Source organism: Bombina bombina, unplaced genomic scaffold (assembly GCF_027579735.1).
Source record: "Bombina bombina isolate aBomBom1 unplaced genomic scaffold, aBomBom1.pri scaffold_1044, whole genome shotgun sequence".
Taxonomy (NCBI): Eukaryota; Metazoa; Chordata; class Amphibia; order Anura; family Bombinatoridae; genus Bombina; species Bombina bombina.
Window position 1 is genome coordinate 1 of NW_026511044.1, and position 106,949 is coordinate 106,949.

The 106,949-nt window shown below is 42.9% G+C and overlaps 1 protein-coding gene across 1 annotated transcript; it reads right to left on the reverse strand.

Moving 5' to 3' along the window:
• Window positions 1-9,939: 9,939 nt before the first annotated feature.
• On the reverse strand, window positions 9,940-85,492 carry LOC128643577 (general transcription and DNA repair factor IIH helicase subunit XPD; the record flags this gene model as incomplete). Its single annotated transcript, XM_053696417.1, has 17 exons — window positions 9,940-11,849; window positions 11,934-12,077; window positions 26,292-26,435; window positions 45,881-45,951; window positions 62,165-62,237; window positions 62,318-62,410; window positions 62,537-62,658; window positions 62,746-62,809; window positions 64,847-64,948; window positions 65,077-65,146; window positions 65,435-65,504; window positions 65,589-65,707; window positions 66,796-66,964; window positions 67,033-67,166; window positions 67,371-67,467; window positions 84,542-84,665; window positions 85,376-85,492. Coding segments are annotated over 17 exons (1,806 nt in total), but the record flags the coding sequence as incomplete, so codon positions are not given.
• Window positions 85,493-106,949: the final 21,457 nt, after the last annotated feature.

The window sequence follows — 106,949 nt, forward strand, 5'->3', positions numbered from 1 at the left end:
CAGATTGTGTGCCTGGTGTGTGTGTGTGATGTACAGCAGACTGTGTGCCCTGGTCTGTGTGTGTGTGTGTGATGGTACAGCAAGGACTGTGTGCCATGGTGTGTGTGTGATGTTACAGCAGACGTGGTGCTCTGGTGTGAGTGTGATAACGCAGACTGTGTGCACCTGGTGGTGTGTGTGTGATGTCCAGCTGACTGTGTGCGCTGGTGTGTGTGAGTGTACATCAGATGTGTGCCCTGGGTGTGAGTGTGTGATGTACAGCAGACTGTGTGCCCTGGTGTGTGTGTGTGTGAGATGTATAGCAGACTGTGTGCCTCTGTGTGTGTGTTTGTAGTGTGTGTGAGATGTACAGCTAGACTGTGCTGATGGTGATCGTGTGTGTGTGTGTGACTGTACAGCCGACTGGTGTGCCCTGGTGTGTGTGTGTGATGTACAGCAGTGACTGTACGCTGCCTGTGATGTGTGTGTGAATGTACAGCAGACTGTGTGCCCTGGTGTGTGTGTGTGTGTGATTTACAGCAGACTGTGTGCGCTGGTGTGTGTGATGTACATCAGACTGTGTGCCCTGTGTGTGTGTGTGTGATGTACAGCAGACTGTGTGTGTGTGTGGGATGTACAGCAGACTGTGTGCCCTGGTGTGTGTGTGTGATGTACAGCAGACTGTGTGTGTGTGTGTGTGATGTACAGCAGACTGTGTGCCCTGGTGTGTGTGTGTGAGATGTATAGCAGACTGTGTGTGTGTGTGTGTGATGTACAGCAGACTGTGTGCCCTGGTGTGTGTGTGTGGGATGTACAGCAGACTGTGTGCGCTGGTGTGTGTGTGTGTGATTTACAGCAGACTGTGTGCGCTGGTGTGTGTGATGTACAGCAGACTGTGTGCCCTGGTGTGTGTGTGTGATGTACAGCAGACTGTGTGCGCTGGTGTGTGTGTGTGTGTGATGTACAGCAGACTGTGTGCCCTGGTGTGTGTGTGTGTGATGTACAGCAGACTGTGTGCGTGTGTGTGTGTGTTTGTGTGTGATGTACAGCAGACTGTGTGTGTGTGTGTGTGTGATGTACAGCAGACTGTGTGCCCTGGTGTGTGTATGTGATGTACAGCAGACTGTGTGCCCTGGTGTGTGTATGTGATGTACAGCAGACTGTGTGCCCTGGTGTGTGTATGTGATGTACAGCTGAATGTGTGCCTGGTGTGTGTGATGTACAGCAGACTGTGTGCGCTGGTGTGTGTGATGTACAGCAGACTGTGTGTGTGTGTGTGTGTGTGTGTGTGTGTGATGTACAGCAGACTGTGTGTGTGTGTGTGTGGGATGTACAGCAGACTGTGTGTGTGTGTGTGTGGGATGTACAGCAGACTGTGTGCCCTGGTGTGTGTGTGTGTGATGTACAGCAGACTATGTGCGTGTGTGTGTGTGTGTGTGATGTACAGCAGACTGTGTGTGTGTGATGTACAGCAGACTGTGTGCCCTGGTGTGTGTGTGTATGTGATGTACAGCAGACTGTGTGCCCTGGTGTGTGTGATGTACAGCAGACTGTCTGCGCTGGTGTGTGTGTGTGTATGTGTGATGTACAGCAGACTGTGTGCCCTGGTGTGTGTGTGATGTACAGCAGACTGTCTGCGCTGGTGTGTGTGTGTGTGTGTGAGATGTACAGCAGACCGTCTGCGCTGGTGTGTGTGTGTGTGATGTACAGCAGACTGTCTGCGCTGGTGTGTGTGTGTGTGTGATGTACAGCAGACTGTGTGCCCTGGTGTGTGTGTGATGTACAGCAGACTGTGTGCCCTGGTGTGTGTGTGTGTGTGTGTGTGTGTGTGATGTACAGCAGACTGTGTGCCCTGGTGTGTGTGTGTGATGTACAGCAGACTGTGTGCCCTGGTGTGTGTGTGTGATGTACAGCAGACTGTGTGCCCTGGTGTGTGTGTGTGATGTACAGCAGACTGTGTGTGTGTGTGATGTACAGCAGACTGTGTGCCCTGGTGTGTGTGTGTGTGTGTGATGTACAGCAGACTGTGTGCTCTGGTGTGTGTGATGTACAGCAGACTGTGTGCCCTGGTGTGTGTGTGTGTGTGTGTGATGTACAGCAGACTGTGTGCCCTGGTGTGTGTGTGGGGTGTATAGCAGACTGTGTGCCCTGGTGTGTGTGTGATGTACAGCAGACTGTGTGCCCTGGTGTGTGTGTGATGTACAGCAGACTGTGTGCCCTGGTGTGTGTGTGATGTACAGCAGACTGTGTGCCCTGGTGCGTGTGTGTGTGTGATGTACAGCAGACTGTGTGCCCTGGTGTGTGTGTGTGATGTACAGCAGACTGTGTGCCCTGGTGGGTGGGTGTGATGTACAGCAGACTGTGTGCCCTGGTTGGTGGGTGTGATGTACAGCAAACTGTGTGCCCTGGTGGGGGTGTATGGTGTACAGTAGACTGTGTGCGCTGGTGTGTGTGTGTGATGTACAGCAGACTGTGTGCCCTGGTGTGTGTGTGTGTGTGATGTACAGCAGACTGTTTGCCTGGTGTGTGTGTGATGTACAGCAGACTGTGTGCGCTGGTGTGTGTGTGTGATGTACAGCAGACTGTGTGCCCTGGTGGGTGGGTGTGATGTACAGCAGACTGTGTGCCCTGGTGTGTGTGTGTGATGTACAGCAGACTTTGTGCCCTGGTGTGTGTGTGTGATGTACAGCAGACTGTGTGCCCTGGTGTGTGTGTGTGATGTACAGCAGACTGTGTGCCCTGGTGTGTGTATGATGTACAGCAGACTGTGTGCCCTGGTGTGTGTATGATGTACAGCAGACTGTGTGCCCTGGTGTGTGTATGATGTACAGCAGACTGTGCGCCCTGGTGTGTGTGTGTGATGTACAGCAGACTGTGTGCGCTGGTGTGTGTGTGATGTACAGCAGACTGTGTGCCCTGGTGTGTGTGTGTGTGTGTGTGAGATGTACAGCAGACTGTCTGCGCTGGTATGTGTGATGTACAGCAGACTGTGTGCCCTGGTGTGTGTGTGTGTGATGTACAGCAGACTGTCTGCGCTGGTGTGTGTGTGTGATGTACAGCAGACTGTGTGCCCTGGTGTGTGTGTGATGTACAGCAGACTGTCTGCGCTGGTGTGTGTGTGATGTACAGCAGACTGTCTGCGCTGGTGTGTGTGTGTGTGTGAGATGTACAGCAGACTGTCTGCGCAGGTGTGTGTGTGTGTGTGAGATGTACAGCAGACTGTCTGCGCTGGTGTGTGTGTGTGTGAGATGTACAGCAGACTGTCTGCGCTGGTGTGTGTGTGTGTGATGTACAGCAGACTGTCTGCGCTGGTGTGTGTGTGTGTGAGATGTACAGCAGACTGTCTGCGCTGGTGTGTGTGTGTGTGATGTACAGCAGACTGTGTGCCCTGGTGTGTGTGTGTGATGTACAGCAGACTGTGTGCCCTGGTGTGTGTGTGTGATGTACAGCAGAATGTGTGCCTGGTGTGTGTGATGTACAGCAGACTGTGTGCCCTGGTGTGTGTGTGTGTGTGTGTGTGATGTACAGCAGACTGTGTGCCCTGGTGTGTGTGTGGGGTGTATAGCAGACTGTGTGCCCTGGTGTGTGTGTGATGTACAGCAGACTGTGTGCCCTGGTGTGTGTGTGATGTACAGCAGACTGTGTGCCCTGGTGTGTGTGTGATGTACAGCAGACTGTGTGCCCTGGTGTGTGTGTGATGTACAGCAGACTGTGTGCCCTGGTGCGTGTATGTGTGTGATGTACAGCAGACTGTGTGCCCTGGTGCGTGTGTGTGTGTGATGTACAGCAGACTGTGTGCCCTGGTGTGTGTGTGATGTACAGCAGACTGTGTGCCCTGGTGTGTGTGTGTGATGTACAGCAGACTGTGTGCCCTGGTGGGTGGGTGTGATGTACAGCAGACTGTGTGCCCTGGTTGGTGGGTGTGATGTACAGCAAACTGTGTGCCCTGGTGGGGGTGTATGATGTACAGCAGACTGTGTGCGCTGGTGTGTGTGTGTGATGTACAGCAGACTGTGTGCCCTGGTGTGTGTGTGTGTGTGATGTACAGCAGACTGTGTGCGCTGGTGTGTGTGTGTGTGATGTACAGCAGACTGTGTGCCCTGGTGTGTGTGTGTGTGTGATGTACAGCAGACTGTGTGCCTGGTGTGTGTGTGATGTACAGCAGACTGTGTGCGCTGGTGTGTGTGTGTGATGTACAGCAGACTGTGTGCCCTGGTGGGTGGGTGTGATGTACAGCAGACTGTGTGCCCTGGTGTGTGTGTGTGATGTACATCAGACTGTCTGCGCTGGTGTGTGTGTGTGTGTGTGTGATGTACAGCAGACTTTGTGCCCTGGTGTGTGTGTGTGTGTGTGTGATGTACAGCAGACTGTGTGCCCTGGTGTGTGTGTGATGTACAGCAGACTGTGTGCCCTGGTGTGTGTGTGTGATGTACAGCAGACTGTGTGCCCTGGTGTGTGTGTGGGATGAACAGCAGACTGTGTGCCCTGGTGTGTGTGTGTGTGTGATGTACAGCAGACTGTGTGCCCTGGTGTGTGTGTGTGTGTGATGTACAGCAGACTGTGTGTGTGTGTGCGATGTACAGCAGACTGTGTGCCCTGGTGTGTGTGTGTGTGTGATGTACAGCAGACTGTTTGCCTGGTGTGTGTGTGATGTACAGCAGACTGTGTGCGCTGGTGTGTGTGTGTGATGTACAGCAGACTGTGTGCCCTGGTGTGTGTGTGTGTGTGTGATGTACAGCAGACTTTGTGCCCTGGTGTGTGTGTGTGATGTACAGCAGACTGTGTGCCCTGGTGTGTGTGTGTGATGTACAGCAGACTGTGTGCCCTGGTGTGTGTATGATGTACAGCAGACTGTGTGCCCTGGTGTGTGTATGATGTACAGCAGACTGTGTGCCCTGGTGTGTGTATGATGTACAGCAGACTGTGCGCCCTGGTGTGTGTGTGTGATGTACAGCAGACTGTGTGCGCTGGTGTGTGTGTGATGTACAGCAGACTGTGTGCCCTGGTGTGTGTGTGTGTGTGTGTGTGAGATGTACAGCAGACTGTCTGCGCTGGTATGTGTGATGTACAGCAGACTGTGTGCCCTGGTGTGTGTGTGTGTGATGTACAGCAGACTGTCTGCGCTGGTGTGTGTGTGTGATGTACAGCAGACTGTGTGCCCTGGTGTGTGTGTGTGATGTACAGCAGACTGTCTGCGCTGGTGTGTGTGTGTGTGTGAGATGTACAGCAGACTGTCTGCGCTGGTGTGTGTGTGTGTGTGAGATGTACAGCAGACTGTCTGCGCTGGTGTGTGTGTGTGTGATGTACAGCAGACTGTGTGCCCTGGTGTGTGTGTGTGATGTACAGCAGAATGTGTGCCTGGTGTGTGTGATGTACAGCAGACTGTGTGCCCTGGTGTGTGTGTGTGTGTGATGTACAGCAGACTGTGTGCCCTGGTGTGTGTGTGGGGTGTATAGCAGACTGTGTGCCCTGGTGTGTGTGTGATGTACAGCAGACTGTGTGCCCTGGTGTGTGTGTGATGTACAGCAGACTGTGTGCCCTGGTGTGTGTGTGATGTACAGCAGACTGTGTGCCCTGGTGTGTGTGTGATGTACAGCAGACTGTGTGCCCTGGTGCGTGTATGTGTGTGATGTACAGCAGACTGTGTGCCCTGGTGCGTGTGTGTGTGTGATGTACAGCAGACTGTGTGCCCTGGTGTGTGTGTGATGTACAGCAGACTGTGTGCCCTGGTGTGTGTGTGATGTACAGCAGACTGTGTGCCCTGGTGTGTGTGTGTGATGTACAGCAGACTGTGTGCCCTGGTGGGTGGGTGTGATGTACAGCAGACTGTGTGCCCTGGTTGGTGTGTGTGATGTACAGCAAACTGTGTGCCCTGGTGGGGGTGTATGATGTACAGCAGACTGTGTGCGCTGGTGTGTGTGTGTGATGTACAGCAGACTGTGTGCCCTGGTGGGTGGGTGTGATGTACAGCAGACTGTGTGCCCTGGTGTGTGTGTGTGATGTACATCAGACTGTCTGCGCTGGTGTGTGTGTGTGTGTGTGATGTACAGCAGACTTTGTGCCCTGGTGTGTGTGTGTGTGTGTGTGTGTGATGTACAGCAGACTGTGTGCCCTGGTGTGTGTGTGATGTACAGCAGACTGTGTGCCCTGGTGTGTGTGTGTGATGTACAGCAGACTGTGTGCCCTGGTGTGTGTGTGGGATGAACAGCAGACTGTGTGCCCTGGTGTGTGTGTGTGATGTACAGCAGACTGTGTGCCCTGGTGTGTGTGTGTGTGTGTGTGTGATGTACAGCAGACTGTCTGCGCTGGTGTGTGTGTGTGTGATGTACAGCAGACTGTGTGCCCTGGTGTGTGTGTGATGTACAGCAGACTGTGTGCCCTGGTGTGTGTGTGATGTACAGCAGACTGTGTGCCCTGGTGTGTGTGTGTGTGTGTGTGTGTGTTTGTGTGATGTACAGCAGACTGTGTGCCCTGGTGTGTGTGTGGGGTGTACAGCAGACTGTGTGCCCTGGTGTGTGTGTGATGTACAGCAGACTGTGTGCCCTGGTGTGTGTGTGGGATGTACAGCAGACTGTGTGCCCTGGTGTGTGTGTGATGTACAGCAGACTGTGTTCCCTGGTGTGTGTGTGGGATGTACAGCAGACTGTGTTCCCTGGTGCGTGTGTGATGTACAGCAGACTGTGTGCCCTGGTGTGTGTGTGTGATGTACAGCAGACTGTGTGCCCTGGTGTGTGTGATGTACAGCTGAATGTGTGCCCTGGTGTGTGTGTGTGATGTACAGCTGAATGTGTGCCCTGGTGTGTGTGTGTGATGTACAGCAGACTGTGTGCCCTGGTGTGTGTGATGTACAGCTGAATGTGTGCCCTGGTGTGTGTGTGTGATGTACAGCTGAATGTGTGCCCTGGTGTGTGTGTGTGATGTACAGCAGACTGTGTGCCCTGGTGTGTGTGATGTACAGCTGAATGTGTGCCCTGGTGTGTGTGTGTGATGTACAGCTGAATGTGTGCCCTGGTGTGTGTGTGTGATGTACAGCTGAATGTGTGCCTTGGTGTGTGTGATGTACAGCAGACTGTGTGCCCTGGTGTGTGTGATGTACAGCTGAATGTGTGCCCTGGTGTGTGTGTGTGTGATGTACAGCTGAATGTGTGCCCTGGTGTGTGTGATGTACAGCTGAATGTGTGCCCTGGTGTGTGTGATGTACAGCTGAATGTGTGCCCTGGTGTGTGTGATGTACAGCTGAATGTGTGCCCTGGTGTGTGTGATGTACAGCTGAATGTGTGCCCTGGTGTGTGTGTGTGTGTGATGTACAGCAGACTGTGTGTGTGTGTGTGTGTGATGTACAGCAGACTGTGTGCCCTGGTGTGTGTGTGTGTGTGATGTACAGCAGACTGTGTGTGTGTGTGTGTGTGTGTGATGTACAGCAGACTGTGTGCCCTGGTGTGTGTGTGTGTGTGATGTACAGCAGACTGTGTGTGTGTGTGTGTGTGATGTACAGCAGACTGTGTGTGTGTGTGTGGGTGTGTGTGTATGTGATGTACAGCTGAATGTGTGCCCTGGTGTGTGTGTGTGATGTACAGCTGAATGTGTGCCCTGGTGTGTGTGTGTGTATGTGATGTACAGCAGACTGTGTGCCCTGGTGTGTGTGATGTACAGCTGAATGTGTGCCTGGTGTGTGTGATGTACAGCTGAATGTGTGCCTGGTGTGTGTGTGTGTGTGTGATGTACAGCTGAATGTGTGCCTGGTGTGTGTGATGTACAGCAGAATGTGTGCCCTGGTGTGTGTGTGTGTGATGTACAGCAGACTGTGTGCCTGGTGTGTGTGATGTACAGCTGAATGTGTGCCCTGGTGTGTGCGTGTGTGTGATGTACAGCTGAATGTGTGCCCTGGTGTGTGTGTTTGTGTGATGTACAGCTGAATGTGTGCCTGGTGTGTGTGATGTACAGCAGACTGTGTGCCCTGATGTAGGGAAGGGGGAGTATATAACAGTGTGGGGGGGGAGTATATAACAGTGTGGGGGGGAGTATATAACAGTGTGGGGGGGGAGTATATAACAGTGTGGGGGGGAGTATATAACAGTGTGGGGGGGGGAGTATATAACAGTGTGGGGGGGGGAGTATATAACAGTGTGTGGGGGGGGGAGTATATAACAGTGTGGGGGGGGAGTATATAACAGTGTGGGGGGGAGTATATAACAGTGTGGGGGGGAGTATATAACAGTGTGGGGGGGAGTATATAACAGTGGGGGGGAGTATATAACAGTGGGGGGGAGTATATAATAGTGTGTGGGGGGGAGTATATAATAGTGTGTGGGGGGGGAGTATATAATAGTGTGTGGGGGGGGAGTATATAACAGTGTGGGGGGGAGTATATAACAGTGTGGGGGGGGAGTATATAACAGTGGGGGGGGGGGGAGTATATAACAGTGTGGGGGGGAGTATATAACAGTGTGTGGGGGGAGTATATAATAGTGTGTGGGGGGAGTATATAATAGTGTGTGTGGGGGAGTATATAACAGTGTGGGGGGGGAGTATATAACAGTGTGTGGGGGGAGTATATAATAGTGTGTGTGGGGGAGTATATAACAGTGTGGGGGGGGGAGTATATAACAGTGGGGGGGGGAGTATATAACAGTGTGCGGGGGAGTATATAATAGTGTGTGGGGGGAGTATATAATAGTGTGTGTGGGGGAGTATATAACAGTGTGGGGGGGGAGTATATAACAGTGTGGGGGGGGAGTATATAACAGTGTGGGGGGAGTATATAACAGTGTGGGGGGGAGTATATAACAGTGTGGGGGGGGGGAGTATATAACAGTGTGGGGGGGGAGTATATAACAGTGTGGGGGGGGGAGTATATAACAGTGTGGGGGGGGGAGTATATAGGAGTATAATTTAGTTTCTTCACTTTATGTCTGCGCCCCTTGTGGTGCCTGATGTTATCAGCCTGGCATTGAGTATGAATACATCCTGTGTGACTTGCATAACTCACAAACCTTTAAGTTCTTTCATCTCACTCTCTCCCCACTCCCCAGCTGTCTCTTACCCTGGCCTCCCTCTTTTTCACCCACCACGAAAACCCCGGCTACCAGACTCTCACCCTCCAACTTTTCTGCTTCTGTACATTTCAAAGCAATCGGTAGCAGAGCGATGCTACCACCGAATATATCTGTTCAGGTTCCCTAATCTATTCTGTGATTCTAGGTTCCATGGTCAACACGTGAGAACTCAACACCAGTAGAACAGCTATTACAGCAATAATGCGAGTTAGCATTTGGAGGCATCTCAGAGGGTTCCTGGATGGTTGGTTATGAGCTGGACAAGGACCATGTCGTCTCTTCACTTGTATAATATCTACTTAATACACAAAGAAAAGAAGACGTAGGTGTAATTGCACAGAAAACATGTCAGATTATTATGCTAACCTTTAGATTAGTAACACGTATTCCGATAAACCCCAATAAAGCATTTCCATTTAACCTGGGGTGTACGTCTTGTAGACAATGACTTTTTACTCATTTATATCTGTAACCCGCAGAATAAAATACTCCCAGAGTCACTTCTGTAATCTGTAAAGGTTTCTGAACTTTTTCCCGTTGGCAAGACTCTTATTTTCTCCAAATTCTGGAATAGATATCGAGAAAATGTCAGTGAACTGGTTTAGTTCTTTGCACTAAATACTCTGGTAATACTTGTCAATAAAACATTATTATATTCCCTTCAGAAGATGAATAGGCAGGTAGTTAAACTCATGGAAACAGATAGGTAGGCAAGCGCACGTGTAGGTAGGTAAGGAGGCAGATAAGTAGTGCCCATACCCTCTCACAGAACATGGCCCCAGACACCCTTATCCGGGTGCCCCATTTAACAAATACCCAGTGTGCATATGAAGGTTTATATATTTTATGGCCAGAAAAGGTCATCTTAAATTGCTATTGGTGGACAAAGCCAAACACTTACAAATAAGAAAAGGTAGTTTAATTAAGGTCAGAAACATTTGTTTTTCAGAAATAAAACTATAAAAAAAAATATCAGCTTTTATATGCAACAAAGAAAAGACTAACGTTCAGTTCAGTAATGGATGCAGAAGTCTCACAGTCTCTGGGGTTTGCTGGGTGTCTCACAGTCTCTGGGGTTTGCTGGGTGTCTCACAGTCTCTGGGTTTTACTGGGTGTCTCACAGTCTCTGGGTTTTGCAGTCTCACAGTCTCTGGGTTTTGCTGGGTGTCTCACAGTCTCTGGGTTTTGCTGGGTGTCTCACAGTCTCTGGGTTTTGCTGGGTGTCTCACAGTCTCTGGGTTTTGCTGGGTGTCTCACAGTCTCTGGGTTTTGCTGGGTGTCTCACAGTCTCTGGGTTTTGCTGGGTGTCTCACAGTCTCTGGGTTTTGCTGGGTGTCTCACAGTCTCTGGGTTTTGCTGGGTGTCTCACAGTCTCTGGGTTTTGCTGAGTGTCTCACAGTCTCTGGGTTTTGCTGAGTGTCTCACAGTCTCTGGGTTTTGCTGAGTGTCTCACAGTCTCTGGGGTTTGCTGGCTGTCTCACAGTCTCTGGGGTTTGCTGGCTGTCTCACAGTCTCTGGGGTTTGCTGGCTGTCTCACAGTCTCTGGGTTTTGCTGGCTGTCTCACAGTCTCTGGGTTTTGCTGAGTGTCTCACAGTCTCTGGGGTTTGCTGGCTGTCTCACAGTCTCTGGGGTTTGCTGGCTGTCTCACAGTCTCTGGGGTTTGCTGGCTGTCTCACAGTCTCTGGGGTTTGCTGGCTGTCTCACAGTCTCTGGGGTTTGCTGGCTGTCTCACAGTCTCTGGGTTTTGCTGGCTGTCTCACAGTCTCTGGGTTTTGCTGAGTGTCTCACAGTCTCTGGGGTTTGCTGGCTGTCTCACAGTCTCTGGGGTTTGCTGGCTGTCTCACAGTCTCTGGGGTTTTGCTGGCTGTCTCACAGTCTCTGGGGTTTGCTGGCTGTCTCACAGTCTCTGGGGTTTGCTGGCTGTCTCACAGTCTCTGGGTTTTGCTGGGTGTCTCACAGTCTCTGGGTTTTGCTGGGTGTCTCACAGTCTCTGGGGTTTGCTGGGTGTCTCACAGTCTCTGGGGTTTGCTGGCTGTCTCACAGTCTCTGGGGTTTGCTGGCTGTCTCACAGTCTCTGGGTTTTGCTGGGTGTCTCACAGTCTCTGGGGTTTGCTGGGTGTCTCACAGTCTCTGGGTTTTGCAGGGTGTCTCACAGTCTCTGGGGTTTTGCTGGCTGTCTCACAGTCTCTGGGTTTTGCTGGCTGTCTCACAGTCTCTGGGGTTTGCAGGGTGTCTCACAGTCTCTGGGGTTTTGCTGGCTGTCTCACAGTCTCTGGGTTTTGCTGGCTGTCTCACAGTCTCTGGGGTTTGCTGGGTGTCTCACAGTCTCTGGGGTTTGCTGGGTGTCTCACAGTCTCTGGGTTTTGCTGGGTGTCTCACAGTCTCTGGGTTTTGCAGTCTCACAAGATACAGTTGATGTCAGGATAGTTTAAGGCTATTGTGCCAAGTCTGTCACTAGTGTAAGTCTCTGCACTACAAGAGCTGATGATCGGCCTCTGATTAGCTAAAGGTCTTGCAAGTGCTTAGTGGCTTCTGGGTCAGCATTCAGATGCCTGAAATTCTCCCTGGGTGATCTTTGGATGTTTCAAAATGTTCCCATGCAATTCCTGGCCGTGTCTAAGTCTCCCCAAGCAGTCTCTGTGTGTCAGAAAATCTTGCACAGGAGTCTCTAGATGTCTAAAGGTCTCTTCAGCAACCTCTGGCTGTTACACTGTTTGGTCTCACACCTGGTGAGCAATCTCTTGGATTTTTTGTAGCATTTCCTCTGACTGCAGCTGCTCGAGGGTTAAAAGCGAAAGCCCAAGCTGGTCCTCCTGTTAATCAGACAACCGGGGTGAGAAAAACACAAAAGGCATAGATAGCAAGGCACATTATGCGATTGGGAATTGTATCCTCACCCTGCGGAACGGTTGCGCCATGTCTCTCAGAAAGTGCTTGGCCAGGTGAACACTCTCGTCCAATGTGAGGTTGAGGTTGGCATCTGTCAGATGTTCCTGAATCCAGAGGGGAAGCTTCCCTCGTTTATCTGCACGTGCGTACCTCTAAGGGAGTGCCGAGAAGACAGAGAAAGTGGCTGGTTATGTAGGAGAGAGCTTTAGTGCGCAAAACAGTGAGAGGGAGAGTGTACAAGATGTTAAAGCGTTTACATACATGTACAGTGTGCAAGAGAGCCAGCTGTATCGGTGCTTACATACATGTACAGTGTGCAAGAGAGCCAGCTGTATCAGTGCATACATACATGTACAGTGTGCAAGAGAGCCAGCTGTATCAGTGCATACATACATGTACAGTGTGCAAGAGAGCCAGCTGTATCAGTGCTTACATACATGTACAGGTGTATCAGTGCTTACATACATGTACAGTGTGCAAGAGAGCCAGCTGTATCAGTGCTTACATACATGTACAGTGTGCAAGAGAGCCAGCTGTATCAGTGCTTACATACATGTACAGTGCGCAAGAGAGCCAGCTGTATCAGTGCTTACATACATGTACAGTGCGCAAGAGAGCCAGCTGTATCAGTGCTTACATACATGTACAGTGTGCAAGAGAGCCAGGTGTATCGGTGCTTACATACATGTACAGCTGTATCAGTGCTTACATACATGTACAGTGTGCAAGAGAGCCAGCTGTATCGGTGCTTACATACATGTACAGTGTGCAAGAGAGCCAGCTGTATCAGTGCATACATACATGTACAGTGTGCAAGAGAGCCAGCTGTATCAGTGCATACATACATGTACAGTGTGCAAGAGAGCCAGCTGTATCAGTGCTTACATACATGTACAGGTGTATCAGTGCTTACATACATGTACAGTGTGCAAGAGAGCCAGCTGTATCAGTGCTTACATACATGTACAGTGTGCAAGAGAGCCAGCTGTATCAGTGCTTACATACATGTACAGTGCGCAAGAGAGCCAGCTGTATCAGTGCTTACATACATGTACAGTGCGCAAGAGAGCCAGCTGTATCAGTGCTTACATACATGTACAGTGTGCAAGAGAGCCAGGTGTATCGGTGCTTACATACATGTACAGCTGTATCAGTGCTTACATACATGTACAGTGTGCAAGAGAGCCAGCTGTATCAGTGCTTACATACATGTACAGTGTGCAAGAGAGCCAGCTGTATCAGTGCTTACATACATGTACAGTGTGCAAGAGAGCCAGCTGTATCAGTGCTTACATACATGTACAGCTGTATCGGTGCTTACATACATGTACAGTGTGCAAGAGAGCCAGCTGTATCAGTGCTTACATACATGTACAGCTGTATCAGTGCTTACATACATGTACAGTGTGCAAGAGAGACAGCTGTATCAGTGCTTACATACATGTACAGTGTGCAAGAGAGTCAGCTGTATCAGTGCTTACATACATGTACAGTGTGCAAGAGAGCCAGCTGTATCAGTGCTTACATACATGTACAGTGCGCAAGAGAGCCAGCTGTATCAGTGCTTACATACATGTACAGTGTGCAAGAGAGCCAGCTGTATCAGTGCTTACATACATGTACAGCTGTATCAGTGCTTACATACATGTACAGCTGTATCAGTGCTTACATACATGTACAGTGTGCAAGAGAGCCAGCTGTATCAGTGCTTACATACATGTACAGTGCGCAAGAGAGCCAGCTGTATCAGTGCTTACATACATGTACAGTGTGCAAGAGAGCCAGCTGTATCAGTGCTTACATACAGGTGTATCAGTACTTACATACATGTACAGTGTGCAAGAGAGCCAGCTGTATCAGTGCTTACATACATGTACAGTGTGCAAGAGAGCCAGCTGTATCAGTGCTTACATACATGTACAGTGTGCAAGAGAGCCAGCTGTATCAGTGCTTACATACATGTACAGTGTGCAAGAGAGCCAGCTGTATCAGTGCTTACATACAAGTACAGTGTGCAAGAGAGCCAGCTGTATCAGTGCTTACATACATGTACAGTGTGCAAGAGAGCCAGCTGTATCAGTGCTTACATACATGTACAGTGTGCAAGAGAGACAGCTGTATCAGTGCTTACATACATGTACAGTGCGCAAGAGAGCCAGCTGTATCAGTGCTTACATACATGTACAGTGTGCAAGAGAGCCAGCTGTATCAGTGCTTACATACATGTACAGTGTGCAAGAGAGACAGCTGTATCAGTGCTTACATACATGTACAGCTGTATCAGTGCTTACATACATGTACAGTGTGCAAGAGAGCCAGCTGTATCAGTGCTTACATACATGTACAGCTGTATCAGTGCTTACATACATGTACAGTGCGCAAGAGAGCCAGCTGTATCAGTGCTTACATACATGTACAGTGCGCAAGAGAGCCAGCTGTATCAGTGCTTACATACATGTACAGTGTGCAAGAGAGCCAGCTGTATCGGTGCTTACATACATGTACAGTGCGCAAGAGAGCCAGCTGTATCAGTGCTTACATACATGTACAGTGTGCAAGAGAGCCAGCTGTATCAGTGCTTACATACATGTACAGCTGTATCAGTGCTTACATACATGTACAGTGTGCAAGAGAGCCAGCTGTATCAGTGCTTACATACATGTACAGTGTGCAAGAGAGCCAGCTGTATCAGTGCTTACATACATGTACAGTGTGCAAGAGAGCCAGCTGTATCAGTGCTTACATACATGTACAGTGTGCAAGAGAGCCAGCTGTATCAGTGCTTACATACATGTACAGTGTGCAAGAGAGCCAGCTGTATCGGTGCTTACATACATGTACAATGTGCAAGAGAGCCGGCTGTATCGGTGCTTACATACATGTACAGCTGTATCGGTGCTTACATACATGTACAATGTGCAAGAGAGCCAGCTGTATCGGTGCTTACATACATGTACAATGTGCAAGAGAGCCGGCTGTATCGGTGCTTACATACATGTACAGCTGTATCGGTGCTTACATACATGTACAGCTGTATCGGTGCTTACATACATGTACAGTGCACAAGAGAGCCAGCTGTATCAGTGCTTACATACATGTACAGTGTGCAAGAGAGCCAGCTGTATTGGTGCTTACATACATGTACAGGTGTATCAGTGCTTACATACATGTACAGCTGTATCGGTGCTTACATACATGTACAGTGCACAAGAGAGCCAGCTGTATCAGTGCTTACATACATGTACAGTGTGCAAGAGAGTCAGCTGTATCAGTGCTTACATACATGTACAGTGTGCAAGAGAGCCAGCTGTATCAGTGCTTACATACATGTACAGTGCGCAAGAGAGCCAGCTGTATCAGTGCTTACATACATGTACAGTGTGCAAGAGAGCCAGCTGTATCGGTGCTTACATACATGTACAGTGCGCAAGAGAGCCAGCTGTATCAGTGCTTACATACATGTACAGTGTGCAAGAGAGCCAGCTGTATCAGTGCTTACATACATGTACAATGTGCAAGAGAGCCAGCTGTATCAGTGCTTACATACATGTACAGTGTGCAAGAGAGCCAGCTGTATCAGTGCTTACATACATGTACAGCTGTATCAGTGCTTACATACATGTACAGTGTGCAAGAGAGCCAGCTGTATCGGTGCTTACATACATGTACAGTGTGCAAGAGAGCCAGCTGTATCAGTGCTTACATACATGTACAGGTGTATCAGTGCTTACATACATGTACAGTGTGCAAGAGAGCCAGGTGTATCAGTGCTTACATACATGTACAGTGTGCAAGAGAGCCAGCTGTATCAGTGCTTACATACATGTACAGCTGTATCAGTGCTTACATACTTGTACAGCTGTATCAGTGCTTACATACATGTACAGGTGTATCAGTGCTTACATACATGTACAGCTGTATCAGTGCTTACATACTTGTACAGGTGTATCAGTGCTTACATACATGTACAGCTGTATCAGTGCTTACATACTTGTACAGGTGTATCAGTGCTTACATACATGTACAGCTGTATCAGTGCTTACATACATGTACAGCTGTATCAGTGCTTACATACTTGTACAGGTGTATCAGTGCTTACATACATGTACAGCTGTATCAGTGCTTACATACTTGTACAGGTGTATCAGTGCTTACATACATGTACAGCTGTATCAGTGCTTACATACATGTACAGCTGTATCAGTGCTTACATACTTGTACAGGTGTATCAGTGCTTACATACATGTACAGCTGTATCAGTGCTTACATACTTGTACAGGTGTATCAGTGCTTACATACATGTACAGGTGTATCAGTGCTTACATGTACAGCTGTATCAGTGCTTACATACATGTACAGTGTGCAAGAGAGCCAGCTGTATCAGTGCTTACATACATGTACAGTGTGCAAGAGAGCCAGCTGTATCAGTGCTTACATACATGTACAGCTGTATCAGTGCTTACATACATGTACAGGTGTATCAGTGCTTACATACATGTACAGCTGTATCAGTGCTTACATACATGTACAGCTGTATCAGTGCTTACATACATGTACAGTGTGCAAGAGAGCCAGCTGTATCAGTGCTTACATACATGTACAGTGTGCAAGAGAGACAGCTGTATCGGTGCTTACATACATGTACAGTGTGCAAGAGAGACAGCTGTATCGGTGCTTACATACATGTACAGTGTGCAAGAGAGACAGCTGTATCGGTGCTTACATACATGTACAGTGCGCAAGAGAGCCAGGTGTATCGGTGCTTACATACATGTACAGTGTGCAAGAGAGCCAGCTGTATCAGTGCTTACATACATGTACAGTGCGCAAGAGAGCCAGCTGTATCAGTGCTTACATACATGTACAGTGTGCAAGAGAGCCAGGTGTATCGGTGCTTACATACATGTACAGTGTGCAAGAGAGTCAGCTGTATCAGTGCTTACATACATGTACAGTGTGCAAGAGAGCCAGCTGTATCAGTGCTTACATACATGTACAGTGTGCAAGAGAGCCAGGTGTATCGGTGCTTACATACATGTACAGTGTGCAAGAGAGTCAGCTGTATCAGTGCTTACATACATGTACAGTGCGCAAGAGAGCCAGGTGTATCGGTGCTTACATACATGTACAGTGTGCAAGAGAGCCAGCTGTATCAGTGCTTACATACATGTACAGTGCGCAAGAGAGCCAGCTGTATCAGTGCTTACATACATGTACAGTGTGCAAGAGAGCCAGGTGTATCGGTGCTTACATACATGTACAGTGTGCAAGAGAGTCAGCTGTATCAGTGCTTACATACATGTACAGTGCGCAAGAGAGCCAGGTGTATCGGTGCTTACATACATGTACAGTGTGCAAGAGAGTCAGCTGTATCAGTGCTTACATACATGTACAGTGCGCAAGAGAGCCAGGTGTATCGGTGCTTACATACATTTACAGTGCGCAAGAGAGCCAGGTGTATCGGTGCTTACATACATGTACAGCTGTATCGGTGCTTACATACATTTACAGCTGTATCAGTGCTTACATACATGTACAGTGTGCAAGAGAGCCAGCTGTATCAGTGCTTACATACATGTACAGTGCGCAAGAGAGCCAGGTGTATCGGTGCTTACATACATGTACAGTGTGCAAGAGAGCCAGCTGTATCAGTGCTTACATACATGTACAGTGCGCAAGAGAGCCAGCTGTATCAGTGCTTACATACATGTACAGTGTGCAAGAGAGCCAGCTGTATCAGTGCTTACATACATGTACAGTGTGCAAGAGAGCCAGCTGTATCGGTGCTTACATACATGTACAGCTGTATCAGTGCTTACATACATGTACAGTGTGCAAGAGAGCCAGCTGTATCGGTGCTTACATACATGTACAGCTGTATCAGTGCTTACATACATGTACAGTGTGCAAGAGAGCCAGCTGTATCAGTGCTTACATACATGTACAGTGTGCAAGAGAGCCAGCTGTATTGGTGCTTACATACATGTACAGCTGTATCAGTGCTTACATACATGTACAGTGTGCAAGAGAGCCAGCTGTATCGGTGCTTACATACATGTACAGCTGTATCAGTGCTTACATACATGTACAGTGTGCAAGAGAGCCAGCTGTATCAGTGCTTACATACATGTACAGTGTGCAAGAGAGCCAGCTGTATCAGTGCTTACATACATGTACAGTGTGCAAGAGAGCCAGCTGTATCAGTGCTTACATACATGTACAGTGTGCAAGAGAGCCAGCTGTATCAGTGCTTACATACATGTACAGTGTGCAAGAGAGCCAGCTGTATCAGTGCTTACATACATGTACAGTGCGCAAGAGAGCCAGCTGTATCAGTGCTTACATACATGTACAGTGTGCAAGAGAGCCAGCTGTATCAGTGCTTACATACATGTACAGTGTGCAAGAGAGCCAGCTGTATCAGTGCTTACATACATGTACAGCTGTATCAGTGGTTACATACATGTACAGCTGTATCGGTGCTTACATACATGTACAGTGTGCAAGAGAGCCAGCTGTATCAGTGCTTACATACATGTACAGTGTGCAAGAGAGCCAGCTGTATCAGTCCTTACATACATGTACAGTGTGCAAGAGAGCCAGCTGTATCAGTCCTTACATACATGTACAGTGTGCAAGAGAGCCAGCTGTATCAGTCCTTACATACATGTACAGTGTGCAAGAGAGCCAGCTGTATCAGTGCTTACATACATGTACAGTGTGCAAGAGAGCCAGCTGTATCAGTGCTTACATACATGTACAGTGTGCAAGAGAGCCAGCTGTATCGGTGCTTACATACATGTACAGTGTGCAAGAGAGCCAGCTGTATCAGTGCTTACATACATGTACAGCTGTATCAGTGCTTACATACATGTACAGTGTGCAAGAGAGCCAGCTGTATCGGTGCTTACATACATGTACAGTGTGCAAGAGAGCCAGCTGTATCAGTGCTTACATACATGTACAGTGTGCAAGAGAGCCAGCTGTATCAGTGCTTACATACATGTACAGTGTGCAAGAGAGCCAGCTGTATCGGTGCTTACATACATGTACAGTGTGCAAGAGAGCCAGCTGTATCGGTGCTTACATACATGTACAGTGTGCAAGAGAGCCAGCTGTATCAGTGCTTACATACATGTACAGTGTGCAAGAGAGCCAGCTGTATCAGTGCTTACATACATGTACAGTGTGCAAGAGAGCCAGCTGTATCAGTGCTTACATACATGTACAGTGTGCAAGAGAGCCAGCTGTATCAGTGCTTACATACATGTACAGTGTGTAAGAGAGCCAGCTGTATCAGTCCTTACATACATGTACAGTGTGCAAGAGAGCCAGCTGTATCAGTCCTTACATACATGTACAGTGTGCAAGAGAGCCAGCTGTATCAGTCCTTACATACATGTACAGTGTGCAAGAGAGCCAGCTGTATCAGTGCTTACATACATGTACAGTGTGCAAGAGAGCCAGCTGTATCGGTGCTTACATACATGTACAGTGTGCAAGAGAGCCAGCTGTATCAGTGCTTACATACATGTACAGTGTGCAAGAGAGCCAGCTGTATCAGTGCTTACATACATGTACAGTGTGCAAGAGAGCCAGCTGTATCGGTGCTTACATACATGTACAGTGTGCAAGAGAGCCAGCTGTATCAGTGCTTACATACATGTACAGTGTGCAAGAGAGCCAGCTGTATCAGTCCTTACATACATGTACAGTGTGCAAGAGAGCCAGCTGTATCAGTCCTTACATACATGTACAGTGTGCAAGAGAGCCAGCTGTATCAGTCCTTACATACATGTACAGTGTGCAAGAGAGCCAGCTGTATCAGTGCTTACATACATGTACAGTGTGCAAGAGAGCCAGCTGTATCAGTGCTTACATACATGTACAGTGTGCAAGAGAGCCAGCTGTATCGGTGCTTACATACATGTACAGTGTGCAAGAGAGCCAGCTGTATCAGTGCTTACATACATGTACAGCTGTATCAGTGCTTACATACATGTACAGTGTGCAAGAGAGCCAGCTGTATCGGTGCTTACATACATGTACAGTGTGCAAGAGAGCCAGCTGTATCAGTGCTTACATACATGTACAGTGTGCAAGAGAGCCAGCTGTATCAGTGCTTACATACATGTACAGTGTGCAAGAGAGCCAGCTGTATCGGTGCTTACATACATGTACAGTGTGCAAGAGAGCCAGCTGTATCGGTGCTTACATACATGTACAGTGTGCAAGAGAGCCAGCTGTATCAGTGCTTACATACATGTACAGTGTGCAAGAGAGCCAGCTGTATCAGTGCTTACATACATGTACAGTGTGCAAGAGAGCCAGCTGTATCAGTGCTTACATACATGTACAGTGTGCAAGAGAGCCAGCTGTATCAGTGCTTACATACATGTACAGTGTGTAAGAGAGCCAGCTGTATCAGTACATACATACATGTACAGTGTGCAAGAGAGCCAGCTGTATCAGTGCTTACATACATGTACAGTGTGCAAGAGAGCCAGCTGTATCAGTGCTTACATACATGTACAGTGTGCAAGAGAGCCAGCTGTATCAGTGCTTACATACATGTACAGTGTGCAAGAGAGACAGCTGTATCAGTGCTTACATACATGTACAGTGTGCAAGAGAGCCAGCTGTATCGGTGCTTACATACATGTACAGTGTGCAAGAGAGCCAGCTGTATCGGTGCTTACATACATGTACAGTGTGCAAGAGAGACAGCTGTATCAGTGCTTACATACATGTACAGTGTGCAAGAGAGCCAGCTGTATCAGTGCTTACATACATGTACAGTGTGCAAGAGAGCCAGCTGTATCAGTGCTTACATACAGGTGTATCAGTACTTACATACAGGTGTATCAGTACTTACATACAGGTGTATCAGTACTTACATACAGGTGTATCAGTGCTTACATACAGGTGTATCAGTGCTTACATACAGGTGTATCAGTACTTACATACAGGTGTATCGGTGCTTACATACAGGTGTATCGGTGCTTACATACAGGTGTATCGGTGCTTACATACAGGTGTATCGGTGCTTACATACAGGTGTATCGGTGCTTACATACAGGTGTATCGGTGCTTACATACAGGTGTATCGGTGCTTACATACAGGTGTATCGGTGCTTACATACAGGTGTATCGGTGCTTACATACAGGTGTATCGGTGCTTACATACAGGTATATCAGTGCTTACATACAGGTGTATCAGTGCTTACATACAGCTGTATCAGTGCTTACATACAGCTGTATCAGTGCTTACATACAGGTGTATCAGTGCTTACATACAGGTGTATCAGTACTTACATACAGGTGTATCAGTACTTACATACAGGTGTATCAGTGCTTACATACAGGTGTATCAGTGCTTACATACAGGTGTATCAGTACTTACATACAGGTGTATCAGTGCTTACATACAGGTGTATCAGTGCTTACATACAGGTGTATCAGTGCTTACATACAGGTGTATCAGTGCTTACATACAGGTGTATCAGTGCTTACATACAGGTGTATCAGTGCTTACATACAGGTGTATCAGTGCTTACATACAGGTGTATCAGTGCTTACATACAGGTGTATCAGTGCTTACATACAGGTGTATCAGTGCTTACATACAGGTGTATCAGTGCTTACATACAGGTGTATCAGTACTTACATACAGGTGTATCAGTACTTACATACAGGTGTATCAGTGCTTACATACAGGTGTATCAGTGCTTACATACAGGTGTATCAGTGCTTACATACAGGTGTATCAGTGCTTACGTACAGGTGTATCAGTGCTTACGTACAGGTGTATCAGTGCTTACGTACAGGTGTATCAGTACTTACGTACAGGTGTATCAGTACTTACGTACAGGTGTATCAGTGCTTACATACAGGTGTATCAGTGCTTACATACAGGTGTATCAGTGCTTACATACAGGTGTATCAGTGCTTACATACAGGTGTATCAGTGCTTACATACAGGTGTATCAGTGCTTACATACAGGTGTATCAGTGCTTACATACAGGTGTATCAGTGCTTTCATACAGGTGTATCAGTGCTTACATACAGGTGTATCAGTGCTTACATACAGGTGTATCAGTGCTTACATACAGGTGTATCAGTGCTTACATACAGGTGTATCAGTGCTTTCATACAGCTGTATCAGTGCTCACATACAGGTGTATCAGTGCTTACATACAGGTGTATCAGTGCTTACATACAGCTGTATCAGTGCTTACATACAGGTGTATCAGTGCTTACATACAGGTGTATCAGTGCTTGTGCTTACATACAGGTGTATCAGTACTTACATACAGGTGTATCAGTGCTTACATACAGGTGTATCAGTGCTTTCATACAGCTGTATCAGTGCTTACATACAGGTGTATCAGTACTTACATACAGGTGTATCAGTGCTTACATACAGGTGTATCAGTGCTTACATACAGGTGTATCAGTGCTTACATACAGGTGTATCAGGTGCTTACATACAGGTGTATCAGTGCTTACATACAGGTGTATCAGTGCTTACATACAGGTGTATCAGTGCTTACATACAGGTGTATCAGTGCTTTCATACAGCTGTATCAGTGCTTACATACAGGTGTATCAGTACTTACATACAGGTGTATCAGTGCTTACATACAGGTGTATCAGTGCTTACATACAGGTGTATCAGTGCTTACATACAGGTGTATCAGTACTTACATACAGGTGTATCAGTACTTACATACAGGTGTATCAGTGCTTACATACAGGTGTATCAGTACTTACATACAGCTGTATCAGTGCTTACATACATGTGTATCAGTGCTTACATACAGGTGTATCAGTACTTACATACAGGTGTATCAGTACTTACATACAGGTGTATCAGTACTTACATACAGGTGTATCAGTACTTACATACAGGTGTATCAGTGCTTACATACAGGTGTATCAGTACTTACATACAGCTGTATCAGTGCTTACATACATGTGTATCAGTGCTTACATACAGGTGTATCAGTACTTACATACAGGTGTATCAGTACTTACATACAGGTGTATCAGTACTTACATACAGGTGTATCAGTACTTACATACAGGTGTATCAGTACTTACATACAGGTGTATCAGTGCTTACATACAGCTGTATCAGTGCTTACATACAGGTGTATCAGTGCTTACATACAGCTGTATCAGTACTTACATACATGTACAATGTGCAAGAGAGCCAGCTGTATCAGTGCTTACATACATGTACAGTGTGCAAGAGAGCCAGCTGTATCAGTGCTTACATACATGTACAGTGCGCAAGAGAGCCAGCTGTATCAGTGCTTACATACATGTACAGTGCGCAAGAGAGCCAGCTGTATCAGTGCTTACATACATGTACAGTGTGCAAGAGAGCCAGCTGTATCAGTGCTTACATACATTTACAGTGTGCAAGAGAGTCAGCTGTATCAGTGCTTACATACATGTACAGTGTGCAAGAGAGCCAGCTGTATCGGTGCTTACATACATGTACAGTGTGCAAGAGAGACAGCTGTATCGGTGCTTACATACATGTACAGTGTGCAAGAGAGACAGCTGTATCAGTGCTTACATACATGTACAGTGTGCAAGAGAGCCAGCTGTATCAGTGCTTACATACAGGTGTATCAGTACTTACATACAGGTGTATCAGTGCTTACATACAGGTGTATCAGTGCTTACATACAGGTGTATCAGTGCTTACATACAGGTGTATCAGTGCTTACATACAGGTGTATCAGTGCTTACATACAGGTGTATCAGTACTTACATACAGGTGTATCAGTGCTTACATACAGGTGTATCAGTGCTTACATACAGGTGTATCAGTGCTTACATACAGATGTATCAGTGCTTACATACAGGTGTATCAGTGCTTACATACAGGTGTATCAGTGCTTACATACAGGTGTATCAGTACTTACATACAGGTGTATCAGTGCTTACATACAGGTGTATCAGTGCTTACATACAGGTGTATCGGTGCTTACATACAGGTGTATCGGTGCTTACATACAGGTGTATCGGTGCTTACATACAGGTGTATCAGTGCTTACATACAGGTGTATCGGTGCTTACATACAGGTGTATCGGTGCTTACATACAGGTGTATCGGTGCTTACATACAGGTGTATCGGTGCTTACATACAGGTGTATCGGTGCTTACATACAGGTGTATCGGTGCTTACATACAGGTGTATCGGTGCTTACATACAGCTGTATCGGTGCTTACATACAGGTGTATCGGTGCTTACATACAGGTGTATCGGTGCTTACATACAGGTATATCAGTGCTTACATACAGGTGTATCAGTGCTTACATACAGCTGTATCAGTGCTTACATACAGGTGTATCAGTGCTTACATACATGTACAGTGTGCAAGAGAGCCAGCTGTATCAGTGCTTACATACATGTACAGTGTGCAAGAGAGCCAGCTGTATCGGTGCTTACATACATGTACAGTGTGCAAGAGAGCCAGCTGTATCAGTGCTTACATACATGTACAGCTGTATCAGTGCTTACATACATGTACAGTGTGCAAGAGAGCCAGCTGTATCGGTGCTTACATACATGTACAGTGTGCAAGAGAGCCAGCTGTATCAGTGCTTACATACATGTACAGTGTGCAAGAGAGCCAGCTGTATCAGTGCTTACATACATGTACAGTGTGCAAGAGAGCCAGCTGTATCGGTGCTTACATACATGTACAGTGTGCAAGAGAGCCAGCTGTATCGGTGCTTACATACATGTACAGTGTGCAAGAGAGCCAGCTGTATCAGTGCTTACATACATGTACAGTGTGCAAGAGAGCCAGCTGTATCAGTGCTTACATACATGTACAGCTGTATCAGTGCTTACATACATGTACAGTGTGCAAGAGAGCCAGCTGTATCAGTGCTTACATACATGTACAGTGTGCAAGAGAGTCAGCTGTATCAGTGCTTACATACATGTACAGTGTGCAAGAGAGCCAGCTGTATCAGTGCTTACATACATGTACAGTGTGCAAGAGAGCCAGCTGTATCAGTGCTTACATACATGTACAGTGTGTAAGAGAGCCAGCTGTATCAGTACTTACATACATGTACAATGTGCAAGAGAGCCAGCTGTATCAGTGCTTACATACATGTACAGTGCGCAAGAGAGCCAGCTGTATCAGTGCTTACATACATGTACAGTGTGCAAGAGAGCCAGCTGTATCAGTGCTTACATACATGTACAGTGTGCAAGAGAGCCAGCTGTATCAGTGCTTACATACATGTACAGTGTGCAAGAGAGCCAGCTGTATCAGTGCTTACATACAGGTGTATCAGTGCTTACATACAGGTGTATCAGTGCTTACATACAGGTGTATCAGTACTTACATACAGGTGTATCAGTACTTACGTACAGGTGTATCAGTGCTTACATACAGGTGTATCAGTGCTTACATACAGGTGTATCAGTGCTTACATACAGGTGTATCAGTGCTTACATACAGGTGTATCAGTGCTTACATACAGGTGTATCAGTGCTTACATACAGGTGTATCAGTGCTTTCATACAGCTGTATCAGTGCTTACATACAGGTGTATCAGTGCTTACATACAGGTGTATCAGTGCTTACATACAGGTGTATCAGTGCTTTCATACAGCTGTATCAGTGCTCACATACAGGTGTATCAGTGCTTACATACAGGTGTATCAGTGCTTACATACAGGTGTATCAGTGCTTACATACAGGTGTATCAGTGCTTACATACAGGTGTATCAGTGCTTACATACAGGTGTATCAGTGCTTGTGCTTACATACAGGTGTATCAGTGCTTACATACAGCTGTATCAGTGCTTACATACAGGTGTATCAGTGCTTACATACAGGTGTATCAGTACTTACATACAGGTGTATCGGTGCTTACATACAGGTGTATCGGTGCTTACATACAGGTGTATCGGTGCTTACATACAGGTGTATCGGTACTTACATACAGGTGTATCAGTGCTTACATACAGGTGTATCAGTGCTTACATACAGGTGTATCAGTGCTTACATACAGGTGTATCAGTGCTTACATACAGGTGTATCAGTACTTACATACAGGTGTATCAGTACTTACATACAGGTGTATCAGTACTTACATACAGGTGTATCAGTACTTACATACAGGTGTATCAGTACTTACATACAGGTGTATCAGTGCTTACATACAGGTGTATCAGTACTTACATACAGGTGTATCAGTGCTTACATACAGGTGTATCAGTGCTTACATACAGGTGTATCAGTGCTTACATACAGGTGTATCAGTGCTTACATACAGGTGTATCAGTGCTTACATACAAGTAAAAGCCCACAGGCGCTCACACACCTTATCTGCAAACAGCATAATGCCGTAATCTGTTTTCCCTCGAATGGCACGACCCACACACTGAGCTGCGTGTCTCATGGCGTCAAATGTTAGGAAGTCGTTCTCCCGCAAATTGAACTGATCACGGAGGAACTGAAGTCGTGCCTGGGGAGAGAGGGCAAAGGGGGAAGCAAGAAAGACGGGGATGGGTCAGAGAGATAGACAGACAGGATATGAGGATTAGACAGAGAGATAGAAAGACAGGATATGAGGATTAGACAGAGAGATAGACAGACAGGATATGAGGGTTAGACAGAGAGATAGACAGACGGGATATGAGGATTAGACAGAGAGATAGACAGACGGGATATGAGGATTAGACAGAGAGATAGACAGACAGGATATGAGGATAGGACAGAGAGAGAGACAGACGGGATATGAGGATAGGACAGATAGACAGACAGACAGGATATGAGGATTAGACAGAGAGATAGACAGACAGGATATGAGGATTAGACAGAGAGACAGACAGGATATGAGGATTAGACAGACAGGATATGAGGATTAGACAGAGAGATAGACAGACAGGATATGAGGATTAGACAGAGAGATAGACAGACAGGATATGAGGATAGGACAGAGAGATAGACAGACAGGATATGAGGATTAGACAGAGCGATAGACAGACAGGATATGAGGATAGGACAGAGAGATAGACAGACAGGATATGAGGATTAGACAGAGAGATAGACAGAGAGATAGACAGACAGGATATGAGGATAGGACAGAGAGATAGACAGACAGGATATGAGGATTAGACAGAGAGATAGACAGAGAGATAGACAGACAGGATATGAGGATAGGACAGAGAGATAGACAGACAGGATATGAGGATTAGACAGAGAGATAGACAGACAGGATATGAGGATTAGACAGAGAGATAGACAGACAGGATATGAGGATTAGACAGAAAGATAGACAGACAGGATATGAGGATTAGACAGAGAGATAGACAAACAGGATATGAGGATTAGACAGAGAGATAGACAGACAGGATATGAGGATAGGACAGAGAGATAGACAGACAGGATATGAGGATAGGACAGAGAGATAGACAGACAGGATATGAGGATTAGACAGAGAGATAGACAGACAGGATATGAGGATTAGACAGAGAGATAGACAGACAGGATATGAGGATTAGACAGAGAGATAGACAGACAGGATATGAGGATAGGACAGAGAGATAGACAGACAGGATATAAGGATTAGACAGAGAGATAGACAGACAGGATATGAGGGTTAGACAGAGAGATAGACAGACAGGATACGAGGGTTAGACAGAGAGATAGACAGACAGGATATGAGGATGAGACAGAGAGATAGACAGACGGGATATGAGGATTAGACAGAGAGATAGACAGACGGGATATGAGGATTAGACAGAGAGATAGACAGACAGGATATGAGGATTAGACAGAGAGATAGACAGACAGGATATGAGGATTAGACAGAGAGATAGACAGACAGGATATGAGGATAGGACAGAGAGATAGACAGACAGGATATGAGGATAGGACAGAGAGATAGACAGACAGGATATGAGGATTAGACAGAGATATAGACAGACAGGATATGAGGATAGGACAGAGAGATAGACAGACAGGATATGAGGATTAGACAGAGAGATAGACAGACAGGATATGAGGATTAGACAGAGAGATAGACAGACAGGATATGAGGATTAGACAGAGAGATAGACAGACAGGATATGAGGATTAGACAGAGAGATAGACAGACAGGATATGAGGATTAGACAGAGAGATAGACAGACAGGATATGAGGATTAGACAGAGAGATAGACAGACAGGATATGAGGATTAGACAGACAGGATATGAGGATTAGACAGAGAGATAGACAGACAGGATATGAGGATTAGACAGAGAGATAGACAGACAGGATATGAGGATTAGACAGAGAGATAGACAGACAGGATATGAGGATAGGACAGAGAGATAGACAGACAGGATATGAGGATAGGACAGAGAGATAGACAGACAGGATATGAGGATAGGACAGAGAGATAGACAGACAGGATATGAGGATTAGACAGAGAGATAGACAGACAGGATATGAGGATTAGACAGAGAGATAGACAGACAGGATATGAGGATAGGACAGAGAGATAGACAGACAGGATATGAGGATAGGACAGAGAGATAGACAGACAGGATATGAGGATTAGACAGAGCGATAGACAGACAGGATATGAGGATAGGACAGAGAGATAGACAGACAGGATATGAGGATAGGACAGAGAGATAGACAGACAGGATATGAGGATTAGACAGAGAGATAGACAGACAGGATATGAGGATTAGACAGAGAGATAGACAGACAGGATATGAGGATAGGACAGAGAGATAGACAGACAGGATATGAGGATTAGACAGAGAGATAGACAGACAGGATATGAGGATAGGACAGAGAGGATAGACAGACAGGATATGAGGATTAGACCAGAGAGATAGACAGACAGGATATGAGGATTAGACAGAGAGATAGACAGACAGGATATGAGGATAGGACAGAGAGATAGACAGACAGGATATGAGGATTAGACAGAGAGATAGACAGACAGGATATGAGGATAGGACAGAGAGATAGACAGACGGGATATGAGGATTAGACAGAGAGATAGACAGACAGGATATGAGGATAGGACAGAGAGATAGACAGACAGGATATGAGGATTAGACAGAGAGACAGACAGACAGGATATGAGGATTAGACAGAGAGATAGACAGACAGGATATGAGGATTAGACAGAGAGATAGACAGAGAGATAGACAGACAGGATATGAGGATAGGACAGAGAGATAGACAGACAGGATATGAGGATTAGACAGAGAGATAGACAGACAGGATATGAGGATAGACAGAGAGACAGACAGACAGGATATGAGGATTAGACAGAGAGATAGACAGACAGGATATGAGGATTAGACAGAGAGATAGACAGACAGGATATGAGGATAGGACAGAGAGATAGACAGACAGGATATGAGGATTAGACAGAGAGATAGACAGACAGGATATGAGGATTAGACAAGAGATAGACAGACAGGATATGAGGATTAGACAGAGCGATAGACAGACAGGATATGAGGATTAGACAGAGAGATAGACAGACAGGATATGAGGATTAGACAGAGAGATAGACAGACAGGATATGAGGATAGGACAGAGAGATAGACAGACAGGATATGAGGATAGGACAGAGAGATAGACAGACAGGATATGAGGATTAGACAGAGAGATAGACAGACAGGATATGAGGATAGGACAGAGAGATAGACAGACAGGATATGAGGATTAGACAGAGAGATAGACAGACAGGATATGAGGATTAGACAGAGAGATAGACAGACAGGATATGAGGATTAGACAGAGAGATAGACAGACAGGATATGAGGATTAGACAGAGAGATAGACAGACAGACAGGATATGAGGATTAGACAGAGAGATAGACAGACAGGATATGAGGATTAGACAGAGAGATAGACAGACAGGATATGAGGATGAGACAGAGAGATAGACAGACAGGATATGAGGATTAGACAGAGAGATAGACAGACAGGATATGAGGGTTAGACAGAGAGATAGACAGACAGGATATGAGGATAGGACAGAGAGATAGACAGACAGGATATGAGGATTAGACAGAGAGATAGACAGACAGGATATGAGGGTTAGGACAGAGAGATAGACAGACAGGATATGAGGATAGGACAGAGAGATAGACAGACAGGATATGAGGATTAGACAGAGAGATAGACAGACAGGATATGAGGATTAGACAGAGAGATAGACAGACAGGATATGAGGATTAGACAGAGAGATAGACAGACAGGATATGAGGGTTAGACAGAGAGATAGACAGACAGGATATGAGGATTAGACAGAGAGATAGACAGACAGGATATGAGGATTAGACAGAGAGATAGACAGACAGGATATGAGGATTAGACAGAGAGATAGACAGACAGGATATGAGGATTAGACAGAGAGATAGACAGACAGGATATGAGGGTTAGACAGAGAGATAGACAGACAGGATATGAGGATTAGACAGAGAGATAGACAGACAGGATATGAGGATTAGACAGAGAGATAGACAGACAGGATATGAGGATTAGACAGAGCAATAGACAGACAGGATATGAGGATTAGACAGAGAGATAGACAGACAGGGTATGAGGATTAGACAGAGAGATAGACAGACAGGATATGAGGATTAGACAGAGCGATAGACAGACAGGATATGAGGATTAGACAGAGAGATAGACAGACAGGATATGAGGATTAGACAGAGAGACAGACAGACAGGATATGAGGATTAGACAGACAGAGAGATAGACAGACAGGATATGAGGATTAGACAGAGAGATAGACAGGACAGGATATGAGGATAGGACAGAGAGAAAGACAGACAGGATATGAGGATTAGACAGAGAGATAGACAGACAGGATATGAGGATAGGACAGAGAGATAGACAGACAGGATATGAGGATTAGACAAAGAGATAGACAGACAGGATATGAGGATTAGACAGAGAGATAGACAGACAGGATATGAGGATTAGACAGAGAGATAGACAGACAGGATATGAGGATTAGACAGAGAGATAGACAGACAGGATATGAGGATTAGACAGAGAGATAGACAGACGGGATATGAGGATAGGACAGAGAGATAGACAGACAGGATATGAGGATAGGACAGAGAGATAGACAGACAGGATATGAGGATTAGACAGAGAGATAGACAGACAGGATATGAGGATAGGACAGAGAGATAGACAGACAGGATATGAGGATAGGACCAGAGAGATAGACAGACAGGATATGAGGATTAGACAGAGAGATAGACAGACAGGATATGAGGATAGGACAGAGAGATAGACAGACAGGATATGAGGATTAGACAGAGAGATAGACAGACAGGATATGAGGATAGGACAGAGAGATAGACAGACAGGATATGAGGATTAGACAGAGAGATAGACAGACAGGATATGAGGATAGGACAGAGAGATAGACAGACAGGATATGAGGATAGGACAGAGAGATAGACAGACAGGATATGAGGATAGGACAGAGAGATAGACAGACAGGATATGAGGATTAGACAGAGAGATAGACAGACAGGATATGAGGATTAGACAGAGAGATAGACAGACAGGATATGAGGATAGGACAGAGAGATAGACAGACAGGATATGAGGATTAGACAGAGAGATAGACAGACAGGATATGAGGATTAGACAGAGAGATAGACAGACAGGATATAAGGATAGGACAGAGAGATAGACAGACAGGATATGAGGATAGGACAGAGAGATAGACAGACAGGATATGAGGATAGACAGAGAGATAGACAGACAGGATATGAGGATTAGACAGAGAGATAGACAGACAGGATATGAGGATTAGACAGAGAGATAGACAGACAGGATATGAGGATAGGACAGAGAGATAGACAGACAGGATATGAGGATTAGACAGAGAGATAGACAGACAGGATATGAGGATAGGACAGAGAGATAGACAGACAGGATATGAGGATTAGACAGAGAGATAGACAGACAGGATATGAGGATTAGACAGAGAGATAGACAGACAGGATATGAGGATAGGACAGAGAGATAGACAGACAGGGATATGAGGATAGACAGAGAGATAGACAGACAGGATATGAGGATTAGACAGAGAGATAGACAGACAGGATATGAGGATAGGACAGAGAGATAGACAGACAGGATATGAGGATTAGACAGAGAGACAGACAGACAGGATATGAGGATTAGACAGAGAGATAGACAGACAGGATATGAGGATTAGACAGAGAGATAGACAGACAGGATATGAGGATAGGACAGAGAGATAGACAGACGGGATATGAGGATTAGACAGAGAGATAGACAGACGGGATATGAGGATTAGACAAAGAGATAGACAGACAGGATATGAGGATTAGACAGAGCGATAGACAGACAGGATATGAGGATTAGACAGAGAGATAGACAGACAGGATATGAGGATTAGACAGAGAGATAGACAGACAGGATATGAGGATAGGACAGAGAGATAGACAGACAGGATATGAGGATAGGACAGAGAGATAGACAGACAGGATATGAGGATTAGACAGAGAGATAGACAGACAGGATATGAGGATAGGACAGAGAGATAGACAGACAGGATATGAGGATTAGACAGAGAGATAGACAGACAGGATATGAGGATTAGACAGAGAGATAGACAGACAGACAGGATATGAGGATTAGACAGAGAGATAGACAGACAGGATATGAGGATTAGACAGAGAGATAGACAGACAGGATATGAGGATTAGACAGAGAGATAGACAGACAGGATATGAGGATGAGACAGAGAGATAGACAGACAGGATATGAGGATTAGACAGAGAGATAGACAGACAGGATATGAGGGTTAGACAGAGAGATAGACAGACAGGATATGAGGATAGGACAGAGAGATAGGCAGACAGGATATGAGGATTAGACAGAGAGATAGACAGACAGGATATGAGGGTTAGACAGAGAGATAGACAGACAGGATATGAGGATAGGACAGAGAGATAGACAGACAGGATATGAGGATTAGACAGAGAGATAGACAGACAGACAGGATATGAGGATTAGACAGAGAGATAGACAGACAGGATATGAGGATTAGACAGAGAGATAGACAGACAGGATATGAGGGTTAGACAGAGAGATAGACAGACAGGATATGAGGATTAGACAGAGAGATAGACAGACAGGATATGAGGATTAGACATAGAGATAGACAGACAGGATATGAGGATTAGACAGAGAGATAGACAGACAGGATATGAGGATTAGACAGAGAGATAGACAGACAGGATATGAGGGTTAGACAGAGAGATAGACAGACAGGATATGAGGATTAGACAGAGAGATAGACAGACAGGATATGAGGATTAGACAGAGAGATAGACAGACAGGATATGAGGATTAGACAGAGCAATAGACAGACAGGATATGAGGATTAGACAGAGAGATAGACAGACAGGGTATGAGGATTAGACAGAGAGATAGACAGACAGGATATGAGGATTAGACAGAGCGATAGACAGACAGGATATGAGGATTAGACAGAGAGATAGACAGACAGGATATGAGGATTAGACAGAGAGACAGACAGACAGGATATGAGGATTAGACAGACAGAGAGATAGACAGACAGGATATGAGGATTAGACAGAGAGATAGACAGACAGGATATGAGGATAGGACAGAGAGAAAGACAGACAGGATATGAGGATTAGACAGAGAGATAGACAGACAGGATATGAGGATAGGACAGAGAGATAGACAGACAGGATATGAGGATTAGACAAAGAGATAGACAGACAGGATATGAGGATTAGACAGAGAGATAGACAGACAGGATATGAGGATTAGACAGAGAGATAGACAGACAGGATATGAGGATTAGACAGAGAGATAGACAGACAGGATATGAGGATTAGACAGAGAGATAGACAGACGGGATATGAGGATAGGACAGAGAGATAGACAGACAGGATATGAGGATAGGACAGAGAGATAGACAGACAGGATATGAGGATAGGACAGAGAGATAGACAGACAGGATATGAGGATAGGACAGAGAGATAGACAGACAGGATATGAGGATTAGACAGAGAGATAGACAGACAGGATATGAGGATTAGACAGAGAGATAGACAGACAGGATATGAGGATTACACAGAGAGATAGACAGACAGGATATGAGGATTAGACAGAGAGATAGACAGACAGGATATGAGGATTAGACAGAGAGATAGACAGACAGGATATGAGGATAGGACAGAGAGATAGACAGACAGGATATGAGGATAGGACAGAGAGATAGACAGACAGGATATGAGGATAGGACAGAGAGATAGACAGACAGGATATGAGGATTAGACAGAGAGATAGGCAGGATATGAGGATTAGACAGAGAGATAGACAGACAGGATATGAGGATTAGACAGAGAGATAGGCAGGATATGAGGATTAGACAGAGAGATAGACAGACAGGATATGAGGATTAGACAGAGAGATAGACAGACAGGATATGAGGATTACACAGAGAGATAGACAGACAGGATATGAGGATTAGACAGAGAGATAGACAGACAGGATTTGAGGATTAGACAGAGAGATAGACAGACAGGATATGAGGATAGGACAGAGAGATAGACAGACAGGATATGAGGATTAGACAGAGAGATAGACAGACAGGATATGAGGATAGGACAGAGAGACAGACAGACAGGATATGAGGATTAGACAGAGAGATAGACAGACAGGATATGAGGATTAGACAGAGAGATAGACAGACAGGATATGAGGATTAGACAGAGAGATAGACAGACAGGATATGAGGATAGGACAGAGAGACAGACAGACAGGATATGAGGATTAGACAGAGAGATAGACAGACAGGATATGAGGATTAGACAGAGAGATAGACAGACAGGATATGAGGATTAGACAGAGAGATAGACAGACAGGATATGAGGGTTAGACAGAGCGATAGACAGACAGGATATGAGGATAGGACAGAGAGATAGACAGACAGGATATGAGGATAGGACAGAGAGATAGACAGACAGGATATGAGGATTAGACAGAGAGATAGACAGACAGGATATGAGGATAGGACAGAGAGACAGACAGACAGGATATGAGGATTAGACAGAGAGATAGACAGACAGGATATGAGGATAGGACAGAGAGATAGACAGACAGGATATGAGGATAGGACAGAGAGACAGACAGACAGGATATGAGGATAGGACAGAGAGATAGACAGACAGGATATGAGGATAGGACAGAGAGACAGACAGAGAGGATATGAGGATTAGACAGAGAGATAGACAGACAGGATATGAGGATTAGACAGAGAGATAGACAGACAGGATATGAGGATTAGACAGAGAGACAGACAGACAGGATATGAGGATTAGACAGAGAGATAGACAGACAGGATATGAGGATTAGACAGAGAGATAGACAGACAGGATATGAGGATTAGACAGAGAGATAGACAGACAGGATATGAGGGTTAGACAGAGCGATAGACAGACAGGATATGAGGATAGGACAGAGAGATAGACAGACAGGATATGAGGATAGGACAGAGAGATAGACAGACAGGATATGAGGATTAGACAGAGAGATAGACAGACAGGATATGAGGATAGGACAGAGAGACAGACAGACAGGATATGAGGATTAGACAGAGAGATAGACAGACAGGATATGAGGATAGGACAGAGAGATAGACAGACAGGATATGAGGATAGGACAGAGAGACAGACAGACAGGATATGAGGATAGGACAGAGAGATAGACAGACAGGATATGAGGATAGGACAGAGAGACAGACAGAGAGGATATGAGGATTAGACAGAGAGATAGACAGACAGGATATGAGGATTAGACAGAGAGATAGACAGACAGGATATGAGGTGTTACAGAAGCATTAGTTATTTTGTTGTGAAGAGCTTATTTCCCAGCAGCAATGCCTGAACCAGCAAGCCAGCGCCTAAGAAGGGCTCCAAGAAAACCGTAACAAGTATCATTTCATAAAGAGTTAACTCTTTTTTTTTCAGCTTTTAGAAACTATTGCCTAAATACACATTTTTGCTGGCCTCAGCTCTAAGTTTAGGGATAACCAATCCCATTGTCTAATCACCTCTGGAGCCAGACTGCTAATTGATAAGATGAACTTGTAAACTTGTTATCTTAAGTACTGTAATCCTATTGTGGCCTGTCAAAGGACAGTGCTCTCTATCTAAATGTGTGATGGGGGATTTTGTGCTTCCCCCCCCCTCTCCCCCTGGGAGTGCCCTGTGTGCATGTAACCTTAATAAAAAGCAGGCTGGGCATCCCAGTGCTGAGTTCTTGTTTGACCCTCAATCGCAGCGTTGACTCGTTTTTGTGGGCAGAAGGGTATCCTAGCTGTACTACAGCTAAGGGAGATTATTCTATATTTGCGAGACTCATATAGAATACTATGGAAAGCAGCTTCTCCCCTCTTTAGCAATAGGGATCCAGGCTACTAAGCGGTCCATCTCTCAGCGAGACTAAGGGTAACCGTAACATTTGGCGGCAGCGGCGGGATTTTCCTGGATTTCCTAGGAGAGGTACAGAACGGATGGAGAGCGCTTACAAAAAATTGAAGCGTACAACCCTAAAGGATTTACTTGAAAGCAGAGGGGGGTACACCAGCAACCGGCCGAGGAGAGAGCTGATCGCAGAATTGAACGAACTGGATCAGAGCTTCACAATGGCGGAAACACCGACCACGATTAGTGACGAAAAAACCAGGATTGTTCGGGAAAGGCTCTCATTATACGGGCCGAACCCCTCCATGGAATTGGTACAGCAGTTGATGGCGGAGGCGGACGAGGATATACGAGAGACTCGAGCCCACGAACTCAACCTAGCGAACGCACACCGCAATGCTGTAGCCCCGCAGGTAATCATCCCTGTCGAAAATGCTGGGAGGCCCAAGATACCCTATACGGCATTTCGACCCTTTCTAGAGAGCGAGACAGGGATTGATGAATATTTGGCGGACTTCGAAAGGCAATGTGCCCTGCACCAGATTCCCAACAGAGAGTGGCCCACGATATTGTCTGGGAAACTATCCGGGCGAGCCCTGGAAGCCTTTCGTACTCTGGGTGCTAAGGAAGTGACACAGTATGAGCTAGTTAAGGAGACACTGTTGCGACGGTACGCTGTAACTCCGGACACGTATCGCCGACAGTTTCGGGGCACGGAAAAGAAGCCTAACGATACCCATATGGAATGGGCGCACCGAATGCGGAGAGCGGCAAATCACTGGCTGAGCGGAAGTAAAGCGGTGACTGGGGAGGAAATTTTACAATTGTTTCTCTTAGAACATTTTTATAATGGCATGGAACAGCAAGGGAAGGAATGGCTGCAAGACAGGCGGCCTTCTACCTTAGAAGAAGCAGCCAAATTGGCCGATGAACATTATGACTCCCGTCTTCACGAACCCATGAACTACCGAGCTCCAGCACGGGTCGAACCCAGAGAGGTTTACCGTGCACCCCCTCGTGCTGAATTCCGAGCCCCGGTGCCCACAGGGCCCGTCCGACACTCAGGACCACCCAATAACAGCTCTGAGCGTCACAGACCGACTTGCCACCGATGCAAGCAACCAGGGCATTTCATGGCTAGCTGCCCCCTTAATACGCACCAGACACCCAGGAATTACAATTACCCCTCTGGGTCCTATCGTCCGGCCCGGGCCCTCTGTGTTAACCAAGAGGCCCCTATGGAGGGATATGTGGGGCCGCTTCACGAGGCAGACCCTGTATATGCTGCCTCAGATAACCGCCAGCACCATCGGCAGAGGGTATGGCTCGAGGGGCGATCTACCGAGGGATTGCGAGACACAGGGGCTACTATCACGCTGGTACAGAGTCATTTGGTGCCAGAGCACAAGCGATCCGGACAGACTGTGGCCGTTAGAGTGGCGGGGGGGGATGTGTACAAAATTCCAACAGCTAAAGTGCATCTTGATTGGGGAGCGGGAAAGGGGTCTGTGAACGTGGGCCTAATGGATAATTTACCTGCCGAAGTACTACTGGGCAACGATTTGGGCCCCATGACTTCTGCCTATGCTCCAGTATGCAACAACGAGGCGGACCCAGTGACTACACGGGCCCAAGCCCGGACGGAGCGAGAGCTCTCACCAGTGCGGGAGACACAGGTAAGACCTACCCCGACCTTGCCTGACAGGTTAGGCCCCATACCCTGGGACACCCCAGATGCTTTCGAGGCAGAGTCTAAGACTGACCCGACCTTACAAAAGTACCGGGAACGAGCAGAGACCGGAGGGGGCGGGGCAGATAACGAAACATTCTTATGGGAAAAAGGGAAACTATACCGCTGGACAGAGAAAAGGGGACAGCGTAGGCGACAGCTGGTAGTGCCCCACAAATACCGTCAAGAAATCCTCAAAATAGGCCACGACATCCCCTTAGCAGGCCACCTAGCCGTTACCCGTACCCTACACCGCATTACTCACACGTTCTTTTGGCCAGGGGTGCACGCTGACGTTAGAACTTACTGTAACACCTGCGATGTGTGTCAACGAGTAGGAAGGCGAGGCGATCACCCTAAAGCCCAGCTAGTAAATATGCCCATTGTAGAGGAACCCTTCAGCCGGGTTGCTATTGACCTAGTGGGACCACTGGCTACCCCTAGTCCCTCCGGTAAGCGCTACATTCTTACCGTAGTGGACTACGCTACCAGGTACCCAGAGGCTGTCGCCCTATCCAACATACAAGCGGATACGGTAGCGAATGCACTAGTACAGGTGTTCTCCCGGGTAGGATTTCCAAAAGAAATCCTATCCGACCGAGGCACCCAATTTACGGCTGAATTAACCCAACAACTCTGGCAGGTTTGCAAAATTAAGTCCCTCCTGAGCTCCCCATACCACCCCCAGACGAACGGGCTGTGTGAGAGGTTCAATGGGACCCTCAAGCAAATGCTCAAGACGTTCACTCAGGAATACCGAGACTGGGAACGCTTCCTGCCGCACCTCCTATTTGCTTATCGGGAGGTGCCCCAGGAAACGACAGGGTTCTCTCCCTTCGAGTTGCTCTACGGAAGAAAGGTACGGGGACCCCTAAACCTGATCCGGGAGCACTGGGAGGGAGAGATGGAGGCTGACGGTGTCCCCATTGTGCCATACGTGCTGGAACTCAGGGACCGAATGGAGCAATTAGCCAAATCCGTGCGGGCTAATCTCCAGTTGGCCCAGAGAAGACAGAAAGTATGGTACGATCGGGGGGCCCGAAAGAGAATCTTCACCATAGGACAAAAGGTGTTAGTACTTAAGCCGGTGAAGACAGACAAATTGCAGGCGTCCTGGCAGGGTCCCTACCAGATCGTAGAGAAAAGGGGAGACACCACTTATGTGATAGCTAGCTGCCATGACAACAATCTTAGAAAGACATTCCATGTAAACATGCTCAAGGAATATTTTGAGCGACCAGAGAACGTGACGGCCGTATGTTGTTCCCCTCAGGAAGACCCCGACAGTTTACCCATTCCAGACCTATTAGAAAAGAGTCTCCCCACAGGTATAGTGGCGCAGGTTCAGATAGGGGACCGACTTAGCCCCACTGAAAGGGAGCAGCTCAACCAACTCCTCCAGTCCAAACACCTCACCTTCTCCCCGAAGCCAGGGTACACTACTTTAACCACCCACCAGGTAGATACTCCGGGACAAGCTCCCTTGCGCCAGGCTCCGTACCGAATCCCCGAAGCAGTTAGGACAGGAATGAAGAAGGAGATCGATGAGATGCTCCAGCTCAGGGTAATTGAGCCCTCCGATAGTCCATGGGCCTCCCCAGTTGTCTTGGTGCCCAAGAAAGATGGGACCACCCGGTTCTGTGTAGACTATCGGAGGCTCAATGAAAATACCGTGACGGACGCTTACCCTATGCCCAGGGTAGACGAGCTACTCGATCGTATAGCCAGGGGAAATTACCTGACCACTATTGACCTCTGCAAAGGTTACTGGCAGATTCCCCTGGCCCCGGAGGCTATCCCCAAGTCGGCATTCGTCACCCCATTCGGCTTATATCAGTTTAGGGTAATGCCGTTTGGGATGAAGAATGCCCCAGCTACATTCCAGCGCTTGGTGGATAGGCTCCTGGATGGCTTCCAGAGTTTTGCTTGCGCCTACCTGGACGACATAGCGATCCACAGTGAGTCCTGGGAGGACCACTTAGCTCATGTGGGAATGGTTCTGGATCAGATCCGGGCTGCTGGCCTGACTCTGAAGCCAGAAAAATGCCACTTTGGGATGGCCGAGGTACAGTACCTGGGTCACCGGGTGGGGTGTGGAAAGCAGCGACCAGAGCCGGCCAAAATAGAAGCTGTCGCCAATTGGCCCACCCCCATCACTAAGACTCAGGTCCTAGCCTTCCTGGGCACGGCAGGGTACTATAGACGGTTCGTACCAGACTACAGCACACTTGCCAAACCCCTGACTGACTTGACCAAGAAGAACTTACCTCGACAGGTCCTGTGGTCTCCCCACTGTGAAACGGCTTTCCAGGCTCTCAAAAATGCTCTAATTAACGCTCCTGTCTTGGCGGCCCCAGCCCTTAACAAACGTTTTATCGTCCATACAGACGCTTCCATGTTCGGGCTGGGAGCTGTCCTCAGCCAAGTAGGCGAAGATGGAGGGGAGCATCCAGTTGCCTACATCAGCCGGAAGCTCCTGCCCCGCGAAGTCAGCTATGCAGCGGTCGAAAAGGAGTGTTTGGCTTTGGTGTGGGCATTAAAGAAATTGACTCCCTATTTATATGGTCAGGAGTTCACTCTGGTCACCGACCATAACCCGTTGGTGTGGCTGAACCGGGTCTCTGGAGATAACGGCAGGCTATTACGTTGGAGCTTATCGTTGCAACCCTTCAATTTCACCATTACTTACAGACCTGGGAAACAGAATGGCAACGCCGACGGGTTGTCCAGACAAACAGACCTCAGCCCCGCATAACCAGCGGTCTGGACAGCCTTAGTCTGCCCCGAAAAGGGGTCAGACCGTGTCTGCCAGAGTGTTCCACAGAAAGGGAGCACTGTTACAGAAGCATTAGTTATTTTGTTGTGAAGAGCTTATTTCCCAGCAGCAATGCCTGAACCAGCAAGCCAGCGCCTAAGAAGGGCTCCAAGAAAACCGTAACAAGTATCATTTCATAAAGAGTTAACTCTTTTTTTTTCAGCTTTTAGAAACTATTGCCTAAATACACATTTTTGCTGGCTAAGTAATTTTTATATTTTTAATAAATACTTTATTTTGTCTACCTTGCTGGTGAATTGTTCTATTTGCCTTATTGATCCCTTGCTTGGATTAACTTCTATCGGCATATCCACCTTTATTTTCCACCACTCCTCCAACGATCCAGGAGCAGCTGTACAGGCCTCAGGGAGTCAGCCGAACGGCTCTTTAAGATTCGGCACGCCTGATATTGCACTGCTTGTGCAACTCCGTTTGTGAGTATAACTTCTCGACATCTGTTGTATGTGTATTCTGTGCCTGGGATAATCTGCACCAAGGGCGGTATCTATATTTTATGTCATAGGTATCTTTTTTTCCCCACATCGTTGGTGAAGTGATTACCCAGTGAACAGCTGATTTCACCCTCTAGCGAGTCAGCCGAGCGGCTCTGAAGCTTCGGCTCACCTGTTATTGCACTGCATGTGCAAACATCTTTGTGAGTATTACTCTGAACTGTTAGTTTAGAATCATTTATAGCCAAGGATCATCTGCACCAGAGCGCCTCTTCTTTTTTTGTTTCTATACAGAACGCAGTCATCTCTTTTTCAACATCTTTGGAGAGAGCAGCTATCGTTTGGGACATCATTTCCAGATTGGACATCACTCTATATTGGGACTTTCACTTGCATCTATGGATGTATATTTCCTAACCATATGACTGTGGTGACTATTGTTATGTATTTGTATTTATAATTATACAGTTCATATTGTTTATTTTTTGTAAGATATAAAACTTAGGATCTATCCATATTATCACTTTTTTGAAATAGCATAAATTAGGCGCACCTTATTTCTGGACACACTACTTAGATATAGTAGAGCCCCATTGTTTTTGCAAACAGACCTCAGCCCCGCATAACCAGCGGTCTGGACAGCCTTAGTCTGCCCCGAAAAGGGGTCAGACCGTGTCTGCCAGAGTGTTCCACAGAAAGGGAGCACTGTTACAGAAGCATTAGTTATTTTGTTGTGAAGAGCTTATTTCCCAGCAGCAATGCCTGAACCAGCAAGCCAGCGCCTAAGAAGGGCTCCAAGAAAACCGTAACAAGTATCATTTCATAAAGAGTTAACTCTTTTTTTTTCAGCTTTTAGAAACTATTGCCTAAATACACATTTTTGCTGGCCTCAGCTCTAAGTTTAGGGATAACCAATCCCATTGTCTAATCACCTCTGGAGCCAGACTGCTAATTGATAAGATGAACTTGTAAACTTGTTATCTTAAGTACTGTAATCCTATTGTGGCCTGTCAAAGGACAGTGCTCTCTATCTAAATGTGTGATGGGGGATTTTGTGCTTCCCCCCCCCTCTCCCCCTGGGAGTGCCCTGTGTGCATGTAACCTTAATAAAAAGCAGGCTGGGCATCCCAGTGCTGAGTTCTTGTTTGACCCTCAATCGCAGCGTTGACTCGTTTTTGTGGGCAGAAGGGTATCCTAGCTGTACTACAGCTAAGGGAGATTATTCTATATTTGCGAGACTCATATAGAATACTATGGAAAGCAGCTTCTCCCCTCTTTAGCAATAGGGATCCAGGCTACTAAGCGGTCCATCTCTCAGCGAGACTAAGGGTAACCGTAACATGAGGATTAGACAGAGAGATAGACAGACAGGATATGAGGATAGGACAGAGAGATAGACAGACAGGATATGAGGATTAGACAGAGCGATAGACAGACAGGATATGAGGATTAGACAGAGAGATAGACAGACAGGATATGAGGATTAGACAGAGCGATAGACAGACAGGATATGAGGATTAGACAGAGAGATAGACAGACAGGATATGAGGGTTAGACAGAGAGATAGACAGACAGGATATGAGGGTTAGACAGAGAGATAGACAGACAGGATATGAGGATTAGACAGAGAGATAGTCAGACAGGATATGAGGATTAGACAGAGAGATAGACAGACAGGATATGAGGATTAGACAGAGAGATAGACAGACAGGATATGAGGATTAGACAGAGAGATAGACAGACAGGATATGAGGATTAGACAGAGAGATAGACAGACAGGATATGAGGATTAGACAGAGAGATAGACAGACAGGATATGAGGATTAGACAGAGAGATAGACAGACAGGATATGAGGATAGGACAGAGAGATAGACAGACAGGATATGAGGATAGGACAGAGAGATAGACAGACGGGATATGAGGATTAGACAGAGAGATAGACAGACAGGATATGAGGATTAGACAGAGAGATAGACAGACAGGATATGAGGATTAGACAGAGAGATAGTCAGACAGGATATGAGGATTAGACAGAGAGATAGACAGACAGGATATGAGGATTAGACAGAGAGATAGACAGACAGGATATGAGGATAGGACAGAGAGACAGACAGACAGGATATGAGGATTAGACAGAGAGATAGACAGACAGGATATGAGGATTAGACAGAGAGATAGACAGACAGGATATGAGGATTAGACAGAGAGATAGACAGACAGGATATGAGGATAGGACAGAGAGACAGACAGACAGGATATGAGGATTAGACAGAGAGATAGACAGACAGGATATGAGGATTAGACAGAGAGATAGACAGACAGGATATGAGGATTAGACAGAGAGATAGACAGACAGGATATGAGGGTTAGACAGAGCGATAGACAGACAGGATATGAGGATGGGACAGAGAGATAGACAGACAGGATATGAGGATAGGACAGAGAGATAGACAGACAGGATATGAGGATTAGACAGAGAGATAGACAGACAGGATATGAGGATAGGACAGAGAGACAGACAGACAGGATATGAGGATTAGACAGAGAGATAGACAGACAGGATATGAGGATAGGACAGAGAGATAGACAGACAGGATATGAGGATAGGACAGAGAGACAGACAGACAGGATATGAGGATAGGACAGAGAGATAGACAGACAGGATATGAGGATAGGACAGAGAGACAGACAGAGAGGATATGAGGATTAGACAGAGAGACAGACAGACAGGATATGAGGATTAGACAGAGAGATAGACAGACAGGATATGAGGATTAGACAGAGAGATAGACAGACAGGATATGAGGATAGGACAGAGAGATAGACAGACAGGATATGAGGATTAGACAGAGCGATAGACAGACAGGATATGAGGATTAGACAGAGAGATAGACAGACAGGATATGAGGATTAGACAGAGCGATAGACAGACAGGATATGAGGATTAGACAGAGAGATAGACAGACAGGATATGAGGGTTAGACAGAGAGATAGACAGACAGGATATGAGGGTTAGACAGAGAGATAGACAGACAGGATATGAGGATTAGACAGAGAGATAGTCAGACAGGATATGAGGATTAGACAGAGAGATAGACAGACAGGATATGAGGATTAGACAGAGAGATAGACAGACAGGATATGAGGATTAGACAGAGAGATAGACAGACAGGATATGAGGATTAGACAGAGAGATAGACAGACAGGATATGAGGATTAGACAGAGAGATAGACAGACAGGATATGAGGATTAGACAGAGAGATAGACAGACAGGATATGAGGATAGGACAGAGAGATAGACAGACAGGATATGAGGATAGGACAGAGAGATAGACAGACGGGATATGAGGATTAGACAGAGAGATAGACAGACAGGATATGAGGATTAGACAGAGAGATAGACAGACAGGATATGAGGATTAGACAGAGAGATAGTCAGACAGGATATGAGGATTAGGCAGAGAGATAGACAGACGGGATATGAGGATAGGACAGAGAGATAGACAGACAGGATATGAGGATAGGACAGAGAGATAGACAGACGGGATATGAGGATTAGACAGAGAGATAGACAGACAGGATATGAGGATTAGACAGAGAGATAGACAGACAGGATATGAGGATTAGACAGAGAGATAGTCAGACAGGATATGAGGATTAGGCAGAGAGACAGACAGACAGGATATGAGGATTAGACAGAGAGATAGACAGACAGGATATGAGGATAGGACAGAGAGATAGACAGACAGGATATGAGGATAGGACAGAGAGATAGACAGACGGGATATGAGGATTAGACAGAGAGATAGACAGACAGGATATGAGGATTAGACAGAGAGATAGACAGACAGGATATGAGGATTAGGCAGAGAGATAGACAGACAGGATATGAGGATTAGACAGAGAGATAGGCAGACAGGATATGAGGATTAGACAGAGAGACAGACAGACAGGATATGAGGATTAGACAGAGAGATAGACAGACAGGATATGAGGATTAGACAGAGAGATAGACAGACAGGATATGAGGATTAGACAGAGAGACAGACAGACAGGATATGAGGATTAGACAGAGAGATAGACAGACAGGATATGAGGATTAGACAGAGAGATAGACAGACAGGATATGAGGATTAGGCAGAGAGATAGACAGACAGGATATGAGGATTAGACAGAGAGACAGACAGACAGGATATGAGGATTAGACAGAGAGATAGACAGACAGGATATGAGGATTAGACAGAGAGACAGACAGACAGGATATGAGGATTAGACAGAGAGATAGACAGACAGGATATGAGGATTAGACAGAGAGATAGACAGACAGGATATGAGGATTAGGCAGAGAGATAGACAGACAGGATATGAGGATTAGACAGAGAGACAGACAGACAGGATATGAGGACAAGTTGTGCGGGAAAGATTTCAACCGTTACCTTTAATATACGACTCTGGGTGTAAACGTACGGTACCCCGAACATAATGACGCATCTGCCAAAATGATGTACTGTGAAGAGATAACACACAGCCTCACTGCACTGTAGTATACATCTGAGACGTGACGCTGTATACTACACACAGGCTAATCAGCTCAGTCCTATACTGTATACAGGAACCTCTATTTATTCACATACAGATAATATCACTGCACTATAGTATACATCTGAGACGTGACACTGTATACTATACACAGGCTAATCAGCTCAGTCCTATACTGTATACAGGAACCTCTATTTATTCACATACAGATAATATCACTGCACTATAGTATACATCTGAGACGTGACGCTGTATACTACACACAGGCTAATCAGCTCAGTCCTATACTGTATACAGGAACCTCTATTTATTCACATACAGATAATATCACTGCACTATAGTATACATCTGAGACGTGACGCTGTATACTACACACAGGCTAATCAGCTCAGTCCTATACTGTATACAGGAACCTCTATTTATTCACATACAGATCATATCACTGCACTATAGTATATATGTGATATGTGACGCTGTATACTATACACAGACTAATCAGCTCAGTCCTATACTGTATACAGGAACCTCTATTTATTCACATACAGATAATATCACTGCACTATAGTATACATCTGAGACGTGACGCTGTATACTACACACAGGCTAATCAGCTCAGTCCTATACTGTATACAGGAACCTCTATTTATTCACATACAGATCATATCACTGCACTATAGTATACATCTGAGACGTTACGCTGTATACTACACACAGGCTAATCAGCTCAGTCCTATACTGTATACAGGAACCTCTATTTATTCACATACAGATCATATCACTGCACTATAGTATATATGTGATATGTGACGCTGTATACTATACACAGACTAATCAGCTCAGTCCTATACTGAATACAGGGTATATACAGGAACCTCTATTTATTCACATACAGATCATATCACTGCACTATAGTATACATCTGAGACGTGACGCTGTATACTACACACACGCTAATCAGCTCAGTCCTATACTGTATACAGGGTATATACAGGAACCTCTATTTATTCACATACAGATCATATCACTGCACTATAGTATACATCTGAGACGTGACGCTGTATACTATACACAGGCTAATCAGCTCAGTCCTATACTGTATACAGGAACCTCTATTTATTCACATACAGATCATATCACTGCACTATAGTATACATCTGAGACGTGACACTGTATACTACACACACGCTAATCAGCTCAGTCCTATACTGTATACAGGGTATATACAGGAACCTCTATTTATTCATATACAGATCATATCACTGCACTATAGTATACATCTGAGACGTGACACTGTATACTACACACACGCTAATCAGCTCAGTCCTATACTGTATACAGGGTATATACAGGAACCTCTATTTATTCACATACAGATCATATCACTGCACTGTAGTATACATCTGAGACGTGACGCTGTATACTACACACAGGCTAATCAGCTCAGTCCTATACTGTATACAGGAACCTCTATTTATTCACATACAGATCATATCACTGCACTGTAGTATACATCTGAGACGTGACGCTGTATACTATACACAGACTAATCAGCTCAGTCCTATACTGTATACAGGGTATATACAGGAACCTCTATTTATTCACATACAGATCATATCACTGCACTGTAGTATACATCTGAGACGTGACGCTGTATACTACACACACGCTAATCAGCTCAGTCCTACACTGTATACAGGGTATATACAGGAACCTCTATTTATTCACATACAGATCATATCACTGCACTATAGTATACATCTGAGACGTGACGCTGTATACTATACACACGCTAATCAGCTCAGTCCTATACTGTATACAGGGTATATACAGGAACCTCTATTTATTCACATACAGATCATATCACTGCACTGTAGTATACATCTGAGACGTGACGCTGTATACTATACACAGACTAATCAGCTCAGTCCTATACTGTATACAGGGTATATACAGGAACCTCTATTTATTCACATACAGATCATATCACTGCACTGTAGTATACATCTGAGACGTGACGCTGTATACTATACACAGACTAATCAGCTCAGTCCTATACTGTATACAGGGTATATACAGGAACCTCTATTTATTCACATACAGATCATATCACTGCACTGTAGTATACATCTGAGACGTGACGCTGTATACTACACACAGACTAATCAGCTTAGTCCTATACTGTATACAGGAACCTCTATTTATTCACATACAGATCATATCACTGCACTATAGTATATATGTGAGACGTGACACTGTATACTACACACAGACTAATCAGCTCAGTCCTATAATGTATACAGGAACCTCTATTTATTCACATACAGATCATATCACTGCACTATAGTATACATCTGAGACGTGACGCTGTATACTACACACACGCTAATGAGCTCAGTCCTATAATGTATACAGGGTATATACAGGAACCTCTATTTATTCACATACAGATCATATCACTGCACTGTAGTATACATCTGAGACGTTACGCTGTATACTACACACACGCTAATCAGCTCAGTCCTATACTGTATACAGGGTATATACAGGAACCTCTATTTATTCACATACAGATCATATCACTGCACTATAGTATATATCTGAGACGTGACGCTGTATACTACACACAGACTAATCAGCTCAGTCCTATACTGTATACAGGGTATATACAGGAACCTCTATTTATTCACATACAGATCATATCACTGCACTATAGTATACATCTGAGACGTGACGCTGTATACTACACACAGACTAATCAGCTCAGTCCTATACTGTATACAGGAACCTCTATTTATTCACATATAGATCATATCACTGCACTGTAGTATACATCTGAGACGTGACGCTGTATACTACACACAGACTAATCAGCTCAGTCCTATACTGTATACAGGAACCTCTATTTATTCATATACAGATCATATCACTGCACTGTAGTATACATCTGAGACGTTACGCTGTATACTACACACACGCTAATCAGCTCAGTCCTATACTGTATACAGGGTATATACAGGAACCTCTATTTATTCACATACAGATCATATCACTGCACTATAGTATACATCTGAGACGTGACGCTGTATACTACACACAGACTAATCAGCTCAGTCCTATACTGTATACAGGAACCTCTATTTATTCACATATAGATCATATCACTGCACTGTAGTATACATCTGAGACGTGACGCTGTATACTACACACAGACTAATCAGCTCAGTCCTATACTGTATACAGGAACCTCTATTTATTCACATACAGATCATATCACTGCACTGTAGTATACATCTGAGACGTTACGCTGTATACTACACACACGCTAATCAGCTCAGTCCTATACTGTATACAGGGTATATACAGGAACCTCTATTTATTCACATACAGATCATATCACTGCACTATAGTATATATCTGAGACGTGACGCTGTATACTACACACACGCTAATCAGCTCAGTCCTATACTGTATACAGGGTATATACAGGAACCTCTATTTATTCATATACAGATCATATCACTGCCCTATAGTATACATCTGAGACGTTACGCTGTATACTACACACAGGCTAATCAGCTCAGTCCTATACTGTATACAGGGTATATACAGGAACCTCTATTTATTCACATACAGATCATATCACTGCACTGTAGTATACATCTGAGACGTTACGCTGTATACTACACACACGCTAATCAGCTCAATCCTATACTGTATACAGGGTATATACAGGAACCTCTATTTATTCATATACAGATCATATCACTGCACTATAGTATACATCTGAGACGTGACGCTGTATACTACACACACTAATCAGCTCAGTCCTATACTGTATACAGGGTATATACAGGAACCTCTATTTATTCACATACAGATCATATCACTGCACTATAGTATACATCTGAGACGTGACGCTGTATACTACACACAGGCTAATCAGCTCAGTCCTATACTGTATACAGGGTATATACAGGAACCTCTATTTATTCACATACAGATCATATCACTGCACTGTAGTATACATCTGAGACGTTACGCTGTATACTACACACACGCTAATCAGCTCAGTCCTATACTGTATACAGGGTATATACAGGAACCTCTATTTATTCATATACAGATCATATCACTGCACTATAGTATACATCTGAGACGTGACGCTGTATACTACACACACTAATCAGCTCAGTCCTATACTGTATACAGGGTATATACAGGAACCTCTATTTATTCACATACAGATCATATCACTGCACTAAAGTATACATCTGAGACGTGACGCTGTATACTACACACAGGCTAATCAGCTCAGTCCTATACTGTATACAGGGTATATACAGGAACCTCTATTTATTCACATACAGATCATATCACTGCACTATAGTATACATCTGAGACGTTACGCTGTATACTACACACAGGCTAATCAGCTCAGTCCTATACTGTATACAGGGTATATACAGGAACCTCTATTTATTCACATACAGATCATATCACTGCACTGTAGTATACATCTGAGACGTTACGCTGTATACTACACACACGCTAATCAGCTCAGTCCTATACTGTATACAGGGTATATACAGGAACCTCTATTTATTCATATACAGATCATATCACTGCACTATAGTATACATCTGAGACGTGACGCTGTATACTACACACACGCTAATCAGCTCAGTCCTATACTGTATACAGGAACCTCTATTTATTCACATACAGATCATATCACTGCACTATAGTATACATCTGAGACGTGACGCTGTATACTATACACACGCTAATCAGCTCAGTCCTATACTGTATACAGGGTATATACAGGAACCTCTATTTATTCACATACAGATCATATCACTGCACTATAGTATACATCTGAGACGTGACGCTGTATACTACACACACGCTAATCAGCTCAGTCCTATACTGTATACAGGGTATATACAGGAACCTCTATTTATTCACATACAGATCATATCACTGCACTGTAGTATACATCTGAGACGTGACGCTGTATACTACACACACGCTAATCAGCTCAGTCCTATACTGTATACAGGAACCTCTATTTATTCACATACAGATCATATCACTGCACTATAGTATACATATGAGACGTGACACTGTATACTACACACAGACTAATCAGCTCAGTCCTATACTGTATACAGGAACCTCTATTTATTCACATACAGATCATATCACTGCACTATAGTATACATCTGAGACGTTACGCTGTATACTACACACACGCTAATCAGCTCAGTCCTATACTGTATACAGGAACCTCTATTTATTCACATACAGATCATATCACTGCACTATAGTATACATCTGAGACGTGACGCTGTATACTACACACAGACTAATCAGCTCAGTCCTATACTGTATACAGGGTATATACAGGAACCTCTATTTATTCACATACAGATCATATCACTGCACTATAGTATATATGTGAGACGTGACACTGTATACTACACACAGGCTAATCAGCTCAGTCCTATACTGTATACAGGAACCTCTATTTATTCACATATAGATCATATCACTGCACTGTAGTATACATCTGAGACGTTACGCTGTATACTACACACAGGCTAATCAGCTCAGTCCTATACTGTATACAGGAACCTCTATTTATTCACATACAGATCATATCACTGCACTGTAGTATACATCTGAGACGTTACGCTGTATACTACACACAGGCTAATCAGCTCAGTCCTATACTGTATACAGGAACCTCTATTTATTCACATACAGATCATATCACTGCACTGTAGTATACATCTGAGACGTGACGCTGTATACTACACACACGCTAATCAGCTCAGTCCTATACTGTATACAGGGTATATACAGGAACCTCTATTTATTCACATACAGATCATATCACTGCACTATAGTATACATCTGAGACGTGACGCTGTATACTATACACACGCTAATCAGCTCAGTCCTATACTGTATACAGGGTATATACAGGAACCTCTATTTATTCACATACAGATCATATCACTGCACTATAGTATACATCTGAGACGTGACGCTGTATGCTATACACACGCTAATCAGCTCAGTCCTATACTGTATACAGGAACCTCTATTTATTCACATACAGATCATATCACTGCACTATAGTATACATCTGAGACGTGACACTGTATACTACACACAGGCTAATCAGCTCAGTCCTATACTGTATACAGGGTATATACAGGAACCTCTATTTATTCACATACAGATCATATCACTGCACTATAGTATATATGTGAGACGTGACACTGTATACTACACACAGGCTAATCAGCTCAGTCCTATACTGTATACAGGAACCTCTATTTATTCACATATAGATCATATCACTGCACTGTAGTATACATCTGAGACGTTACGCTGTATACTACACACAGGCTAATCAGCTCAGTCCTATACTGTATACAGGAACCTCTATTTATTCACATACAGATCATATCACTGCACTGTAGTATACATCTGAGACGTTACGCTGTATACTACACACAGGCTAATCAGCTCAGTCCTATACTGTATACAGGAACCTCTATTTATTCACATACAGATCATATCACTGCACTGTAGTATACATCTGAGACGTGACGCTGTATACTACACACACGCTAATCAGCTCAGTCCTATACTGTATACAGGGTATATACAGGAACCTCTATTTATTCACATACAGATCATATCACTGCACTATAGTATACATCTGAGACGTGACGCTGTATACTATACACACGCTAATCAGCTCAGTCCTATACTGTATACAGGGTATATACAGGAACCTCTATTTATTCACATACAGATCATATCACTGCACTATAGTATACATCTGAGACGTGACGCTGTATGCTATACACACGCTAATCAGCTCAGTCCTATACTGTATACAGGAACCTCTATTTATTCACATACAGATCATATCACTGCACTATAGTATACATCTGAGACGTGACGCTGTATACTACACACACGCTAATGAGCTCAGTCCTATACTGTATACAGGGTATATACAGGAACCTCTATTTATTCACATACAGATCATATCACTGCACTATAGTATACATCTGAGACGTGACGCTGTATACTATACACACGCTAATCAGCTCAGTCCTATACTGTATACAGGAACCTCTATTTATTCACATACAGATCATATCACTGCACTATAGTATACATCTGAGACGTGACGCTGTATACTATACACAGGCTAATCAGCTCAGTCCTATACTGTATACAGGAACCTCTATTTATTCACATACAGATCATATCACTGCACTATAGTATTCATCTGAGACGTGACGCTGTATACTACACACACGCTAATCAGCTCAGTCCTATACTGTATACAGGGTATATATAGGAACCTCTATTTATTCACATACAGATCATATCACTGCACTATAGTATACATCTGAGACGTGACACTGTATACTACACACAGGCTAATCAGCTCAGTCCTATACTGTATACAGGGTATATACAGGAACCTCTATTTATTCACATACAGATCATATCACTGCACTATAGTATACATCTGAGACGTGACGCTGTATACTACACACAGACTAATCAGCTCAGTCCTATAATGTATACAGGAACCTCTATTTATTCACATACAGATCATATCACTGCACTATAGTATACATCTGAGACGTGACGCTGTATACTACACACACGCTAATGAGCTCAGTCCTATACTGTATACAGGGTATATACAGGAACCTCTATTTATTCATATACAGATCATATCACTGCACTATAGTATACATCTGAGACGTGACGCTGTATACTACACACAGGCTAATCAGCTCAGTCCTATACTGTATACAGGAACCTCTATTTATTCACATACAGATCATATCACTGCACTGTAGTATACATCTGAGACGTGACGCTGTATACTATACACAGACTAATCAGCTCAGTCCTATACTGTATACAGGGTATATACAGGAACCTCTATTTATTCACATACAGATCATATCACTGCACTATAGTATACATCTGAGACGTGACGCTGTATACTACACACACGCTAATCAGCTCAGTCCTATACTGTATACAGGAACCTCTATTTATTCACATACAGATCATATCACTGCACTGTAGTATACATCTGAGACGTGACACTGTATACTACACACAGGCTAATCAGCTCAGTCCTATACTGAATACAGGGTATATACAGGAACCTCTATTTATTCACATACAGATCATATCACTGCACTGTAGTATACATCTGAGACGTGACACTGTATACTACACACAGGCTAATCAGCTCAGTCCTATACTGAATACAGGGTATATACAGGAACCTCTATTTATTCACATACAGATCATATCACTGCACTATAGTATACATATGAGACGTGACACTGTATACTACACACAGACTAATCAGCTCAGTCCTATACTGTATACAGGAACCTCTATTTATTCACATACAGATCATATCACTGCACTATAGTATACATCTGAGACGTGACGCTGTATACTATACACACGCTAATCAGCTCAGTCCTATACTGTATACAGGGTATATACAGGAACCTCTATTTATTCACATACAGATCATATCACTGCACTATAGTATACATCTGAGACGTGACGCTGTATACTACACACAGACTAATCAGCTCAGTCCTATACTGTATACAGGGTATATACAGGAACCTCTATTTATTCACATATAGATCATATCACTACACTATAGTATATATGTGATATGTGACGCTGTATACTATACACACGCTAATCAGCTCAGTCCTATAATGTATACAGGAACCTCTATTTATTCACATATAGATCATATCACTGCACTATAGTATATATGTGATATGTGACGCTGTATACTATACACAGGCTAATCAGCTCAGTCCTATACTGTATACAGGAACCTCTATTTATTCACATACAGATCATATCACTGCACTATAGTATACATCTGAGACGTTACGCTGTATACTATACACACGCTAATCAGCTCAGTCCTATACTGTATACAGGGTATATACAGGAACCTCTATTTATTCACATACAGATCATATCACTGCACTATAGTATACATCTGAGACGTGACGCTGTATACTACACACACGCTAATCAGCTCAGTCCTATACTGTATACAGGAACCTCTATTTATTCACATACAGATCATATCACTGCACTGTAGTATACATCTGAGACGTTACGCTGTATACTACACACACGCTAATCAGCTCAGTCCTATACTGTATACAGGGTATATACAGGAACCTCTATTTATTCACATACAGATCATATCACTGCACTATAGTATACATCTGAGACGTGACACTGTATACTACACACAGGCTAATCAGCTCAGTCCTATACTGTATACAGGAACCTCTATTTATTCACATACAGATCATATCACTGCACTGTAGTATACATCTGAGACGTTACGCTGTATACTACACACACGCTAATCAGCTCAGTCCTATACTGTATACAGGGTATATACAGGAACCTCTATTTATTCACATATAGATCATATCACTGCACTATAGTATATATGTGATATGTGACGCTGTATACTATACACAGGCTAATCAGCTCAGTCCTATACTGTATACAGGAACCTCTATTTATTCACATACAGATCATATCACTGCACTATAGTATACATCTGAGACGTTACGCTGTATACTACACACAGGCTAATCAGCTCAGTCCTATACTGTATACAGGAACCTCTATTTATTCACATATAGATCATATCACTGCACTATAGTTGCAATATCCCTAATAAACAATTATGGATAAACAAATATTTTGTGTGTAGTTATTCCTATTTATGCAGTTATCAATGGTGAGTGAAAACTGATACCTCTTATGATGATGTATACCTGGACTTTTATATATCACTTCAATGGTTAAGCACTAGTTTAAGTCTCTGATTGAGTTCAACATGTATTAGAGAGTTAATGTGACAGGCAAACACAGTATTAAACAGTTTCTTCTGTATAATTGTAGATATTAGCAGGTATTAATATGACAGGAAAACACTGTAGTAAGTAATTCAATTAGGCATTCGAACTTGTAGTTATTCTTATTAGAAGTTTATATATAATTGTTTTAAGGCAGTCTCTTATTCTAAATACTTGCGTATAACTCGTTAAGGCAAGGAAAGTTGGGAACAGGTCCGGTATAGTTGAGAGGAGCTGAGATGTTGATCCGTTAGCGGAGGTAACACTCCTTGTTCAGCGTCCCTGCAGACAGCGTGTTCTGACTTCCGTGTACACACGCTGAATTAGAGATGACGTCAGATTGCTGTGAAAATCCTTTGGTGTGAGAGGCGATCTGAATGTGAATCCTTTAGTAGTTTGATGAATGGTTTTCAGATTGTAGTAGAATGAATATAACGAATTTGGTAAGGATATTGTTTGTCTGAAAATAGTTTATCCAATCTGTTGAATTTAGGAAATAGGTAAACGATGCAGTAAGTTTGCTTTACCCATACATTTGCAATTATCAAGCACCTGAGCAGTGCTCTAGACCCTCCTTTTATAGAAGATCTGAAATGTCTCTGAGTAAACCTTAAAGGGACAGATATTACCATATATAAGCTATTAGAGGGGTAATGATATGACAGATCCCTCCCGTCAGGATGTCCTCCTACCACCAATTGCACGTGGTTTCGTTGGATATTTAGCGTGGAATTCAGAAAGTAAATGAGGAGCATTAATGTTAGAGTGTTGTACCCATGAATCTTCTTCTGGTCCATATCCCTTCCAGTGGACAAGATATTCCACTCTTCTCCAACGTATCCTGGAGTCAAGTATTCTTTCAATTTCATAATCCGTTTGATCAGGTTCGGATATGACAGGGGGTTCGTTGTCTTGTGGTTGTATGGTGTTGGTTCCAGGGTAGGGTTTCAAAAGCGATACATGGAATGATGGATGTATCTTTAATGTTTGTGGTAGTTTTAGAGTGACGGCATTAGGATTGATGACCTTTGTTATGGAGTAAGGCCCAATGAATTGGTTTGCGAGTTTTTTTACAGGGGACTTGAAGTCTAAGATTTTTTGTGGAGAGCAAAACTCTATCACCAACTTTGAAGGTTGGAGGATTACATCTTTTCTTATCATAATATCTCTTTTGAGATGATTTGGCTTCTTCGAGATGTTTCTTCAATAGTGTTAGAGATGATTTGATGTTTTGGGTATAATCCATGACTGTTGGATTAGTGGATACAAGGTCTCTTCCAGGGAGAGACTTAGGGTGGTACCCATATGTAGCATGAAAAGGTGATGTTTTGGTGGAGGAGTTTATATACAGTTATTATACGCAAATTCAGCTAGAGATAACCACTCTACCCAGTCATCTTGAAGATGGCTTACATAGCATCGAAGGTACTGTTCTAGAGTTTGATTTGTACGCTCCGTTAATCCGTTAGATTGAGGGTGGAATGCGGTGGTGAGTCTTGATGAGATTTGTAATATACGACATAATTCTTTCCAAAATCTAGAGGTGAATTGTGTCCCTCGGTCCGATACAATGGAAGTAGGTAGTCCATGAAGTTTTACAATATGTGACATGAATATTTTTGCAGTAGTGATGGCAGTTGGTAAGGACTTTAGCGGTATGAAATGTGCTAATTTGGTGAGATGGTCTATTACCACTAATATTGTGGTAAATTGGTTTGATGGAGGTAACTCCACTATGAAGTCCATTGCTATCATAGACCAGGGAACTTCTGGAATGGGTAAGGAGCACATAAGACCAAATGGTTTATGGTGGTCTTTCTTGTTCCGAGCACAGGTATTACATTTAGTCACGTAATCGACTACATCCTGATTAAGACGTGGCCACCAGAATGTCCTTTTGAGAAGTTCCATTGTTTTTACTATACCAGGGTGACCTGAGAGAGGTGTATCATGATAATGTTGTATGAGTTCTTTGCGTAAAGAGGAAGGAATATAGGTCTTGTTGTTATGGACAAATAAACCTGTCTTCTCATCCCTTTCACAAGAAGGTGGAATCTCAGTATCAGATTGCAAAGCATTTATTATCTCAGTGAGTAAAGTAGTGGCAGAGGCAATGATTTTGTGAGGAGCAATGATAAACTTTTTCTCTGGTTCTTCAGTGGTTGGTTCTAGGGATCTGGAGAGAGCATCTGCCTTGATATTCTTAGAACCTGGTCTATAGGTTATCAAAAATTCAAATCTGTCGAGAAAAAGAGCCCAACGAACCTGTCTAGAAGAAAGAGTCTTGTTATTCTTGAGATATTGAAGGTTCTTGTGATCGGTGAAGATGTAAAAGGGTTTGGAGGAGCCTTCTAGTAAATGCCTCCAATGTTCCAAAGCACATTTGATGGCTAACAATTCTTTGTCTCCTATGGAGTAATTTTGTTCTGCATTTGTAAGTGTTCTTGAATAATATGCAACTGGATGTAAAGTGGGATTAGTTAGAGATTGTTGGGAGAGTATAGCACCAATACCAGTATTCGAGGCATCAACTTCAACTGTGTATTGGTAATCAGGATGAGGAAGTTGTAGAATTGGAGAGGATGAGAATTTCCGTTTTAGAAGTTCGAATGCCTCTTGAGCTTCATTGTTCCATAAGAATTTGTGTTTGCCTGTTAGTCTGGTTAGAGGTTTAACAATCATAGAGAAGTTTTTTATGAAACGTCTATAAAAATTGGCAAATCCAAGAAATCGTTGTAGCGATTTTACCGAAGTGGGTTTAGTCCAATTGAGTATAGCAGAAACCTTTTCAGGGTCCATCTTTACTCCTGTGGGTGAAATTATATATCCCAAAAATTTGATAGTATTTACATGGAAACAACACTTCTCCATCTTGGCGTAGAGTTGATGATCACGTAATCTTGCTAACACCCACCTGACATGTTTGATATGTTCATCTTCGTTACGAGAATAGATTAAAATGTCATCCAAGTAAATTACCACGCACACATCCATGAGATCTTTAAATATATCATTGATAAAATACTGGAATGTGGCGGGTGCATTGGTGAGTCCGAATGGCATGACATTATATTGGAACAACCCATAACGGGTCCTGAAGGCCGTTTTCCATTCATCCCCACTCTTTATCCGGATAAGGTTGTAAGCACCTTTAAGGTCTAATTTTGTGAATATGGTGGCATCACTCAACCTTTCTAGAAGCTCAGGGATGAGAGGAAGGGGGTATCGGTTTTTGATAGTTATAGAGTTAAGAGCTCTATAGTCTATGATGGGTCGTCTAGTTCCATCTTTATTAGTGACAAAAAATATGCCTGCGGCTGCCGAAGAAGTACTGGGTGAGATAAAACCCTTTCGTAGATTATCGTCTAGGTATTCCCTCAAGAATTGTAATTCTTTCTGTGATAATGGAAATATTCTTCCAAACGGTATGACTGCACCAGGTTTTGTATCAATTGGGCAGTCATATGGTCGATATGGAGGAAGATTTTCTGCTTCCTTTAAATTGAATACGTCTGAAAATTCAGCGTACTCTTGAGGTAAAGCTGATATAGCATGATTAATCTGTATATAAGGAAAACAAGTTGAAGAACAGTAAGAGGAATCAAATTTTAACTTGTTTATTGACCAATCAATTGTGGGATTATGTTTTTGTAGCCATGGATATCCCATAATAATAGGATGTATAGATCCTGGAATGATGTCGTATGAAATATATTCTTTATGACCTGTTTTTGTAGTGGTGAGGAGTGGAATAGTGTGATGTGTAATGGGCCCTTTTAAATAGTTAGACCCATCAATAACTTTAACATAAACTGGTATTTCTTTCATCACACAAGGTATTTTATTTGCATTAACAATTTTCTGATCTATGAACATTCCGAAAGCACCGGAGTCAATCATAGCCTCGCTCTGGTAGAGGTGTTGGTCCCACTGTAAAGACACAGAAATAGTCAAATGGGTATTTAGTTTGGTAGAGATATTAGTGATACTATAAGAAGTCTTACCCTTCTTTTGACGAATCAGGAGAGGGCATGTAGACACTCCATGGTCTTTGTTCGCACAATACATACATAAGTTGGCTAAGCGACGTCTTGTCTTTTCCTCTTGAGTTAGAGGGCCTTTTATGGTTCCAATTTCCATTGCCACTGCTGGTGTGCTGGGTTTATCGTAATGAACAGGATAATGCTTCTTTGTGAAGGTCTCGGGGTGTTGTCTTTCCATCTTACGTTCTCTGTAACGTCGATCCATCAATATACAAACTTTTATTAAAGCCTCAAGAGTTTCAGGTAACTCTATACGAGAAAGTTCGTCTTTGAGATGTTCTGATAATCCCAACCTGAATTGATTATTTAGACTTATTATATTCCATTGCGAGTCAGTAGCCCATAGTTGGAATTCGGTAATATAATCTTCCACTGCTCGTTTTCCTTGTCTAATAGATCACAGGTTTTGTTCCGCGGTACTCTGTTTGTTAGTATCCTCATAAAGTGTAGACATGGCAGTAAAGAAATTTTCTAATGAATCTAGTATAGGATCTCCAGACTCAAAGAATCTGTCAGCCCAAGCCCTGGGTTCTCCAGATAGATATGATATAGTGGTACAGACTTTAATTCTCTCTGTGCAGTATGTCTTGGGTTTCATACTGAATAGTAACATGCAAGAATTTTTAAATTCACGGTATTGGAACGTACCCCTGTGAATGGGTGGGGTGGATTAATTTGTGGTTCTGGATGATCAGTGGGTTTCTGTGTAAAATAATCGTTCATTAAACGTTTAAGCGTGTTATTTTCAGTCTTTAGTTCAGTTAAACCCTGTGCAAGTAATTCTACCTTTTGATTAAGGGTGCCAATTTCATTGGTCATTTGTGCAGGATCCATTGTAATCCTTTTTAATGGCTTGATAATTCTGCAATATCCCTAATAAACACTTATGGATAAACAAATATTTTGTGTGTAGTTATTCCTATTTATGCAGTTATCAATGGTGAGTGAAAACTGATACCTCTTAGGAATAACATGAACAAGTAATGAGATGGAAAGTGAGCTTGTAGTCACAGGTATTAATGATGATGTATACCTGGACTTTTATATATCACTTCAATGGTTAAGCACTAGTTTAAGTCTCTGATTGAGTTCAACATGTATTAGAGAGTTAATGTGACAGGCAAACACAGTATTAAACAGTTTCTTCTGTATAATTGTAGATATTAGCAGGTATTAATATGACAGGAAAACACTGTAGTAAGTAATTCAATTAGGCATTCGAACTTGTAGTTATTCTTATTAGAAGTTTATATATAATTGTTTTAAGGCAGTCTCTTATTCTAAATACTTGCGTATAACTCGTTAAGGCAAGGAAAGTTGGGAACAGGTCCGGTATAGTTGAGAGGAGCTGAGATGTTGATCCGTTAGCGGAGGTAACACTCCTTGTTCAGCGTCCCTGCAGACAGCGTGTTCTGACTTCCGTGTACACACGCTGAATTAGAGATGACGTCAGATTGCTGTGAAAATCCTTTGGTGTGAGAGGCGATCTGAATGTGAATCCTTTAGTAGTTTGATGAATGGTTTTCAGATTGTAGTAGAATGAATATAACGAATTTGGTAAGGATATTGTTTGTCTGAAAATAGTTTATCCAATCTGTTGAATTTAGGAAATAGGTAAACGATGCAGTAAGTTTGCTTTACCCATACATTTGCAATTATCAAGCACCTGAGCAGTGCTCTAGACCCTCCTTTTATAGAAGATCTGAAATGTCTCTGAGTAAACCTTAAAGGGACAGATATTACCATATATAAGCTATTAGAGGGGTAATGATATGACAATAGTATACATCTGAGACGTGACGCTGTATACTACACACACGCTAATCAGCTCAGTCCTACACTGTATACAGGGTATATACAGGAACCTCTATTTATTCACATACAGATCATATCACTGCACTATAGTATACATCTGAGACGTGACACTGTATACTACACACAGGCTAATCAGCTCAGTCCTATACTGTATACAGGGTATATACAGGAACCTCTATTTATTCACATACAGATCATATCACTGCACTATAGTATACATCTGATACGTGACGCTGTATACTACACACAGGCTAATCAGCTCAGTCCTATACTGTATACAGGGTATATACAGGAACCTCTACCCTATGTTCTCAAACAGAGAACCCAGAGCAAATGTGGTACTTACCAAAGTCGATCCCCTCTGATACTTTTCCGCGTGCGACTGACAACAAAATGGCTCCCCGTCCGTTCTCACAGGCCTGTAGGGTAATAAAAGGGATGGACTTACTAGTCTACCCCAGAACCACATCCCCATTACACATATTAAAAGGTTACCGACCTCCTGATATTTCTCAAGAGCAACACTGGTCTCCGCCCCGTCCTGTGTCTCAATGAAGATCAGCTTGTTTCTCTGAATGTTCTCTAAGATGCCCTGATGTGACAGTAATATGGGATTGTTACACATGGTGGCAGTTAACAAAAGCATAACGTATGGTGTGAACTGAAGCTATGTGCACAGTGTTTTTGGGGGTTCCTCGGGTGTTGGGGTAGCTGTTACCTGTTCATACCACGAGGCCACAATGTTCTCCATATACTGGTAGCTAGTGAAAAATCCCACAATCCCGTCGGGCACCACAGAAGACATTTCTAGGAGGAGGTTCCCATAATTGCGCATGACAGCTGTGAGAGTCAAAGGTTATATGGTGAGAGATCATAGGTAAAGCAGCATTACTGGACACACCAGATCTAAGGGATTAAGTTTTTTACCCAGATCCTCTCGGGTCTCAAACTTGGAACTCATTGAAACTTGATCATTCCCCCGACCAACAACCTGCAAAACACAGTGTATAAACTTAGTGGGACAAATTGCTCTTCAGTCCTCCAATTGTACAGGCACCATATTCTCTCTACCAGGTTCTTTCTCTCCTCCATACTGCCCTAGAGAAGCCAGGCTCTCTCACTTCTTAACTGCCCTAGAGAAGCCAGGCTCTCTCCCCTCCCAACTGCCCTAGAGGAGCCAGGCTCTCTCCCTTCTTAACTGCCCTAGAGGAGCCAGGCTCTCTACCCTCCCAACTGCCCTAGAGGAGCCAGGCTCTCTCCCTTCTTAACTGCCCTAGAGGAGCCAGGCTCTCTCCCCTCCCAACTGCCCTAGAGGAGCCAGGCTCTCTCCCCTCCCAACTGGCCTAGAGGAGCCAGGCTCTCTCCCTTCTTAACTGCCCTAGAGGAGCCAGGCTCTCTCCCCTCCCAACTGCCCCCCTAGAGGAGCCAGGCTCTCTCCCTTCTTAACTGCCCTAGAGGAGCCAGGCTCTCTCCCCTCCCAACTGCCCTAGAGAAGCCAGGCTCTCTCCCCTCCCAACTGCCCTAGAGGAGCCAGGCTCTCTCCCTTCTTAACTGCCCTAGAGGAGCCAGGCTCTCTCCCTTCTTAACTGCCCTAGAGGAGCCAGGCTCTCTCCCTTCTTAACTGCCCTACAGGAGCCAGGCTCTTTCCCCTCCCAACTGCCCTAGAGAAGCCAGGCTCTCTCCCCTCCCAACTGCCCTAGAGGAGCCAGGCTCTCTCCCTTCTTAACTGCCCTAGAGGAGCCAGGCTCTCTCCCTTCTTAACTGCCCTAGAGGAGCCAGGCTCTCTCCCTTCTTAACTGCCCTAGAGGAGTCAGGCTCTCTACCCTCCCAACTGCCCTAGAGGAGCCAAGCTCTCTCCCCTTCCAACTGCCATAGAGGAGCCAGGCTCTCTCCCCTCCCAACTGCCCTAGAGGAGCCAGGCTCTCTCCCCTCCCAACTGCCCTAGAGGAGCCAGGCTCTCTCCCTTCTTAACTGCCCTAGAGGAGCCAGGCTCTCTCCCTTCTTAACTGCCCTAGAGGAGCCAGGCTCTCTCCCTTCTTAACTGCCCTAGAGGAGCCAGGCTCTCTCCCTTCTTAACTGCCCTAGAGGAGCCAGGCTCTCTACCCTCCCAACTGCCCTAGAGGAGCCAAGCTCTCTCCCCTTCCAACTGCCATAGAGGAGCCAGGCTCTCTCCCCTCCCAACTGCCCTAGAGGAGCCAGGCTCTCTCCCCTCCCAACTGCCCTAGAGGAGCCAGGCTCTCTCCCCTCCCAACTGCCCTAGAGGAGCCAGGCTCTCTCCCTTCTTAACTGCCCTAGAGGAGCCAGGCTCTCTCCCCTTCCAACTGCCATAGAGGAGCCAGACTCTCTCCCCTCCCAACTGCCCTAGAGGAGCCAGGCTCTCTCCCCTCCCAACTGCCCTAGAGGAGCCAAGCTCTCTTCCCCTCCCAACTGCCCTAGAGGAGCCAGGCTCTCTCCCCTCCCAACTGCCCTAGAGGAGCCAGGCTCTCTCTCTTCTTAACTGCCTTAGAGGAGCCAGGCTCTATCCCTTCTTTAATGCCCTAGAGGATCCAGGCTCTCTACCCTCCCAACTGCCCTAGAGGAGCCAGGCTCTCTATCCTCCCAACTGCCCTAGAGGAGCCAGGCTTTCTTTTCTTATCCTGCTGTCCTAGAGGTGCCAGGAACATTCTCCACTTCTTACTGCCATAAAGAAGTAATATTCTCTTATACCTCCCAACTGCCCTAGAGAAGAGCCAGGTACACTCTCCTCTCCTTCGAACCAGACTCTCTCCTTTCCCTACTGCCCTAGAGGTGCCAGACGTTTTCTTTTCCCTACTACCATAGAGATGCCAAGCTAAGTCCATTCCCTTTAATCCCTTGAGGTGCCAGGCTTAGTCCTTTCTGTACACCCCTAGAGATGCCAGGCTTTCTCTGTTCCTTCTAATGCCATAGAAGTGCCAGGCTCGCCCCTTCTCTATTACCCTAGATGTGCCAAGCATTATTGCTTTCTCCTGTTCCTATCAGGCTACGTGTATAACCCTAATGGTCTTACCATGGGGCACAAACAGACTCGGGCTAGGGTCATTGTGAACGTTGCCATAGTAACTGGCCGGAAATCCAGGATCTTGGGGTAGATTTCCAGTGGGGACAACGTCTACAGGTCAGAAATGTAAACAAACACAGAGGAGAAAATGGGTGAAATACAATGTATATTGCTGTATATATTAAGGTGGGGAGTGGGGACATATGGGGGAGGTAAGTACCAGAGAGGTTGTTACTTACCCCAGATGTGATGACTACAGACTGGAATCTTTGAAAAACTGGTTTAATGGCAAGAGATGCATCGAGACAGCTACAAAGGTGAGACAGTGGGACTGTGTAAGAGGAAGACTATGTAGAGAGAGAGAGAGAGAGGAGACACAGGAGAAAGGAGGAGGATAGAAGGGGAGGAAAGATGCAGAGAGAGACTAGCTGGGAATAGTGAGTACACAGCGATAGGGAGAAGGAGAAAGAGAGGTCCTATTTAAAGATCAAATTGATTATTAGTGACTCTAGGCCGGTGATACAGTGACAGAGACTACAAAGTCACAGACGTGTAAAGACAGAGGAGCAGCGTAGATTAAGCTGATGAAAGAGTCACCTGAAGTGTAAGACTGGGTTACTGATAGTTGGCGTTCTGTCCTCGAAGGGCTCGATAATTATCATAAAACCTGAGAGTGTACAGAGAGAGAGCGTGAGACAAAGGGAGCGTGAGTGGGAGGGAGAAAAAACAGCCAAACACTGCTGTCACTTACCTTTTGTGTATGTACTGACAAGGGTGGAAAAGTTGGTGACGAGTGTGAGGGGCGATAAGTCTGTGATGTCGGCAATCTCTAGAGTGCGTGTGAGTGAGCGTAGGCGCTCTGCACAGAACCTGGGGAACAAATTATTTTAGCCCTGTATCTTCACATATTTGCTTACGGTTTACCGTTTGCCTGACTATGTTCTCCAGAAGATCTGTCTTCCTGGAACTAACAAAGTGTAGCTTATGTCTTACACGTGACACTATATTTTGCTGTCTTCCAGGTGTTATGAACTCCAGAATTAAAGAGTATTATAAAATGTGTTATTATTTTTTTTATTATTCTATTGTGCAAAACAGGGGTTCTTGTACTTGCTTTTGTCCACCAATAAAGCAGCTGGAATTCTGCAGGACAGCCTGTGAGCCCTTATTGAACAGTTTCAAACACTACTCTGAACAATGTCTTATCAAAGAGACCAAGTGCCATCCTGGTGCCATAGCTGTGCACATGCCAGTAAATATCTCTGTGGCAAGCTATTATAAGCGTCTTCTACAGAAGATATAAAACACCATTACTGAGCACACACCTATAAACAACATTTTATTAATGAGCTGTCATGCCTTTTCTACGTTCTCTAGAATATATGTGGGCCATAATTCATCAAAAGGTGTTACATAATGTTTTATCATTGATATATTGGGTCCTTTCCAGGCTGGCCACTGAGCACATGACTCTAAATAACAGCTTATCACTGAGATATCAGGTGTTCCAAGCAGGTCTGTAAATATCTTGGTAATAAGAGATTATTAGTTACTTTCTACTTATGAAGTCCATGACCGTGCACATTACTGCAAATAAAGTTTAAACATTGAGATATGTGGTCCTTTCCCTAGGGTATACAGACTCCTTAATTCATTACATGACTCTACATGATGATTAATCATTGACAGGACCTTCCTATGTTCTCAGGATATAAGGGATCTGTTTAGCAAGTAACTCATTGTCCTGTTATAATTATACCTCCAAATCTTATGTCATTTATAAGGTGTTGATAAATAATGTAAGTTGTGGGTATTTCTACTGATCAAGGCTCAGTAACCTGCTTGCACTTTATAAAGAAAAGAATAATTGTGATGAGTGATGCACAGCAGTCTCCATGTTCACTAAAACATAGGACTTCCAAAACATAATAAAGTACTGCTGTTTCCTCTACACTCACCTCATTGGCTTTCTTTCAATGCAAACCTTCTCAAAGATGTCCCTCAAGAAGGCAGCTGGGCCCTCTTGTGTCACATGACCAGAGCGCAACCGAGACTTGATGTAGCCCACCAACCGTTTTAGGAAACCCAAGAAGTGCAGGGCGTTTCTGATACATCCGGGCACAGCCTCTGTGGTACAAGGAAATAGTTATCATCAAGGATAAACATATGAATACACCTAGTCTTCTCTTGCTCACCTTGTAGGATCTCATCAGGTAGGACAGGATTAGATAGATAAACATCTGTCTCACGGGCAACATTGGCCTCTCGCAGACCCTCTACCAATCGATGGTATTCCTCCTTCAGTTTCTTCTCATCTGTGTCTTTAATTCTGAAGAGAAGCAGACCATATAAGGTTTAATACATCTGCTGTATTATTGATATTGTTTATCCTCTCTCAAGGTCCTCCCCATGCCCTACTCTACCTAGTCTATATCACTTCTCCTTGCTACCTTTGACGTCTCTTTCCTTCCTTTTGTGTTCACCCTACAATTCTGCCTACCCCTCCAATGCTCTTTTTGTCTATTCATCTTACTTCTGTATAGCAGTATTGAGTGTTTCAATGTTGTTCTGACAGCGCTCTAGGGTCCGTCGCGTGATGGTGACACTCATTGAGTCTATACAAACATTGTCTAAAAAAAAAAAGGTAGAAGAAAGAAATAGTCAGAAATTGGTAGAGATGGTGAGATAGACCGTTACATATGACTAGATAGATAAATAACAAAAAAAGAATATCCAGATATGTTTAAATATTAAAAATAACCACACAATATCAACCAGAGAAAATAATTCCAGAAAATACATATGGGGGTGGGGTGAAACATAATAAAAAAAACACAATTTATGCTTACCTGATAAATTTATTTCTCTTGTGGTGTATCCAGTCCACGAATCATCCATTACTTGTGGGATATTCTCATTCCCAACAGGAAGTTGCATGAGGACACCCAAAGCAGAGCTGTTATATAGCTCCTCCCCTAACTGCCATATCCAGTCATTCGACCGAAAACACGCAGAGAAAGGAGAAACCATAGGGTGCAGTGGTGACTGTAGTTTAAATGAAAAAATTACCTGCCTAGGGCGGGCCGTGGACTGGATACACCACAAGAGAAATAAATTTATCAGGTAAGCATAAATTGTGTTTATCCAGTCCACGGATCATCCATTACTTGTGGGATACCAATACCAAAGCTAAAGTACACGGATGAAGCGAGGGACAAGGCAGGTACTTAAACGGAAGGTACCACTGCCTGTAAAACCTTTCTCCCAAAAATAGCCTCCGAAGAAGCAAAAGTATCAAATTTGTAGAATTTTGAAAAAGTATGAAGCAAAGACCAAGTCTCCGCCTTGCAAATCAACAGAAGCCTCATTTTTAAAGGCCCAAGTGGAAGCCACAGCTCTAGTAGAATGAGCTGTAATCCTTTCAGGAGGCTGCTGGCCAGCAGTCTCATAGGCTAAGCGGATTATGCTTCTTAGCCAAAAAGAGAGGTTGCCGAAGCCTTTTGACCTCTCCTCTGTCCAGAGTAGACAACAAACAAAGCAGATGTTTGACGAAAATCTTTAGTAGCTTGTAAGTAAAACTTTAAAGCATGAACCACGTCCAGATTGTGTAATAGACGTTCCTTCTTTGAAGAAGGATTAGAACACAAGGATGGAACAACAATCTCTTGATTGATATTCTTATTAGATACCACCTTTGGTACGCAGGACTACCTTATCCGTATGGAAGATCAGATAAGGAGAATCACATTGTAAAGCAGATAACTTAGAGACTCTACGAGCCGAGGAAATAGCTACCAAAAAAAGAACTTTCCAAGATAAAAGTTTCTATGGAATGAAGAGGTTCAAACGGAACTCCTTGAAGAACCTTAAGAACCAAATTTAAGCTCCATGGGGGAGCAACAGGTTTAAACACAGGCTTGATTCCAACCAAAGCCTGACAAAATGCCTGAACATCTGGAACATCTGCCAGACGCTTGTGCAAAAGAATAGACAGAGCAGAAATCTGTCCTTTTAAGGAACTAGCTGACAATCCTTTTTCCAAACCATCTTGAAGAAAGGATAATATTATGGGAATCCTGACCTTACTCCATGAGTAACCTTTGGATTCACACCAATAAAGATATTTACGCCATATCTTATGGTAAATTTTCCTGGTAACAGGCTTTCGTGCCTGTATTAAGGTATCAATGACTGACTCGGAGAAGCCACGCTTTGATAAAATCAAGCGTTCAATCTCCAGGCAGTCAGTCTCAGAGAAATTAGATTTGGATGGTTGAAAGGACCCTGACATTGAAGGTCCTGTCTCAGAGGCAGAGTCCATGGTGGAAAGGATGACATGTCCACCAGATCTGCATACCAGGTCCTGCGTGGCCACGCAGGCGCTGTCAAAATCACTGATGCTCTCTCCTGCTTGACCTTGGCAATCAGTCGAGGGAGCAGAGGAAAGGGTGGAAACACATAAGCCAGGTTGAAAGACCAGGGCGCTGCTAGAGCATCTATCAGCGTCGCCTTGGGATCCCTGGACCTGGATCCGTAACAAGGAAGCTTGGTGTTCTGGCGAGACGCCATGAGATCCAGTTCTGGTTTGCCCCAACGATGAATCAATTGGGCAAACACCTCCGGATGGAGTTCCCACTCTCCCGGATGAAAAGTCTGACGACTTAGAAAATCTGCCTCCCAGTTCTCTACACCTGGGATATGGATAGCTGATAGAAGAAAGAAGAAGGTTGGCGCTTACCACTTCCAGGGATCCGTGCATTCAGGTTGCGTTCGCTTCAGCGTAGGCACATGTCCTTCGTCCGGTGATGCTTCCTGGAGCTCTGGTCCTAACGCCTCCGCTTCCGGCGTACACTTGTGACGTATATACCAAACATACAAAGGAGCCTGGCTAACAGAAAGGATACTTCACAAATCTTCACCAACCTCTCGGTTCAGGGACATCCATGAAGGGAAAACACACACCGGTCAGTATACTTAAAAACAGGATCTTTATTGGAGTGGATAAAAACAAAGTAGGAGACAAAGCTCCATTAAACAGGAGAAAAGGCTACAGCGTGACTGACTGCAGACATGTTTCGCGTGTGTCTACACGCTTGTTCACTGCTGTCTGTCAGCTGTACAATTTGCCTCTATTTAAAGAGGCCTGTCTCAATTAAAATCAAATTTGCAGTTAACCCTTTCCCTTCTGGTTTGATTGATGGTACACAGAATCAGATGAGAAACAAAGTCAGATACTAAGATCATATACATATAAATAGTTAACACTGGAAAGACTAAGAAAAACTCTATATGAGTAAATATTTGATGTTTTAAAGCTGTATGAAGTTAAAGAGCTCTTAATATTTTCTACAGATATACCTTAATGATGAATTCTTACTTGGATTTATTAAATAAATAAATTAACATCGCTCTCCTTATTGATACCATTAGGGTGACTGGTTTTTAACTCAAAAATCCACTTTGCTTCCTTGAAATTGAGTCTATATTCCCTGTCTCCCCCTCTTTTATGTTTCTTCACATAATCAATTGCCTGTATGCAAATCAATGAGGCATCCCCCTGATGCATATTTTTAAAGTGTCTTGAGACCGGTGTATCTCTGTCTGGGTCCTCAATGTCTCGTATATGTTCTAGAGCCCTATCTTTGACACAACGTTTTGTTCTACCAACGTATTGGATCTGGCACCCCCTACAGGTCAGGAGATATATGACATGTGTTGATTTACAATTTAGATTAAATTTAATGTCATATTCACGGCCTGTTACTGTAGACTTAAATTTGGTTCCCTCTTTTATATAGTCACATGTTTTGCATCTCTGTGCTTTGCATTTAAAGAACCCTAATCTATTAGGTAACCATGTTTTTTTATGTACAAAGGGTAAATCAGATGGGGCTACCATATTCCCAATGGTGAGACCCTTTCTTGATACAAATTTGCAACCTTCTCTTGTGATCTCTTCTAAACCTGAGTCTACAGCTAAGATAGGTAAACTCTCCTTTATAATGTTGCAAATTTTGTTAAACTCCAGACTGTAGGGGGTGCTAAAAACAATTTTATTTTTTGTAATTTTTCCCTTTTTGTATTTGTCTCCATGCTGGTTTTTGTATTTTAAGAGATTTTCCCTAGGTATTCGATCTACCTCCTCTTTTGTTATTTTTAATAGTGGCTCTGGATACCCTCTTTCTCTTAATCTATTTTCCAAGATTTTGCATTGGGTATCATAGTTTTGTTCATTTGAACATATTCGTCTGGTTCTCAGGAACTGACCTTTTGGAATTGCCTTCTTGACATGTCTAGGGTGACACGATTTATAATTTAAAATTGTGTTGCCACCTGTGGGTTTCCTATATACTGTAGTATTTATTATATTTGCTTCTGGATCCACCACCAACTCCAAATCCAAGAATTTAATGGTGGTCTTGTTATACTCTGCTGTGAATTTTAAATTCATATCATTGGAATTAATATTCCTAATGAAATTTTGTATGGATGTTTCATCTCCATTCCACACCACCAACAAGTCGTCAATGTACCTTCCATAGTATACAAAATGTTCCTTTAGAGGATTGCCATCTCCATAGACGTGGCACGCCTCCCACCAACCCATGAACAGGTTGGCATAGGAGGGGGCAAATTTTGCCCCCATGGCAGTGCCACGCCTCTGGAGATAGCAGTCCCCCTCAAAGATGAAAAAATTATGTTGAAGCAAAAATTCTATAGCAGTAAGTAAAAAATAAATAATATCTTTGCTATAGTTAGAAAAATTATACATCCATACAAAATTTCATTAGGAATATTAATTCCAATGATATGAATTTAAAATTCACAGCAGAGTATAACAAGACCACCATTAAATTCTTGGATTTGGAGTTGGTGGTGGATCCAGAAGCAAATATAATAAATACTACAGTATATAGGAAACCCACAGGTGGCAACACAATTTTAAATTATAAATCGTGTCACCCTAGACATGTCAAGAAGGCAATTCCAAAAGGTCAGTTCCTGAGAACCAGACGAATATGTTCAAATGAACAAAACTATGATACCCAATGCAAAATCTTGGAAAATAGATTAAGAGAAAGAGGGTATCCAGAGCCACTATTAAAAATAACAAAAGAGGAGGTAGATCGAATACCTAGGGAAAATCTCTTAAAATACAAAAACCAGCATGGAGACAAATACAAAAAGGGAAAAATTACAAAAAATAAAATTGTTTTTAGCACCCCCTACAGTCTGGAGTTTAACAAAATTTGCAACATTATAAAGGAGAGTTTACCTATCTTAGCTGTAGACTCAGGTTTAGAAGAGATCACAAGAGAAGGTTGCAAATTTGTATCAAGAAAGGGTCTCACCATTGGGAATATGGTAGCCCCATCTGATTTACCCTTTGTACATAAAAAAACATGGTTACCTAATAGATTAGGGTTCTTTAAATGCAAAGCACAGAGATGCAAAACATGTGACTATATAAAAGAGGGAACCAAATTTAAGTCTACAGTAACAGGCCGTGAATATGACATTAAATTTAATCTAAATTGTAAATCAACACATGTCATATATCTCCTGACCTGTAGGGGGGTGCCAGATCCAATACGTTGGTAGAACAAAACGTTGTGTCAAAGATAGGGCTCTAGAACATATACGAGACATTGAGGACCCAGACAGAGATACACCGGTCTCAAGACACTTTAAAAATATGCATCAGGGGGATGCCTCATTGATTTGCATACAGGCAATTGATTATGTGAAGAAACATAAAAGAGGGGGAGACAGGGAATATAGACTCAATTTCAAGGAAGCAAAGTGGATTTTTGAGTTAAAAACCAGTCACCCTAATGGTATCAATAAGGAGAGCGATGTTAATTTATTTATTTAATAAATCCAAGTAAGAATTCATCATTAAGGTATATCTGTAGAAAATATTAAGAGCTCTTTAACTTCATACAGCTTTAAAACATCAAATATTTACTCATATAGAGTTTTTCTTAGTCTTTCCAGTGTTAACTATTTATATGTATATGATCTTAGTATCTGACTTTGTTTCTCATCTGATTCTGTGTACCATCAATCAAACCAGAAGGGAAAGGGTTAACTGCAAATTTGATTTTAATTGAGACAGGCCTCTTTAAATAGAGGCAAATTGTACAGCTGACAGACAGCAGTGAACAAGCGTGTAGACACACGCGAAACATGTCTGCAGTCAGTCACGCTGTAGCCTTTTCTCCTGTTTAATGGAGCTTTGTCTCCTACTTTGTTTTTATCCACTCCAATAAAGATCCTGTTTTTAAGTATACTGACCGGTGTGTGTTTTCCCTTCATGGATGTCCCTGAACCGAGAGGTTGGTGAAGATTTGTGAAGTATCCTTTCTGTTAGCCAGGCTCCTTTGTATGTTTGGTATATGGATAGCTGATAGGTGGCAAGAGTGAATCTCTGCCCAGCGAATTATCTTTGAGACTTCTAACATCGCTAGGGAACTTCTTGTTCCCCCTTGATGGTTGATGTAAGCCACAGTCGTGATGTTGTCCGACTGAAATCTGATGTACCTCAGAGTTGCTAACTGAGGCCAAGCCTGAAGTCTGGAGTTCCAGACTACACCCCAACCTAGAAGGCTGGCATCTGTTGTTACAATTGTCCAAACTGGCCTGCGAAAGGTCATACCTTTGGACAGATGGACCCGAGATAGCCACCAGAGAAGAGAATCCCTGGTCTCTTGATCCAGATTTAGTAGAGGGGACAAATCTGTGTAATCCCCGTTCCACTGACTGAGCATGCAAAGTTGCAGTAGTCTGAGATGTAGTCGTGCAAACGGCACTATGTCCATTGCCGCTACCATTAAGCCGATTACTTCCATGCACTGAGCCACCGAAGGGCGCGGAATGGAATGAAGAACACGGCAGGAATTTAGAAGCTTTGATAACCTGGACTCCGTCAGGTAAATTTTCATTTCTACAGAATCTATCAGAGTCCCTAGGAAGGAAACTCTTGTGAGTGGGGATAGAGAACTCTTTTCCTTGTTCACTTTCCACCCATGCGATCTCAAAAATGCCAGTACTACGTCCGTATGAGACTTGGCAATTTGGAAGTTTGACGCCTGTATCAGGATGTCGTCTAAATAAGGGGCCACTGATATGCCCCGCGGTCTTAGGACCGCCAGAAGCGACCCCAGAACCTTCGTAAAGATTCTTGGGGCTGTAGCTAATCCAAAGGGAAGGGCTACAAACTGGTAATGCCTGTCTAGAAAGGCAAACCTGAGAAACCGATGATGATCTTTGTGTATCGGAATGTGAAGATAAGCATCCTTTAAATCCACTGTAGTCATATATTGACCCTCCTGGATCATAGGTAGGATGGTACAAATAGTTTCCATCTTGAATGATGGAACTCTGAGGAATTTGTTTAAGATCTTTAGATCCAAAATTGGTCTGAAGGTTCCCTCTTTTTTGGGAACCACAAACAGATTTGAGTAAAAACCCTGTCCCTGTTCCTCCTTTGGAACTGGATGGATCACTCCCATAACTAGGAGGTCTCGTACACAGTGTAAGAATGCCTCTCTCTTTATCTGGTTTGCAGATAATTGTGAAAGGTGAAATCTCCCTTTTGGGGGGGAAGCTTTGAAATCCAGAAGATATCCCTGGGATATAATTTCCAGCGCCCAGGGATCCTGGACATCTCTTGCCCAAGCCTGGGCAAAGAGTGAAAGTCTGCCCCCTACTAGATCCGTTACCGGGTAGGGGGGGCCGTTCCTTCATGCTGTCTTAGAGGCAGCAGCAGGCTTTTTGGCCTGCTTACCTTTGTTCCAGGTCTGGTTTGGTCTCCAGACCGTCTTGGACTGAGCAAAAGTTCCCTCTTGTTTTGCATTAGAGGAAGTTGATGCCGCACCTGCCTTGAAGTTTCGAAAGGCACGAAAATTAGACTGTTTGGCCCTTGATTTGGACCTGTCCTGAGGAAGGGCATGACCTTTTCCTCCAGTGATATCAGCAATAATCTCCTTCAAACCAGGCCCGAATAGGGTCTGCCCCTTGAAGGGAATGTTAAGTAGCTTAGATTTTGAAGTCACGTCAGCTGACCATGATTTAAGCCATAGCGCCCTGCGCGCCTGTATAGCAAAACCAGAATACTTAGCCGTTAGTTTAGTCAAATGAACAATGGCATCAGAAACAAAAGAATTGGCTAGCTTAAGTGCCCTAAGCTTGCCAAGTATATCATCCAATGGAGTCGCTACCTGTAAAGCCTCTTCCAGAGACTCAAACCAGAACGCCGCAGCAGCAGTGACAGGGGCAATGCATGCAAGGGGCTGTAGGATAAAACCTTGTTGAAAAAACATTTTCTTAAGGTAACCATCTAATTTTTTATCCATTGGATCTGAAAAAGCACAACTGTCCTCGACAGGGATAGTAGTACGCTTTGCTAAAGTAGAAACTGCTCCCTCCACCTTAGGGACTGTCTGCCATAAGTCCCGTGTGGTGGCATCTATTGGAAACATTTTTCTAAAAATAAGAGGGGGAGAGAACGGCACACCTGGTCTATCCCATTCCTTAGTAATAATTTCTGTAAACCTTTTAGGTATTGGAAAAAACATAATTTATGCTTACCTGATAAATTTATTTCTCTTGTAGTGTATCCAGTCCACGGATCATCCATTACTTATGGGATATTAACTCCTCCCCAACAGGAAGTGCAAGAGGATTCACCCAGCAGAGCTGCTATATAGCTCCTCCCCTAACTGCCATTACCAGTCATTCGACCGAAAACATGCAGAGAAAGGAAAACCATAGGGTGCAGTGGTGACTGTAGTTTAATGGAAAAATTACCTGCCTTAAAGTGACAGGGCGGGCCGTGGACTGGATACACTACAAGAGAAATAAATTTATCAGGTAAGCATAAATTATGTTTTCTCTTGTTAAGTGTATCCAGTCCACGGATCATCCATTACTTATGGGATACCAATACCAAAGCTAAAGTACACGGATGACGGGAGGGACAGGCAGGCTCTTTATACGGAAGGAACCACTGCCTGAAGAACCTTTCTCCCAAAAACAGCCTCCGAAGAAGCAAAAGTGTCAAATTTGTAAAATTTGGAAAAAATATAAAGAGAAGACCAAGTTGCAGCCTTGCAAATCTGTTCAACAGAAGCCTCATTCTTAAAGGCCCAAGTGGAAGCCACAGCTCTAGTAGAATGTGCTGTAATTCTTTCAGGAGGCTGCTGTCCAGCAGTCTCATAGGCTAACCGTATTATGCTACGAAGCCAAAAGGAGAGAGAGGTAGCCGAAGCTTTTTGACCTCTCCTCTGACCAGAATAAACGACAAACAGGGAAGACGTTTGTCGAAAATCCTTAGTTGCCTGTAGATAAAATTTCAGGGCACGGACTACATCTAGATTGTGTAGCAGACGTTCCTTTTTCGAAGAAAGATTAGGACACAAAGATGGAACCACAATCTCTTGATTGATATTCCTGTTAGTGACCACCTTAGGTAGGAACCCAGGTTTAGTACGCAGAACTACCTTGTCTGAATGAAAAATCAGATAAGGAGAATCACAATGTAAGGCAGATAACTCAGAGACTCTTCGAGCCGAGGAAATCGCCATTAAAAACAGAACTTTCCAAGATAACAACTTGATATCAATGGAATGAAGGGGTTCAAACGGAACCCCCTGTAAAACATTAAGAACTAAGTTCAAACTCCATGGTGGAGCAACAGTTTTAAACACAGGCTTGATCCTAGCTAAAGCCTGACAAAAAGCTTGAACGTCCGGAACTTCTGACAGACGTTTGTGTAAAAGAATGGACAGAGCTGAAATCTGTCCCTTTAAGGAACTAGCGGATAAACCCTTTTCTAAACCTTCTTGTAGAAAAGACAATATCCTCGGAATCCTAACCTTACTCCATGAGTAACTCTTGGATTCGCACCAATATAAGTATTTGCGCCATATCTTATGGTAAATCTTTCTGGTAACAGGCTTCCTAGCCTGTATTAAGGTATCAATAACTGACTCAGAAAAACCACGTTTTGATAAAATCAAGCGTTCAATTTCCAAGCAGTCAGCTTCAGAGAAATTAGATTTTGATGTTTGAAGGGACCCTGGATCAGAAGGTCCTGTTTCAGAGGTAGCGACCAAGGTGGACAGGATGACATGTCCACTAGATCTGCATACCAAGTCCTGCGTGGCCATGCAGGCGCTATTAGAATCACTGATGCTCTCTCCTGTTTGATTCTGGCAATCAATCGAGGAAGCATCGGGAAGGGTGGAAACACATAAGCCATCCCGAAGGTCCAAGGTGCTGTCAAAGCATCTATCAGAACCGCTCCCGGATCCCTGGATCTGGACCCGTAACGAGGAAGCTTGGCGTTCTGTCAAGACGCCATGAGATCTATCTCTGGTTTGCCCCAACGTCGAAGTATTTGGGCAAAGACCTCCGGATGAAGTTCCCACTCCCCCGGATGAAAAGTCTGACGACTTAAGAAATCCGCCTCCCAGTTCTCCACTCCCGGGATGTGGATTGCTGACAGGTGGCAAGAGTGAGACTCTGCCCAGCGAATTATCTTTGATACTTCCATCATTGCTAGGGAGCTTCTTGTCCCTCCCTGATGGTTGATGTAAGCTACAGTCGTGATGTTGTCCGACTGAAACCTGATGAACCCCCGAGTTGTTAACTGGGGCCAAGCCAGAAGGGCATTGAGAACTGCTCTCAATTCCAGAATGTTTATTGGTAGGAGACTCTCCTCCTGATTCCATTGTCCCTGAGCCTTCAGAGAATTCCAGACAGCGCCCCAACCTAGTAGGCTGGCGTCTGTTGTTACAATTGTCCAGTCCGGCCTGCTGAATGGCATCCCCCTGGACAGATGTGGCCGAGAAAGCCACCATAGAAGAGAATTTCTGGTCTCTTGATCCAGATTCAGAGTAGGGGACAAGTCTGAGTAATCCCCATTCCACTGACTTAGCATGCACAATTGCAGCGGTCTGAGATGTAGGCGTGCAAAGGGTACTATGTCCATTGCTGCTACCATTAAGCCGATCACCTCCATGCATTGAGCTACTGACGGGTGTTGAATGGAATGAAGGACACGGCATGCATTTTGAAGCTTTGTTAACCTGTCTTCTGTCAGGTAAATCTTCATTTCTACAGAATCTATAAGAGTCCCCAAGAAGGGAACTCTTGTGAGTGGAAAGAGAGAACTCTTCTTTTCATTCACCTTCCATCCATGCGACCTTAGAAATGCCAGTACTAACTCTGTATGAGACTTGGCAGTTTGAAAGCTTGAAGCTTGTATCAGAATGTCGTCTAGGTACGGAGCTACCGCAATTCCTCGCGGTCTTAGTACCGCCAGAAGAGCACCCAGAACCTTTGTGAAGATTCTCGGAGCCGTAGCCAATCCGAATGGAAGAGCTACAAACTGGTAATGCCTGTCTAGAAAGGCAAACCTTAGATACCGGTAATGATCTTTGTGAATCGGTATGCGAAGGTAAGCATCCTTTAAATCCACTGTGGTCATGTACTGACCCTTTTGGATCATGGGTAAAATTGTCCGAATAGTCTCCATTTTGAACGATGGAACTCTTAGGAATTTGTTTAGGATCTTTAAATCCAGGATTGGCCTGAAAGTTCCCTCTTTTTTTGGGAACCACAAACAGATTTGAGTAAAACCCTTGTCCCTGTTCCGACCGTGGAACTGGATGGATTACTCCCATTAATAAAAGCTCTTGTACGCAGCGTAGAAACGCCTCTTTCTTTATTTGGTTTGTTGACAACCTTGACAGATGAAATCTCTCTCTTGGGGGAGAGTATTTGAAGTCCAGAAGGTATCCCTGAGATATTATCTCTAGCGCCCAGGGATCCTGGACATCTCTTGCCCAAGCCTGGGCGAAGAGAGAAAGTCTGCCCCCCACTAGATCCGTTCCCGGATTGGGGGCCCTCAATTCATGCTGTTTTAGGGGCACCAGCAGGTTTCCTGGCCTGCTTGCCCTTGTTCCAGGACTGGTTAGGTCTCCAGCCTTGTCTGTAGCGAGCAACAGATCCTTCTTGTTTTGGAGCAGAGGAAGTTGATGCTGCTCCTGCTTTGAAATTCCGAAAGGAACGAAAATTAGATTGTCTAGCCTTAGGTTTGGCTCTGTCTTGAGGCAGGGCATGGCCTTTACCTCCTGTAATGTCAGCGATAATTTCTTTCAATCCGGGCCCGAATAAGGTCTGCCCTTTGAAAGGTATATTAAGTAATTTAGACTTAGAAGTAACGTCAGCTGACCAGGATTTTAGCCACAGTGCTCTGCGCGCCTGAATGGCGAATCCGGAATTCTTAGCCGTAAGCTTAGTTAAATATACTACGGCATCTGAAATAAATGAGTTAGCTAACTTAAGAGCTTTAAGCCTGTGTGTAATCTCATCTAATGGAGCTGATTCAAGTGTCCCTTCCAGAGACTCAAACCAAAATGCTGCTGCAGCCGTGACAGGCGCAATGCATGCAAGGGGTTGCAATATAAAACCTTGTTGAACAAACATTTTCTTAAGGTAACCCTCTAACTTTTTATCCATTGGATCTGAAAAGGCACAGCTATCCTCCACCGGGATAGTGGTACGCTTAGCTAAAGTAGAAACTGCTCCCTCCACCTTAGGGATCGTTTGCCATAAGTCCCGTGTGGTGGTGTCTATTGGAAACATCTTTCTAAATATCGGAGGGGGTGAGAACGGCACACCGGGTCTATCCCACTCCTTAGTAACAATTTCAGTAAGTCTCTTAGGTATAGGAAAAACGTCAGTACTCGACGGTACCGCAAAATATTTATCCAACCTACACATTTTTTCTGGTATTGCAACTGTGTTACAATCATTCAGAGCCGCTAACACCTCCCCTAGTAATACACGGAGGTTTTCCAGCTTAAATTTAAAATTTGAAATATCTGAATCCAATCTGTTTGGATCAGAACCGTCAGCCGCAGAATGAAGCTCTCCGTCCTCATGTTCTGCAAGTTGTGACGCAGTATCTGACATGGCCCTAACATTATCAGCGCACTCTGTTCTCACCCCAGAGTGATCACGCTTACCTCTTAGTTTTGGTAATTTAGCCAAAACTTCAGTCATAACAGTAGCCATATCCTGTAATGTGATTTGTAATGGCCGCCCAGATGTACTCGGCGCCACAATATCACGCACCCCCCGAGCGGGAGATGCAGGTACTGACACGTGAGGCGAGTTAGTCGGCATAACTCTCCCCTCGTTGTTTGGTGAAATGTGTTGAATTTGTACAGATTGACTTTTATTTAAAGTAGCATCAATACAGTTAGTACATAAATTTCTATTGGGCTCCACTTTGGCATTAGCACATATAGCACAGATGTCTTCCTCTGAATCAGACATGTTTAACACACTAGCAAATAAACTAGCAACTTGGAAATACTTTTCAAGTAATTTACTATAATATGAAAACGTACTGTGCCTATAAGAAGCACAGAAAGAGTTATGACAGTTGAAAGTTAATAAACTGAAAGGTTATAGCATCAAATCTTTGTAAAAAACACAATTTTAGCAAAGGCTTGTTTCCATTAGCGAAGGATAACTAACCCTGATAGCAGAAAAAAAAGTTACAGAAATAAACGTTTTTTATCACAGTCAACTACAATCTCACAGCTCTGCTGTGAATGATTACCTCCCTCAAAACAAGTTTTGAAGACCCCTGAGTTCTGTAGAGATGAACCGGATCATGCAGGAAATACAATGAGCTTCTGACTGAATTTTTTTACCTCCCCCTCACACACAACAGTGAGAGAGATCAGTAAACTGTCATAAATTAAATAAAACAACTGCCAAGTGGAAAAAATAATGCCCAAAACATTTTATTCACCCAGTACCTCAGAAAATGAAACGATTTTACATGCCAGCAAAAAACGTTTAACATAAATTAAGTGTTATTAAAGAGCCTGTTGCCAGTCCCTGCAAATTAGGCTAAAGTCTTATGCACACAGTATAATTCCAGTGAAGTGCCATTCCCCAGAATACTGAAGTGTAAAATATACATACATGACAGCCTGATACCAGTTGCTGCTACTGCATTTAAGGCTGAGTTTACATTATATCGGTATGGCAGAATTTTCTCATCAATTCCATTGTCAGAAAATAATAAGCTGCTACATACCTCTTTGCAGATTAATCTGCCCGCTGTCCCCTGATCTGAAGTTTACCTCTCCTCAGATGGCCGAGAAACAGCAATATGATCTTAACTACGCCGGCTAAAATCATAGTAAAAACTCAGGTAGATTCTTCTTCAAATTCTACCAGAGAAGGAATAACACACTCCGGTGCTATTATAAAATAACAAACTTTTGATTGAAGGTATAAAACTAAATATAATCACCATAGTCCTCTCACACATCCTATCTAGTCGTTGGGTGCAAGAGAATGACTGGTAATGGCAGTTAGGGGAGGAGCTATATAGCAGCTCTGCTGGGTGAATCCTCTTGCACTTCCTGTTGGGGAGGAGTTAATATCCCATAAGTAATGGATGATCCGTGGACTGGATACACTTAACAAGAGAAACATCAGTACACATCGGCACTGCATAGTATTTATCCAGTCTACACAATTTCTCTGGCACTGCAATTGTATCACTGTCATTCAGAGCAGCTAAAACCTCTTTGAGCAGCACACGGAGGTGTTCAAGCTTAAATTTAAATGTAGAAATATCAGAATCAGGTATCCTACCTGAATCAGAAACATCACCCACAGACTGAAGCTCTCCTTCCTCAGCTTCTGCATATTGTGAGGCAGTATCAGACATGGTTCTTAAAGCGTCAGTATGCTCTGCATTTCGTCTAACCCCAGAGCTATCTCACTTACCTCTAAATTCAGGTAGTCTGGCTAATACCGATGACAGTGTATTATCCATGACTGCCGCCATGTCTTGTAAAGTAATCGCTATGGGCGCCCTAGATGTACTTGGCACCATTTGAGCGTGAGTCCCTTGAGCGGGAGTCAAAGGATCTGACACATGGGGAGAGTTAGTCGGCATAACTTCCCCCTCGTCAGATTCCTCTGATGATAAATTTTTTAAAGACAGAATATGATCTTTATTGCTTAAAGTGAAATCAGTACATTTGGTACACATTCTAAGAGGGGGTTCCACCATGGCTTTTAAACATGATGAACAAGGAGTTTCCTCTATGTCAGACATGTTTACACAGACTAGCAATGAGACCAGCAAGCTTGAAAAACACTTTAAATCAAGTTAACAAGCAAATATAAAAAACGGTACTGTGCCTTTAAGAGAAACAAATTTTGTCAAAATTTGAAAAACAGTAAAAAAAAAAAAGGCAGTTACACAAACGAAATTTTTACAGTGTGTATAATAAGCTAACAGAGCATTGCACCCACTTGCAAATGGATGATTAACCCCTTAGTTCAAAAAACGGATCAAAAAACGTTTTTTAACAATCACAACAAACTGCCACAGCTCTGCTGTGGCCCTACCTTCCCCAATAAACGACTTTGGAAAGCCTTTGAGCCCTTTAGAGATGTCCTATAGCATTCAGGGGACTTCTGAGGAAAGCTGGATGTCTCAGTCTGTAATTTTAACTGCGCAAAAAAGCGCTAAAATAGGCCCCTCCCACTCATACTACAACAGTGGAAAGCCTCAGGAAACTGTTTCTAGGCAAAATTTAAGCCAGCCATGTGGAAAAAACTAGGCCCCAATAAAGTTTTATCACCAAAGCATATATAAAAACGATTAAACATGCCAGCAAAAGTTTTATATTGCAATTTTATAAGGGTATTACCCCTGAGAGTAAGCATGATACCAGTCACTATTAAATCACTGTATTCAGGCTTAACTTACATTAATCCGGTATCAGCAGCATTTTCTAGCATTTCCATTTCTAGAAAAAATTGTAACTGCACATACCTCATAGCAGGGTAACCTGCACGCCATTCTCCCGCAGAACTTACCTCTCTCCTCAGACATATGTGAGAACAGCAATGGATCTTAGTTACAACCTGCTAAGATCATAGAAATCACAGGCAGATTCTTCTATTTTTCTGCCTGGAACAAAATAGTACAACTCCGGTACCATTTAAAAATAATAAACTTTTGATTGAAGCAAAATAACAGCTAAATTTCACCACTTCTCTCTTACTACCTCCATGCTTGTTGAGAGTTGCAAGAGAATGACTGGATATGGCAGTTAGGGGAGGAGCTATATAACAGCTCTGCTGTGGGTGTCCTCTTGCAACTTCCTGTTGGGAATGAGAATATCCCACAAGTAATGGATGATCCGTGGACTGGATACACCTTACAAGAGAAATCTCCAATTTTTAGCACGCACTTAATTATTATAAGTGGTGAAAATGAGTAAGAAGAATTTTTTTTTTAATTATTAAAATAAAAATATAAATGTGTTAAAACACAGGTGGATTAAAAAATGGTATACATCCATATACTAATAGTCTGGAGAGTGATTATTATCAAAAATGTTTGCGCATATACATAAAGATGAATTCTTAATATACTAGAAGACCCATTGTGTTACACAGATTAAATATAAAAAGATCCCTGAAATAAAAAGGACTATGATTTCTTGAATTCCCAAACAATAGGGACAATTTTAACAAATTATTTTAATCTATGAACTACCAAAAATATATTGTAAAAAAAGATATCATGTCATAATCTCCCTCTGTATAATCAAAATAAACACATTATTAAAAAATTAGAAACAAAACTTTAAAAGGCAATAAGTGAAACGCGTGTCTGGCATTGGATTGCAGGAGACTGGAGAAGATTATTCTGATAAGCATTTAGTTTCTATTTTTTTTTTTTAAGTTTTAAAAGTGCTTTATTAAAGATATCATATCAAAATAGTATGCATTGCTTCAAAACCAAAATTCTTAAAACTAGCTATGTAGATTACCATATGTGAGTGAAATGCTCGCATAAACAGCCACCTTTTCTTTCTGGTTCAGGTGGGTGTACGAGCCATGTCTGAGAAGCCTTGGTGTATGCCCCTACATCATGGACCCCTTTTGGGTCCTGTGTCTCGACTGTAAATGTTGGACATAGGGGACAATTTACTCGTATCTAAGTAAAGCTGTCAATAAAAGATTGTAAACATTAGGTTTAAGTCCTTTTCAGGACTCTCTTGATCAATTAGAACTGTAAAAATGTGCGCTAGATGCAGTGGATGCTAGATGTAGGTCAGCTATGACCCGATCTTTTCCTCAGGCACACCCTGCCCTGTTCTAAATAGCTCTGCCCGGTTGGGGAGGGTCACTGTCTCCAGGAGAGGGGGGGAGAAGAAAAAGGAAGGGTGGTATTTCAAGGGTAGAGGAGAGGGTAAAGATTAGGGATGAGATATACTAATGTGTCATGTATATATTCCACTATTAAGGATGTTAGTATCATTATCTTTTTTTACAGATGTGGCGCATCCTTTCATGTATCTCTACTGTACCATTTCTGATGTAGTGATACCGCTCCAATTGCAGAAGTATATCCATCTGCCTTTCCCATTCCTGAAAGGTGGAACCTTGGTGGTCTTTCAGTGACTAGGGATCAAAATTTTCGTGCTACTTATCAGTGTCAACAGCAGTTTACGTTTCGCCGTTTCTTAGTTTCTAATTTTTAAATAATGTATTTATTTTGCTAGACAGATAGCCAGCCTGACAGAAAGTTACAAATGGATAGGCAGAAAGACAGACAGACAGACTAGACCAGACCCTCACCTATATTATGAGCTTCGTCAAACACCACTACAGCTTTCTTGGAAAGTTCTCGAGACACAAGATCAGCAATCTTTGGGTCGAGCAGGTAGTGATAGCTGTATACAATCACATTGCACTGTGACAACTACACAAAAACACAAAGATGACAAACAATGGAATTTATCCATGGGAGAAAGTGGAAAATGGTCATTTTAATTAGGTTTATGGGAGGACCAAGAAAGTGATGATAATGAGGTTTGTGCATTCTGTGAGTTTATGAACAAATGCTGAATATGGTCGGGGGTAGCAGTATTTGGCTCTTTTTGAAACCAGATTTATTCTTGTGGAAACGCAACACAAAGATGTGGATCTGCACAGATGTTACTGCATTGCACTTTCACATAAATAAATCTGTCTCCAAAAAGAGCTGAATCCCACTAGCCCCGACCATATTCGTCATTCGTTTAGAAAACTGCCAAATGCACAATAATAATTAGCTGAACTCATCCAGTAAATGGTTTAATATAACAAAATTCATACACAATGAGAGACTACAAATGGTTTAACAGCACACAACGCATTTCACCCTGTGTCATTAAGATTTCTTTGTGCAATTAAATTAGTCTGTGTGCGGACACACTCACACAAACCCTGCTGTCATATATATGTAAAATAACTTATTTTTCAACATTCTAAATATTGTGAAATTGTTTTTATTTACACCACACAATGTAATAAAACATTTATAATCCAATAACACAACCACATAGTGCTGTAGTGGCACACAATGATAATACAAACACAATGTCACACAACCAGTGATATAAAATATTATGCAACAACAAATGAACTCACCGCGTGACGGGCAAGGTAATAGGGACACCAGTTTTTTTGTCGTCCAAAAGTCCTGAGGTCGTCCAAGTTATAGACTCCAGAAGGAAGAGGACTCAAGCGACCAATGGTGTCAAACTCCTATAGAGAAAAAATGTAAACTTACAGGTCAAGGACATCAGTATGAGCATCTAAAGTGCGATCTAGAAACTAGATTCAGTATTCACAACATCTATATTGTGTCTCTATATTTTATGTCAGAAACTGTAAAATACTTTTTCCATCAAAACTAAGCAGTCTCAAAATACTCAGCATCATAAGTGTGATGTGTTAAATACGCCCTCTGAAAATACTTTATCACTCAAACCGGGTCTGTGCTTCCTCAGAAAACAGGGCAGCATTTCCCTACAAAGCCAACCTTTGCTTCCTCAAAAACCGGGCCTGCGCTTCCTCAAAAACCGGGCCTGCGCTTCCTCAAAAACCCGGCCTGCGCTTACTCACAAACCCGGCCTGGGCTTACTCACAAACCCGGCCTGGGCTTACTCACAAACCCGGCCTGGGCTTACTCACAAACTTGGCCTGGGCTTACTCACAAACCCGGCCTGGGCTTACTCACAAACCCGGCCTGCGCTTACTCACAAACCCGGCCTGCGCTTACTCACAAACCCGGCCTGAGCTATCAACCAACATGACCACCACCTTCTAACTAACATATACATGGTCTTCAGCAACTAACATGACCACTGACCTTCTAGCATACATATACATGGCCTTCAGCAACTAACATGACCACTGACCTTCTAGCATACATATACATGGCCTTTATTAACTAACATGACCACTGACCTTCTAGCATACATATACATGGCCTTTATTAACTAACATGACCACTGACCTTCTAGCATACATATACATGGCCTTCAGCAACTAACATGACCACTAACCTTCTAGCATACATATACATGGCCTTTATTAACTAACATGAACACTGACCTTCTAGCATACATATACATGGCCTTTATTAACTAACATGACCACTGACCTTCTAGCATACATATACATGGCCTTCAGCAACTAACATGACCACTGACCTTCTAGCATACATATACATGGCCTTCAGCAACTAACATGACCACTGACCTTCTAGCATACATATACATGGCCTTCAGCAACTAACATGACCACTAACCTTCTAGCATACATATACATGGCCTTTATTAACTAACATGACCACTGACCTTCTAGCATACATATACATGGCCTTTATTAACTAACATGACCACTGACCTTCTAGCATACATATACATGGCCTTTATTAACTAACATGACCACTAACCTTCTAGCATACATATACATGGCCTTTATTAACTAACATGACCACTGACCTTCTAGCATACATATACATGGCCTTTATTAACTAACATGACCACTGACCTTCTAGCATACATATACATGGCCTTTATTAACTAACATGACCACTGACCTTCTAGCATACATATACATGGCCTTCAGCAACTAACATGACCACTGACCTTCTAGCATACATATACATGGCCTTCAGCAACTAACATGACCACTAACCTTCTAGCATACATATACATGGCCTTTATTAACTAACATGACCACTGACCTTCTAGCATACATATACATGGCCTTCAGCAACTAACATGACCACTGACCTTCTAGCATACATATACATGGCCTTTATTAACTAACATGACCACTGACCTTCTAGCATACATATACATGGCCTTTATTAACTAACATGACCACTGACCTTCTAGCATAGATATACATGGCCTTCAGCAACTAACATGACCACTGACCTTCTAGCATACATATACATGGCCTTCAGCAACTAACATGACCACTGACCTTCTAGCATACATATACATGGCCTTCAGCAACTAACATGACCACTGACCTTCTAGCATACATATACATGGCCTTCAGCAACTAACATGACCACTAACCTTCTAGCATACATATACATGGCCTTCAGCAACTAACATGACCACTGACCTTCTAGCATACATATACATGGCCTTCAGCAACTAACATGACCACTGACCTTCTAGCATACATATACATGGCCTTCAGCAACTAACATGACCACTGACCTTCTAGCATACATATACATGGCCTTCAGCAACTAACATGACCACTGACCTTCTAGCATACATATACATGGCCTTCAGCAACTAACATGACCACTGACCTTCTAGCATACATATACATGGCCTTTATTAACTAACATGACCACTGACCTTCTAGCATACATATACATGGCCTTTATTAACTAACATGACCACTAACCTTCTAGCATACATATACATGGCCTTTATTAACTAACATGACCACTGACCTTCTAGCATACATATACATGGCCTTCAGCAACTAACATGACCACTGACCTTCTAGCATACATATACATGGCCTTCAGCAACTAACATGACCACTAACCTTCTAGCATACATATACATGGCCTTCAGCAACTAACATGACCACTGACCTTCTAGCATACATATACATGGCCTTTATTAACCAACATGACCACTGACCTTCTAGCATACATATACATGGCCTTTATTAACTAACATGACCACTGACCTTCTAGCATACATATACATGGCCTTTATTAACTAACATGACCACTAACCTTCTAGCATACATATACATGGCCTTTATTAACTAACATGACCACTGACCTTCTAGCATACATATACATGGCCTTCAGCAACTAACATGACCACTAACCTTCTAGCATACATATACATGGCCTTTATTAACTAACATGACCACTGACCTTCTAGCATACATATACATGGCCTTTATTAACTAACATGACCACTGACCTTCTAGCATACATATACATGGCCTTTATTAACTAACATGACCACTGACCTTCTAGCATACATATACATGGCCTTTATTAACTAACATTACCACTGACCTTCTAGCATACATATACATGGCCTTCAGCAACTAACATGACCACTGACCTTCTAGCATACATATACATGGCCTTTATTAACTAACATGACCACTGACCTTCTAGCATACATATACATGGCCTTTATTAACTAACATGACCACTGACCTTCTAGCATACATATACATGGCCTTTATTAACTAACATGACCACTGACCTTCTAGCATACATATACATGGCCTTCAGCAACTAACATGACCACTAACCTTCTAGCATACATATACATGGCCTTCAGCAACTAACATGACCACTGACCTTCTAGCATACATATACATGGCCTTTATTAACTAACATGACCACTAACCTTCTAGCATACATATACATGGCCTTCAGCAACTAACATGACCACTGACCTTCTAGCATACATATACATGGCCTTCAGCAACTAACATGACCACTAACCTTCTAGCATACATATACATGGCCTTCAGCAACTAACATGACCACTGACCTTCTAGCATACATATACATGGCCTTTATTAACCAACATGACCACTGACCTTCTAGCATACATATACATGGCCTTTATTAACTAACATGACCACTAACCTTCTAGCATACATATACATGGCCTTCAGCAACTAACATGACCACTGACCTTCTAGCATACATATACATGGCCTTCAGCAACTAACATGACCACTAACCTTCTAGCATACATATACATGGCCTTCAGCAACTAACATGACCACTAACCTTCTAGCATACATATACATGGCCTTCAGCAACTAACATGACCACTGACCTTCTAGCATACATATACATGGCCTTCAGCAACTAACATGACCACTGACCTTCTAGCATACATATACATGGCCTTTATTAACCAACATGACCACTGACCTTCTAGCATACATATACATGGCCTTCAGCAACTAACATGACCACTGACCTTCTAGCATACATATACATGGCCTTCAGCAACTAACATGACCACTGACCTTCTAGCATACATATACATGGCCTTTATTAACTAACATGACCACTGACCTTCTAGCATACATATACATGGCCTTCAGCAACTAACATGACCACTGACCTTCTAGCATACATATACATGGCCTTTATTAACCAACATGACCACTGACCTTCTAGCATACATATACATGGCCTTTATTAACTAACATGACCACTGACCTTCTAGCATACATATACATGGCCTTTATTAACTAACATGACCACTGACCTTCTAGCATACATATACATGGCCTTTATTAACTAACATGACCACTGACCTTCTAGCATACATATACATGGCCTTTATTAACTAACATGACCACTGACCTTCTAGCATACATATACATGGCCTTTATTAACTAACATGACCACTGAGACCTTCTAGCATACATATACATGGCCTTCAGCAACTAACATGACCACTGACCTTCTAGCATACATATACATGGCCTTTATTAACTAACATGACCACTGACCTTCTAGCATACATATACATGGCCTTCAGCAACTAACATGACCACTAACCTTCTAGCATACATATACATGGCCTTTAGTAACTAACATGACCACTGACCTTCTAGCATACATATACATGGCCTTTATTAACTAACATGACCACTGACCTTCTAGCATACATATACATGGCCTTTAGTAACTAACATGACCACTAACCTTCTAGCATACATATACATGGCCTTCATCAACTAACATGACCACTAACCTTCTAGCATACATATACATGGCCTTTATTCAACTAACATGACCACTAACCTTCTAGCATACATATACATGGCCTTTATTAACTAACATGACCACTAACCTTCTAGCATACATATACATGGCCTTCAGCAACTAACATGACCACTGACCTTCTAGCATACATATACATGGCCTTCAGCAACTAACATGACCACTGACCTTCTAGCATACATATACATGGCCTTTATTAACCAACATGACCACTGACCTTCTAGCATACATATACATGGCCTTCAGCAACTAACATGACCACTGACCTTCTAGCATACATATACATGGCCTTCAGCAACTAACATGACCACTGACCTTCTAGCATACATATACATGGCCTTCAGCAACTAACATGACCACTGACCTTCTAGCATACATATACATGGCCTTCAGCAACTAACATGACCACTGACCTTCTAGCATACATATACATGGCCTTTATTAACTAACATGACCACTAACCTTCTAGCATACATATACATGGCCTTCAGCAACTAACATGACCACTAACCTTCTAGCATACATATACATGGCCTTTATTAACTAACATGACCACTGACCTTCTAGCATACATATACATGGCCTTCAGCAACTAACATGACCACTGACCTTCTAGCATACATATACATGGCCTTTATTAACTAACATGACCACTGACCTTCTAGCATACATATACATGGCCTTTATTAACTAACATGACCACTGACCTTCTAGCATACATATACATGGCCTTCAGCAACTAACATGACCACTGACCTTCTAGCATACATATACATGGCCTTCAGCAACTAACATGACCACTGACCTTCTAGCATACATATACATGGCCTTCAGCAACTAACATGACCACTGACCTTCTAGCATACATATACATGGCCTTCAGCAACTAACATGACCACTGACCTTCTAGCATACATATACATGGCCTTCAGCAACTAACATGACCACTGACCTTCTAGCATACATATACATGGCCTTTATTAACCAACATGACCACTGACCTTCTAGCATACATATACATGGCCTTTATTAACCAACATGACCACTAACCTTCTAGCATACATATACATGGCCTTCAGCAACTAACATGACCACTAACCTTCTAGCATACATATACATGGCCTTTATTAACTAACATGACCACTGACCTTCTAGCATACATATACATGGCCTTCAGCAACTAACATGACCACTGACCTTCTAGCATACATATACATGGCCTTTATTAACTAACATGACCACTAACCTTCTAGCATACATATACATGGCCTTTATTAACTAACATGACCACTGACCTTCTAGCATACATATACATGGCCTTTATTAACTAACATGACCACTGACCTTCTAGCATACATATACATGGCCTTCAGCAACTAACATGACCACTGACCTTCTAGCATACATATACATGGCCTTCAGCAACTAACATGACCACTGACCTTCTAGCATACATATACATGGCCTTTATTAACCAACATGACCACTGACCTTCTAGCATACATATACATGGCCTTCAGCAACTAACATGACCACTGACCTTCTAGCATACATATACATGGCCTTTATTAACTAACATGACCACTGACCTTCTAGCATACATATACATGGCCTTTATTAACTAACATGACCACTGACCTTCTAGCATACATATACATGGCCTTCAGCAACTAACATGACCACTGACCTTCTAGCATACATATACATGGCCTTCAGCAACTAACATGACCACTGACCTTCTAGCATACATATACATGGCCTTTATTAACTAACATGACCACTAACCTTCTAGCATACATATACATGGCCTTCAGCAACTAACATGACCACTGACCTTCTAGCATACATATACATGGCCTTCAGCAACTAACATGACCACTGACCTTCTAGCATACATATACATGGCCTTCAGCAACTAACATGACCACTGACCTTCTAGCATACATATACATGGCCTTTATTAACTAACATGACCACTAACCTTCTAGCATACATATACATGGCCTTTATTAACTAACATGACCACTAACCTTCTAGCATACATATACATGGCCTTTATTAACCAACATGACCACTGACCTTCTAGCATACATATACATGGCCTTCAGCAACTAACATGACCACTGACCTTCTAGCATACATATACATGGCCTTCAGCAACTAACATGACCACTGACCTTCTAGCATACATATACATGGCCTTTATTAACTAACATGACCACTGACCTTCTAGCATACATATACATGGCCTTTATTAACTAACATGACCACTGACCTTCTAGCATACATATACATGGCCTTTATTAACTAACATGACCACTGACCTTCTAGCATACATATACATGGCCTTCAGCAACTAACATGACCACTAACCTTCTAGCATACATATACATGGCCTTCAGCAACTAACATGACCACTGACCTTCTAGCATACATATACATGGCCTTCAGCAACTAACATGACCACTGACCTTCTAGCATACATATACATGGCCTTCAGCAACTAACATGACCACTGACCTTCTAGCATACATATACATGGCCTTCAGCAACTAACATGACCACTGACCTTCTAGCATACATATACATGGCCTTTATTAACTAACATGACCACTGACCTTCTAGCATACATATACATGGCCTTTATTAACTAACATGACCACTAACCTTCTAGCATACATATACATGGCCTTTATTAACTAACATGACCACTGACCTTCTAGCATACATATACATGGCCTTCAGCAACTAACATGACCACTGACCTTCTAGCATACATATACATGGCCTTTATTAACTAACATGACCACTGACCTTCTAGCATACATATACATGGCCTTTATTAACTAACATGACCACTGACCTTCTAGCATACATATACATGGCCTTCAGCAACTAACATGACCACTGACCTTCTAGCATACATATACATGGCCTTCAGCAACTAACATGACCACTGACCTTCTAGCATACATATACATGGCCTTTATTAACTAACATGACCACTGACCTTCTAGCATACATATACATGGCCTTTATTAACTAACATGACCACTAACCTTCTAGCATACATATACATGGCCTTTATTAACTAACATGACCACTGACCTTCTAGCATACATATACATGGCCTTCAGCAACTAACATGACCACTAACCTTCTAGCATACATATACATGGCCTTTATTAACTAACATGACCACTGACCTTCTAGCATACATATACATGGCCTTCAGCAACTAACATGACCACTAACCTTCTAGCATACATATACATGGCCTTTATTAACTAACATGACCACTGACCTTCTAGCATACATATACATGGCCTTTATTAACTAACATGACCACTGACCTTCTAGCATACATATACATGGCCTTTATTAACTAACATGACCACTGACCTTCTAGCATACATATACATGGCCTTTATTAACTAACATGACCACTGACCTTCTAGCATACATATACATGGCCTTCAGCAACTAACATGACCACTGACCTTCTAGCATACATATACATGGCCTTTATTAACTAACATGACCACTGACCTTCTAGCATACATATACATGGCCTTTATTAACTAACATGACCACTGACCTTCTAGCATACATATACATGGCCTTTATTAACTAACATGACCACTGACCTTCTAGCATACATATACATGGCCTTTATTAACTAACATGACCACTGACCTTCTAGCATACATATACATGGCCTTTATTAACTAACATGACCACTGACCTTCTAGCATACATATACATGGCCTTTATTAACTAACATGACCACTGACCTTCTAGCATACATATACATGGCCTTTATTAACTAACATGACCACTAACCTTCTAGCATACATATACATGGCCTTTATTAACTAACATGACCACTGACCTTCTAGCATACATATACATGGCCTTTATTAACTAACATGACCACTGACCTTCTAGCATACATATACATGGCCTTCAGCAACTAACATGACCACTAACCTTCTAGCATACATATACATGGCCTTCAGCAACTAACATGACCACTGACCTTCTAGCATACATATACATGGCCTTTATTAACTAACATGACCACTAACCTTCTAGAATACATATACATGGCCTTCAGCAACTAACATGACCACTGACCTTCTAGCATACATATACATGGCCTTCAGCAACTAACATGACCACTAACCTTCTAGCATACATATACATGGCCTTCAGCAACTAACATGACCACTGACCTTCTAGCATACATATACATGGCCTTTATTAACTAACATGACCACTAACCTTCTAGCATACATATACATGGCCTTCAGCAACTAACATGACCACTGACCTTCTAGCATACATATACATGGCCTTCAGCAACTAACATGACCACTAACCTTCTAGCATACATATACATGGCCTTCAGCAACTAACATGACCACTGACCTTCTAGCATACATATACATGGCCTTCAGCAACTAACATGACCACTGACCTTCTAGCATACATATACATGGCCTTCAGCAACTAACATGACCACTGACCTTCTAGCATACATATACATGGCCTTCAGCAACTAACATGACCACTGACCTTCTAGCATACATATACATGGCCTTTATTAACCAACATGACCACTGACCTTCTAGCATACATATACATGGCCTTCAGCAACTAACATGACCACTGACCTTCTAGCATACATATACATGGCCTTTATTAACTAACATGACCACTGACCTTCTAGCATACATATACATGGCCTTTATTAACTAACATGACCACTGACCTTCTAGCATACATATACATGGCCTTTATTAACTAACATGACCACTGACCTTCTAGCATACATATACATGGCCTTTATTAACTAACATGACCACTGACCTTCTAGCATACATATACATGGCCTTCAGCAACTAACATGACCACTAACCTTCTAGCATACATATACATGGCCTTCAGCAACTAACATGACCACTGACCTTCTAGCATACATATACATGGCCTTCAGCAACTAACATGACCACTGACCTTCTAGCATACATATACATGGCCTTCAGCAACTAACATGACCACTGACCTTCTAGCATACATATACATGGCCTTCAGCAACTAACATGACCACTGACCTTCTAGCATACATATACATGGCCTTCAGCAACTAACATGACCACTGACCTTCTAGCATACATATACATGGCCTTTATTAACTAACATGACCACTGACCTTCTAGCATACATATACATGGCCTTTATTAACTAACATGACCACTAACCTTCTAGCATACATATACATGGCCTTTATTAACTAACATGACCACTAACCTTCTAGCATACATATACATGGCCTTTATTAACTAACATGACCACTGACCTTCTAGCATACATATACATGGCCTTCAGCAACTAACATGACCACTAACCTTCTAGCATACATATACATGGCCTTTATTAACTAACATGACCACTGACCTTCTAGCATACATATACATGGCCTTCAGCAACTAACATGACCACTGACCTTCTAGCATACATATACATGGCCTTCAGCAACTAACATGACCACTGACCTTCTAGCATACATATACATGGCCTTTATTAACTAACATGACCACTGACCTTCTAGCATACATATACATGGCCTTTATTAACTAACATGACCACTGACCTTCTAGCATACATATACATGGCCTTTATTAACTAACATGACCACTGACCTTCTAGCATACATATACATGGCCTTTATTAACTAACATGACCACTGACCTTCTAGCATACATATACATGGCCTTCATTAACTAACATGACCACTGACCTTCTAGCATACATATACATGGCCTTTATTAACTAACATGACCACTGACCTTCTAGCATACATATACATGGCCTTTATTAACTAACATGACCACTGACCTTCTAGCATACATATACATGGCCTTTATTAACTAACATGACCACTGACCTTCTAGCATACATATACATGGCCTTTATTAACTAACATGACCACTGACCTTCTAGCATACATATACATGGCCTTCAGCAACTAACATGACCACTAACCTTCTAGCATACATATACATGGCCTTCAGCAACTAACATGACCACTGACCTTCTAGCATACATATACATGGCCTTTATTAACTAACATGACCACTAACCTTCTAGAATACATATACATGGCCTTCAGCAACTAACATGACCACTGACCTTCTAGCATACATATACATGGCCTTCAGCAACTAACATGACCACTAACCTTCTAGCATACATATACATGGCCTTCAGCAACTAACATGACCACTGACCTTCTAGCATACATATACATGGCCTTCAGCAACTAACATGACCACTGACCTTCTAGCATACATATACATGGCCTTTATTAACTAACATGACCACTGACCTTCTAGCATACATATACATGGCCTTTATTAACTAACATGACCACTGACCTTCTAGCATACATATACATGGCCTTTATTAACTAACATGACCACTAACCTTCTAGCATACATATACATGGCCTTCAGCAACTAACATGACCACTGACCTTCTAGCATACATATACATGGCCTTCAGCAACTAACATGACCACTAACCTTCTAGCATACATATACATGGCCTTCAGCAACTAACATGACCACTGACCTTCTAGCATACATATACATGGCCTTCAGCAACTAACATGACCACTGACCTTCTAGCATACATATACATGGCCTTCAGCAACTAACATGACCACTGACCTTCTAGCATACATATACATGGCCTTTATTAACCAACATGACCACTGACCTTCTAGCATACATATACATGGCCTTCAGCAACTAACATGACCACTGACCTTCTAGCATACATATACATGGCCTTTATTAACTAACATGACCACTGACCTTCTAGCATACATATACATGGCCTTTATTAACTAACATGACCACTGACCTTCTAGCATACATATACATGGCCTTTATTAACTAACATGACCACTGACCTTCTAGCATACATATACATGGCCTTTATTAACTAACATGACCACTGACCTTCTAGCATACATATACATGGCCTTCAGCAACTAACATGACCACTAACCTTCTAGCATACATATACATGGCCTTCAGCAACTAACATGACCACTGACCTTCTAGCATACATATACATGGCCTTCAGCAACTAACATGACCACTGACCTTCTAGCATACATATACATGGCCTTCAGCAACTAACATGACCACTGACCTTCTAGCATACATATACATGGCCTTCAGCAACTAACATGACCACTGACCTTCTAGCATACATATACATGGCCTTCAGCAACTAACATGACCACTGACCTTCTAGCATACATATACATGGCCTTTATTAACTAACATGACCACTGACCTTCTAGCATACATATACATGGCCTTTATTAACTAACATGACCACTAACCTTCTAGCATACATATACATGGCCTTTATTAACTAACATGACCACTAACCTTCTAGCATACATATACATGGCCATTATTAACTAACATGACCACTGACCTTCTAGCATACATATACATGGCCTTCAGCAACTAACATGACCACTAACCTTCTAGCATACATATACATGGCCTTTATTAACTAACATGACCACTGACCTTCTAGCATACATATACATGGCCTTCAGCAACTAACATGACCACTAACCTTCTAGCATACATATACATGGCCTTTATTAACTAACATGACCACTGACCTTCTAGCATACATATACATGGCCTTTATTAACTAACATGACCACTGACCTTCTAGCATACATATACATGGCCTTTATTAACTAACATGACCACTGACCTTCTAGCATACATATACATGGCCTTTATTAACTAACATGACCACTGACCTTCTAGCATACATATACATGGCCTTCAGCAACTAACATGACCACTGACCTTCTAGCATACATATACATGGCCTTTATTAACTAACATGACCACTGACCTTCTAGCATACATATACATGGCCTTTATTAACTAACATGACCACTGACCTTCTAGCATACATATACATGGCCTTTAGTAACTAACATGACCACTGACCTTCTAGCATACATATACATGGCCTTTATTAACTAACATGACCACTGACCTTCTAGCATACATATACATGGCCTTTATTAACTAACATGACCACTGACCTTCTAGCATACATATACATGGCCTTTATTAACTAACATGACCACTAACCTTCTAGCATACATATACATGGCCTTCAGCAACTAACATGACCACTGACCTTCTAGCATACATATACATGGCCTTCAGCAACTAACATGACCACTAACCTTCTAGCATACATATACATGGTCTTCAGCAACTAACATGACCACTGACCTTCTAGCATACATATACATGGCCTTTATTAACCAACATGACCACTGACCTTCTAGCATACATATACATGGCCTTTATTAACTAACATGACCACTAACCTTCTAGCATACATATACATGGCCTTCAGCAACTAACATGACCACTGACCTTCTAGCATACATATACATGGCCTTCAGCAACTAACATGACCACTGACCTTCTAGCATACATATACATGGTCTTCAGCAACTAACATGACCACTGACCTTCTAGCATACATATACATGGCCTTCAGCAACTAACATGACCACTAACCTTCTAGCATACATATACATGGCCTTCAGCAACTAACATGACCACTAACCTTCTAGCATACATATACATGGCCTTCAGCAACTAACATGACCACTGACCTTCTAGCATACATATACATGGCCTTCAGCAACTAACATGACCACTGACCTTCTAGCATACATATACATGGCCTTTATTAACCAACATGACCACTGACCTTCTAGCATACATATACATGGCCTTCAGCAACTAACATGACCACTGACCTTCTAGCATACATATACATGGCCTTCAGCAACTAACATGACCACTGACCTTCTAGCATACATATACATGGCCTTTATTAACTAACATGACCACTGACCTTCTAGCATACATATACATGGCCTTCAGCAACTAACATGACCACTGACCTTCTAGCATACATATACATGGCCTTTATTAACTAACATGACCACTGACCTTCTAGCATACATATACATGGCCTTCAGCAACTAACATGACCACTGACCTTCTAGCATACATATACATGGCCTTTATTAACCAACATGACCACTGACCTTCTAGCATACATATACATGGCCTTCAGCAACTAACATGACCACTAACCTTCTAGCATACATATACATGGCCTTTATTAACTAACATGACCACTGACCTTCTAGCATACATATACATGGCCTTCAGCAACTAACATGACCACTGACCTTCTAGCATACATATACATGGCCTTCAGCAACTAACATGACCACTGACCTTCTAGCATACATATACATGGCCTTTATTAACTAACATGACCACTGACCTTCTAGCATACATATACATGGCCTTTATTAACTAACATGACCACTGACCTTCTAGCATACATATACATGGCCTTTATTAACTAACATGACCACTAACCTTCTAGCATACATATACATGGCCTTCAGCAACTAACATGACCACTAACCTTCTAGCATACATATACATGGCCTTCAGCAACTAACATGACCACTGACCTTCTAGCATACATATACATGGCCTTCAGCAACTAACATGACCACTAACCTTCTAGCATACATATACATGGCCTTTATTAACTAACATGACCACTGACCTTCTAGCATACATATACATGGCCTTTATTAACTAACATGACCACTGACCTTCTAGCATACATATACATGGCCTTCAGCAACTAACATGACCACTGACCTTCTAGCATACATATACATGGCCTTTATTAACTAACATGACCACTGACCTTCTAGCATACATATACATGGCCTTTATTAACTAACATGACCACTGACCTTCTAGCATACATATACATGGCATTTATTATACTTCATGACCACTGACCTTCTAGCATACATATACATGGCCTTCAGCAACTAACATGACCACTGACCTTCTAGCATACATATACATGGCCTTTATTAACTAACATGACCACTGACCTTCTAGCATACATATACATGGCCTTTATTAACTAACATGACCACTAACCTTCTAGCATACATATACATGGCCTTTATTAACTAACATGACCACTAACCTTCTAGCATACATATACATGGCCTTCAGCAACTAACATGACCACTGACCTTCTAGCATACATATGCATGGCCTTTATTAACTAACATGACCACTGACCTTCTAGCATACATATACATGGCCTTCAGCAACTAACATGACCACTGACCTTCTAGCATACATATACATGGCCTTTATTAACTAACATGACCACTAACCTTCTAGCATACATATACATGGCCTTAATTAACTAACATGACCACTAACCTTCTAGCATACATATACATGGCCTTTATTAACTAACATGACCACTGACCTTCTAGCATACATATACATGGCCTTCAGCAACTAACATGACCACTGACCTTCTAGCATACATATACATGGCCTTCAGCAACTAACATGACCACTGACCTTCTAGCATACATATACATGGCCTTCAGCAACTAACATGACCACTGACCTTCTAGCATACATATACATGGCCTTAATTAACTAACATGACCACTGACCTTCTAGCATACATATACATGGCCTTTATTAACTAACATGACCACTGACCTTCTAGCATACATATACATGGCCTTTATTAACTAACATGACCACTGACCTTCTAGCATACATATACATGGCCTTCAGCAACTAACATGACCACTAACCTTCTAGCATACATATACATGGCCTTCAGCAACTAACATGACCACTGACCTTCTAGCATACATATACATGGCCTTTATTAACTAACATGACCACTGACCTTCTAGCATACATATACATGGCCTTCAGCAACTAACATGACCACTAACCTTCTAGCATACATATACATGGCCTTCAGCAACTAACATGACCACTAACCTTCTAGCATACATATACATGGCCTTTATTAACTAACATGACCACTGACCTTCTAGCATACATATACATGGCCTTTATTAACTAACATGACCACTGACCTTCTAGCATACATATACATGGCCTTTATTAACTAACATGACCACTGACCTTCTAGCATACATATACATGGCCTTTATTAACTAACATGACCACTGACCTTCTAGCATACATATACATGGCCTTCAGCAACTAACATGACCACTGACCTTCTAGCATACATATACATGGCCTTCAGCAACTAACATGACCACTGACCTTCTAGCATACATATACATGGCCTTCAGCAACTAACATGACCACTGACCTTCTAGCATACATATACATGGCCTTCAGCAACTAACATGACCACTGACCTTCTAGCATACATATACATGGCCTTTATTAACTAACATGACCACTGACCTTCTAGCATACATATACATGGCCTTTATTAACTAACATGACCACTGACCTTCTAGCATACATATACATGGCCTTTATTAACTAACATGACCACTAACCTTCTAGCATACATATACATGGCCTTTATTAACTAACATGACCACTGACCTTCTAGCATACATATACATGGCCTTTATTAACTAACATGACCACTGACCTTCTAGCATACATATACATGGCCTTTATTAACTAACATGACCACTGACCTTCTAGCATACATATACATGGCCTTTATTAACTAACATGACCACTAACCTTCTAGCATACATATACATGGCCTTCAGCAACTAACATGACCACTGACCTTCTAGCATACATATACATGGCCTTCAGCAACTAACATGACCACTAACCTTCTAGCATACATATACATGGCCTTCAGCAACTAACATGACCACTGACCTTCTAGCATACATATACATGGCCTTTATTAACCAACATGACCACTGACCTTCTAGCATACATATACATGGCCTTTATTAACTAACATGACCACTAACCTTCTAGCATACATATACATGGCCTTCAGCAACTAACATGACCACTGACCTTCTAGCATACATATACATGGCCTTCAGCAACTAACATGACCACTGACCTTCTAGCATACATATACATGGCCTTCAGCAACTAACATGACCACTGACCTTCTAGCATACATATACATGGCCTTCAGCAACTAACATGACCACTAACCTTCTAGCATACATATACATGGCCTTCAGCAACTAACATGACCACTAACCTTCTAGCATACATATACATGGCCTTCAGCAACTAACATGACCACTGACCTTCTAGCATACATATACATGGCCTTCAGCAACTAACATGACCACTGACCTTCTAGCATACATATACATGGCCTTTATTAACCAACATGACCACTGACCTTCTAGCATACATATACATGGCCTTCAGCAACTAACATGACCACTGACCTTCTAGCATACATATACATGGCCTTCAGCAACTAACATGACCACTGACCTTCTAGCATACATATACATGGCCTTTATTAACTAACATGACCACTGACCTTCTAGCATACATATACATGGCCTTCAGCAACTAACATGACCACTGACCTTCTAGCATACATATACATGGCCTTTATTAACTAACATGACCACTGACCTTCTAGCATACATATACATGGCCTTCAGCAACTAACATGACCACTGACCTTCTAGCATACATATACATGGCCTTTATTAACCAACATGACCACTGACCTTCTAGCATACATATACATGGCCTTCAGCAACTAACATGACCAGTAACCTTCTAGCATACATATACATGGCCTTCAGCAACTAACATGACCACTAACCTTCTAGCATACATATACATGGCCTTTATTAACTAACATGACCACTGACCTTCTAGCATACATATACATGGCCTTCAGCAACTAACATGACCACTGACCTTCTAGCATACATATACATGGCCTTCAGCAACTAACATGACCACTGACCTTCTAGCATACATATACATGGCCTTTATTAACTAACATGACCACTGACCTTCTAGCATACATATACATGGCCTTTATTAACTAACATGACCACTAACCTTCTAGCATACATATACATGGCCTTCAGCAACTAACATGACCACTAACCTTCTAGCATACATATACATGGCCTTTATTAACTAACATGACCACTGACCTTCTAGCATACATATACATGGCCTTCAGCAACTAACATGACCACTAACCTTCTAGCATACATATACATGGCCTTTATTAACTAACATGACCACTGACCTTCTAGCATACATATACATGGCCTTTATTAACTAACATGACCACTGACCTTCTAGCATACATATACCATGGCCTTTATTAACTAACATGACCACTAACCTTCTAGCCATACATATACCTGGCCTTCAGCCAACTAACATGACCACTAACCTTCTAGCATACATATACATGGCCTTCAGCAACTAACATGACCACTGACCTTCTAGCATACAATATACATGGCCTTTATTAACTAACATGACCACTGACCTTCTAGCATACATATACATGGCCTTCAGCAACTAACATGACCACTAACCTTCTAGCATACATATACATGGCCTTTATTAACTAACATGACCACTGACCTTCTAGCATACATATACATGGCCTTTATTAACTAACATGACCACTGACCTTCTAGCATACATATACATGGCCTTCAGCAACTAACATGACCACTGACCTTCTAGCATACATATACATGGCCTTTATTAACTAACATGACCACTGACCTTCTAGCATACATATACATGGCCTTTATTAACTAACATGACCACTGACCTTCTAGCATACATATACATGGCCTTTATTAACTAACATGACCACTGACCTTCTAGCATACATATACATGGCCTTTATTAACTAACATGACCACTGACCTTCTAGCATACATATACATGGCCTTCAGCAACTAACATGACCACTAACCTTCTAGCATACATATACATGGCCTTCAGCAACTAACATGACCACTGACCTTCTAGCATACATATACATGGCCTTTATTAACTAACATGACCACTGACCTTCTAGCATACATATACATGGCCTTTATTAACTAACATGACCACTAACCTTCTAGCATACATATACATGGCCTTTATTAACTAACATGACCACTGACCTTCTAGCATACATATACATGGCCTTTATTAACTAACATGACCACTAACCTTCTAGCATACATATACATGGCCTTTATTAACTAACATGACCACTGACCTTCTAGCATACATATACATGGCCTTTATTAACTAACATGACCACTGACCTTCTAGCATACATATACATGGCCTTTATTAACTAACATGACCACTGACCTTCTAGCATACATATACATGGCCTTTATTAACTAACATGACCACTAACCTTCTAGCATACATATACATGGCCTTCAGCAACTAACATGACCACTGACCTTCTAGCATAGATATACATGGCCTTCAGCAACTAACATGACCACTAACCTTCTAGCATACATATACATGGCCTTCAGCAACTAACATGACCACTAACCTTCTAGCATACATATACATGGCCTTTATTAACTAACATGACCACTGACCTTCTAGCATACATATACATGGCCTTTATTAACTAACATGACCACTGACCTTCTAGCATACATATACATGGCCTTTATTAACTAACATGACCACTGACCTTCTAGCATACATATACATGGCCTTTATTAACTAACATGACCACTAACCTTCTAGCATACATATACATGGCCTTTATTAACTAACATGACCACTGACCTTCTAGCATACATATACATGGCCTTTATTAACTAACATGACCACTGACCTTCTAGCATACATATACATGGCCTTTATTAACTAACATGACCACTGACCTTCTAGCATACATATACATGGCCTTTATTAACTAACATTACCACTGACCTTCTAGCATACATATACATGGCCTTTATTAACTAACATGACCACTGACCTTCTAGCATACATATACATGGCCTTTATTAACTAACATGACCACTGACCTTCTAGCATACATATACATGGCCTTCAGCAACTAACATGACCACTGACCTTCTAGCATACATATACATGGCCTTTATTAACTAACATGACCACTGACCTTCTAGCATACATATACATGGCCTTTATTAACTAACATGACCACTGACCTTCTAGCATACATATACATGGCCTTTATTAACTAACATGACCACTGACCTTCTAGCATACATATACATGGCCCTTTATTAACTAACATGACCACTGACCTTCTAGCATACATATACATGGCCTTTATTAACTAACATGACCACTGACCTTCTAGCATACATATACATGGCCTTTATTAACTAACATGACCACTGACCTTCTAGCATACATATACATGGCCTTTATTAACTAACATGACCACTAACCTTCTAGCATACATATACATGGCCTTCAGCAACTAACCATGACCACTGACCTTCTAGCATACATATACATGGCCTTCAGCAACTAACATGACCACTGACCTTCTAGCATACATATACATGGCCTTCAGCAACTAACATGACCACTGACCTTCTAGCATACATATACATGGCCTTTATTAACTAACATGACCACTAACCTTCTAGCATACATATACATGGCCTTTATTAACTAACATGACCACTGACCTTCTAGCATACATATCATGGCCTTCAGCAACTAACATGACCACTGACCTTCTAGCATACATATACATGGCCTTTATTAACTAACATGACCACTAACCTTCTAGCATACATATACATGGCCTTTATTAACTAACATGACCACTAACCTTCTTAGCATACATATACATGGCCTTTATTAACTAACATGACCACTGACCTTCTAGCATACATATACATGGCCTTCAGCAACTAACATGACCCACTGACCTTCTAGCATACATATACATGGCCTTTATTAACTACATGACCACTGGACCTTTCTAGCATACATATACATGGCCTTTATTAACTAACATGACCACTGACCTTCTAGCATACATATACATGGCCTTCAGCAACTAACATGACCACTGACCTTCTAGCATACATATACATGGCCTTCAGCAACTAACATGACCCACTGACCTTCTAGCATACATATACCATGGCCTTCAGCAACTAACATGACACACTGACCTTCTAGCATACATATACATGGCCTTCAGCAACTAAAATGACCACTGACCTTCTAGCAATACATATACATGGCCTTTATTAACTAACATGACCACTGACCTTCTAGCATACATATACATGGCCTTTATTAACTAACATGACCACTGACCTTCTAGCATACATATACATGGCCTTCAGCAACTAACATGACCACTGACCTTCTAGCATACATATACATGGCCTTTATTAACTAACATGACCACTGACCTTCTAGCATACATATACATGGCCTTCAGCAACTAACATGACCACTAACCTTCTAGCATACATATACATGGTGTTACAAACTGCTGTTTGTAACTGGCCCTTTAAATGAAAAATTGCCCTGCTTCCCTGGATTTTGGAGAAGCCTATTTGCCAGCCTCCTTCCACATGACTATGGCCCCTGGAAGATTGTGCCCCTGAGGACATATTGACTTTTGTTGGGTGTGTGTGGCCCTTTAAGAACCATCTGGGGACATATTGTGATTTTGATGAACAATGCCCCTTTAAGACTATGTCCCCAGACCTGTGAAAATGACTTGTCCCTGGCTTTCTCCCACTTGGTTCAGTTTCATTGTGTGCCATTAAGAGTTAAATTTTGTTCAGCTTCAAGAAACCTATTCTAAATACAAGGTCTGCTGGGATTAGCTCTAATTAGGTTTAGTGATCAACTTTCCCAATTGTCTAATCAGACTAAGTATTGATAAGGTGGACTGCATTGTTTT